The sequence below is a fragment of the Apodemus sylvaticus genome, chromosome 14 (genome assembly GCF_947179515.1).
Source record: "Apodemus sylvaticus chromosome 14, mApoSyl1.1, whole genome shotgun sequence".
NCBI classification, from domain to species: domain Eukaryota; kingdom Metazoa; phylum Chordata; class Mammalia; order Rodentia; family Muridae; genus Apodemus; species Apodemus sylvaticus.
In genome coordinates, this window is record NC_067485.1 from 77,464,443 (window position 1) to 77,608,621 (window position 144,179).

Sequence of the window (144,179 nt, forward strand, 5' to 3'; positions counted from 1 at the left end):
TCCAGCCCTTCAAAGGATAATGAATGGAAAACACCAACAAAAGGAGGGAAACTAAACACAGAAAAAGGTAAGAAATTAATCTTCTTTCAACAAACCCAAAAGAAGATAACCACACAAACATAAAAATTACATCAAAAATAACAGGAAGCAACAATCACTATTCCTTAATATCTCTTAACATCAATGGACTCAATTTCCCAATAAAAAGTTATAAAAAAAAAGTTCCCTGTAAACAGACTGGATACATAAACAGAACCCAACATTTTGCTGCATACAGGAACACATCTCAGCGTCAAAGACAAACACTACCTCAGAGTAAAAGACTGGAAAACAATTTTCCAAGCAAATGGTCCCAGGAAACAAGCTGGAGTAGCCATTCCAATATCCAACAAAATAGACTTTCAACAAAAAGTCATCAAAAAAGACACAGAAGGACACTTTATACTCATCAAAGGAAAAAATCATCCAACAAGAACTCTCAATTCTGAACATCTATGCTCCAAATGCAAGGGCAGCCTCGTTTGTAAAAGAAACTTTACTAAAGCATAAAGCACACATTGCACCTCACACAATAATTGTGAGTGTCTTGAACACCACACTCTCTTCAATGGACAGATCAGGGAAACACAAACTAAACAGAGACACAGTAAAACTAACAGAAGTTTTGAACCAAATGGATTTAATAGATATCTATAGAACATTTCATCCTAAATCAAATAATATACCTTCTTCTCAACACCTCATGATACCTTCTCCAAAACTGAACATATAATTGGTCACAAAAAAAGAACTCAAGAGATAAAAGAAGATCAAACTAATCCCATGCCTCTATCAGATCACTGTGTAGTAAGGGTGGTCTTCAATAGCAACAAAAACAGCAGAAAACCCACATACACATGGAAGCTGGACAATGTTCTACTCAATGATACCTTGGTCAAGAAAGAAATAAGGAAAAATATCAAAGACTTTTTAGAATTTAATGAAAATTAAGGTACAGCATACCCAAATTTATGGGGCACACTGAAAGCAGTGCTAAGAGGAAAACTCATAGCTCTGAGTGTCTCCAAAAAGAAGTGGAAGAGAGTATACACTAGCAGTTTAACAACTCACCTGAAAGCTTTAAAACAAAAAGAAGCAAATACACCCAAGAGGAGCAGAAAGCAGGAAATCATCAAACTCAGGGCTAAAATCAACCAAGTAGAAACAGAAAGAACTATACTAAGAATCAACAAAACCAGGAGCTGGTTCTTTGAGAAAATCAACAAGATAGATAAACCCTTAGCCAGACTAACCAGAGGTCACAGGAGACAGTATCCAAGTTAACAAAATCAGAAATGAAAAGGGAGATGTAACAACAGAAACTGAGGAAATTCAAAAAATCATTAGCCCATACTCAATACAACTGGAAAATGTGGATGAAATGGAAAATTTCCTAGACAGATACCAAATACCAAAGTTAAATAAATAAATAGTCCCATAACCCCTAAAGAAATAGAAGTGGTCATTGAAAGTCTCCCAACAACAACAACAACAACAACAACAACAAAACAAAACAAACAAACAAACAAAAAAAAAAAAAGCACAGGACCAGATGGTTTTAGTGCAGAATTCAATCTGACATTCAAAGAAGCCAACACCAATACTCTTCAAACTATTCCACAAAACAGAAACAGAAGGAACACTACCCAATTTGTTCTATGAAGCCACAGTTTCTCTGACACCAAAACCACACAAAGATCCAACAAAGAAAGAAAACTTTAGACCAATTTCCCTTATGAATATCAATGCAAAAATACTCAATAAAATTCTTGCGAATCATATCCAAGAACACATGAAAACAATCATTCACCATGATCAAGTAGGCTTCATCTCAGTGATACAGGGATGGTTCAATATATGGAAAGCCATCAATGTAATCTACTACATAAACAAACTCATTTCATTAGATGCTGAAAAAGCATGTGACAAAATTCAGTATCCTTTCGTATTTAAGGTCTTGGAAAGATCAGGAATTCAATGCCAATACCTAAACATAGGAAAAGCAATATACAGCAAACCAGTAGCCAACATCAAACTAAATGGAAAGAAACTTGAAGCAATCCTACTAAAATCAGGGACTAGATAAGGCTGCCCTCTCTCACCGTATCTATTCAATATAGTGTTTGAAGTTCTAGCTAGAGCAATTAGACAACATAAGGAGCTCAAACGGATACAAACTGGAAAGGAAAAAGTCAAATTATCACTATTTGCAGATGATATGATAGTATATGTAAGCGACCCAAAATACTTCACCAGAGAACGCCTACAGCTGATAAACAAGTTCAGCAAAGTGGCCAGATATAAAATTAACTCAAGAAAATCATTAGCCTTCCTATACTCAAAGGATAAACAGACTGAGAAAGAAATTAGGGAAATGACATCCATTACAATAGTCACAAATAATATAAAGTATCTTGGTGTGACTCTAACCAAACAAGTGAAAGATCTCTGTGACAAGAACTTCAAGTATCTGAAGGAAGAAATCGAAGAAGACCTCAGAAAATGGAAAGATCTCTCATGCTCGTGGATTGGCAGGATTAATATAGTAAAAATGACCATCTTGCCAAAAGCAATGTACAAATTCAATGCAATCCCCATGGGTGTTACCCATGGCTCCAGATGCATAAGCAGCAGAGGATGGCCTTGTTGGACATCAAAGGGAGGAGAGGCCCCTGGTCCTGGAAAGGCTTGATGCTGCAGTGTTGTGGAATAGCAGGACAGGGAAGCAGGAGGGGGTTGATTGGGGAGCAGAGGGAGGGGTGATGGCTTATGGGACTTTCTGGGGGGGAGGAACCAGGAAAGGGGAAATCATTTGAAATGTAAATAAAGAATATATCTAATAAAAAAGAAGGAATGCTGTGGACAGCACTGAAGATTGATACAGGACAATGGAAACTTTAAAATCTGAAGCTTATACTTTGGTGGGGGTTTCTGCTTCACCCCAGTAAAGCTGAGGGAATCACATGGTGAGAGACAGAGGAGGCTAGCTCAGTTTGTAGCTTAGATTTTTATTCCTTTTTTATATAAAAAAAATGGAGGCCACCTTTATTAACTCATCCAAACGTAATTGCAAACCTAGTTGCCTCCAAAGCACCCTTTCTCCAAATTCTAACAACTCACAAACTTGTAGTTCAATTTCCAACACAACAACATTTAGGGGCCTACATTAGTTGTTTTTCTATTGTTAGAATGAAACACCATGACCAAGGCAACTTGCAAAGATAAAATATTTAATTTGAGGCTCACAGTTTCAGAGGATTAAGATCCATGAGCATCATGGGAGAAAGCAAGCCGGCATGGCACCCGGTTATCTGCTGAGAGCTCACATCCTGAGACGCAGCCATGAGGCAAAGAGACACACTGGGTATGGTGCAAGTCTTTGAAAACTCAGAGTCTTCCCCAATTACATGCCTTCTTCAACAAAGCCACACCTTTTAACCCTTCCCGAAAAGTTCCATCAAGAATTCAAATATTTGAGTTTGGGGGGGGGGTCATTATCATTCAAACTTCCCCAGGGCCAGATTCAAAGTTTATCAGCCTGTGAGGTTTGCTGTCTATATTTCTCACCTTCTGGTTGAGGATAATGCCAGATTATTTTATTAGTTTATATTATATATAATATAATATTATTGCCAGATTGTTCTAATGCCAGAGCTCAATGTGGCCCTGACTCTCCCAGGTTCTCACCCTTACTATTCATTCATAAAGCTCAAAGCAACACCAGCTCCCAGTGCCCTCCACACCAGTATGTCGCAGGATTTTCCCTGTCCAATTACATTAATGACATAGGGGGCCTTAAAGCTTTTATCATTATCAATTGGTTCTTAAATTATTGTATTGGCGTCTTGTAAATTGAGAATTTATTGATACATAAATCTGAATGGTTTATTATAAGCTTTAAGAGTTTTGATTTACTGGGTTACTGAAATGTGGAACCACTGACTACAGGGGTTTAGGGTGGAGAATTGCCAGCAACAGGAGCAAGAGAAAGCTGTTGGTTTGGCCTCTTGGAGAATTGATGGATTCTTTTTTATATTTCCCACAACAGAAGTATGTTCATACAATGGCTTTTTCCCAGTTCCCTTTAAAGGGGCAATCCTATTTACTCCCGACAGGCAAATAGATGGCAAACCATTCCAGACATCATGTTATTGTTGAACAAAATATCTATGTGAAGTTAAATTGCCATCAAGCAATCTCCCCAAGAAGTTGGTGAGTATTCAGACAAATAGAGCCAAGTGTCTTCTACTGTCACAGACAACTAAAAATACTTCTGTTTTCTGCTGGAAGTTTTACATTTGAACTGTGTAAAAAACCTACTATGTTTTCTGGAAAAAAAAGAAACAATGTTTTAAAAAGCACCTTGGAAATTACCTGGAACCACGGATGATTTGTTATTAATCATGATGTTCAAAACCCTGTTTGCTCCTCCTCAGTCTGAAGACAGCTGTTTTAATCATGGCAACAGCTGGACTATGGCACAGCACCCTGTGTGCAGTGTCAGATCCCGTCCTGGACTTCACCCTTACCAGGAAAGGCTAGGTGGTATCACCTGCTGTTACAAACAAAGGCCGCATCAAAGGAAATGCCACATCAGAGAGGGTGACTCTTTTCATGGGGCCTTCTAAATTATTTTAGACCCAAGGACTCCACGATGCCATAGGCTGAGAAAATACATATCTGATGAAAGAGCTGTCACGGTGAGTACATAATCACTGCCATCATCGAAGCCCCGGGATAACTGCAGAGGCAGGGGCTGGGGCCCTACTCCAGACAGAGAAGGGAGCACATCCCAGTCTTCTCTCCCTTGTGTTCCAGATCTGCACTTCCACTTCCTGTGCTCTGGCTCTAGATAGCTCATGAGAACAAACGAAGAGCTTTCAAGACTAACATGACTAGTTTGTTTTCTTTTTCTTTCTTGTTTTGTTTTTGTTTGTTTGTTTTTCGAGACAGGGTTTCTCTGTGTAGCCCTAACTGTCCTGGAACTCACTCTGTAGACCAGGCTGGCCTCAAACTCAGAAATCCGCCTGCCTCTGCCTCCCAAGTGCTGGGATTAAAGGCGTGCTCCATCACTGCCCCAGCCGAACTTGTTTTTCTACCTGCAGTCTTTCCACTTCGTTCCTTTCTGTGACACTCATACCAGTGTCTCTCAAGGAAGACTTAGGGGTGATCCTGGAAGCTTTTCCGTGCCACCCTGAGACTTTAATACTATCTTTTTATTTTACACAACTCCTACATTCTATCCAAAAAGTGGTTATTCAATCCCAACTGCCTGAGAACTGATCATTCTTTACAGAATGTGTTGTGGTTATATACCTTAACCCTCATTCCCCAATCAGTTCATAAAAAGTCTTCCAAATATGAAGAGTGCCTGTGAGTAGCTGTGATAGCTAGGTTTCATTGTCATCTTGGCCTAATCTAGGATCCCGTGGGCCACTGGGCATGTACATGAGGGATTGTCTGCACTGTGATAATTGAGACAAGAAGACTGGGGGGTGGGACCATGCCGTGGGCAGGGATGCTGAAGGAAGGAGGGAGCTGAGCACAGGCTTCATTATTCTCTTGTGATTCTAAATGTGATCTGCACAGCAGCTTCAAGCATGTGTGCCTTGGCATCCCCCCAAAGCAACAACACTTTGAACTGTGAGCTAAAATAACGAGTTCTTCCGTTTAAGTTACTCTCATCAGGACATTTTAGCATAGCTAAAGGAAAAGGAACTAAGGCAGCGACCCCATACAAGTCACTACACAATTTCCCATTGACCTTATGTCTAATTCCAAACCTTTTAATAAAATAACATACCCCTTAATCACCCGACTGATCTCCACTGATCTCCACTCTTTTTTTTTTTTGTTTTTTGTTTTTTTTTTGTTTTGTTTTTTTTGAGACAGGGTTTCCTTGTGTAGCGCTGGCTGTCCTGTAACTCACTCTGTAGACCAGGCTGGACTCGAACTCAGAAATCCACCTGCCTCTGCCTCCCAAGTGCTAGGAGTTCTATTGGTGGTGTTCTAGGTGCAGAACTGTGGCCAGGGATACCCGGGTACTAAGATGTCTAGGGTTTTATGTTCCAGCTAGGGATGATACGGTACTAGAAATAAGAACAGATGATTACAGAAGAAAGGGTGATGAATGGATGAGTTAAGGAAAAGCATAGATTTAAATGACTGTGCCACATAGCACCTGCCTGTGTCTGATTACCATCCACTTCTCCGTCTATGCTCTTGGGTGCATGTAGCTCTCTCCACCATCTCCTCTCTGCTACAGAATTGAAACACCAACTCCTGGGCCCACCCTCTAAGAAGCATCCTTCCCTTCTCTTTGATCGCTGTACCTCTGCCTATGGAGATCTATATCCTTCCTCAGCTTGTTACAGCTGTTACCTGTCTAAGGAGTATAATTTGACACTTGCCCCCAACCCGCTGCTCTCCCGTCCTGCCATCTGGTATTCCAGAGCTGCTCCTAGGGCCCCGCTGACACTGTCACACTTGTGTAGCACGCTTCTCATCTGGTTATAAAGATGTTTAGTAGTAACCAGGGGCCTTGTCTTGTCTTCAGTTTATCACCAGCACCTCATACAGTCCCTGCCATGCAATAGCTACTGAATAAATATTTTAAACTGAATGGAATGGAATTGAGCTGAATTACAATCGGGTTGCTGAGGGAGTGCATGCAAATAAAAAGATTCAAATGCAAAGTGCCAAATGAGAGCTGATCATTGCTCAAAAAAGAGCGATTACTCCAGGCTAGGGAGCGGCGCAGGAGGCAGAGCACTTTATAGAATCAGTGTTATATTTCATGGGCTTTTATGTTCATTTCAATCTTCCCAGAGTTACACTAATTGTAGAAGTGGCTGATTCAAAGTACCAGGATAGTATCAACAGGCCCCTCTTCTGATGCCTAATGTGTACCTTCAAGCCCTTGGAAAGCCTAGTAGCAAATGTGTCCATGTGCACTTCCATGCATGGAGAGCAAAGGGAATAATTCTATCTGCACAGTGGTATTAAAAGAAGATTGTTTGACATTATTTTCATTCTCTTGTTATATCCACTTTCTAGTCCCTACCATTGAACAAACCTTTACAGGAATTAATATACTAATAACCCAACCCAACATATTTTCTTTGAGTTTACCTTGCCAGTATCCAAAGTACTGCTGAGGAAGGGTAATCTGAAGGCATCTTGCTTTGTTTGACCATGTTGGACCTAAGCAACTCATTTCAGACCTAAGAGTCAGCCCATGAATCAGATGGTGACTCCTAGCTGTAAAAAAACTAAACCTTACCTTTCTGGCTCATTAGGGGAAACATACTCTTCTCCATTCCAGATTTCAAGCTTTCAATTGTGCCAAGTTCCAAATCCAGACTATTCTACTAAAAATTTTCTAATATAAAAGATACATATAGATACATATATTTATCATGTATAAAATGTCTTGACACTCACATATTTTACAGAGCAGCTGAGATGGACTAATTACTGTTATAAATCAGAAAGAGCAAGTCCACAGGATGCTGACATGAATGGTTGTTTAGAGAGCTTTATGTTGAAAGTATACCAAGGGCCCTGAAGGGAGAGATCCTAGCTGAATAAGAATTCCTATGAGGAAGCTGTAGCTACAAAGACTGGTTGATTTATTAGAACTGCAGCGATACAGAGAAATTGGAGGATTACAGATCCAGATGTTAATTACATTACCCTGGGCTAGCTTTAGCCCCCGACTAACACCATTCCTTGTCTACCTCTGTGCTGTAACAAACATCCCATAACTGGTACATAAAGACCTTTTAGAGTGTACTAAGTTAACAGACCTTCAGTTCTGCCAACCAAAAAGCAAAGAGTGTCATTGGATAGCACCCGAGGCCTATAGAAAGCCTTCCTCACCCTCCCGTAGCCACTTCTCCAATATACCCACCAGTACGTATTAAACTTCTCTTGATGTGTGAATTTCATTTTGCATAAAAGTGCTTCTACACTGGAACATGAAATTTGAGCTAACCCAAATTTGTGTTCCCATGCTTTGGCTCACTTAAGGACACTGTCGTTTGTTCTCTTTAAGGTGAAATCTGTGTTTTGTGCATGGACACCCTCAGGTCTGAGGAAGAACTTGACTGGGAGAAATAGCCAACGTGGATAGTATAAGTGGTCCTAAAGCAATGAACTATAATTTCATATCTATAGTATGCTGTTAATTATGGTTATCTGTCACACATTCTATCTCTTAAATTTATTTCTTTTAACTGGGGTATATGTGAGGGGCTGAACTGATAGAGTGCCTAGGTTGTTAAAAAAGGATTCCTATAAGATTACAGAAGATTGCTCAGTTGTTACTGGTCAGCACAGAAAGAAATGTCTGTTGAGATAGCCTGTCTCCCAAGATAGTCTGTCTTGCCTTGGGCAAACAATTTCAGAATGGTGATACTGCAGAAACACAGGGCATCCCCTATAGCTGCACCAATCTCCTCATCCCAAAGCCCCTCACCCTAGCACTATGAAGGCTCTTTGGCAGCTTGTTCCCTAGGCAGGGAACCCCCATTTCCCCCAGGAGAGAGAGGCTGGCCCTCTCTTTGTGCACTAATAAACAGTATTGCCTGATGAAGATCAGACTCTAGTTTCTTTCTCCCTTTTGTCTCTTTTTGTGAATTAATTATTTTACTTATTTATATCCCAAATGTTGCCCACCACTGGTCCTCCCACCAGTGCTGCCTTAGAAATAGAACACATACAATTGTGGGAAAGAAATGAGGTCTGTAAATCTGACTGAAGGATCATAACTTCAGTGATGCGTACTGAGAAGGTAGAAGATTGCTGGTCCAGAGACTCATTGTAAATTTTTTTAACTTCTCATCAGTTCCTCAAATTGCCAATCCTTGCCTACATCTGAGTCAAATCAAACACCTCCAATTACTAAAGGATAAACTCTGTTTTGAATGTGTGAGCTTAACAAAACCCTAGCTTTTTACTGATCAAATGGCTAAGAATGCTGTCAGAAAGCATCAAAGACACATAAAAGTCTCTCTCTATTTTGCTATAACTTGTCTATTTAACATACCCACCTATGGGTTTGAAAAGAATCTTGATATATGGCTTTGTTCTATTACTATAAACAGTTTATAAAATAGGTACCTTATTGGGACATAGAATTTGGGGAACCCAAAAATCTGTATTCTAGGCCACTGTGACTCATACTTGGCTCCAGATATAACTGTTTCTTTTCTCTTTTCAAAGGAGATCCATGCATTGGGATCTGCATAGCTTTTGAGCAGCTTCTTCCCAATTTTCACTCTCCTACTCACTCTGCAAGTGCTACTCACCACTGGACTGCTTCTGTGGACTCACCATCTTTAGAGTCCATGAATGAGCTTAGAAAGGAATTTTAAAGTTCCTTTTATGGACTTTGTATATGTATTTATAGGCATAGATATGATATGATCAGAGGACACTCACAGGAGTCGGTTCTCACCGTCCAACATGGGTATTGTTGGAATAGAACTCAGATTGTCAGGCTTGGTGGGTGGCAAACACCTTTACCCACTGAGCATCTCATCAGCCCAGGAAGTTTTATTATTTTTTTTTTTTTTTGAGGCAAGGTCTTGCTAGGTAGTATAGCATGGCCTTAACGTCAAAATCCTCCTGCCTTAGGCTGACCAGTGCAGGATTATAGGCTTGTGCCACTGCACAAAGGGAAATCTTATCTGGAGTGTTTGTTCCAGACCTGACTCACTTCTCATAAGTCCTTATCCCAGGTTCACCCATGTTGTCATAGATAGCAAAAATATTCTTTAAAGTTAAATATCACTACATTGTATGACTCTTCCACCTTTCCCTTCTCCACTGATTTGCTGATGGGCATTCGTGATGAGTCCTGATCTTAACTATTATGTACAATATGGCAGTGAGTATTGAGTACACAAATGTGTTTTCAATAAGCTCATTTCCTTTCCTTTGTGTACATGCATAGTAGTAGAATTGCTGATATTATTGATGTTCTGGGAAGTCTTCGTTCTGTTTTCCTTGATGGCTGTGCTAATCTGCATTGCCACCAGCATTATGTAAGAGTTCTCTCTGCTTTACATGCTTGCTGGCATGAGTTAACATAATAGACATCCTAAAAAGTAAGGACCACATGTCATGCTGATTTTAATTGCATTTCCCCAATGATTAGCAATGGTGAGAATTTTTTCATGGATCTGTTCACAATTTATTTATGTGTCATATTTTGAAAAATCTTTCTTGAAATTTCTGCTTGTTTTTAAACTGAGGTATTTGGTTTGTTGCTACTGAGTGACTTATATATTTTCCCTACTAACCCGTTAGCAATTATGTGGCATATCAATACTTTCTCCTGGTCTCCAGGTTGCTTCCAGGCTCATCACTTGTTGCCTTTGATGTGCAGAAACTCTTATTTGGTGCAGTTCCTTTTGTCTATCATCTCTTTTATTGTCTGTTCTTTTGGAGTCATAAACAGCAATATCATTGTCCAGGCCATAAATGTCCAGACCACACAAGAATGATTCCCTCAAGGACTAACCTTCTTTCAGGTAGCCACTCACCTAAGTGAGAATATGGTGGACGCCATCCATGCTGCAAGGCTGCTCATATGCATCGTAGGAATCTGGGGCTCTAAATACTATCCAATACTCTTCCATCATCTGGCAGCTTCCCAGCTGGATAATGGTCCCAGGACTCTGTGATAACTGCAATGACTCAGCTTAGAAATTCTTTACTCACTGAGCATAGGCAGTTGTTTTTCTTGCCTCTTGGAGTCAGTACAAATGACTGAAACAGGAAATAACTACTAGTGTTTACCTAAATGCATCCTGATGTTAAGTCTTCGTCACTGAGCACAAAACAAATCCAGTGGGAGGACATGCAGTTTTCTAGTAAATAGTTACTAGGCTCTCAAATCAAAATAAGATAAAAAAGATATATAATCTTTAGTAAGAATCACAGCCATTATTTTGAAGTACCTAAAAGGTACCCAATGAGTTCTATAGCCTAAGAAAAGGCGCCATTCTTGGTTCAAAGAATATTCTTACAGTTCCTTCCGTTACTTCCAGACTCTGCATGCACTACTCAAGTCTACTCTATAGAGTTCAAACTTTTCGATTTCTTTTTGCCCATCTACTTCAGCTCCACTCCAGTAAGTGTGGTGTTGGTTTCTAGTGAACCCAAGGTTCAAGTGTACCTGACCCTATCCAGGTCAAGATGTCTCCTTTGGTAACCTGACTTCTAGCTTCAAAGTAAGCATGATGTGTTGCCTTAAGGAATGTTAATTCATTTCTGGACTTATCTTACTTTGAAAGAACTACCACATACCTGTGAGTGGCGATATTTTCCTTGCCATCAAGTTGGTAGGTAGTATGTGATCTATCAGGATAATTTCATTCCAAATATAGCCAACCTGTTTCTGTTCCACTCACAACTAAAGATGAAAACATAACTTCAAAACATAAACGAATTGCTTTCGTTTTTATGAGAAGCATTCTCAGGAATAAATATATTTGAGATCACACACATGCATCATCAAGCAAAGACTATTTTCTTCCATTAAAAGCCATATGGGACTGCTGGTTTCAGCTAAGATTCGCACTTAGTGTGGACTAGATTTACCTTGTGGTCATAAGCATAGGTCCATCAACTTAGTAGAGGTCAATAAGTCTCTGAAAAGCTAAAAGTATCCAATGCATAAGTGATAGAGTCACCTTGATTTTAGGAGATCAGGACCATTACCATCTCCTCATCAGGGCATTCAAAACATAAGTGAATATACTGGGGATCCAAGCATCATCTAATGGGAAGGAATGTGCTGTGGGTGTTTCCCTTGATGAATTAAGTTCATAGCAAGAAAGAAAATGCAAATGGTAACTTTGAGAAGTATTGCTGCAAACACTTTCTAGGCTTTAAAGTATCGCTATGATGAACAGAAAGCATATATTCTCCAAGCTTCAAAAATAGCTTCCTAAAATTTATAGTTATTAAATTTGGATAAAATGCTTTTACTACCCGGTAACATAATTTTATCTACAGGATCTGGTCACTCACTAGTCTTTCAACCAGTCACAGTCCTAGATGAGATATTGTTTTATTTGTTGGTGATTTTGCTGTTTGCAGTGGTCTCTTAAGTATATTCATCAAGTAGTCTAGAATTCTAAAGTATTAGTAAAACTGTGGTGCTGTGCCTCATAGAGAAAATTTGATTGATTGGATGAATATTTTCAGGTATGGATTATCATGTTGTTATCCATCATTACATGTATAGAAAGCAACATACTATACATTCAGAAAAATAAAAATAACATTCAATTTGAATGTGAACTCACTCTAGAAACACCAAAATAATAACAATGTGTGCTAAATCTTTGAAGAAGATGGAAAAGGTTTAAATCTGGTAATTCATGTGATAGTACCTAATAAAATGAAAGCATAGTGAATAACATTGTGCTGAAGCAAAACTTAAAAAAAAATATAGTCACAGTATTTAAGGCCAATGTTTAAACATTCTCAGATAATGATTCACTATAAATAAATATTTCAAATATTCACAGTCATTCATGAGAAATCATTTGTGAGAAACTTAATCTAAATATGTAGTCACATAGCCCCCAAGGTCAATGCTCAGCCTTTCTCAGATCATGTTTTTCTATAAATATCTATAATAATCTATAAGAAGTACATATTAAGTTGTACTTAAACAGAAACACACAATTTTTATTTGATAGTCTAATGAAAATGACTACAGCTTGAAAGGATAGAATCTATCCTTGTGTCTTCTTCAGAGTTATGGTAAGTACTTGCTAATTCAGCACAGGTATAACAAATTACCACCATAAATCATGAGAAGCTACTGAGAAAGGACCTCCAATTTCTATCATTTTTATGTGAGACTCTGAAGATACCGCATGAGGATGTATAAAAGGTTGTGTAGAAATCTTCAAAGAAGATCCTGGTCTCTGTTCCTACAATAGTTATGTGTTTCTATTTTGGAACTTATATAGACCCGGATGACCTTAAGCCCCCCAGAGGCATGTGCCACCAAGCCAGTTTTGCATACCATTCTTAAGTCTAACACTCAATTTTAGCATACCATTAAATAAGGTAGAATATCATTCTGGCAATTTTATTTTCACCTATAAAATTATCTTTCAAGTGATAGTGATTTCTAGCTTTAAAAACTATTATTATTTGCATGGAAGAAGTAAATAAAATACCTCATTATATCAACCATAGTTGGCATGTAGAATCTTCAGGAAAATAAACATGTTTTAAATTACCTTGATTATGATGATTCTCACAAGAGAAGTGTTGGATTTTAGTGTCTGAGGATATTAGAGAAGCTATTAATCTGAACTGTGATTATTTTCTGAAGAACTTTGCTATATGAAATTTGGATAATCCATGGAATTGAAATCTATAAACTCTACATGTGATCTTGGCTCCTGGACACCAGAGTGATCTGACAGCGCCAGGTACCCAGACATAGCCCAAGGCTAACATCGCTTGAGTCTCAGCCTGTCAGGCTTTTGCCTGCACCCAGGGCCTGGGCAGCTCTGTGGGCCGTCTGTGTGCCAACCCTGTCAGGGTCGCTTTCCCTGCAGACTGCCCAGCACTTGGAGGAGTGCTCCACCATCTTAGCTCCGGGACGCCAGAGATATCTAGCAGATAGCACCAGGTACTCAAACATAGCCCGAGAGCAACATTGCTTGGGTCTCAGCCTGTCAGGCTTTTGTGTGCACCCAGAGCCTGTACAACTCTGTGGGCCTTCTGTGTCCCAAACCTGTCAGGGGTCATTTGCCCTGCATAATGATAAGCACTTAGAAAAGGTCCCCACAGCATCTGCCACCTTCGCTTCCTGACAGAGCACACAGGCAGCACCAGGTTCAGAGAGACAACCCGAGTATAGCATTGCTTGGGGCAAGACACACCAGGGCTCCAAGGGCACCCAAGAGGAGGGCAGCACATCAGCAATCTGTGCCAGGGGAAACCCAGTCATCCAGTGGTGCAGAAATAGGCTTACAGGCTCACAGGTGGTTCAAGCACCAGCCAGTGACAGCAAGACCAACTAATGCCAAAGATAACCAGATGGCAAAAGGCAAACATAGGAACATTACTAACAGAAATCAAGGCAATATGGCAGCTCTTCATGAAACAAAGATATAGCTTCAATGAGATCCAGCAATCACTCTCCTGAATTCAGATCTAAAGGGGACAGTGTGTCAGAAGTTGGCTCACATGTTCACAGCAGTGCCATTCCCAAGAGCCAAGACATGGGAACCACCAAGTGCCTGTGTGCTGGTGAATAAGAAGTGCTGCAGTGGCCCCAGTGAAATTTGAAAAACAAAATTTTACAGACTGAGGCGAGAAATGTCTCCTGCGACTTTGTGGAACACCCTATTCAGAAGCTGAAAATCTCACTTGGCAATTTCCTAAACTCTCCTCCTTCTTAGTAGCTGGGACCAAGAAAAACAAGCTAATTAAGATGGGCCCATAGTTCTCAAGATGCAGTTTGCTCTGGACTTCCTCCTTTTCTTTCTTCACTGGGACTCCTACAGCCTGGCCGATAATCCATTCTATGAAGTCAACTCACTGACCCATAAGCTCCCTTTTAAGAATTGCAACGCTTTGCCTTATAGTCATTTACATAATTACAACCTTCCAACCACATGCAGGTTGATATGGCTGTGTGTATGTGGATGAAGGTAGCTCTGGCACTCTGGTACGAAAAGCATTGAATAAGTCAAGAAGATTTTTACAAGGTAGAAGCTAAATGTTAGATAAGTATTTCTCACAAATGCTTGTTGAGAACCATGGGGTATAAGAAACTTCAAACTCTTTGAAGGTTTACTCTAAGTGACTCTGTTTTCTAATTAGGAAGTTTGATGGCATCTGTAAATTGATCCTCTATATCTGTTACGTGAGAAACATTGTACCTGGTTGATTTTGCATTTCCTTGTGCCAAATGGTTATAATTGTGCCTGCTTTACTGGATACATTCTTTGAAATGGTAATACCAACTCGTCCTGTATAAAAATCCTTGCTTTAGAGCTCCTAAATACATTCAGATTCAAACCACCTCTGTGGGTGTTTCTGTCTGTCATCCTGCTGAACCTGTTCCTCTCCTAAGATCTGAAGTTTCCCCTCGGATCTGAATTCCCCCGACTGGGATAGTCTGTGACAAAGAAGGACATGGAGCAGCCACAGTGGGAACTCCTCAGCCACCTCAAGCTCCAGTTACAAATCTAGATGCAGTACTTGCTTTCAGCATCCTCTGAACATGCTTTATCCAGGAATAGCAGCAACCTGTGCTTCTGTTGTGTTTCTTAGTGAGATTCCTGCTCCTCATTCTGATGACCATGCTGCTTCATGTATCAGGTTTAATGCAGATGTGCAGGGTACCAAGGCCTCTTCCAGAAAATGAACATTCGAAAACAGTATTTGCATTCTATATGAGAATGGGAAGGGCAGAGGATGATCTGAATACCATCAAGCACCTACCATCAGCTAGACTCACTGTTGTAGTCCCTGAGTGGGTGCTCCACAAAAGCCACTGCACCACAAAACGCACCAAAGCAGCAGCAAGCCTCTCCTACCTATGGCTCACCTCAGTGAAATAGCCCACAGGAGCCATCCAAAATGGATGCTTCTGTCAAAATGGCAGCCTGCAGCCTGCACAGGAGCTGCGGGAGCTGTCCACAGAGGAGCACTACTTTTCCTACCTCAGCAGGAGCTGCCTGTCAGGAGCTGACCACAGTGGCAACACCTTTACTGGCTCAGCATATGAAGAGCTGTCCACAGTGGCAATACCTTTTTTCCTGCCTCAGTCTACAGCTTTGTGAAACACCACTGCAGTAACTTTACCATATGAGCTGTCTATAGAGTTAGTACCTCCTCTCTAGACTCCCCAACTCCCCAGCAGCCCCACAGAGATGGCACCTCAGCAAAAGCTGGCTGCAGCCTGAAAGGACTTCCTGCCCTAACCCACAGGCCTGATGCAGGGAAAAGGGGGTAAAAAATAACAGCCACCAATCTCTGAGCATCCCACAAAAACCCATCAATCCTTGAATAGAAAAAAACCAATCCCTGAGCCCCAACCCCACTCCCCAAAGCTCAGCTCTTAAAATCCCACTAATCCTCACTCTGGAAGTCTCTGCCCGAAGGATCTCTGCTCCCTCAAAAGTCCAGTATAAGCATTTCCCCTTTGTCCAACTCCCACTGTCTGCTCCCTAGGCAGCCAGTCTTGGATTCATCCCTCCAACACCCTGAATGGACCCTCCAATACATCTCTTTCTTGTAATTCTCTGCCTAGTGTGACTCACTTGTCAGAAGAAGCCAAGAAGAAAAGAAGCAGCAAAGAAGACAGAAGAAGTGAAGAGAAGGAGCAGGGCTAAAGGATGCCCATCCACCAGGACGCTGCCTCACCTCAGAGCTGTGGGATTCCTGGGCTCCAATGTCACAGGATACCCTTCCATTTGAGCAGAAACACAAATGTGAAGTGAATTCATGGATATAACTTAACCCAAACCACGTGTAAGTGTGAGTCTAACCATAGAATAAACACATCATTGTAACCTTTGATGCTAGTCCATATGACTTTATAATTCACTCTATTTTAAGCTTTAATTCTAGGATTTTAATCAAGTTTGACCATAACTTGTTCTTGAACCTGCAAGAGAGGGAGATGTTTTAGGCAGAGAGGACAGTTTCACTGTAATGAATATTTGAACACTGTGTGTGCCAACATATGGCCACATACAAGCTGCCTTCCACAGTAGATAGCCAGCTGCAGTCACTGTGAGCCTGTGTGGAAGATAAGTACATGGTCAGACTCAGGACAAGACACTGGGATGCCCCTACTCCTGCTGTAAACTTGTTCTTCCATCAGACATTTGACTGGCCAAATGACACCCACTGGGTCCTCACACTCATGAGTCATGCTACACAGGAGGCTATCTGAATGCAAACACACGTACCATGACTCCCAGAGAGCATCCTCATGCCAGGAGCTGACTTTCTGTCTCCAAGGTCAGAGCCAGGTTAATATCTGTCATCTCTTCATGAGGAAGGGTAGAAGTCTAGTGGTTGAGAGCATGCCCTGTAGCACAGGGACAGCATGGACTTGACAGAGTCCCAGGTTGCAGCAGGGCTAACAAAACCAGCCGCCGCAGCATAACCTGCAAGCACATGGGCACAGAACCAGTTGAACATATCCAGACAATGTGGTCATTCACTCACCCAGTGCCTCAGGTGAAAGGGTCAGGGAGGATGGGACAGGTAAAAAAGGTGCTTCACGAGTCTCTGCAGCTCACAAGCTGGGTTCTGCCTGGAACTCCATCTACTGTGAGTTATCCACACAGTCTACTTATTCACCGTTCATCTATGCATTTGTGTACTGTTCCTTCTAAAACCCAGGGCCATGGGCATGCCAGGAAAGCACTTGCTGTTAACCCACAAGCCAAGTCAAGATAAAAGGTTAATAGTGCACAGAGGTGAGGTTGGAAAGATGGTGTGGTTTTTGTTGGAGCCAGAGAGAAGAGGCAGATGATGGCACCCAGCGGAGCCAAGGGGCAGCAATAAACCATGGTGGCCATAGAGAATCTGAAATGATGACATTTGAGCTGAGGAAGCAGTGCTGTCCACTGTGTTCCTCCTCTCAATAGTGAAGGTAATGTGGGAAGATGGAGGGCTGACGGGAGATGCTTATGGGTGATTCCCAGGGAGGTGTCTCTGAGAAACACTTCCAGATACTTCTCCAAAGCTAAGTATTTCCAAGGATGCTTGAACCAGTTTGTAGAGAGCAGGATGGGCCAAGCTGGGAGATGACTGAGGCCTGGATGCCCTTTGTGATTCTTAGAGTGCAGTGAGGTGAGGCCTCTGTGACATCACCTAGTAACAGCAGAGTTTTTAGCCAGAGGACAACTCAGAGTCTAGCAAAGAGGGCTGGACTTCATACTGAACACATGTGTCTGCCCAGGTTTCCTTCGATGGAGTACCTGAAATTCATCACGTGAGTAACTCACTTGGTGTGAGGCACTTCTTCATTGGGGTCTTAAATGGGATAGACTTAAACATGGAAAGGGATTTGAAGTGTTTGTTACTGAAGACAGAAAATCCTAAGAGAACTAGAAAGAGATCAGAAATTTCACAGTAGTGGGAGTGGCCAGTCAAGACTGCAGGGAGATGAACACCTCACTCACCAGGAAGAGAGGCCTTGGAAAGAAGCCACAAACAGGTATCTGAACCAGGACCTGAGCTCCCAGCCAAGGACTGGAAGGAGGAAGCAGTGCTATTCCAGGCCCACATTTGACTATCACTGATAGCTTGTCCTGGGAAGGAGACAAAGCATCCCTGGCACTGGTGTCTGACCTTTCCTGAGGACTTTTAGTCCCTGGCAGTAGCAATCTTTTCATTTGTACTCAGAGCTGCCACAATATGAGACAAACATCAATATCAGTACCATGGGAAACACCATGGCAGCACCTTCCCCTCTCATTCTCTACTTAGATACATGTTTTTACTTTGTATGTGTGCTTATGTGTGTGCTCATGTCTATAGGTCCACATCCATATATGTGAAAGTGCATGAGGACATGGAATGATGCCACATAGTTTGCTCTACAAATATACACACAGTTACATGAGACAGGATGATTATGGTCAAGCTTTGAGAGGGAAAGCATGGTTGTTCCTCATGTTACATCTAGGCACATAGGAAGAGGCTGGAAAGAGGTGTGGTCAGGCCTCTGTTACCTCATATAATATCCCATTGCCATGGTTAAAGGCTGTGGTGTTGGTGTGAGGGAACTCAGTGATGGTCTCAGACTTCGAAGAAACTGCAGGTGTGTTGGGCTGTAGGTTGGGAGAAATATATACAGATCCCTGTGATGAAGTCTTGACTTAACCTCAGTGTGCTGCTATACTGGCAGAGAGGAGAGGAAGTTTATGATGGGCAATGGGCAATGTGATCCTTGAAGTGACCTTTAACAGGATCTGGGCAAAAGCTGGGGAAACAGGTGCAGTAAGTGTCAGCAGGGTGTGTGTGTGTGTGTGTGTGTGTGTGTGTGTGTGTGTGTGTGTGTGTGTGTGTATGTGTGTATGTGTGTGTGTACAAACTGCTCATATGCATACAAATGGACACATCAAGGAGAAGACACAACTCACCAGAGAATAAGCCCAGGGAATGATCACACCCAGTTTGTACCAGATGAAAAGACTCCAGGCTCCAGACTGGTGCAGAATAAAACTCTGTGATTGTGCCCTAAGCCAGGGACAACTATCAGCTATGGCAGCCCACAGTGTCCAGGGCAGGTAGGAGATGCTCCAGAGTCCTACTCTCTGGGGTTTTGAAGGGACTTTGCTTCTTCATAGTAATAATCTTGTCTTTTATGTCCAGGGGTTGTCTCCAGCATTACTGAAGGCAGGGACTATCATTTTAGCATTTTGCCTAACCCTGCACACTATACATAATTATATTTAAATTGTGTGTTAGTGTGCATCATCTGGGAGTGTATATATGGGAGCACATGTGCCTTCAGGTATATAGGCACGTAGGAAAGAGCAGGAGCAAGGACCTGAATGGCAGAGACAGGCTCAGTATAGTTCTTGAGGTGTTCCTTATCTAACACAACAGGAGTTCTGTTAAGCCAAAAGAGCAGTAAATCCAAGGTGCCTGCCGAGTGGTACACTATGTATAGACTCAGGGAGAAGACACTACTATACACATGGCAGGAAGAGAGACCTCTGAAAGAAACTGTCATGTCAGTACCTGCTCTTCAGATTCAAAACACAAGTCTATAAATGATCAACTACATTTATGTAGTAACATCACCCCCTGTGTCATCCTTTCAGGGAATATATGCTACACAGGTGCACAAGGAAGTGCTTTACCAGGACCTTCTCTGTGGCTTCTCTAGACACGAACCTTCCTAGAACTCATCTTTACTTTCAACCCATAAGCCCTTCCCTGCATGGCTACAGACACTGACATCATATCCTCTCTTCATCTGCTTTTCATATTTATATTAGTAGGTGGTAATGTATTTGTGAATAAATCTGTGTACATTTGTGTGTGTAGAGGATCATGTCAGTTGTTTTAATGGTATTCTCAGATGTCATTGACTACCATGATGAGGTCATGGAGGGAAACTTCCTGAAATGCTACTTTTTCAGAAATCCTATTACAAGCTGTGTTTAACGGTGGTGAAGAGACAGGTTGGAGGCCAACATTTTAATCAATTTGAAAAGACACCTGTGTGCCTGGACATCCTTGGAGCTTTCCTAAATAGAATGAGGCTTGGCCTCTGTGACCTCACATAAGGGGGGTTATGGGTGTTCCCTAGTTCTGAGGGCAGCAGAATCCACTATAGAAGAAGGTGGCAGGGATCCTTTTTAGGTAAGTCAGTGCAGAGAAATCTTTGGGTAAAGGCGTAATCTCACATTAGTACATGCAATTGACAGAGGACTTTTTGTGAAAGGGGTGACTAAGGTACAGTCCAGTACTTGAGGGATTTTGATGGACAGGATAGATGTGACCATGAGAAGAGTGATAATAGCAAGGACTAGAGGGATATCCTCACAGAGGATGACCCATCCCATATAGAAAAAACCGGCCTCGTGATATACCTTAGCAAGGCATTTGGAGAACTAACCTCTATTGTTTCTCCTAATTTCCTGTGATATTCCATCATGGAATCTCACTCCAGAAGGAAGGAAATGCATCACGGGCCCTTGGTGAAACTCTCTAATGGCTCTCATAACTTAGAAGCAACAATCTTTCCATATGAGTTCATGGGTCCTGTCTACCACAGGCACAGAAAGCTATGCAAGAGGAAGGGCTTTTCCAGGGAGCCCTTTCTTTCTAATTCAATCTTTCTAATTGAATAATACATAATTTGTTTCATCTGGACTGTGAGTTATATGGGTCAGTGTCTGAGCATGTTTCCTAGAGGATAGGTCAATGATGATATGAGTACATTAGAGATAACAGCAGGATACTAAATACTTCTTTCAACATCTATCTCTTTTCCCCCCAGGAATATTGACCATAGATCAAGGCTAACAACAAGGTAACTTTGGACAATTATGGGCTCAAAAGTACCCTCTAATTCAACCCTAAAAAGAATCAAATACTATGACCCTGAGGACTTCTGGACCTATATAAGTGGGCCTGAAATAAAAGATGCCCAGCCAAAAAACAGTGTGAGTCCTGGACAATTTATGGCCTTGAAGGAGGCAATGTCAAAAAGAAGTACAGAGGAGGGATTGGGCCAATCCCCGAACTTGAGGATTCTTGGAACTCAAAAGGGTAGAGATATGGGACTTTGGCCCTAAAGAGGCCGAGGCCCAAAACAAGTAACAATGCGGGCCTGGGCCAACCCTGACACCAAAGAAGCCCGGATCCCTAGAAGAAGTAATGTGGGCCTGGGCCTATCCCTGACCCCGAAGAGGCCCGGGCCCCAGGAAGAAGGAATGGGGGCCTGGGCCCATCCTTGACCCAGAAGGTGCCCGGGCCCCAAGAAGAAGGAATGGGGGCCTGGGCCCATCCCTGTCCCCGAAGAGGCCCGGGCCCCAAGAGAAGGAATGAGGGCCTGGGCCCGTCCCTGACCATAAAGATGCCCAGCCCCCAAGAAGAAGGAATGGGGGCCTAGGCCCATCCCTGACCCCGAAGAGGCCCGGGCCCCATGAAGGAATGGGGGCCTGGGCCCGTCCCTGACTCCGATGAGGCCCGGGCCCCAAGAAGAAGGAATGGGGGCCTGGGCTGGTCCCTGACCCCGAAGAGGCCCAGGCTCCAAGAAGAAGGAATGCCAGCCTGGGCCCATCCCTGTCCCCGAAGAGGCCCAGGCCCCAAGAGAAGGAATGAGGGCCTGGGCCCGTCCCTGACCATGAAGATGCCCAGCCCCCAAGAAGAAGGAATGGGGGCCTGGGCCCATCCCTGACCCCGAAGAGGCCCGGGCCCCATGAAGGAATGGGGGCCTGGGCCGGTCCCTGACCCCGAAGAGGCCCGGGCCCCAAGAAGAAGGAATGCCAGCCTGGGCCGGTCCCTGACCCCGAAGAGGCCCGGGCTCCAAGAAGAAGGAATGCCAGCCTGGGCCTGTCCCTGACCCCGAAGAGGCCCGGGCTCCAAGAAGAAAAAATGGGAGCCTGGGCCTGTCCCTGTCCCCGAAGAGGCCCGGGCCCCAAGAAGAAGGAATGGGGGCCTGGGCCCGTCACTGACCCCAAAAGAGGCCCAGGCACCAAGAAGAAGGAATGGGGGCCTGGGCCCGTCACTGACCCCGAAGAGGCCCAGGCTCCAAGAAGAAGCAATGCCAGCCTGGGCCCATCCCTGACCCCGAAAGAGGCCCGGGCCCCAAGAAGAAGGAATGGGGGCCTGGGCCCATCCCTTACCCTGAAGAGGCCCAGGCTCCAAGAAGAAGGAATGGGGGCCTGGGCCCGTCACTGACCCCGAAGAGGCCCAGACTCCAAGAAGAAGGAATGCCAGCCTGGGCCCGTCACTGACCCCGAAGAGGCCCAGACTCCAAGAAGAAGGAATGCCAGCCTGGGCCCGTCCCTGACCCCAAAGAGGCCCGGGCCCCAAGAAGAAGGAATGGGGGCCTGGACCCATCCCTGACCCCAAAGAGGCCCAGGCTCCAAGAAGCAATGCCAGCCTGGGCCCATCCCTGACCCCGAAAGAGGCCCGGGCCCCAAGAAGAAGGAATGGGGGCCTGGGCCCATCACTTACCCTGAAGAGGCCCAGGCTCCAAGAAGAAGGAATGGGGGCCTGGGCCCGTCCCTGACTCCGATGAGGCCCGGGCCCCAAGAAGAAGGAATGGGGGCCTGGGCCCGTCCCTGACCCCGAAGATGCCCAGGCTCCAAGAAGAAGGAATGGGGGCCTGGGCCCATCCCTGACCCCGAAGAGGCGCAGGCCCCAAGAAGAAGAAATGCGGGCCTGGGTCTGTCCCTGAACCCGAAGAGGCCCAGGCTCCAAGAAGAAGGAATGGGGGCCTGGGCCTGTCCCTGACCCCGAAGAGTCCCGGGCCCCAAGAAGAAGAAATGCGGGCCTGGGCCTGTCCCTGAACCCGAAAGAGGCCCGGGCCCCAAGAAGAAGAAATGGGGGCCTGGGCCCATTCCTGACCCTGAAGAGGCCCAGGCTCCAAGAAGAAGGAATGGGGGCCTGGGCCCATCCCTGACCCCGAAGAGTCCCGGGCCCCAAGAAGAAGAAATGAGGGCCTGGGCCTGTCCCTGACCCCGAAGAGGCCCAGGCTCCAAGAAGAAGGAATGGGGGCCTGGGCCTGTCCCTGACCCCGAAAGAGGCCCGGGCCCCAAGAAGAAGAAATGCGGGCCTGGGCCTGTCCCTGACCCCGAAGAGGCCCAGACTCCAAGAAGAAGGAATGCCAGCCTGGGCCTGTCCCTGACCCCGAAAGAGGCCCGGGCCCCAAGAAGAAGGAATGTGGGCCTGGGCCCGTCCCTGACCCCGAAGAGGCCCAGGCTCCAAGAAGAAGGAATTCTAGCCTGGGCCGGTCCCTGACCCCGAAGAGTCCCGGGCCCCAAGAAGAAGAAATGAGGGCCTGGGCCCCAAGAAGGAGGAATGGGGGCCTGGGCCCGTCCCTGACCCTGAAGATGCCCGGGCTCCAAGAAGAAGGAATGGGGGCCTGGGCCCATTCCTGACCCCGAAGAGGCCCAGGCTCCAAGAAGAAGGAATTCCAGCCTGGGCCTGTCCCTGACCCCAAAGAGGCCCAGGCTCCAAGAAGAAGGAATGGGGACCTGGGCCTATCCCTGCCCCAAGAAGAAGAAATATGGGCCTTTCCCGAACCCTCTCCCTGAAGAGATCTGCGCCAACATAAAAAATGTGGCCTGGGTCTATCCCTAATCCTCAATAGGCCCAGGCCCAAAATAGAAGAGACATGGACCTTTGCCCTGACCTCTAGGAAGCCTGGGCCCTAAGCAAGAAGGGGATATAGACATAGGTCAGAGGCCTGGACCAAGTGAAGAAAAAGCATACTGCTAATCCTAACCCAGACACTGGAGATAGACAGGCCTTAAGAAAAGAAAATGTGTAAAGGCCAGACCCTGAATTTGATGAAGTTTGGACCCAAATATAACATGGAATTATCTTAGATTTACCCTTACCCAAAGAAGCCTCTGCCCAAACCAAGAAGTGTGGCCTAGTCAAGCCTAAAATGAAACAACATTGTGGTTAGTGGACCATGACATATGAGTCAAGGTCTTAATTTCTATTGATACTATGATTATTTATGCATCAATTCATCAATGAAGATACACTGGAGCTTCTTCATCAATAGTTTCTGACTCACAAAACTTTGCATACTGTACTGAAATAATACGACATCTGGTTTACCCAATATATGGATTAACACATAAATACTTCATTCAATCCAAATGTAACATGGAAATAATCCTGGATTAACTGTGGCCCAAACCAAGAAGTTTGGGCTGGTCAAGCCTAAAATGAAACCGTGGTTAGTGTACCATGACATGATATGATTCAAGGTCTTAATTTCTATTGATACTGTGATTATTTATGCATCAATTCATCAATGAAGATACATGCTAACTTCAATAATCTCAGACTCAAAAACTTAGCATACTGTACGGACTCATAAGCTGAATCTTGATTACCAAATATATGGATTATACATACGTACTTCTTTCAATTCAGGCTTCATCCTTAACACATGTGAACAAGGATGAAACCATCACCACAACCTGAACAAGCCAAAGCCTCATTTGTGATCCAGGCCATATCATACAAGAAATTTGGACTTACTGACAACCATTCCTACACAGATGACTGATATCAGATCATAAACTATGAACTCTCATAATTGATAATCTGGAAGCCCCTTGTGTACCATTATGGTTTATGAGCTGTGTCTGGAATTCTTCCAACACTCTCACAGCAGGTTTTAAGATCATGCAATTGCTTTCAAGTGGTCTTGGCCACACATAAACATAAGGGGACACCTTTGAATCAAAGGTGTGAGGGCCACACTCAGAAATCCGTGCCCAGGTCTTCCTAATTGAGGCTGTCCAGAGATCAAAGAGAAGCTGACCTCAAGTGTGACCAAGGCCATACCATCTACTCCAGGAAGGTTGGACACAGCCTAACCACAAGGGGAGCCAGTCTAACGAGTGCAATGATGGCAAAGGCCATAAAGTGACATCAGTGGGACCCTGGCAACTACTGAGTACAGAGCACACTGAGTCCATTCAAGGGTGTGTGGGCCGCACCCTCTCTTCATATGACTCAGTACTATGCTTACTGCAAAGGAGCCAGGCCCACAGACCATGGTCTTAACTGGAACAAGAACGGCCCATAATGGCCAAACAACCTAAATATAATGTTTGGATTGCACTTGGCCTTATCAGGACTTGCCTTATACCTGGCCCCCCAGGTTAGACTTAGTTTACTAAGAATCTTAGATGCAGTCACAAGTCTTCCTAAACTGATGACTGACCCTCAATCCATAGCAGTGTAAGCTGGAGTCTCCATGCCACCAAGGAGTGTTGTGGGCCACAGTCTTCATCAGACCCAGGAGTTATACATACCTAAGAGGATCCAGAACCACCAAATGTGTGGAGCACACTAGAGAAACAATCTTGGCAGACTTCGGCATAATGGGTGTGTGGGCCGCACTCAGTAGCCATTATGTGCCACCAAGAAGGGTTGTGGGCTACAGCCTTCCTTCATCAAGCCCAGAAGTTATGCTCACTTCAGAGGATCCAGAACCACCAAATGTGTGGACCACACTAGTCTTGGCAGACATTGGCATAGTGGGTGTGTGGGCCGCACTCAGTAGCCATTATGTGCCACTAAGAAGGGTTGTGGGCCAAAGCCTTCCTTCAAGCCCAGGAGTTATCCTCACCTCAGAGGATCCAGAACCACCAAATGTGTGGACCACACTAGAGAGTCTCGGCAGATTTTGGCATAGTGGGTGTGTGGGCCGCACTCAGTAGCCATTATGTGCCCAGCTGCTATCTTGTCTTCGAGAGATCCAGAGGATGATCATCCTGGGTGCGTGTCACACCGGGAACTTAGAGGAAGTTGGAACCACTACAATGACCAGCATTGGTGGTCTGATAAGACCCAATTAAAACTCCGAGCAATCCATCGGATTAAGAATGTGATGACCCAGGAGCCCAGGCACAATTTTAACTCAACTGTGTAATGAAATTCAGGGAAAGCCCTGAATTTCCCTCCTTCGGTGGTAACTGTTGAGATATAGCTGCCCATGCTTCCTGAAAGTCTCATCAGAACCTAAGTAGAAGTAGCCAGTACCCTGATTTCTATAAACCGAGCTACCTTCATTTCTATATACAATACAATTCAGAAGACTTGTCATCTTATCATTTATCAGACATTTCATGCCCTAGCATGAAATAAGGATTGTGTATAAGGATTTTAATAAATATATAAGGTTCATCTGCTACCATTTTTTCCCTGAAATGTTTACTTTGGCTCTTTCTCTGTATTTCTGAATGATGGTTTTAAGTCCTTAATTGAACTTCTTAAAATAGGTTGTGATGGTTACAAACAGCAAGTGTGGGCAACTAGTATATCTCTTCCTCACCTGCTGTGTCTATGTGCATGGCACATATCTGTATGCTCACACCTCATCCTGAAGATGAGTGTACCTCTGCCCAAGGTTTGTATCTTTGCCTTTAGCTGGAGTATCCCAAGGAAAAAGACAAGGAAACAGGAACCCTATCTAGTCCCAAAATCATAGGGCTAAAATTTCTAAACTGAAGGGACAGTAACCAGCCACTTCCAGTGCCAAAATGCAACAGTTTTTAGAGGAGTTATACTGAAGTGCTAGAGGGCACAGAAGGCAGAGTAGGTTGGGTGTGGGCCACAGGGCACCAGGCATCTGGAAAGTGTTTTCCAGTGATTCTCCTCAGTGGAAGAATGCACTCACAGTGATATTCCATGCATGGTTCCCCAACATAGGTACAGAGTCATCTCAAAGGAACAGTAAAGTGTTCTGTGTCCCTTGAATTAGAAGACCTAAAGGCTGAAGTAAGTCTGGGCTTCCCCTGATTATCTTGGGCACACAGGTGACTGATTTGTGTTCACTATCCCACTACACACATCTCTGCCTCCCATTTCCCTAGTATTCATCCCTGGACAATTCCCAGTGCCATAGGCCTTGGAAGAAAACCATGGTCTTATGAGTCATTTAGACATCCTTCCTTACATTTAGACATCCATGGTCTCAGGTTTTATTTACTCTGCTTGTACTCCTGGACAGGGGCTTGCAGTCTCTGAACGCAATGCACTTCATCCAACATAAGAGGGAAGGGTGTTTGCAGTTCACAGACATCAGTGACTTACCAGGGATGGAGACAGGATTTCTAGTGATAGCTGGATCATCTTAACCAAAGTTTTTATTGCATTCTTTGTTCATTTTCCTGTTGATGGATTGATCTGGGGATTCAAAACTTCTGAGAAACTGCACCAGTAAACCTTGGTGTGTATACACAGAGGTCTTACCACTCACTATGTAAATTTTTGAGCATGGGCTCAAAACTAAGACAAAAGTAGTCCTGGCCAAACCTTGAAATCTAAGAATCCTGGTTGAAACCAAAATTATAGAACACCAGAACAAAGCCTGATAGGAAAGTAGCCCAGTCAAAACATGATCCAGAGCAGCCAAGGACACACCCTAAACCTTAGGAGTCAGAGAATAAACCCATCCCTTCATAACCTGGAGCGTACCAGGTCCTAAAGACAGGACATAACCTGAAACCAAAGGTTCCCAAGCCAAACACTCAAACATCATAAACCTGGCATGAGAAACCTTTTGAGTCTGGTTATGGGAATCCAAGAGACTCCCAAAACAATATGGCTAATGCTTCTTCCCTCGGTCACTTCCCAGGAATCGAAGGCATGGTCCTTCTGCTGAAAAGAAGTTCCTGGGTCATGTGACAGAAAACTTGGGTTGGATGTGACACTGCAACAACATCCATGAGACCTAGCTTTCATAATCCTGGCAGGTGCTGTAGAAGCTGCCAATGGAGGGAGGCAATCAGTCCTGATGCTTGCTGACCACCAGGTAACCAACAAGGTTGGGTGTGTGTCCCAAAGGGGTCAATAGTGGCACTTCTATCAGGAAGTAACTGGTTTTTCAAATTGGACTTAAACAATGACTTGCTAGACAGGAAGGAAATCCTGACTGGTGTTGGAATCCTAGCAAACTGCTCATGGCTACTGAGGATATGGATTTTATGGCAGAACCTAGGACCGACCCTTTACTAAACCACTGTGATTCCTGCTCAACTCTGCATATTTATCCTAATAACCGCAGGGTGGGCATCTTCTAGAAATGACATGGAAGCTGCACTCATGAAATCACAACAATATGGCTACCTAAAGGATAACGAAACACGGACAATGCCGTTGGCCATTGTAGTGTGAAGGGTGCAACATCATGGGGACTCATCAATACAAAAAGCTATAGGCTGCTGTTTGGGTCACAGGGCGTGCAGATAATGAGGAAAGGATCACCAAAGTCAGAAATAAACCAAAAGTCACTTTAGTCACTGTGGGAAACCCACTTCTAACTGGTTAGGGTCCCAGTCAGGTTCAGTCAGAGCTGACAACAGCTCTGAAAAGGGGTGAGCATAAACCCATGAGCAGATAGATGTTCAGGGAATAATAAAGAAGCAATTCATAAATTGAGGATTAGTTCTCAAGCCCAGGGTGTGGCAGATAGCAGGCTGCTGGGACTATGCTAAGACAGTGGTCTTATCTCGACCTTTAAGGGGTGCATGCAGGCCAGGTGGTTTTACTGCAGTTGCAAAGAATGTAGATCTTGAGGACCTGCAGTAAGAAGGGGGCAGCAGACCAATGCCTGGAGTTACTCTTGACTCTTCAGCAACTTACAAAAACAGCTCAGAGAGGGAGAATTCATTGTCCCAGGAATGAGTCCCCTACCTGGTGATCCAACACCCAGTGTTCGGACCTGAAGCAAGCATCACTGAACAGACTCAGCACAGTGCAGGCACACATTTGTACATTTATCTATAAATGTGTATCATAAAGAAAAAGATGCTGAAGGTCTGAGAGACAGGGATGGAGAAGGGAACTGTGAAAACTATAGTTTTATTTTCATTATAAAAATGTAGGAACTACTTAATGGATAATAATCTTTGGCTGGGTTAGATACTCAATAGTGTAAGATTTTGCAGCAGAACAGCCTTCCTCTACATTTTATTTCAATGTGCCTATTTCCACCTTCAGATCTTTCTTGTTATAAGAAGTCATATGGAGGAATTTTTGTATTTAAATTTTAATTTCTGTCCCAATAGATCTGGTTGCAGTCCAGATTCTGGTATTGTAATTATTATGAAGCATCTCCTGACTCAGTATTTTGCAAACTCCATCACTTTCTGATTGGTCAACAAATATATGAACACCAATAACTGGGCAGGAAAGGAACATGCTGGACCTCTGGGCCCAGAGAGAGGGAGACAGGGAGAGAGGGTGTCAGGTGGGGACTGGAGAGTTACCAACAAGACATGGGTGAACAAAGAAGACAGGGCAAAACTAAGAGGACAGATAACAGGCCACAAAACTGGGGTCTAGACCAGGCCAGCATTGTGAAGTTAGAATAGCTCAGAATCTACCCAGCTATTGTACCTTAAGCCTTTCATGATTAGAGATCTCTATATAGTTTGGAACAAGAGCTGACAGAGAAAGTCATAGTTTTACAAAGTCATGATCACAAATGTTACATCATGTTGGTCATGTAGGTTCTATGGTAACAATGAGACCTACTTTGAAATTTTAAATCATCCCAGAGAATACTGCTCTATCCTGTCATACAACCCCCATGCCACCCTGCTGAGTCCTGTATGGCCATGTGGAAGGAACTGTGTGGCATGGTTTCCCACTCCTGAAGCAGAGCCAGCAGGTTGTGGGGTTTCCATGACATTTTCTCTGTGTATGAGGCTTGTTTATATAAATATTATTATAAATATATATCATTATTTATGATATATTATAAATATATATTATAAAATATATTTTTCCTTCATGTTCCTCCCTCAGGAAATATTCTCCCTGCCCAGGTTATCTTGAAATAGTCTCCCTAGCCAAGTTATCCAGGAATATCTTCTCTGCCAAGTCATTATCATGACTCCATGATAATCAGAGGCAGCAAGAGTCAGAGAGATAAAGGGTGTGTCTATGTCCTTGGCAAAAAAATAGTAAATGCTGAGACCTTCAGGACAGCCTTAAAGTTGTGGAAATGAATCCTGAAAATATGAGTTCAAAACTATATAATTTCTCAACTATGCAAAATGCATAGATACAATATGAGTTGTATAAGGAGTTTCATTGACCTAAAAGAACAGAGGCAGATGCACCATGAGTCAGCTTGTCAGAAAGACACTCAGGGAGGATAAAAGAGATTTAGGAAGTGGTGATCACAGGGAAAGATCCTACCCAGTTAAGTGTACTGTTTATGCTTACAAAGGCAGGCAGATTCCAGAGTTCAAGGTCAGCCTGGGATAGGGTGAATTTAGGTCCAGGCATGGTAGGAATGGTAATTTCAGAATGGGATTTCACCCAGCTAAACTTATTGTCTGTGCTTACAAAGGCAGGCAGATAGATGAATTCATTTGCAATGTTAAAAAAATGTGCTTATAGTCTTTTCCTAGGAGTCAAGGGGCTAGGGTTATAGAATGCTGATAATCAAAACTGCAACTGAAATAAACAAAATTGCAACTGAAGCTCCTTTCTCTGGGATAACTCCAGTCTGTGGCAAGTCGACACATAAAACCAGCCAGTACAGATCAATATATTAACTAGTTTTATGTCAATTTGACACAAGTTAGACTCATAAGAGAAGTCATCAATTGAGAAAATGCCTTCATGAGATCAGGCTGTAGGCAAGCCTGTGTGTTGCACCTCCATACTTGATACTTAAGATTGAAATCTACCATGTCCAGACAGCTCCTCTGAGCTCAGGCAAAATAGAGGGCTCCCTTTACCTAGTGGGGCTTCCTCTTCTCTGCCTGATCTGGGGAGCCTGACCCTCAATCTTCTACCTGAGAAATGTCAAATAGTCCTTGGCAAACCTATAAGGTCAAAGGTCTCTTTCCTGATAAGAACCTGCCCAGTGCTAGAGAGATGACTCAAAGGCTAAGCACACAGATGCTCTTCCAGAGGTCCTGAGTTCAATTCCCAGCATCTACATGGTGGGTCATAACCATCTATAATATGATCTGGTACCCTTTTCTACTCTGCAGGCATACATATAGGCAGAACACTGTATATATAATACATAAATAAATCTTTAAAAAATTAACATAGATGTAGATAAGAACCTGCCCAGCAAGCACCTGGGATTTCTGGAATGCCTCTCCATAAAAATGAGGCCATTCACAATGCTTTAAACTCCAGTCAATGATTTCATTCACCCTCAAAACTCCTTCCCACTCTCCAAAGTTCATATATAGCCCATTCCCACCTGAAAAAAATACATGTGTATAAACCCACCCAGAATAAAGTTATGTGCACAAGCTAATAGGGCTGTTTCATTTACTTAGAGAAGTCCTTCTCCCCCCCTCCCCCGGCCGAGACACACACACACACACACACACACACACACACACACACAACTCCCCCCTTTCCCCAGAATTCACTCCCAGCTGGACAGGGGTTCTGCAACTGTTCTGGACTCTGCTTCTGTAAGGGTGCATGACTTGCTGAAGAATGATACCTGGACTCAAATAGTACGTAAATACAGAGTTTTATTCTGCAGAAGTCCCTCATGCTGGGGTCTCCCATTACCAAGACAGACCCCGAAGTGAGGTCAGAGGCCCAATTTAAAGCACATTAGGGGAATTCTGGGGTAGGTGGGCTTTATCTCACTTTATCTCTGTCAAGTGCAGTAGTGAGAAGTGGGGAGAGTATAGAACAGGAGTGTTGCTACTTTGTTTCCAACTCAATTCCCTGGTGAAAGAAAGCTCAACTCCATCAGTTAACAAAACAAGCTACCAGCCTAGATTGGGCAGATCTCCCACTCCACTACTCTATTTCCATCTATATTATCCCAGATAACTTGCGGTTTCTCCAGGACACCAGCTTCTCTCTCTGCCTCTTTGTTGATCTCCTGTAGCTCCTCCCCTTCCTGTTCCCTCCCCTTCCCCCCTCCCCCATTTGCATGGGTCAACCTTACATCATTTTCCAGTTCTATATTGGCAGGTATTTCATAAGTTTCAGTTAATAATTATGAAATTGTGTTATCTTTATTAATATACAAGCAAATAATTAAATAACAAGTTAAATATGAGATTTTTAAACTGCTTCCTTCACTCTTAATTTGTTCCCTGATTTAATAGACATTCATAGGATATTTTCATATTGAAATCAGTGCAGTAGAATTGGGAGGGAAGGCCAGAGTGAATGAAGTTAGGAAGGAGCTTGCCCTTTTTTGGACTGTTTTGCAACATGGAAGACGGATTTAGCCTGGAACACTCAGCATATTAACAAATAAGGCATAAGGTCACAGGAACAGAAAAATTTATGCATAAAACAGGGTATGGTGTTTAAAAATGAGTCAATCATGTCAGATTAGTGAAAATAGAGAAGACAGTGAAAGATGTCATATTTGAACTAGATAGCAAATGTCACTTGTCATATCTGAATTAGATGTCAAAATGTCAACACCTGGGTTGGTGTGAAAAGGAGGCCAATGCCAGAAAAGGTAGGGTGACCGGGTTGCCTGTCAATGGATGCACACTACTTGATCTATGAGAGTCTGCATCTGATTATTCCGTAGAATGCCTCCCTAGATGTCATCAGAGTCAAATAAAAAAGAAAAAAAAGTCCAAATTCTAACAATGTCCAGGGATCCCATTCTGTGAATCATCTGGGAGTACTAAGGAATCCCAGTTGTTTAGTACAAAATAATATCAATCCTTTACCTTTGAAGTAAGGAAATGAGTTTCTGAGAAGAGATGGGTCTTTGGCCCATCGTTGGAGGAGGCAAGGGAAATTTTCAGAAAGCCTTCCTTGTAAATAAGTGAAGAGACAGTTACTGAACAGTTTAGAACAGGGCTCTTAAGATGCAAGATGCATCTTGCATCTCACAGAACAGTGCTGGATCTGAAAAACAGAGGCTAGAACTTATTACAAAAGCTCAAAGCAAAAATAGGTATGGTCAAAATCAAGATGTGGTAGAGAATATGAAAAGGAAATGGGGGGTTCAAAAAGCTCAGTGAGGCAGTGTGCCATGAAATTCGAAGTAGACTAGAGAAGAACAGTGAAGAGGAAGAAATAGTAGCTGCAGACTTTAACTCTTAGAAACTGGGATGGGATCTAGAAAGTCAAGGCCCATTCATTGGATAAAGACAACACTTGGTTTTTGTTCTATTAACAACCTGAAAGTATGCACTCTTTATGAAGCTTACAGCTCTAAAGTAAGATTTCAAGGGATACATGACAGTGTAGTGCTCAGAGCTGATATCTAGCCTAGAATCATAATTCCCATACAAACATACTGTGACCCAGAAAATACTTTCTTGAGTCAATCTGATGATATTCAAATAGAATAAAGGCATGTGTAGGCATCAGAAGTGTTTTAAGCTATCTGTTAGTTTACAAGTAATTATTACTATAGTACATGAATCCACAGAACTAGCTTGGAAAGAATTTCATGCACTCCTCTGATACATTGGTAAATGATAGACGTGCATTCGGAGGAGGCTGAAGACCCCAGCAAGGCATAGTTGTGCACTAAGTAACTGGCAGTTTAGTAGAGTTGTCAGACATGAACACAGCCCCTCCCTTCTCACTGACACTGCATTGTTTATTGAGTCTGAAAAAAGCTAGAAACCTTGCAAAGACACACACCTCATTTGCCATTCTCTCAAAAACAAAGTTTTCCCTTTTAGAATTTGGAGGCCAGCAGGAAAGAGAAAGCTCAGTTGTAAAGTGCCTGCCTTGTAAACACAATAACCTGTCTGTGAATCCGCAGTCCTGGTAAAAAAGAAAAAAAAAATTCATGCATGACTTTTTCAACCCAGGATTGCAGCAGTGAAGACAAGCTAATCCCTGGGGCTTCCTCGCCAGCCAGCCTAGACTAATTGTCTAGTTACATACCACTGAGAGACCCTGTCTTAAATAAGGGGACGGGGTGGACTCCACCTAAGAAACAACACTAGAACTTGTCCTTTAAGCCCCAGACATACATATCCCCTACAGCACACAGGCATGTGCACCATAAACACACAAACAAAATTTAAAAACAAAAGCTTGCAAAATGCTTCCTTTAGATTTTTACATTGTTTTGCATCAACTTAATGGAAATTATTGGCTGTTAGACCACAAAGTAAATTTGGGCCTAAAGACTATAAGTTTTTAGTTTGCACTTGGATTCAGTGATGTCTTTTCAAGAACCTTATTTTCCTTAGGTCTGTATCTAGGCAACCAGGTGAGAGTTAAGAAACCATACCCCTTCCTTAACTCTGTCCTTTAGGTCCCATGTTGAAAGGCAAGCCTTATCAATGATCTTGATTTTCTACTTCATCTTGCATTAGTGTTCATATGAACTTTTTAACCTTCTGATCCTGGTTGCTATAAAAGTTCTACTTTATTTTTAGTGTGTTTTTAAGGTCAGAATGAAGGTAAGTGACTTAGAGTGAAATGGGTAAAAAAACCACGATGTGTGTCAGACACTCCTTCTCCTGGGTCTTTTCTCGCCCTTCAAGCTGCTGGTTCCTCTGAACAGGTCCCATCCTTTGTCTGAGACCCTAGAGTGCTGGACCAGCCACTGGCATGTATTATAATTACTTTATAGTGGGGCTGTTCTGCAAGCTTGAAGAAATAATGAGATTTGCCTGAAAAATTATTATTAGCACATCTTAAAGATTTAGATCAGGCTTTGCATCTCCTTATTCTAAAGTGTTAAATATGTTAATGAGGTGGCCCAGGAAAAGAATAGAATACTCATACTGAAAGTGTGAATAGCACAGTCAGAGATGGCTCAGAGGGAAGAAAATCAGAATTGTGAATGTGTGGCGTGACATTAGCATCTCACAGGTGCTGGAGAGCAAGGAAGACCAACCACTCTTGATCACAGAAGAGAAAAATAGAACAAGTCTCCTGGAGACTAACTTGGCTTCCAAAGGATATGGGCCTAGGTTTACGATAGAGTGGGAACACCCCACCTTACAACTCTTCTGCACTATAGCTCCATGTGGTTAAGGCAACAGAGAGAGGTAAAGCAGAGAAATGCAAAAGAGAATAGTACTTGGGCTGAAACGCTTTACATGCAAATCAACAACAATCGCTCACTAACACTTAGCTTTGATATGAACTTCAGAATCACCTAACTCTTACAGTCAAGTTGTGCTAATCTACAGAGTGGAAACAGCCACTTCTGCTCTTGACAGGTTTGTGGTAATTTGAAGTGAAAAATGCACTTTTTTTTGAGGCACAGGCTCTTATGCCTCACACCACTCTCAAACTTGCTAGGTAGACAAAAAATTAACCTTAAAATTCAGATCCCTCTGCCCCCACCATCTCAGTACTGAGATTACAGGCATGAATTGTCATGTTTATGCTGTGTTTTGGCATCAAACCAAGAATTTTGTGCATGCTAGACACATCAGGCAAGCCCTCTACCGAATCTGTGCCTGGGTGGGTGATTAACAGGCACAGAACACTTAACAGAACACTTGGTTCTTACAGAACCATCAGCCATGTGGTGGGCTGTGTTAGTGCCCAAACACCTGATAGAAGCAACTAAGGGAGAAAATGTCTGCTTTGGCTTGTTGCTTTAGCTTTATTCCATCATGGCCGAGAAAGTACGGTAGAGTTAATAACAGAGGAACATGCTGCTGGAGTTTCTCAAATTTTAGGGACCAGGAAACAGACAGGATAATTGAAGATGTGTTTAAATTCTCAATGCCCTGCCCCCAGTAGTCTTCATTGGCCAGTTAAGCCCTTTGCCCCAAAGCTCTCACAATCTCTCAAATCAGCACCACAAGCTGGGAACTACATACTTAAACACATGACTCTATGAAGGACAATTTAGACTTAAAATACAGCACCACCAAATTTCTTAAAGGTTTTTCAGCCGTCTTTTTCGTGAAATCCAATCTAATACTTCAGCTCAGCAAACCTTCTACATGATGAATCTTAGAGTTGTCTAGCCCATTGCCCTCTGCACTTGCTTACCCAAGTTCTACTGCCATTACGATAGCAAGTGCTTTGTAGCTTATTAATCAGTGCATCCTCTACTTCAGAGAGTTGCTTTTATCTACCTTTCCACAGACATCTTTGTCATCACCGCCTTCACTAATATGTGTACATGCCTCCTCCTGTCGTTAGGATTGATCCCATTCTGCCTTCTCCTTCCTTTAAGAAATTGAAAACAACTATGGGAAATGCAATAAGACTTTTGGAGATATAGTGTAAAAAGAAAATAGTCAAGAAGGACAATGCATTACATTAGAGCATACAGAACTTTTAAACGTAGGAGAATCATTCACTTTGTAGAATTACAGAGTGGAGAGGAGAAAAGAGATTCTTACTTTTATAAAAGTATTTAACTCTGATTTATTATCCTCAAGGTTGGATCATACACATTATAGTCTGTTAAATTCCTTAGAGTTATGGGTGCCATTCTAAAGTTTTCCTTGAGGGAGAAACCAAGCATATATAAATTCATTACAACAGGATAGGAAAGATAGCAGTATATGATGAGTCTTGAAGCATTTGCATATGCCACTGTGGCTTCAGAAGCATTTCGAGACAACTTTTTGGAAGTGTTAGGTACATAAAATCAATGATGTTATCCATAATTCAATATTAAACTCCTATGCATGTGTATGCATGCATATTCATGTATATGCAGATAAGTATTAGGGGGTGAGCATGCACATGTTTGTTCATGTATGTGTAAACTGGAGATCAAATTCAGATGTCATTCCTCAGGAGCTACTTGCCTTAATTTTTGAAGCAGGTTCTTCACTGGAACTGGGGGCTCTTCTGATAGTTTGCATGGATCCACATGCCTCTACCTCCCCATGCTCAGATTACAAGTAGATGCCACCAGACCTAGCATTTTCACAAGGGTTCTGAGGATTAAACTCTTAGTCTGGCAGTCACTTTACTAACTAACCTATCTCTACCATCATTAATCCCCCTTGTCTCATGTGATATAATAATTATTTTATTTTCTAGTTCTACTCTAAATATTCCTAAATCAACTGGTTTCATAATGGATTGAATTTTTAGTTGTTTTCTGTCTTAGTTATGAAGAGATGCTATGACCAAGGCAACTGTTATAAAGGCAGACATTTTATTGGAGCTGGCTTACAGTTTCAGAGATTCAGCCTATTATCAACATGCTGGGAATGGTGGCAGCATGTAGGCAGACCTGGTGCTGGGAGAACTAAGAATTCTACATCTTGATAAGGATGTAGCCAAGAAGAGAATGTGTTCTTCAGACAGCCAGTTGGAAGAAGCTCTCTTCCACACTGGGAAGAGTTTGAGCACCAGGAGACCTCAAAGCGTGCCTCCATAGTGATACACTTCCTCCAACAAGGTCACATCTATTCCAACAAAGCCTTGACTCCTAATAATCCCACTTTCCATGGGCATGAGCCAAGTGAATTCAAATGGTCACACTTTCTTGGGTCTATAAACGTACAAGCAAGCATTTCCTCTATACTGTTTAGCATTAAAGTAGCCACAGAAAATATGGCTATGATGTGCATTCCTATGTTCTAAAGATCTTTTTCATAAAATCAGGCTACCTGTGGTTGATGAACGTCATTTTGCCAACCCAATCCCTTGTATATTAGGTTTTTTATCTGTTGCTAGGATAAGATACCATAACCAAGACTAATTAAAAATGAACACAGTAAATTGTGCTTACAGTTTAACGGGTTTGGAGTCTATGATGAGATGGTGAAGGCATAGCAGCAGAAACAGCTGAGAGCTCACATCTTGAGCCCTAATCAGGAGACAGAGAGCACCCTGGGAATACAATAAGTCTTCCGAAGCCTCAAAGTCCATCTCCCAGTTATACACCTCCTCCAATAAGATCACAGCTATTATCTTTCCCAAAGAGTTGCTCCAACTGGGAATCAAGTATTCAAACAGTTGAGCCTATGGGAGCCATTATCACTCAAACTAACAGACCTGGTATTGTAGTGCGACTTTTTATCCTCTCTATATAACACTATCATTCCCCTGCTACCATCTTGGACTAGAGAGTACCACTGCCAGGTAACCATAGCAACTAATAGAGCAGAACAATAAAGTGACAGTCAGATTTGTGGTAATCATATGGAGCTATGGATACTCCCTGGAAGAAGGACACATTTCTGGTTATCCTGAGATCCCATCCATTATTCTTTTCTACCTCTGCTCTCTGGCACAAGTAATCTTGGGAGATTTCTGGAGTAGTTAGGAAGTATCAGGTTAAGTGAGGGTACTCAATGAGGCAGCTTTCATAAGATGATCATCCATGCTGGGCAGAACTTTATGGTAGTGTAGGTATTTGAAGACTATGCACACTACTGTAAGTGACCCCTTACTCATACCCAATACATTCATTAGTTTGCCAAGTTGACATTTGGCAGAATCCTTCCTTTGCTCTATTATAAGTGTCCTGTCTGATATGAATAGATACTTGTTCACATCTTTCCAGAAAAAATATGGATACAATAGCTGATTTATAGTTTAAACTGAATCAACACAAAGTGTTTTTACCATCTGATATTGATTTGGTGAATACTCCACCAAAGAGAGTAAGCCTCATCACCAGAGTAAACTCGCAGTGTCACAAGTAAAGAATCTTAAATCTTACCCCACTTGCAAGAAAAGAAGTTAGTCTATCAAGTTTCATGAGTACTGACATAGGACATTAGACTCTTCAGTGCAGATACAAAGGACAATCTGTTCGTTCCTCAGTAGACACAGAGTGAGATGATAAGCATTTCTTATGCTAATTGCCTAGTCTCTGATTCCCACTTGGCCACACAAAGACTCAGTGAACAACTTCTCACAGATCATTGAATTATAGGAGGAAAACCCAGAACCTAGAGTCTGAAAAGGATTCTTTTATAATGAGCCTGAGCCGGCTGATCTTTACCCCAGAAAGAGACATTACAATGATGTTCAGTATGCTAGTCCTTTACTCTGAAAGAAGTAACATCTCTGGTTTCCAAGGCTGTTCTCCATGCAAACATCCTTGAAAAGTGAGAGTACCTGCATCCAGAAGATGTGCCAAAATACCAGAAATGCAAAGACTTGTATCCCCACCACAAACTCTAAACCTCTAGGCATACACATATAGGTCTTGAAAGTGTTGCTAGAAATATGGAGTGACCCAAATGGCAATTTACCAAAATAAATGCAAAAAAATGTCAGAAATAATGGAAATTTCCTTTGCAGTTTTTAGCTTCTGATGCTAGGTAATTAATCATGATAGACGATGTTCTACTTCACCTCAAACCCATGCTTTCTACCACAGGGATCATATCCTTTCATTCTTATGTACATTAGAATCAAGCTACTTCAATTCTGCTTCCAATTTGGCTTATTTAAAGTATAGCTATTTAAATGGCATACATGTATTTTGATATTTATATTTGGAAATTCTTCCTTGTATATGTACCAGATGTTACAAAGGAAAGATAGAGGCTAAAAATGTTCCTGATCTTAAAAATCAGTTGAGATGTTTCCCCTTGAAAGTCAGGAAGTCAACTTGAGAAAATCTCAGAAGCCTTTCAAAGATTCACGTTTGGGAATCTTCATTTTTAAATTTAGGATTTTCAAGAATTTGGTTATCTATAATCACAGTTGTAGAGTTCTCTGTCTGCAACCATTGTGCAATAAATGCAGGTATGTATAAAATGATTAGCATGGGGCCCGTGTATAGAGTGAAGACAAAAGTCCTAATCTTTTGTACTATTTTCTAATCAAAAGTTCTCAGAAATATACTATTGAGCTAACCTGTTGGAGGAGAAGCCTAAAAACAAAGAAAAAGGAAAGGGTCATTATTTTCCCAATAAAAGCTGCCCAGCTGGCCAGATAATGATCATGTCAATTTACTATGATAAGGCACTCATAACTTCAATGTAGTATTAGCATGTAAAACCGTCTTCCATGCAGAAGCCTTCCTTACAGAGCCTTCTTCTTGTTCTTTCCCCTTGACTCTTCTGGCGGTGTATGTGATTCTCTTTGCAGCTTTTATTTGAGGGACTGGGGCAGATGAAGTGCTTTTGCTTCTTGTAAAGGAATCACTTGATCCTAAAAGTCTAATGAGAAGACTTGGTAAGGATGAAAGCTAACATCGCAAATCCCAATGTTATGGAGAAAGAGGTCATATCTATTTTAATTGACAACAACAGCTTTAGAGGTGGAATAGCCAAAACATTGAAATTCAATGGATCAATGTTCTTTTCTAGCCCCATGTTTGACTTTCCTAAATTGCTAGAACTGTATTCTTTTTCTGTGGAATCATTATCGATCTTGTGAAGATGCTGTCCCCACACCATGATACACATACTCACCTATAAAAGAAAAATGTGCAAATGGGAGAGAAATTTGATGTGTAGAAGCAGTATGATAATGGTTAAGATCAGATATTTGAAGGTAGTTGGTCCTACTTGGCTGCCAAGAACACATTTATACCTTATATACCATTAAGTTCCTAAAAATGATAAATGGGCTCTCACATGACAAAGCATACCACAGTGTGCACACTGTGTGCTTCTGTGTGTGTGTGAAAGAGAGAGAAAGAGAGAGAGAGAGAGGCAAACCACAGTGTGTGCATGCATACATGTGCGTGTGTTTGTGTGTTTATGTATTTATGTGTGTGTGAGAGAGAGGGGCAAACCACAATGTACATGTGTGAGATAGAGGCAAAACACAGTGTGTGCATGCATACATGTATGCATGTGTATATTTGTGTGTGTATGTATATGTGTGTGTGTGTATATTCTTCCTTTACAAACACACAAACTTTTATTTATCACAAACCTATAAGAACTACACCATTCTGGCCATTTCTACCTGGGGCATTTGTGATTAAAGATTGCAGAGCCATTTGGCAGAGAACTGATTTTGTCTGTTCCAGTGAATAGACATATTTTAGGGGTGACCCAGCTTATGCATGCTGACATAGAGATGTATGGAAGATATGACAGATGTGTCCCTCTTGTGTCTCATGGAAATGCTAGTGATGTTGGCAGCGGGAACATAAGACGGTGGCAGGCACCAGGTTTTGCGTTTTCTTTTCGCCCCCATGCCTGTACTTTGTTCCTCTTTTAGAAGCAGCATGATGTCAGTCACATTTAAATCAGATGAAAACCTGAATTTTTCATATTAATTAAAGTTCAGTGGATTCCTTATAAAGAATACATGAAAAGATCAGCAGCGAGGGGCGTGGGGGACAGTCACATGGGCTGGATCGGCTGCAGATTAACTGTGATGGGATTTAACTGCCTCCTGGGTTTTCTGGACTGACTCCAAATTTAGAAAGCAATTGACAAACAATGTTACTCTATCCTGCTGAATTTTTTTCCTCCTTAAATGAACATAAATGGATGGTAAGGATAACTATTTCTAGTGAGTGGAGATGTGGACAGATTCTTGTGTGTGTGTTTACTGTGATGCCAATAACATGATTTTGCCTGTGTGGGTGAGCACACACACACACACACACACAAATGGGGACTGGAGAGACAACTCAATGGATAAAATGACTTGCTGCTCTAGAAGAGAATATGGGTTCTGTACCATGCACCCAAACTCTGCAAATCGCATCCTCCTATAACACCACACCCATGGGCCTCTCTGAAGACATGAACACATGCTGTCTACATACATACATAAAAGTACTTATACATACATATGAAGTAATTCAAAACATATCTTTAAATTTTTCCTAACAAAGCTGTTCTACCTCTGGCAGCATAAGATAGGAAGCATCTTGAGGCTTGAGCTGATGGATCTATTCCAGAAGTAGCAAGTGCCTGTCACTGGCAGTCTCTTGTTTGGATCAAAGCCTTCCTGCCCATGTTCTTCGACATCACCAAGTGAACCATCATTGCCAAATTTTCTCCCTGGGAGCAGGGGTGGGATTTAAGCAAAGCTGTTATTTTTCTGATAAGGTCAGAATGACCAACCAATGTTTGTCCCAACGAAGGTCACCCCAGAAGACCAAGGAACTTATCAGGCTTTCCTGCAGTAATATGGAGGTGGGAGAGTAACTTCAATGCAGCCACAGTAAAACCTCCTCACTCAGTGTAGATGATAGTTTCTCAGCAGCGGCATAGGTGGACTCCTGCTCCACTAACCTCCCAAGGCTCATAGAATTTAATCCCCATCTAAGGCCCACAGAGCTACATGGAATTAGGGAACAATTGCAAACATGTCTGGGAGGAGTGGTTGGGAACTTAAGAGTGCAGTCACACTCTCCACCCATCCTTCTAAGAGTTAATGCCAATAGTCCAGAGGCCACATGCTCTTGCAAGAATGTACAGATGACCTCTTGAAAGTAGAGGACATTTGTTTCAGAGTGTCATGTTGTATAACACTATTCAGTCCTTTCAAGTTCAATTACTGATCCAAACAATTTAAACTGATCAAGAGATTTTTTTCCAAGTATGATTTGTCAAATAAAGAAATGAAATCAAATGGGTTCATTGAGATCCTCAAAAGGTAAAGTCACTGGCAACCATCTAAAGTCCTGAGTTACTCTGCAGGACTCACATGGTCGAAGGAGAGAACCAGCTCCTTTGAGTTTTTCTCTGACCCTCCAGTCAAGTGCTAGGGTATGTGTGCCGCTACATATAAGCACACATATACACGAACATACATATGCACAATAAACAATTATATACATGTACCATTCTTGCTTCATTGTTGTTGTGATAAAATACTGTGGCCAAAATCATCTTAGGAGTGGAAATTGATCAGTGTACATTACAGGTTACAGTCAACAACCAAGCACAGACAGACCAAGGACTGAAGTTAAACCATAGAGGGAGGCTGTTTTCTGGCTTGCTATCAAGCTTTTGTTCAGTTAGCTTTTGGGAAAAGAATTAGATTGATTTTTTTTGAATATGTGTTGCCTCCATGCATGTAGGCGCACCGTGTGAAAACCTGGTATTGTTGGAACTTAGAAGGCATCAGATTGCCTGGAGTTACAGATGGTTGTGAACCATCATATGCATACTGGGAACTAAACTCAGGACCTCTGAAAGAGTGAGTGCTCTTAACTACCGCTCTGGCCACCTTAGCTTGCCTTTCAGTCCTGGGCCACCTGCCCACAGCTCACAGTAGAGTAAGCCCTCCCACATCATTTACAGATTGAGATTTTCTCCCACAGATATGCCTAAAGGGGTGAATTCTTGATTGAGGTCCCTGCTTCCTTGAGGAATATAGATTGTGTTGAGTTGAGAAAGACAAGCAAGCACATGTAATAAAACAATTTTAAAATCAATTTATACATACATACATACATACATACATACATACATACATACATACATACAATGTTACTAAAAAGTAAAGGGGTATTCAAAGGGCAGTCACATATGTAAATCTCAAATGACACTCTGGACTCTGAACGTCTGAGTGTCTATTTCTTGGGGGATATTACATTCTCCCCCCCCCCCAGACAGGTTTTCTCTGCATAGCCCTGGCTGTCCTGGAACTCACTCTGTAAACCAGACTGGCCTCAAACTCAGCAATCTGCCTGTCTCTGCCTGCCAGAGGTCTGGGATTGCAGGCGTGCACCACCACAGTGCAGCGGGATATTACATTCTTGATCTGACTGTGAATTCACCCATCCCATCTAACCAACTCCGTACTTTCCAGAAGGTTTCCAGCAAGATACAGAGTATAGGATGTAACCAGAGTCCTTCTCTCTCTCTGAATGTGCCAGCTTCTGAGTGCACAGGACTTCCTGCTTTGACAGTACAGGCTGCTGTCACTTAGCCTTTCTACCAATAGGCTTTCTTTATCTATCTCTGTCTCTTAGTATTTGGATTGCTGGTTAGAAGATGATGATTTCTGGTTAGGAGCACCTATATTTTTCTTTAACCTTTCCCCTTTTGTTTTGGCCTAGAACATTAATATGGAATGGAACCCACTCTATATCTCTATATGGGATGAATGTGTCATATATATCTTGCTCAATGCTTCACCTATAGTTTGATTCCATCATCTTGTGACAGTTAAGTTTAGTTTTCTCAGTCGTTAAGACCAATGTATCAAGCAACATTAGTGTGAATTTTGTCACAGCAGGAACTGCTAACAGTATACATATGTGAGCTAGTTATGACAGAATATTGATATTAACTCTGTTGAGACATGCACAGAAACAAAATAAGCAGTAGAGTGCTGTGAATGTGCCTCTTGAATAGAACATGTAATAAACATGTAATAGACATCACTTCTATGAATTTCTTGTAGCTGTGGATACCCACAGAAGACTTACACACACTGTGCATGCCTCAACAGTGTTAATATGAACATTCTGTCATACCTAGTTCATGTATGTATAATGTTAGCAATTCCTGCTTTATTACGACTTATGCTACTGAAATGTGTCATAGGGGAAAACAGCTACAGAAAGAGTGTTTGAAAAATTCCAATGGTAACAGTGCTACCTTTTCAGTATTTTCTTACTTCTATGTCTCTACATAGAATTATAATAAAACCTATTAAGTCTGTGGTAAATAAGAATCATCATATAATATAGGTAAGTTCTTCATAACATTGAAAATGAATGTGCTTTTCCAAAGAAAGTTGAAGAAATACAGTAGAATTGATATCTAGCAAGAAGAAATATGAGGTATTTAAGTCATGTGATAAGACACACTTGTTGCAATTATAGAATCTAGTTAATTCTTAAGATGTAAGACCTACGTTACTGGGCTACTGTTACACGGCTACGGTTAAAGGGCTGTACCTTGGCACTGGAGCACATGCCTGGTATACATTCAACCCTGGATTCAGCCTACACCACTGCCAAATTAAAAAAAAAACACAAATTCTTAAAAATTATTTTTAAAAATGTGAATATTAATGATGCTTTCTCTTGGCACACATTAATCTACTAATACTGGGCAAAGTCATTTCTAATTTGCTCTCATAGTTACTTGTAAACCAGTGTCCTAATTAGGAATTATTGAGGGGGGTGTGCTGCCATCTTGGCTACCAGACACCAGAGAGATCTAACAGACAGAGCCAGCTTGCAGACATAGCACAAGCCTAACATCGCTTGGGTCTAAGCCTGTCAGGCTTTTGCCTGTACCCAAGACCTGGACAGCTCGGTGGGCAGTCTGTGCTCCAACCTGGTCGGGGGAGGGGGATCGTTTGCCCTGAAGACTGCTCAGCACTTGCAGGGGCACACCTTGCCATCTTGGCTACCTGATAGAGCCAGTTAGCAGACATAGCCCGATGCTAACATCAACAAGATTAGAATTTAAAATCACTGGTAAGAATGCTGTTAGAGGAACACATGAAGGACATAATTAAATCTCTTAAAGAAATACAGGGGAAAATGAATAAGATAGAAGCCATTACAATGGGAACACAAAAATCACTGAAAGAAATTCAGGAGAATATGGGTCAAAAGATAGAAGCCAATAAAGAAGAAATGCAAAAATCACTTAAAGAAATGCAGGAGAAATTGAGTCAACAGGCAGAAGTCATGAAAGAGGAAACTCAAAAATCTCTTTAAAAATTACAGGAAAACACAAACAAACAAATGAAGGAGCTAAGCAAAACCATCCTGAATCTAAAAACAGAAGTAGAAACAACTAAGAAATCACAAAGGGAGACAAATTTGGAGATAGAAAACCTTGGAAAGAAATCAGGGGTTAAAAATGCAAATATCAACAACAGAATACAAGAGATGGAAGAAAGAATCTTAGATGCTGAAGATACCATAGAAACCATTGACTCAATAGTCAAAGAAAATGCAAAACGCAAAAAGCTTGTAACCCAAAACATCCAGGAAATACAGGACACAATTAGAAGACCAAACCAAAGGATTATAGGTATAAATGATAGTGAAGATTTACAGCTAAAAGGGCCAGCAAGTATCTTTAACAAAATTATGGAAGAAAATTTCCCTAATCTAAAGAAAGAGATGCCCATGAATATACAAGAAGCCTAAAGAACTCCAAACAGACTGGACCAGAAAAGAAATACCTCCCATCACATAATAATCAAAACCCCAAATATACTAAACAAATACTAAAAGAATACTAAAGGCAGTAAGAGAAAATGGCCAAGTAACATATAAAGGAAGACCTATCAGAATTACACCAGAATTCTCACCAGAGACCATGAAAGCTAGAAGATCCTGGGCAGATCTCATGCAGACTCTAAGAGAACACAAATGTCAGCCAAGACTGCTATACCTAGCAAAACTCTCAATCACCATAGATGGAGAAACCAAGATATGGCATGACAAAACCAAATTTACATAATATCTTTCCACAAACCCAGCCCTACAAAGGATAACAGGAGGAAAATATTGGAGTTTTCCTCCAATACAAGGAGGGAAATTACACCCTGGAAAAAGCAAGATAGTAACCTTAATTCATCAAACCCAAAAGAAGATAACCGCTCAAATATAAAAATAACATCAAAAATAACAGGAAGTAACAATCACTATTCCTTAATATCTCTTAACATCAATGGACTCAATTCCCCAATAAAAAGACATAGACTAACAGACTGGATAAGCAAACATTTTGCTGTATACAGGAAACATACCTCAGTGTCAAAGACAAAAGCTACCTTAGAGTAAAAGGCTGGAAGACAATTTTACAAGCAAATTGTCTCAGGAAACGAGTCAGAGTAGCCATTCTAATATCATATAAAATTGACTTTCAACTTAAAGTCACCAAAAGAGACATGGAGGACACTTCTTGCTGGTCAAAGGAAAAATCCACCAAGAAGAAATCTCAATTCTGAACATCTATGCTCCAAATGCAAGGGTACCCTCATTTGTAAAAGAAATTTTACTAAAGCTCAAAGCACATATTACACCTAACACAACAATTTTGGGTGACTTCAACATTCCACTCTCACCAATGGACCGATCAGGAAAACAGAAAATAAGCAGGGGCACAGTAAAACTAATTGAAGCTTTGGACAAATTGGATTTAACAGATATATATATATATATATATATATATATATATATATATATATATATATATATATATATATATAACATTTCATTCTAAAGCAAAAGAATATACCTTTTTTCTCAGCTCCTCATGCTACCTTCTCCAAAATCAACCATATAATTGGTCACAAGACAGACCTCAACAAATATAAGAAGATCAAACTAATCCTATGCCTCCTATGAGATCACTATGAAGTAAGTGTGGTCTTCAATAGCAACAATAGCAACAGAACGCCCACATACACATGGAGGCTGAACAATACTCTACTCAATGATAACATGGCCAAAAAAGAAATAAAGAAAGAAATCAAAGACTTTTTAGAATTTAATGAAAATGAAGGCACAACATACCCAAATCTATGGAACACAATAAAAGCAATGCTAAGAGGAAAACTCATAGCCCTGAGTGCCTCCAAAAAGAAACTGGAGAGAGCATACACTAGCAGCCTAATGGCACATGTGAAAGCTCTGGAACAAAAAGAAGCTAATTCACCCAGGAGGAGTAGAAGATAGGAAATCAGCAAACTCAGGGCTGAAATCAATCAAGTAGAAACTAAGAGAACCATACAAAGAATCAATGAAACCAGGAGCTGGTTCTTTGAGAAAATCAACAAGATAGATAAACCCTTAGACAGACTAACCAAAGTGCACAGAGACAGTATCCAAATTAACAAAATTATAAACGAAAAGGGAGATATAACAACAGAAACTGAGGAAATTAAAAAAAAATCATCAGATCCTACTACAAAAGCCTATACTCAGCACAACTCGAGAATCTGGAGGAAATGAACAATTTCTTAGACAGATACCAAATATCAAAATTAAGTCAGGATCAACTAGATCATCTAAATAGTCCCATAACCCCTAAAGAAATAGAAGGGGTCATAGAAAGTCTTCCAACCAAAAAAAGCACAGAACCAGATGGTTTCAATGCAGAATTCTATCAGATCTTCAGAGAAGACCTAACACCAGTACTCTTCAAACTATTCCACAAAATAGAAACAGAAAGAACACTACCCAACTCCTTCTATGAAGCCACAATTACGCTGATACCAAAACCATACAAAGATCCAACAAAGAATTAGAACTTCAGACTAATTTTCCTTATGAACATTGATGCAAAAATGCTCAATAAAATTCTTGCCAACTGAATCCAGGAACACATCAAAATGATCATTCAGCATGATAAAGTAGGCTTCATCCCAGGGATGCAGGGATGGTTCGATATACGGAAATCCATCAATGCAATCCACTATATAAACAAACTCAAAGAAAAAAAACCACATGGTCATTTCATTGGATGCTGAAAAAGCATTTGATAAAATTCAGCATCCATTCATGCTAAAAGTCTTGGAAATAACAGGACTTTAAGGCCCATACCTAAACATAGTAAAAATAATATACATCAAACTAAATAGAGAGAAACTTGAAGCAATCCCACTAAAATCAGGGACTAGACAAGGCTGCCCCCTCTCCATATCTTTTCAGTATTGTACTTGAGATACTAGCTAGGGCAATTAGAGAACATAAGGAGGTCAAAGGGATACAAATTGGAAAGGAAGAAGTCAAATTATCACTATTTGCAGATATGATAGTCTACTTAAGTGACCCAAAAAACTCCACCAAAGAACTCCTACAGCTGATAAACAACTTCATCAAAGTGGCAGGTTATAAAATCAACTCAAGCAAATCAGTAGCCTTCATATACTCAAAGGATAAGCTGGGTGAGAAAGAAATTAGGGAAATGACACCCTTCACAATAGCCACAAACAATGCAATGTACCTTGGTGTGACTCTGACCAAACAAGTAAAAGATTTGTATGACAAGAACTTCAAGTATCTGAAGAAAGAAATGGAAGAAGACCTCAGAAAATGGAAAAAATCTGCCATGCTCATGGATTGGCATGATTAATATAGTTAAAATGGCCATCTTGCCAAAAGCAATATGCAGATTCAAAGCAATACCCATTAAAATTCCAACTCAGTTCTTCATAGAGTTAGAAAGAACAATTCTCAAATTCATCTGGAATAACAAAATCCCAGGAAAGCAAAAACAACAGCAAAAGAACTTCTGGGGGAATCAGTATCCCGGACCTCAAATAATACTACAGAGCAGTAGTTTCAAAAACTGCATGGTATTGGTACAGTGACAGGCAGGTGGATCAATGGAATAGGATTGAAGATCCAGAAATGAACCCACACACCTATGGCCACTTGATCTTCAACAAAGGAGCTGAAAACATCCAGTGGAAAAAAGATAGCCTTTTCAACAAATGGTGCTGGTTCAACTGGAGGTCAGCATGCAGAAGAATGCAAAATATTGCATCCTTATCTCCTTGTACTAAGCTCAACTCCAAGTGGATCAAGGACCTCCACATAAAGCAAGACACAGTGAAGCTAGTAGAAACGAAACTGGGGAAGACCCTTGAGGACATCAGTACAGGGGGAAAGTTTCTGAACAGAACACCAATAGCTTATGCTCTAAGATCAAGAATTGACAAATGGGACCTCATAAAATTACAAAGTTTCTGTAAGGCAAAGGACACCATCAAAAGGACAAATCGGCAACCAACAAATTGGGAAAAGATCTTCACCAACGTTACATCTGACAGAGGGCTAATATCCAATATATACAAAGAACTCAAGAAGTCAGACCCCAGAAAATCAAATAACCCTATTAAAAATGGGGTACAGAGCTAAACAAAGAATTTTCACATGAAGAACTTTGGATGGCTGAGAAGCATCTTAAAAAATGGTCAACATGATTAGTTATTAGGGAAATGCAAGTCAAAACAACTCTGAGATTTCACCTCACACCAATCAGAATGGCTAAGATTAAAAACTCAGGAGACAGCAGGTGTGGCGAGGATGTGGAGAAAGAGGAACACTCCTCCACTGCTGGTGGAGTTGCAAGTTGGTATTACCACTCTGGAAATCAGCCAACTCGTTCCTCAGAAAACAGGGCACATCACTTCTGGAAGACCCTGCTATACCACTCCTGGGCATATACCCAGAGGATTCCCCAGCATGTAATAAGGATACATGCTCCACACTGTTCATAGCAGCCCTATTTATAATAGCCAGAAGCTGGAAAGAACCCAGATGTCCCTCAGTGGAGGAATGGATTCAAAAAATGTGGTATATATACATAATGGTGTACTACTCAGCCATTAGAAACAATGAATTCATGAAATTCTTAGAGAAATGGATGGAGCTGGAGAACATACTACGTGAGGTAACCTGTCTCAAAAGATCAATCATGGTATGCACTCACTGATAAGTGGATATTAGCCTAGAAACTTTGAATACCCAAGACATAATCTACTTATCAAATGATGTCCAAGAACAAAGGAGGACTAGCCCCTGGTTCTGGAAAGGCTCAGTGCAGCAGTGTAGGGCAATACCAAAACAGAAAAGTGGAAAGGGGTGGATGGGGACTAGGGGGAGGGAAGAGGGCTTATGGAACTTTCGGGGAGTGGGGAGCCAGGAAAGGGAAAATAATTTGAAATGTAAATAAAAAATATATCGAATTAAAAAAAACAACGAAAAAAGAATTATTGAAATGGATAAGAGAATAATTATATTTATACTGGTGATCAATTCTTCAGAGACCATGATTTTACAGGCAAAGGGTAAAAATAGGTATATATTACATGCAAATAAATATAACCCAAACACTGCGGACTGTTTAGCACATACCTATCACTATATCACATACTGTATACATTCTCAATAAGCAAAATGAAGGTTGGATGACAAGAAACCAGTAAAGTTAACACACACACAGACTTTCAAAGTCATGGTAGCATATGTATACTGATTTATGTAATAAGAAATGGGATTTTTGTATTCATAATTATTTTTGAATGCTCAGTGATAAATTTGAATAAGCCCAGCCATCATGAATTTGCTAACCTCACTGTGAGTTACAACAAATGGGCTGTCAATGCCCTTCTTTACTTCACTATTGAAAGACATGACTGAAATGGTTCATTTGATAATAATTGAAAACCTTGATATCAGACAAATTTATTTTCTGTCTGGAGACTTTTTCATAGAACAAATGCAATATATTTTCAAACCCCATCATTCAGAGGTGATTTTCATTCATCAGTGTAGAATGTATTTTTCTCCTTAACATTTCTTCTCTTTCTGTAAAAAAATAAAATAAAATAAAAAACAAAAGAAAACAGACAAGCAAACAAACTAAAGGATAGTAAAACCTTATTTTAAAACAGAAAGTCACAATTTTGAATTTTATGGGTTTGTGATAAAGTGAAAATGTGGTGTTTCCTGTGTTTTATTCTTGAGTAGAAAGCTATTTCTAGTTCCTTTCCTTATTAAGATGTATGCAGCAACAGAATGTCACGTGCACAGAAATCGAAGATTCCACCAGTCGGCAAGGAAAGTGGTTCATTAAAAGCAAACCAGGGGTTTGCTCAATTTTTCAACTGAGAGAAAAGAGAGGTCCTTTTAGGTAAGTAGTCTGGAAAGTGAGATCTATAAGCCAAGTTCCCTTTCTTTATACCTCTTCCCTTTGCACCGAAGCAGCAATGCTCTGAGACACCAGGAATGCACTAAGACAACTGATTAATGCAAACTTTTGTGAGGGTCTCACAGAATCATAGACAATGCAATTGTGACTGTTCCTGACCCCTACAGATATGATTCTGGCCTTTGCCTACTATTCTGCAACCTCCTTGCAAGTCAAAATTTATTTATTAAACTACTAGAAAGGAGCAGAGTAAGAGTCACACAGGTTACACAATAAGAGTCAGGGTAAACAATTCAGGATTTCTAAAACCAAATTTTCAAAGCAGAGCTCTTGATCAGGATGGCATTATCTCTTCACGTTACAACCCTGAGAAATAAACCTGGATTAACTGACCAGGACAAGACTGTGTCTCTGTAAAACAATAGGTAGTATAAAACAAGGTACACTTATTTCAGAAAACTAAACAGAGTATGTAGTATCAAGGGGTTTCCTAAATGTACTATGTATGAATTACTGATGATTTAAAAGTCTGTATGAAGTTTTAATTGAATAATATTACACAAGCTATAGTCATATCTATTTTGAATGTAACTTTCCCTATTCCTTAATATCAAGATACTTTTAGTATGCCACAAAAGAAGCTTAATGTACATACATATGTATATATACATGATATATATGAAATATATGTAGATGTAGATGTATGTTATACATGTGATATATATGTACATATGTACATACAGAGAAACAGAGAGCATGAGCAAGAGCATGGGAGAAACAAGAGAGAGATACTTTTAAAAGGCTCTGTCACTGATATAGTGGATTTTTGATGACAGTAATCAGCAGGATACCTACGTTTTTGGCTGTCACGATTTTAGCACATTCTGAACAAACTGAATAAAGACACTCAAACTCACAAAGTTTTATTTTAAGCTTGTTTCTGAATATATCCTTTGTGCTTAGTGTTAAAGTGCATTGGATTTTCTGCTACATAAAGAAGTACAATAAATATAGAGAAAGCGTGGAAGGAAGCTTGGTGTCGGTGTCCAACCATTTGTTTTCTTGTCAGTGTTTTCTACGAGATGACAAAAGTCCAGTTTAGAGATGTAAGTATCTTTTGGGATGAACTGTACAGATCATGACTGGAGAAATCCTGTCATGGTCATACCAACCACAAAAGCCATCATCATTTGAACAATTGACCCTACACTGAGGACAATTCTTTGAAGCAATTCCAATTTGATTTTTTTTTCATTAGCTTCTTTTGGCAATCCTTGATTTGAAGGATATTGTATTTGTTTCTCCTCTGTGTACATAAATTAATATTAATTTGCAACTGTATAACTTACTTATAGGAACAAGAAGGGAATTGCTTTTTAAATTAATTGGGATCATTTAAAATTTAAGAAATATGATTGGGCCAAAAAAAAAAAACCAGAAATAGGTGCACAATCAACATGAGAACTTTATCTTCATCCCGATATTCTGAGTGTGTCCCATTCCTCCCTCCTCCTCCTCTAGCTCTCAACAATACTTTCTACTTTCCTCATTTCCACCCTATATGCCTCAGCTCATAGTAACCTGTAACCCTCGCTGTTTCTCTTGTAACTTTGGTGACTTCAGAACTGTTGACATCTTAAATTCAATCTTACCCTACAAGATCTGAGTTCAACCATTCTGGGTTACATGTCTTCTCCCCTAGACTACTCCTCTCTTCACAGACACACACCGAACCTCATGTATAAGGTGGGTAACTACTATTTAGGTGGAAACTATTATTTCTCAAATTGGGACATACCTATTGTGGGGAGAATCCCATACATTTCACTATTATGAGTTAAGGTAAGCTTTGCTAGGTAGTCTGTTGGGATTTGATGATAAGTGACCTTAGTTTACACTATCTGACTCTTTCCCCTTATCATGAGAAGGTAGCGATGCCTGGATTACCACCAATCAGCAAGCAGTTCACAAGGATCCGTGTTTGGTTTAGTTGTTTTTCAGAGTGCAGAATTATGAAGCATTCCAACCATACTTGGCACAAGGTGTTGAGCGTACTTAGGGAGGCTGCCAAAATTTGCAGTGTCTTTGGCAAAAGAAGAAAAGAAAAAAGAAAAAAAACCCCAGATGGTTCCAATCAAGAGCGCACATTTATGTATGTTAAATTAGATTTGAAAAGAAGACTGATGCCTACCTGGCAGGTATGCTGTAATAGTTAAACAATTCCACTATCACAAACTAGTACTTAAAAACTTTAAGGAACTGATTATGTTCAGAATATATTGGACACATTCAATATGTGGAAAGATTGGCAGAAGGTACTCTAGCAAGAGACATATGATCAGAAATTCTATAGCAGAGCTCCTGAGAGCAAGAAAGTAATAACAAGTTAACAGATCACATATACTAGAGGTCCCGCTTGAGTAGTGGGTGTGAATATAGACACCAGTGTGTGTATTGGTTACTGTTTGCTGTGATAAAAGTACCCTATCAAAATCAACTTGCAAAGGAAAGGCTTATTTTAGCACACAATTGGAAGGTATTGTCTATCACAGGAGCTTGAAGCAACTAGTGACAATGCAACCACAAGATGAGAGTAAGACAAGCTTGTACTAAGTTCATTTCTACAATTGAGGGTTCCAGCCTAAGGAATGTTGCCACTCATAGTAGGCAAGTTTTCCTGGTTCAGGTAATCTTGTCACCACAACCCCCACAGGCCTACTTAGGGGCTCTCCTCTGAGGTTATGCTAGATTAAACTTACAACTGAGCTTGACTCTCACGGAGAACATGATAACAAACAAAACAAAGGAGAATTCAAGGTTGTAAGGTTAAAGTAGCAATAGCTTAGGTTTCCATACAACTCAGATTTTATAGAATAAAGATCACTCAGTCTAAACTCAACATTTTTCAGAGACAGAAATTGAAATTCAAAATTTTTAATATCTTGTATCAGAGTTTCAAATGTTCATCGTTGCATCATTAAGCAGGAACTCTGAGTTAATAATCAAAACTAGAAGCAGTCTGTTGGGGAAAGAGACCTTCATATCAATCCATCCAAGACTGCTTAGTTTAATAATTTTTTTCCAGTATTCTTCTCCATTTTAGTAATAAATACAATGGGTGCCATTCACAACCCAAAACTGGAGAAAATTTTATTGTCAATCTTCACACAGGACTCAGCAAAGAATTGAATTTCTCCTTTAATAAAGTTGGGGAAAACCCATGTGAGAGAATCTAATTTACAACAGTGACCTTAGCATGAAATAGCATTTCTAGCACATAGTTCCTAATACCTAAAGCATTGCAAGAGCTGCTGTGCAGACAGAAATGAATGGATATATGTATGGTATATGTATGCATGTAGGTATGTATGTATGCATGTATGTATGTATGTATGTATGTATGTAGATAGATGCATAAATAGATGATAGATAGATAGATAGATAGATAGATAGATAGATAGATAGATAGATAGATAATGCTTTAGTGAATTTTGCTTACCAAAGTAATTGGTTTATAAGGTGTCCAAAATATTAACAAGTCTTATTGAGTTTCTCTGACAGTGCTTCCAGAGGAAATTTAGTCATGGGTCTCTGGGCTATTGCATGAATATGTCCTTTGATTGATTATTGGGAATGGGTTATATAATAATGTTATTGGGAGTTAAAAGTAGGAAGTGAAACCCTTAAAGGAAGTACCTCACAGGGAAAGGGAAAGTAACATCCTTTGGGCTGCATCTCCCCTTGGCCCTTTTTCTGTATTTTCTTTTTCTTTTTCGTTTTTGTCATATATGCCTGTGAAGTACTTAGCTCTCCTCCGTTACCCTCTCTTGCTGCTACTGTATTCTGTCCAAGTCCATGTGACCACACAGTAATAGACATAACTCGCTAACATGATGAGCCAAAATCAATCTTTCCAACTTTCTAGTAGCTTACTTGGGCATTCTTTGAGACTGACAAAAGTTGATCATACAGATGACTGCACGGAAGGCAGGAGAGACATCTTTTGGAATCAGTGCCTTTCTCTCCATGATAAAATTCATTCCAGGAAGGGCTTGTCTGATAGCCAGGGATTGTATTTCTTGCATAACCGTGCACAGCAACCACAGTGACAGTCACCTGATGATCACGTTGCTTCCATCTCAAATGGTCTCTTGCTTTCTCCTGCTTCCCCATCTTTTTCTATTGTCTAAGAGAAGACCATTCTATGGCCCTGAGGTATACTCAGAAGCTGACCCTGAACAAGAGTGTAAGGCCCTGGATCACAGTTTAGAGCAAAGTTTTATTTTATAATTTTATTTTAGATTCACTGAGAACTTTCTATATGAGTACTGGTTTGAATATGCTTGGCCCAGGGAACGGCATTATTGGTGTGGACCTGATGGAGTAGGTGTGGCCTTGTTGGAAGAAGTGTATCACTGTACGGGTTGAAAATAAGACCCTTTTCCTAACCATGAGGGAACCAGTCTTCTCCTAACTGCCTTCAGAACAAGATGTAGAACTCTTAGCTCCCCAGAGTCATGCGTGACTAGACACTGCCATGATTCCCACCATATTGATAGTGGATTGTACCTCTGACCCTATAAACCAGCCCCAGTTAAACGTTACCCCTTATAAGAGTTGCAGTGGTCATTGTGTCTCTTCACAGCAGGAGAACCCTAACTATGACAACTACTATATTTATATCACTTCTACTCACCCTCTCCCCCTATAATTCCTGCTATATCTCCCCAATTTACTCTCAAATTCAGAACCTCTTGAAGTACTATTGTTCCATATATATGCATATATAAGTACAACCTACTGAATATAAAACACGTATAGATGTTTTAATGTGTGTTCACATCATCATTATTTGAGCAAGAAATAAACCTTAGCAAGATTAAGGTATTAAATGTTTTGACTTCTTTGTTAAAACAGCTAAAATTTCCCCAATTTAATGGAAGTCGAACATTCTCTTGTATAGATGCCATTTTAGATATGTCTCAAATATATGATAATAGGCCATATTCCTATAGGGATGTGTTATTGTAAAATAGGTCTATTAGAAATTCATAATGCACAGAAATTAAAGGCCTGTGCATCTTCTTAACCACACCAGTGTCTCTTCAGAGCTTCAGAGTTGATGATCTGTCTCTTTGCATATCAGAAGATACAGTTTTACACTGGAACAATGACTTATTCTTTGATTCAAGCCATGGGATCAAATTATATTATTAGAGTGAGATCGCCAAAGAATGAGTGGGAATTGCATGAGCTGCTATGTCTAACAGGTTTCTCTAAGGCTGCTTCTTGAGGGCCAGTGGAGTCTAACTTGTTTGTGCCAACAAGAAAATATCAAAGATGACCAAAATTCTGAAGTACTTCGTCAAGTGGAGCACAGCCTAAAAGGGGTGATAATTTAGCAAAAATGGCAGAGAATATGTGCTCAGAGACAGGTCCCTAATGGTAATGGAATCATGGTCTTGTACATAACATGAAGAAAACTGTCTCCTTGTGTGTGTGTATGTGTGTGTGTGTGTGTTACCTGTGACTTAAAACTTCTGAAACTCCTGTCCCTGAATCCTGGAGTAATTTTTCACTGAAATTCTGTACCCATTTTAGTCCCTAATAACTATGGATTCTTTTAAGTGTGTCTGTTTTATATTTTATAATATTAGTATGTTAGCATAGTGAAATGACATTCAGTCTTAGAAAAGAGAATCCTGTCACAAAGTTAGATGTGAGACTGGAAGACATTACCCTAGTGAAAGAGAGAGGAATGTGGTTTTGAGGAAGAGGAAGAATTAAGAATTGGGGCAATTCAGCTCATATGGAGAGATTAAATCTAGACACCTAAACAGCAAGAGACCTTGAGCTAATATTGGATTGTGTACCTTAAAATTATAGAAAATATATATTTATGACCAAAAAAGATTATTGTGTAATAGATGCTTTTTGATTATAATAATCAGTACACTGTAGAAATATATATCAAAATATTAGGCAAACATTAAATATATACAATAAAATAACTTGAGCATAATGCTCTTTAGGTAAGGCACTGAGGTGAAAGAAATTTTTATTGGATATATTCTTTATTTACATTTCAATCATTATCCCCTTTCCCTGTTTTCCCCCTCCCAGAAAACCCCTATCCTATCCCCCCCACTTCAATGAGGATGTTCCTCCACCTACCCTACTCCTACCTCCCCACCCTCGATTCTGCTATCCTGGAGCATCTATCAAGCCTTCATAGGACCAAGGGCCTCTTGTCCCATTATTGCATGACAAGGCAATCCTCTGCTACAAATGCAGCTGGAGCCAAGTGTACCCCTTGGTTAATGCCTTAGTCGTGGGGAGCTCTGGGAGTTCTGGTTGGTTGATATTGTTGTTTGTCCTATGAGGTTGCAAACCCCTTCAGCTCCTTTAGTCCTTTCTCTAACTCCTGCATTAGGGACCTTGCATTCAGTCCATTGGCTATAAGCACACAACACAGTATTTATAAGGCTCTGACAGGGCTTCTCAGGAAACAGCCATACGAGGCACCTTTTGGCAAGCATTTCTTGGCATCCATGATAGTGTCGGGGTTTGGTGACTGTTTATGTGGTGAATCCCCAGATAGGACAATCTCTGGATGGCCTTTCCTTTAGTCTTTGCCCCACACTTTATCTCCATATTTGCACCTGTGAGTATTTTGTTCCCTTTCTCACAAGAACCGAAGCACCCACATTTTGGTCTTCATTCTTCTTGAGCTTCATGAGGTCTGTGAATTGTGTCTTGGGTATTCAGAGCTTTTGGGCTAATATCCACTTATCAGGGAGTGAAAATCATGTGTGTTCTTTTGTGATTGGGTTACCTCACTCAGGATGACACTTATTAGTTCCATCCATTTGCCTAAGAATTTCATAAATCCATTCTTTTTAATAGCTGAGTAGTGTTCCATTGTGTAAATATATCACATTTTTTGTGTGCATTCTTCTGTTGAAGGACATCTGGGTTCTTTCCAGCTTCTGGCTATTATAAATAAGGCTGAAATGAACAGAGTGGAGGATGTGTCCTTATATCATGTTGGAGCATCTTCTGGGTATATGTCCAAAAGTGGCATAGCTGGGTCCTCAGATAGTACTATATCTAATTTTCTGAGGGGTTCTGAATTGCCAGAGTGGTTGTACCAGCCTGCAATCCCACCAGCGGTGGAGGAGTGTTCCTCTTTCTCCACATGCTTGCCAGCACCTGCTATCACCTGAGGTTTTTTTTTAATTTTTTTATTCGATATAATTTATTTACATTTCAAATAATTTCCCCTTTTCTAGCCCCCCCACTCCCCGAAAGTCCCGTAAGCCCCCTTCTCTTCCCCTGTCCTCTCACCCACCCCTTCCCACTTCCCCGTTCTGGTTTTGCCAAATACTGTTTCACTGAGTCTTTCCAGAACCAGGGGCCACTCCTCCTTTCTTCTTGTACCTCATTTGATGTGTGGATTATGTTTTGGGTATTCCAGTTTTCTAGGTTAATAACCGCTTATTAGTGAGTGCATACCATGATTCACATTTTGAGTCTGGGTTACCTCACTTAGTATGATGTTCTCTAGCTCCATCCATTTGCCTAAGAATTTCATGAATTCATTGTTTCTAATGGCTGAATAGTACTCCATTGTGTAGATATACCACATTTTTTGCATCCACTCTTCTGTTGAGGGATGCCTGGGTTCTTTCCAGCATCTGGCAATTATAAATAGGGCTGCTATGAACATAGTAGAGCATGTATCTTTATTACATGGTGGGGAATCCTCTGAGTATATGCCCAGGAGTGGTATAGCAGGATCTTCTGGAAGTGAGGTGCCCAGTTTTCGGAGGAACCGCCAGACTGATTTCCAGAGTGGTTGTACCAATTTGCAACCCCACCAGCAGTGGAGGAGTGTTCCTCTTTCTCCACACCCTCTCCAACACCTGCTGTCTCCTGAATTTTTAATCTTAGCCATTCTGACTGGTGTAAGATGAAATCTTAGGGTTGTTTTGATTTGCATTTCCCTAAGGACTAATGAAGTTGAGCATTTTTTAAGATGCTTCTCCGCCATCCGAAGTTCTTCAGGTGAGAATTCTTTTTTTAACTCTGTACCCCATTTTTAATAGGGTTGTTCGGTTTTCTGGAGTCTAACTTCTTGAGTTCTTTATATATATTGGATATTAGCCCTCTATCTGATTTAGGATTGGTGAAGATCTTTTCCCAATTTGTTGGTTGCCGATTTGTCCTCTTGATGGTGTCCTTTGCCTTACAGAAACTTTGTAATTTTATGAGGTCCCATTTGTCAATTCTTGCTCTTAGAGCATACGCTATTGGTGTTCTGTTCAGAAACTTTCTCCCTGTACCGATGTCCTCAAGGATCTTCCCCAGTTTCTTTTCTATTAGCTTCAGAGTGTCTGGCTTTATGTGGAGGTCCTTGATCCATTTGGATTTGAGCTTAGTACAAGGAGACAAGGATGGATCAATTCGCATTCTTCTGCATGCTGACCTCCAGTTGAACCAGCACCATTTGTTGGAAAGGCTATCTTTTTTCCATTGGATGTTTTCAGCCTCTTTGTCGAGGATCAAGTGGCCATAGGTGTGTGGTTTCATTTCTGGATCTTCAATCCTGTTCCATTGATCCTCCTGCCTGTCACTGTACCAATACCATGCAGTTTTTAACACTATTGCTCTGTAGTATTGCTTGAGGTCAGGGATACTGATTCCCCCAGATTTTCTTTTGTTGCTGAGAATAGTTTTAGCTATCCTGGGTTTTTTGTTGTTCCAGATGAATTTGATAATTGCTCTTTCTGACTCTGTGAAGAATTGAGTTGGGATTTTTATGGGTATTGCATTGAATCTGTATATTGCTTTTGGCAAAATGGCCATTTTAACTACATTGATTCTACCGATCCATGAGCATGGGAGGTTTTCCCATTTTTTTGAGGTCTTCTTCCATTTCCTTCTTCAGAGTCTTGAAGCTCTTGTCATACAGATCTTTCACATGTTTGGTAAGAGTCACCCCAAGATACTTTATACTGTTTGTGGCTATTGTTAAGGGGGTCATTTCCCTAATTTCTTTCTCAGCCTGCTTATCCCTTGAGTATAGGAAGGTCACTGATTTGCTTGAGTTGATTTTATAACCTGCCACTTTGCTGAAGTTGTTTATCAGCTGTAGGAGCTCTCTAGTGGAGTTTTTTGGGTCACTTAGGTAGACGATCATGTCGTCTGCAAATAATGATAGTTTGACTTCTTCCTTTCCAATTTGTATCCCTTTGACCTCCTTATGTTGTCGAATTGCCCGAGCTAGTACCTCAAGTACAATATTGAAAAGATAAGGAGAAAGGTGGCAGCCTTGTCTGGTCCCTGATTTCAGTGGGATTGCTTCAAGTTTCTCTCCATTTAGTTTGATGCTGGCTACCGGTTTGCTGTATATTGCTTTTACTATGTTTAGGTATGGGCCTTGAATTCCTGTTTTCTCCAAGACTTTAAGCATGAAAGGATGCTGAATTTTGTCAAATGCTTTTTCAGCATCCAATGAAATGACCACGTGTAAACTGAACAATACTCTACTAAATGATACCTTGGTCAAGGAAGAAATCACCTGAGTTTTTGATCTTAGCCATTCTGATGGGTGTGAGGTGGAATCTCAGGGTTGTTTTGATTTGTATTTCCCTGATAACTAAGGATGTTGAACATTTCTTTAGGTGCTTCTCAGCCATTTGATATTCTTCTGTTGAAAATTCTTTGCTTAGCTCTGAACCCCATTTTTAATAGGGTTATTTGACTCTCTGGAGACTAACTTCTTGAGTTAGTTTGTATGTATTGGATATTAGCTCTCTATCAGATGTAGGATTGGTAAAGATCTTTAGATCTTTTCCCAACCTGTTTGTCCTACTGACAGTGTCCTTTGCCTTATAGAAGCTCTGCAATTTTATGAAGTCTCATTTGTTGATTCTTTATCTTAAAGCAAAAGCCTTTGGTGTTCTGTTCAGGAAATTTTCCACTGTGCCCATGTGTTCCAAGCTCTTCCCCACTTTCCCCTTTACAAGTTTCAGTGTATCTAGTTTTATGTGGACATTCTTGATCCACTTGGACTTGAGCTTTGTACAAGGAGATAAGAATGGGTTGATTTGCATTTTCTACATGCTGACTGCCAGTTGACCCAGCACCATTTGTTAAAAATGCTGTCTTTTTCCCACTGGATGTTTTTAGCTCTTTTGTCAAATATCAAGGTATCATAGGCATGTGGTTCATTTCTGGGTCTTCAGTTCTATTCCATTGATCATCCTTCCTGTCTCTATACAAATACCATACAGTTTTTATCACTATTGCTCTGTAATACAGCTTGAGATCAGGGATGGTGATTCCCCCAGAAGTTTTTTATTGTTGAGAATAGTTTTCACTATCCTGGGTTGTTTTTTGTTGTTGTTGTTGTTGTTGTTGTTGTTGTTGTTACTCCAAAAGAATTTGCGGATTGCTCTTTCTAGCTCCATGAAGAATTGATTTGGAATTTTGATGGGGATTGTATTGAATATGTAGATTACTTTTGGCAGGATGGCCATTTTTACTATACTAACCCTGCCAATCCATGAGCATGGAAGATATTTCCATCTTCTGAGATCTTCTTTGATATGAAAGAACAATTTAAATGTGCTAAATATTACATATACAAAGCCATCTTGGGCTACCTAGAACCCTATATCCTAAAAAAAATTAAGTAAGTAAATGAATAAATACATGAATACAAATTTTAAATCCTATCTTACCACAAATCAAAACTATCCTAAAGTATCAGAATAACTGATAATTTTATATATTCTGGCAATAAAACATTAGGAGATTTTATCTGAAATTATAAGTATTTTTTAAAAACAGTATTATTTTTCTTTTAAATGGAAAATATTATAACTTGAAACATATATCCACATTTTTATTTATTTAAGTATTCGTAATAAAATACTTATTCTATTATACTTTTATATTATTTATTACATAAATTATGTAGTATTTTATATAATAAATTCATAATTGTTGTAAGTAATAAAATAATTAGTATTTAAAATAATAAAAAATAGAAACTAGTAGTTGTCCCCAACTACTGTGAAGAGAGAATGCAACATGTCTTTCTATTTATTTACTTAATGTTACAACTCAGAGTGACTAGAATAAATTTTCATTAAAGCTTTCCTGCCTGAGATAAGTCAAAGAGCTCTTATCTCAAAATAATGCCAAAAATCTAATTTCCTTGTATGCCTACATTGAGAATAGGTATAGAACATTTACAAATAAGTTCTGAGCAAACTCAAGCTGTTGATGCACAATATGGTAAAATGTTGTGTTGGGGGACATCAAAACTTAATCTCTGTGGATGTGACATTTCGATACTGCAGATTTCAGGTGCTGGCTATTAGGCCCTTGAAATAAAGAAAGTCAGTTTAAATAGGAAAGTTTTTCAGTATTCCTGACTAAGGAACTGCTTAAAAGCTGTTTGTTTTTGTACAGTGACAATGCACTGCACAACCATCATTCTCTCTGCTCTTGTCAAATCTTGGATGCCCTGCCCAATCCCCCAACTTTGATCATCTTAATCTACAGAGCTTCACATTTTACATTATATTGATCATTACACATGCAAGTGCTCTGGTGATCCAGATGTCCTGGTAAGATACTTGACATGCCAGATAGGACACATGTGCCTATAGAATTTGCCCTACACTTTCATAACATTTCTAAGATTCTGTTAATCTGATTTATACTATAATATCTTATTAGACTAAAACAAGACCAATTATTGAACTATTAAACTCTTTATTACCCAGATGGAAATACCACTGCAGATTTCATAGGCTTCTTTGTATTTTTGAGGTAGCATATGCTTTATCTATGCATAGCATTCTGATCCCCTCACTCAAGGACTAAGAAGGCTGGTCAATTTTTGTACATATAGAACAGAGAATTTTCTGACAGGTCCTGATTTTATGACTTGTCAGATCCAATAATGCTGGTCATGCCAATAATAGGTAAAGTATTGTATAAAGCCTCCAGTAATCTCCAATAGATAAGTCACTACATAGAACACTAGAGTAATAAACAAGGTATTGCCTTGTGTTAATAAAGCTTCTGTTAGCATGCTGTCTCATCCAGTAGACAGTGAGTCCCTAGACATGGCACATATGTAATAGGCTTGGTAAAGTTATGTTTACCAGGTACAGTCAATCATACAGTAAGAATTTATCCTGAGTGGGTCCAAATGACTCCTGAAATTATAAAAAGAAATATTTAAGCTCTCCATATCACCAATATCCAGTGCTTTCATGAACATCTTCCAGTACTAAAGTAAGGCTTCCTAAAGCAATGAGGAAAAGAAGAAAAGAAGGAAAGACTAAGTCTTGGATTACAAAATATCTTAGCCCAATATGTTACTGAAATGAGAGAATGGTTTGGTGCTCTATGGCATCTCTAGCTCATAACCTGAAGAGCATGTTCTTTATATGATTATAAACAGAAGTTTTGGTTGTCCCTTTTAGACAGAAGATTAAAAAAATCTTAGGGGAAGAAAACTATGTTAATATCTGATAAGATACAATAGCTCAATTATTAAGAGCCTGGAAACCACTGGACTGAAAAACATACAAAAGACAAAAAGCCATCTACTATGGACTCCAGTAAGTTAGTTACCAACAGCTACCAGATGTAGAGATACTCAACTACTAGGGAGGAGAGACAAGCCAGGAGAGCGGCCAATACTAAGTAGATACTGACCCTTTGACTTCACCTCTCTTACATGCAGTAGTATTTATAATGATGAACATAGAGTCTATAGGTGAGTTCAATAACCTGGTTTTCTAGAACCAATGTTCTGCTTCTGAGTTTTTCATGCAGTCAACAATAGAGATCAAACCTGAGTTCTTAATATAATACTGTAATGCAAAGAGGTGAGCCAGTCACTTGGTGGAAACCCTGTTACAGCAAACCTGTTAAAATCCACAGGTGCCTACAAAACAGAACTGTGAAATCAATGGCCCATTTTATGGCAAACTTGATGAGACAGTGGGTACCAGATTTCATGTATGGATGGGCCTGCCTTTGAGCTCTCTAGTTTGGTTCACCAATCAATTTCTTTATCCCTTGGGCATGGTGCTTAATAAGAGTTGATCTGTGAATTGCCCAAACACAAATGCACTTCACAGTTATTACAAAAAAATGCTGATAGATTTTTGTCTTTGAGTGTGTTACACATAATTATTAACAATAAATTTCATTATGTTCTTAAAGAATTTTGAAAAAAGTATCACTAAACCTATGGATCAACTTGAGGAATTAAATCTTTATATTAATGAGCCGATGGGTTCAGGAACATGACTTATCTCTGTAAATTTGGAATTTCCTTTAAATGACTTTAAATGATTTTCTTCATTCATGTCTTAAAATAGTTTTAGTAGTCTCCTTTCTTGTGAGTTTGACAATTCTGTTATTTGTGTCATGTTTGCTCATGTATGGGAATGACAGTTTTATAGGAATGTTGTTCCGCTGTGATCCCTAAGCACCTCATTTGCACACGTTTAAGAGGCGAGCACAGCTTCTAAGAGTAAGATTGAAGCCTAATTCTTCTAAGTCCAAGTCTTTCTTTTCAATGTTTAAAGTCTAAGAACTTTAAACAAATTTGAAATGGTGTACTCATAGAGTTACATTAAGCATTTATTACTAATTCTTTTATAATTTCATCATTAATAGTCTTTACAAGCTACCTTTAATTAGAAAGCAGTGACATGTTTTCTTTTTCTAAATGTAAACAGATGCTGGAATGAATTTAATTTATATTAAAATAATCATATACAATTATTTTCAAATTAATGTGGTGACTACATTCTTCATATAGATGTGACTTAATCACTTTATTCAATGTTGGATTTGGATATTTAGGATCTCAGGCAATGTCTGATATAGGTTGGAGGATGTATCTGAGTGTAATTTTAATATTTATCATTTTCTCAGAAAGAATAAAATTGGAATCACGTTCTCCTTCAAAGTTTTATGGAATTCAGTGGCAAAAAGATGTGGGATAGATAAATTTTTAGTGACAGTGTCTTTAATACTTTTATTTTCATGATCATTATAAAACTATTTTGGCGTGGCATTTCATCATTAGCATGTTGAATCATTCATGTGACTTTAAAGTTTTTCAGATTTAGTCTAGGTTTTCTAATCAATTAGCATCAAATTGTACATAGATTCTCTCTGTGTTTTTAAAATACCTCATTCTAATTATACTCTTTATTGCATGCATTGTTCCCGCATGAGAAAATTATATTTTTATTATTCATCTTTCAATATGTATGTTTTATTTTCTTTTTACTTGAATAGTTTCTAATTTTTATTTATTGTCTTCTCTACTTTTTTTGCTTGCTAATCTTCTAGCATAAATGCTGCAAATACTATAAAATTTCTCAATTTACAATTCTATGTTCAACATATTTTGATTTATTTCATGTACTCAATATCAATTTTATTCAATTAGTTCTAATTATTCTTATTTTATTATGATTTTCTCATAATTTTAGGCACAATTTATTGAGGAACAAATTAAATTGAAAAGTATGGGAATTGTGTGAAAATCATTGCATAATTTCACAGTGGCAAAAGATTTTCTCAACATTATGAAGAGAAAAAAACAAGCAGGGCAAGCAGGGTACCTTAAAGTTTGAAATTTTATAAAAAGAAGAACATTTTCTGTATTATTTAGTGATTAGAAAATTCCCATAGCCCCAAACAACCCATTCTGTTCCCAAGACTATAGATTGTTCTCCATCAATGGACAGTAAGGCCCCTTTGATAAAGACAACACCTTGATTGTGGCGAATGTGAGCCGGTGCCTAGATAGAGCCTTTTCCCCTATGTTCTAGCATCTTTGATATTAGAAAGGTATTTTTTATGCTACAAAAGAAGAAACATAAACAACCAAGCCACAAACCTTTGATCTACAACGGTGTCCTATTTACAAGACATATTACTACAATGCTATCTCCAAGCTTGTAGGAGTAACAGGCCCATATCTGATTTGACTTCAGGCCCCCTCCACAACATAGAACCAATACCCGACACTACTATCTCAGTGACTAAGAACATGAGGCTAAATAGCCCAAGGACTCCAGACAGAAGCAAATACCGCGGGTCTTTAAAACATAAATAAATAAATAAAATTAATAAAATGACTACTAATGACATTCTGCAATACCTGTAGATGAATGCCTTCCTTAGCCATCAAGAGAAAAGCTTCTGCCTGTAGCCATTGAGAACAAATACAAAGACTCCCAACAAGACATTATGCAGGGAGGAAGAGACCTTGGAACACTCAGCTCTAAATGGGATGTTTCCATAAAATCCTTCCCCTGAATGCATAGGGAGCCCCGTGTAAAGAGTATGAGAGGAAGAGGGGATGGAGGACACCAAGGCAACAAAGCCCTATGTGTCAATATGACTTCCTAGAGACTGAGGCAGCATGTCCAAAGCCTACACAAATCTGCAACCGTTATAACGCTAAATATGAAAGGAGACATGAACACATGGCCATCACTAACCCAGAAACATCTCCAAATGACAACCACTTTCAGATAAAAATTTAGTTTTCTCCAATAGCATCTTAATGTTGTAACAAACTACTCTAAAGGGTAGGTTGCGTGTCCAGCACTAGGTAGCAAACAGAGGGCAAACTCGGTGGCTTCTTTGGAGTTCCTTGTCTCTTAATGTATCAGAGCTTTACCTGTTCTTAAAATATTTTACTTTATTCATGTATATTTTTACCCCCCTTTTTAACCTATATGTTCTTTGCATATGTTAAGACTTTCATTTTAGTGTATCTGTAGGGTTCCTAAGTATGTAAAAAGTAGGTCTCTGTTTCCTGTACCTTCTCTTGGGCCATTTTTTTCTGTTTATTTTGCCCAGTTCTGATATGTTAGTTTTGTTTTATTTTGTATTATATGAATGAAGTTATATTATTATATTATCATCCCTTAGAAGCCTGTTTGTTTTCTTATCAGAGACAGAAAGACAGTGAACCCAGGTGAGAGGATAGTAGAGTGAAACTTGGAAGAGTAGAGGGAGGTGAAGCTCTAATCAGGCTCTATTATGTGAGGAGGGAAATCTATTTCAATAAAAGGGGGAAAGGAAACTCAGAATAATATTAATAAAATATAAGTCCATTTTCACTAACACATTGAAAGCTATGGCAATCCAGAAACCCAAACAATTATTCTAATAAAAAACTGAGCGAAATGATGGCGCAATTTCCTAAAGAGATGGATAAATGGGTGGAATTAAAGGCAGAATATTTTTAGCAACTTACAAATCAAATTTTTTGTAGTTGATTTACCACAGCTAGTAATATTCTAAAATGAAAATACACAAGTGAAAGTAATCTCACATTTCATATGTTGTTATTACAAATATTAGGGCAGTTTGTAAAAATAGATATTGTTATTATCTTATTAGGCATCACAAACATTTTCAAACATGAGCTTTTCATCACAGGAAGATACATCACTTCAAGTCTACTTACTTTAATAGTTTCTGGCTCATTATGATCATTTATATCTGTAAGTCCCCATGTTTAGGAGTCTGAAGAAAGTGTGAATTCAAGGGCAACCTTGTCACTACACACATAAAAAACACACATACAAATACACAGATTGAAGGTTCTTCATTTCTTCCGTTAGTCTTTTAAAACTGAGTTTTCAAAAAGTTTGTCTATTCTTATTGCTTTGTTGTATCCTTTGAATTGTAAATCAGGTTTTACTCTGGTAAGATGTGAAAGAAAAGCATCGTTTTTCTTATCAGTCTTCAAATATATTAATAGTTGACTGTTATGATCCAGTATATGATATATTTGTGACCATCTCATAAGCATTTCAGAAGAAGGATTACTAAGTTTAATATTTAGAAGTTAGATCCTTATGCCCACACTGATTTCTTCTTTTTATTCAGTCTATTTCAGAGAGAACATTCAAGACTGGCAACTCTAAACTGAATTTTTCTATTTCTTTATCTCTGTCATTTTAGACATATTTTCAAGCTGCTTTCATTAGACAAATACACACATAGGATTGTTATATTGTTTTATTTAGTTTATTCTTTCGGGAATACAAAATCTTGCCTTTTTATTTTTATTGGTGTACCTTACCTCTAAACCTACATCATTGGTTATAATACATTTTCCGTCGGTTATGTCATTTTTTGAAGTGGGGTGTTCTCCCTAGATCTTTCAGTGAATCTCTTGTTGATTTGTTTTTATTTTATCTTACTTTTTCATATAGTCTGACAATATCTGCATTTTAGTTGGCATGCCTGTGTGATAGTTAATCTTGGCTGTCAATTTGAAACGCTTAGGAAGAGGGAACCTCCATTGAGGAATTGCCTCCATCGGATTGGCCTGTGAGTATGTCTTTGGGCTATTTTTTATTACTATTGCTGTAGGATGGCCTAGCCCACTCTGGGTAGTAAACCTGGGCTCTGTAAGAATGCTAGCTGAGTGTGAGCCTGAGAACAAGCCATTGAGGAGCATTTCCAAGTGGTCTTTGCTTCAGTTCTCCTTACTCCAAGTTTTTCTCTTGAGTTACTTGCCTGTTTTCCCTTGATAAAGGACTATGGCCTATAGGCTTAATTAAAACCTGTCTTTCTTGAGGAACTTTTGGTCATGGTGTTTTATCATAATAAAGCCAACCAGAATGGCTTGGTTATAGTCACTGGAATATTTGGATATTTCCACTTGGTTTCTATTTGCCCTATCTTTTATTGTCCTATGATTTTGTTACATTTATTTTGATTAAATACATTCGTTTTTTCTTGACTATACTCATGTGTAAAGTTGAATCAAGAGTGCTGGTTGTTGTTAATGATCTGCAACAATTAGTAAACCTGGATCAGTAAATTTTATTTTATTGAGTTTTGTTTTAGTGGGATGAAATTTCCTAGCATGGCTACCAGATTGAGGTCAAGTTAGTTTGGGGTATTTATAAAAGGTGACTCATAAATTTTTCAGATTCAGTTTTTACTCCTAACCTATCAGTTTGCTGATTGATCAGCCCAATGCCTGGTCTATTAACAAGGGCCTTCCACTCTGGTTAAACTGGAATATCAGTATTTCCCCGCTCAGTGAACTTTTAATTTCCACTCTTAAGTTGGTGCCAGCTACCATGGGCTGATGAATGCAGAATTCCTTCCTGGCCCCAGCTTCAGCTAAGAACTCATCTACCATCTCAGGAGTTCCCTCTCTGAGGCTTCCATCTTTCTAGTAAACCTCACCTAAAAGTTTCAGCTTTTGGGGAATCTGGGACTCTCTGTCTCTTCATGTGATGGGGGCTGTGATGCCTTCCTTAAGCTGGTTTATTTCCTCATTCTGAATATGAAGCTCTGCCCTTGAAGCTGGGGTGCTTGTAAGACGTGCCCTCTCTACATCCTACTTTCAGGATTGACAGTTCTCAGCTCTGTACTTCTATTTGGATGTTTTATGCATTCGCCGCACGTTATGGTCCACAACTGGGAGAGTAATGCTACACTTACTCTTTGAATCATGCTGAGAGAGTGGAGTGTCTACCCCAATTAAAAGAGCTTCTCCTTTGGTCTTCATTACATCTTGTTACAGCAGTTATTCATTTTGTCCATTTTCTTTGAAACAGTCTATGCTTCCTGAAGCAGTAATTTCATATTATTAGGGAATAGTTGGATTTTTTCACGTATTTTCTCAAATATATTCTATATTAATGAGAGTACACCTCAAGCAAAATATTGTGGATATGAGTTTCTGAGTTTTAAGATATCAGATTTTGATTGGAATTGCCTTTATTAAATAATAAGAATAATAAAAATATAAGATTGTACTTACAAAATAATTTAAATTAACTCTATAACATTATATACCATTTATATCATAAGTTAATGTATTTAACAATATTTATACATTATTCTAATATCTTATATATCTCATTAAAATATTGCTCAAGACACCAAAGCATATTCCATTCAATTTCATGGTTACTGCAGAGTTACAAGACAACGCTTCCATTTCTTTTGTGTCAGTTCACTTGGCTCTCTGTTAAACCTGCTTATAGGTAGATTCTCTTAACTGTTATACATAGATGAATATATTATCCGCAAAGAGAAAGGACAAGCTGTAGAGATTTTCTTCCTATGGAAACTACAGATTGTCTCTTTATTTTAACCTCTTCCACAAGGCTAATCAAAGCCCCCCTTAGTTTATCTCTGGCCTAGTAGGAGTGCTTGAGATTGTACATTTAATATGATGCCTGTCATAAACTTTTGATAAATGCCCTTCACCGTGTTAAAGTGAGCTTCAATCCATCAATATTTATGAAGAAATTATTTTTGCCTAGGGATTTCTTTTAAATGTGGTTAAATTGCCCTCCTCTAGGCGTGATGGATAGTGATGATGAGGCACAGCAGCAAACCTGTCCACTCTGCCCCCTCATGTGTGATAATGGCTCCTTTTGGGGGCCCCCTTCTTCACTCAGGCAGCTTTGTCCCTCCCTGTCTTTAAGATGTTCCTTCCATCTGCAAGCCATTTTGGTACCTCATGCAACAGCTGAGACTGTCATTCACACGTCCGGCTCAACTTTGCTACGCCACCACTCTTTGCTCGCAAGGGATGCTGGCTCTTGGCTCCACCAGTGGGCAAGACACAGTGTCTTCTTTCTAGGTATCTCACCTATGAGAGAAATAGTCACTTAATGTTGGTTAACTAATAACTCATCACTTTCTATCCTTCGTATTTACTTTTAAGGCTAAAGTGAAGAAATCAATTATTTTGTTTGCAGGCTAAAATTATACTTCTACCTCAAGTCTGATTTAAGAAATTGAATGTGTTTGTGATACAGCAGGCCTGATACATATTAAATATAAATGTTTCTGTTGAGAAAGTTACTAAACATACCATTTCTACTTCTTTCTGTGAGGGTCTATGCAATTACTCTCCAATTTCTCATCCTAAAAAGTTGTACCTCTTGTCCACAAAGAATTTGGTTTCATCTTCTTAATAGTATGACACATGTAGTTGACCATATTTTCTTCTTTGTTGCTGTTTGGGAAGATGAAATCCATTGCCTTTAGATATATCAGGTTTGTATGCAACAGTGCAGAATCATTGTGAATTAATTTGATTCCATGTTTTTTGTTTTGTTTTGTTTTTTGTTGTTGGTTGGTTCTTTGGTTTTTTGTTTGTTTGTTTGTTTGTTTTACTTTTTTAATTATTTTTTTATTCAATATATTTTTTATTTACATTTCAAATGATTTCCCCTTTTCTAGCCCCCCACTCCCCGAAAGTCCCGTAAGCCCCCTTCTCTCCCCCTGTCCTCCCACCCACCCCTTCCCACTTCCCCGTTCTGGTTTTGCCGAATACTGCTTCACTGAGTCTTTCCAGAACAAGGGGCCACTCCTCCTTTCTTCTTGTACCTCATTTGATGTGTGGATTATGTTTTGGGTATTCCAGTTTTCTAGGTTAATAACCACTTATTAGTGAGTGCATACCATGATTCACCTTTTGAGTCTGGGTTACCTCACTTAGTATGATGTTCTCTAGCTCCATCCATTTGCTTAAGAATTTCATGAATTCGTTGTTTCTAATGGCTGAATAGTACTCCATTGTGTAGATATACCACATTTTTTGCATCCACTCTTCTGTTGAGGGATACCTGGGTTCTTTCCCAGCATCTGGCAATTATAAATAGGGCTGCTATGAACATAGTAGAGCATGTATCCTTATTACATGGTGGGGAATCCTCTGGGTATATGCCCAGGAGTGGTATAGCAGGATCTTCTGGAAGTGAGGTGCCCAGTTTTCGGAGGAACCGCCAGACTGCTTTCCAGAGTGGTTGTACCAATTTGCAACCCCACCAACAGTGGAGGAGTGTTCCTCTTTCTCCACACCCTCTCCAACACCTGCTGTCTCCTGAATTTTTAATCTTAGCCATTCTGACTGGTGTAAGGTGAAATCTCAGGGTTGTTTTGATTTGCATTTCCCTAATGACTAATGAAGTTGAGCATTTTTTAAGATGCTTCTCTGCCATCCGAAGTTCTTCAGGTGAGAATTCTTTGTTTAACTCTGTACCCCATTTTTTAATAGGGTTGTTCGGTTCTCTGGAGTCTAACTTCTTGAGTTCTTTATATATATTGGATTATACAACCCAATTGTATAATCCAATTGGATACATCCTCTATCTGATGTAGGATTGGTGAAGATCTTTTCCCAATTTGTTGGTTGTCGATTTGTCCTTTTGATGGTGTCCTTTGCTGTACAGAAACTTTGTAATTTTATGAGGTCCCACTTGTCAATTTTTGATCTTAGAGCATATGCTATTGGTGTTCTGTTCAGAAACTTTCTCCCTGTACCTTATTGTCCTTATTTTTCCTCTTTTCTGAAATGAAGCTTTACCTTCTACTTTCAGGTTATGATTTCTTTTAAAGTACCCTGAGGTGTTTTCAACAGAACAACATTTTTCCAGGTCAATGTGTTATAAATAAGTCTCATCAATTCAACTTCTTTGGTTGTGGGCGTATTTTTCTCCCAATAACATAGAAGTAAGTATGCTATACTTCTGGTTCACCTATGTCACTGGCTCTTCCTTGAATCTATGCTAAACAAACAAACAAACAAACAAACAAAAAGCCAAAACTCCCATCAACTTCTTAGAAAGTTAAATATGGTATCTTCCCTCAGATTTTTATTGGCATGTTAATTTAAACCCACCATGCCTACCCTTTGACTGAATTACTTATTAAATAAATAAATATTTTTCTGTAATAGCATGTTTGTCGATTTTTACAGTTTTGCTTTGTTCTTGGGAATTCTAGAAACTTGTATCTTGTTGTAGTTAGCAGAGTAGAAGAGAAGAGTTAAGACAGAGTTATTGATTATGAGCTTTTGTCTAAATAGTCAAATCTTTCGGGTTCTCTGTCTTCTAAAAAAAAAAACAGTGTGAAAGTGACTAAGTACATGACAAACATAACTGGGAGTCAATGTCAGCCAAACCTGATGTCCCCATGTGTTGAGGTGGCTTTAAATTAAAAGAAACTGTTGAATTTCTACAAAAAAAAGAAAATTTTTAAGACTCAAAAATAATCTTCTTCACCCATTGTTCCCTCTGATTTTATTGATTGGTTTGGAAAAAAATTAAATATAATAGTGCCCTTTAACCATGGAATAGAGAGAATTTTAAGGTCCCTAGTAGAACCTGAAAGTGAAGAGGATGTCAAATCTGATAGGATTATGGCTTTCCTATACACACATCCCTAGCATAAAATTAGTTTATAAAAGGGGGGTAGAGAAAGAGTTTAATCATGCCTAGAAGTAAGACAAAACAATTATAATAATAAGTATAATAAAATCTGTTTTAACCATTTGAATTGTTAATTTCTGGAATTCTTGATTTAATATCTTTAGATCATTGTTGACTGTGATTTACTGATATTCCCCCCAATTAAACTCTATATAAGGGAGAGTAAGGCATGTCAGTTCTGGTGAGTGTAGAAAATCATGGCTTAGGAGAAATCTCTTTGCCCTAAAAAGCAATTTCTTAGCAACAGCTTGAAAAGAAATTCTGAGTTTTGGAATGAAGTGCTATATTCCTTTGCTAAAGTTCCAAAATAGCACATCTTATATTCAGCCGTGCTAACAATATCAGGAAGCAGAAGCTGAGTCGAGCAGAAGCATCTGCTGGATGGGAGGGCTAGCCTTCCTTTTCAGTCAGTGGATTAAGATTCTACTTTAAGGAAATTCATAAGCAATAGCTAAGAGTCAATCAAGTCCTGAAACTAGGACAGAATATGGTTGGCTCAGACTAGTATTGATGACTCCCTAGCACACTATCTGAAACACTGTGTTTAACCTATTGTTTTATATACTTAAACTCTCTTTTGTGTGCATTTGCTTTTGTCCAGTATTCTGAGTGAAATTCCAGCAGCCAGTTTTACCAGATATTGAATATTTCTATAAGCCATTTTGTTTTTTGCTTCCATTTTCAGTCCTACAGCTTACAATGTCCTCTCCTTGTGTCTTGGGTATCTAGGTATTAATAAAATGCTATGACACCCCATGCCCCATATCTAACCAACACCAGGGATACAAAGCTTACCCGCTCGGATCACACGCACATGGAGTACCTTTTTACTTTACAATTGAATTTAATCTGAAGGCAGATTGCTTTCAGCCTGTTTCCATCTCGGTGTGAATACGGCTGCAGGAGGAAATGACCTATGGAAGGTCATCAGCCTAGGTGTCTGTGTTCTATTCTAAGCCAAATATCAGTTTTCCTTTTGATTCCGTTTTAGCCAAAATCACTTAGAGTGAAATTGTCCGGTTATCTTTCTACCTATTCTAAAAAATTCTACTTGTAAAAATCACCATAGAGTCAGGAGTTTGGTGTTTTTATGTGTCTACTTGTTTTCAAAAATCAGATATTTTAATAAATTAATAAAACTGGTCTATAACCATTAAGATGTGGTTTTGCCAGTGAGTCTAAATAATAGACTATTTTGATGTCAAGACTGAGATGAATATCTTCATGTTATATGACTTATAGAGTTTAATTATGATAGTTCACTGGTACATGAAAGTGAAGAATTTCTCTGAGTTCTACTGAAGGGAAAATGTTTTAATGACTATTATTATCATTAAGACATAATATCATGCATTAGAAAGTACTCCGAGGTCCAAAAGGCCAAACAATAAAACTGCAGTTCTCATTACCCTCAGTGATGTTGAGTTCTTTGGGAATGAACATTTCAATGTTTGACTTTGAAACAGATTCTCACTGTGTAGCCCTTCTTGCCTTCAAGTCCTTATGTTGCTCAGGCTTCTTTGAAACTCATAATCTTCCTTTTGGGGACTATGGGTATCCACCACCGTGCCCAGCTTTCAAGAATTTTGTTTAAAATACATCCAGACCAGATGTGGTGGTTTGCACAAACCTGTAATAGCAGCACCTTGGAGGCAGATGTAAGAAGATCAATAGTCAAGGCCATACTCAGCTATATGGCCAGCTCAAGACCAACCTGGGATACATTAGACCCCCTTACCTAAAAAACAAGCAAACAAAATCTATCTGAAAGCTAGATATTCCTTTAATCTAAACACTTGAGAAGCTGAAGTTTGACTATCAGCAGTTAGAGGCAACCTAGGCTACATTCACATCCTTTCTCAAGAACCAAGAACAGCAAGGATGTCTAACACATTTCCAACAGGCTTCTTTGGTGTTTAAGACACGTTTCTATGGTTTATTAGCCACATTGATGTCTTTCACCACCTACAATTCCCTAATTCAGTAGGAATTTATTTTTGAAATGGATTGGTTTTCAGCAGGGCTGCATGAAGTGCAGTGTATTTTTAAATCCCACCCCTACAGCATCTAGTGGCAACTTCAGAAGTGATAGGATAAATACCTATTAGAATTATAGTTTATAATTTTTCTAAGACTAAAAGAACTTTATCTCAATGAAAATACTCCTCTAAAGTTCAGTGTCAAAACTTTTAAAGATGAATATATTAATAATTAATATACAAATGAATAAGCTTAGTAATATTATTTACTAGAATCATTCCTTTTGTCTTTATTTAAAAGAAAAATATTCAGGATATATACCAATATCTGCTAGTATATGTATGGTATGCACACATCCTACCTAAAATGGTCAAGGTATATGATTCTTTGCATTTATATAAATAATTAATATTAGCACAGTGGCCATAAATACTTAAATAATTACTTTTAAAATTCTGATTTTAAAAATTCTGACACTGACTTTTAAAATTCTTGCTCATTGTACATATATATACACACATGTTTATGTGTTCAGGTACACAATCAGGGTGTGCACATGTATGCGGAAGCCAGAGAACACCATTAATGCCATTCCTTAGACATAGTCCACTTATTCTTTTTACAAACAATCTCTTGCTGCCCTACCTAGAACTTGTCAAATGGGCTGTTCTAGATGTCAGTGAGCCCTGGAGGCCCTCCTCTCTCTGACTTGCCAGTGTTACAAGCGTGTTTCTCCATGCCCAGTTTATGGCTTATTTTATATACATGCTAAAGGTGAAACTCTGCTTGTCAACATGCAAAAGAAGCCTTTTGCTGACTGGGCTATCTCCTGAGCTCTCAGTGCACCCTTTATTTCCAGTTGCTATTTGGCTTTGTGGCATGACAAATCACCACGCACGGTCCACTTCCTAGGAAGTAGACAGCTTGAAACTTTGGAAGGAGAAGCTAAGTCATATTATAGTATGAAAGGAAAGCTGGAGAAGGAGACTGTAGAAGACCCAGAACACCCTCAGGCTGTGATAGCATCAATCACAAAGTAGTGTTTAACTCCCTGATCAGAGAGGTAACAATAGGAGGTCTGTTGCAAAGTCCATGTAGGTGATATAATTACTCATGGAGGAGGGGTGTCTTCGCTTAGACTTTTTCTATGCTACGAACTAGAAGCATGCTGTCTTGAGCCTTGGGTTTTGCTACTATTGCTCAAGTTCAAAAGGTTTCCATATCTTGTTTTAAATGTTCAGTATGCACCAAGCTTAGCTCCATGATCTTGAGTTCTTTACCCATTTCATAAACATTAAGATACACATTTTGAATTTGATAATGGAAAGTTGTTTCCATGTTTCACCCTTCTTAGAAGTTTCTGGTGCTTCTAGAAACTAGGTCCTAGGCAAGCTTTCACACAAAGTATCTCAACATTGCAGGAAGAAAGGAAGAATGAAAGAAAGAAAGAAAGAAAGAAAGAAAGAAAGAAAGAAAGAAAGAAAGAAAGAAAGAAAGAAAGAAAGAAAGAAAGAAAGAAAGAAAGAAAGAGAGAGAGAGAGAGAAAGAGAGAAAAAAGAGAGAAAGAAAGAGAGAAAGAAAGAAAGAAAGAAAGAAAGAAAGAAAGAAAGAAAGAAAGAAAGAAAGAAAGAAAGGAAGGAAGGAAGGAAGGAAGGAAGGAAGGAAGGAAGGAAGGAAGGAAGGAAGGAAGGAAGGAAGGAAGGAGTCAAAAAGTCCAAGGAGGAATGGGAGCACTTATAATTTTGACATGTCTTCTGTCATGTTCATTAATGTGCTCACATTTGTGACGTAAAGGAAAACACAGGAGACAGTGTGTTTTGGAGCCGGGGAGAGGGGACAGCGAGGAATACAAAAGATGGCACAAGATAAATGATATTAGTAAAGATATCATTGCAATAAAAAATGTTGTAAAGGTGGACTAGTAATAAAACAAAGCAAACTGTAAGCAAGCCCCCAACTACGTGTGATCGGCTCCCATGGTAAGGAATGACATGGGAGTGCCCGGAAAGTAGCCGCAGAACACCTTCCCGGTGGTGAAGCTCACTTGAGAGGACAAGTGAGACCCAAACAGCAGACAGAATGGTCCCAGCATGCTGGCTGCCTTTCTGTGTTTGAACAGTGGCTGTCAGTCCCAGCCTTGCAGGTAATGGAACCCAGCGGGGAAGAAGGGGCGGTACCCAGCGGTGCAGCCTGAACTGAGAGCAAATTTAAATTACTGAGTTTTTTTTCCCCCTTTTTAAAAAAAAAAAAAATCTACTCTCTGCGACAAACTGAAAAGATTCCAGCACGCTAATTTAACCACCCTGCTTCTTCTGTACCTCCCCCTCCCTTGTCTCCCTGCTTCCAGGATAATTAAAAGAGAAACCTGTAAAAGCAACATTCCCGTGAGCGAGTTGGTGCTGCAACGTGCTGGTAAGAAAATGAATTTAATTTTTAATCTTTTTTTCTTTTTTTGGCTTTTCCTTTTAAAAAAAAAAGCTGAAGGCTTTGTCTCTCTAATGCTGTCATAAGCGTGGCTTCCCTGCTGTGAGGGGTTAGCCTGTAATGAAAAGGTATAATTGCCTGATATATGACCTCCGCGCCATACTTATAACAAGGAATAACCGCATCCCTACCCACCCTGATGATGCTTCTCTCTGCAAACTGACTATTTGATGCCCAACCGCAGCAAGACTGAGATTGCTGCGCTGTGTCAAGGAACTGCTCGGTTGTTCGGGGTTGGAGTTTTAGTGTCCTGTCAGAAGTCCTGACTTCCTCAAAGTTGCTGCCTGACAGGTGTTATTATGTATTCTAATAGGACCGGTCACCACCATAACGTTTTGATGTTTACTTCTTAAACAGGAAATACAAGGATTAAACTTCTTTTGTTTATGGAACAGTATAATTATCACAGACTTCTGTAGTCCAGATAATGAAAGACTGGAGCAAGTGCTCTGTGGAGTGCTTTTAATCCCTCTTTATCTGTAACTAGTTAGGGGTTCATTAGACAGCCATGGAGGAGAGCCTCTATCATTTGGAGACCTTGAACGAGATGCCAACTTGATTCTTTGAAAGGACAATTTTTAATTCAATCCAATTAAACTCAACAAGTATTTCTCCACACTCCGACTGGAACCGCTCTGGGAGTGCCAGTACCTGTTACTCAGTGACAGGGGAGAAATTTAAACAGGGTATAAATGTCCAGAGGCAAGCTTCTCTCCCTGCCTTTAGAACTGGCCTCTTACGATGTTCCTATATGCGTGACTGTTTGCTGTGGATGAGAGTTCAAGATTAGCTCTCCCATGGACCACAGGACATGGGCATTTTGCTTCTGTTAATTAGCACGTGTCGCCTGTACATTTTAGATTGTAGTTTAATACTATAGAGAAAAAGATGGAAATATTATCGGCATTGTCATTATCAAACACACCATGCATGTCATTTAAAAGTACATCTCAATGTAGTAAGTTTCGATCTTATGCAGATGTGAGCGTCAGAAATAGGAAGGAAGACACATGGAAATGCTTAGACTTTCTGAGTCTGGCTTAGATCTGGGTCAAGAAACTTAGAAGCGAGGAATTCAAAATTTGCTCTTAAACACATTTAAAAAATCAAGGAATATAATTTGCTATCCTCTGCTGTACTTTATAAGCTATGATAGATTGTTGCCTAGTTTTAAAAAGAAAATGGATTAGCAGCAATAGAATGAGAAGTTTTCAGTAGTTAACAGCTGTCTACCAAAGCCTTTGCTAGAAAATATGTCTCCTATGGCTGTTTGAAGGTTGTGTACCTTTGCAACTTAGAGAGAGCGGAGCAGGGCGTCCCCTGGTCTCTGAAGCTGTTCTGTCTAATTGTGTCACCTCTACATTTAACAGCTCTGAACCTTGCCGCCCTTGGGTCTTCACCAGCGCCCCCAGAACCACTAGAAATGTCTAAAAAGACCTCAGAGCATTAGGAAATGTCAACCGCTAAAATAATTTCTGCCTCTTTACAACGAGAGAAAATGCTGTGGATTTAATAGTTCATTTTTTAAAAATCTGCTCCCCACCAGTAACTGTCTGTTTGCTATGTTTCAACAAGAATTGGAATAAACTGTTGCCCAGTAACAACTAACTCCATAGTGACTTTGCATAGAATCAGTGATCTGAAAGAGCTACTCAGAGCAGCATACAAGTCAAAGAACAGTGTTTGTGTTTCATAATTATGAAAAATGAAAATCCATTTATCATTTTACCATTCTCCCTAAATCTTCAAACGTCCAAAGTCAGGGTCTTCTTTTTTGCAAATTTCTAATAGAATAAACAAGTGAAAATAAAGATCGGTAGACCTCTCCAAAATTTTATTTCTGACACAAAATAAGAATAGGATTGCATAAGCTCGACTTCCCAACTTCACATGTTAACAATATTTGGAGCAAGAGAAGGGTTCTGTGTGCAAGCTTCCTTCCTCTCTTACTGAACATCATGTGAAATCAGGGGTTTCACTGTGGGACTCTGTCAACAAACTAGTAATCAACTTATGATTCTGGAGATTTCTGCAACTGAAGTGGTGCCTCCCTCATTAAGAAAACGTTGAACAACACTGAAGTTGCATTTACCCTACTCACTTTCCCAGCAGGTAAAGAACCAGCAAGAGCCCCAAGTTCTGATCCCCAGACACAGATGTTAGAATGTCTTTTATTCTTTCCCTGCTGAAGGGCTGTGACATGACAGTTTCCAAGTTGAAACTCTTACGCAGTAACTGCATTTCTCATTAGCTCTTGCAGCATGTGGGAATAGTTTACACCTTATAATTGTACAGGTGTTGAAGTAGAAAATATCAGATGAAGAGCGTACACATTGTGACTCTTCACACCAACATGCAGATGAAATCATCAAGATGCCAGAGTGAAAATATAAAGCCAGTACGAAAACATAAGAATTATGTCTTTGAGATTGGATGAGATGTTTGCAGAATTTATTGTTAAGGGAGGATGTAGTATTAACCAAACAAACAGTATGTTCGAATCTGGGGAGGGGGTTAAAAATAAAAAAGCTGCACCTTGATTGTCAAAATAATTCTGATGTGTTGCAAGTTTACCTAGGAAGCTAGTAAAGAAAAATTGATTACTTAGCCTTGATGAACTTCGCATTGTGTCAAGTGGTAAGAAAATTAGTGTTCTCACCTTACTTCCCATATTTGCTTGGGTTATTTTTCTACATGCATGTATTTCCATTCTCTCTCTCTCTCTCTCTCTCTCTCTCTCTCTCTCTCTCTCGTGTCTATGTGTCTAGATATATATTTAAATTGCCAATACAGGTTTTCTTCAAACCTGTGTTTACTGGGTATAAAAGAAAAGCAAGAAAAGAGATATAGGTCTAAGTATAAAGAAACGTGAAGCTTCATCTCTATGCATTGGTTATATTATTTAATTTTTTGAGGCTCTGTCTCCTCATCTTTAAAAGAGAGAAGGAATAATTCAATTCAAATAGTGTAATTTGTTTATTTTATTCATGGTGCAATTGACTAACTCCTGTGAAAAGAAAGAAGCAGGTATGATAGACCTTTTGTGTCCATGGTCCAAATCAGGAGACCTGTCAGTGAGTCAGTTACAGATTCTGATAGCCACTTCTGCTCTGAGTCGACGCAGGCTGACACCCATCTTTTGCTTTAGACTCGTCCATATCATTACTGACACTGGAACATCCCAGAGGACCAGGGAAATATTACAACAAAAGACTGAGTCTAAAGACACAAGCAGTCCTGAACTCTGCTGGGATGGCTCTTACACATAGCCTGGGGTGGGAGATGGGCTACCAATACTTAAATTTTCCATACACTTTTCAAATGTACTTTTAAATTTTGATATTAGCTCATTGATAAACAGAACTACAGAACCACCACAATCAAGACGTAAACAATGTACATCCAAGCAAAAGTTTCCTGGTATCCCTACACAGACATTTTTTTCCTCCATGCTTTGACTGGCTTCCTTTCACTGGATTAATTTGCATAGTACACAATATTAGAGGCTGGAATATTATTTTAATAGATACATTTATTTATTTTATTTATTTATATGAGTACACTGCATCTGTCCTCAGACACACCAGAAAGAGGGCATCAGATCTCAGTACGGATGACTGTGAGCCACCATGTGGTTGCTGGGAATTGAACTCAGGACCTCTGGAAGAGGAGTCAGTGCTCTTAACCTCTGAGCCATCTCTCCAGGCCCCTCTCTGTGCTTCATTGTGACTTCTTTTACCTTTGAGAGTCGTACATAGTTGTGCCCATTACTGAAAAATAACATTTATTTCACTGGATAGGAAAACCACATGTTTCTTCACCTAGCATTCCACAATGCCAACATGTACATTTCAGACAGGAGCTCATGTAGCCCAGGATAGACCCAATCTTGTATAGCTGAGAATGACTGTGGAGATCTGGTCTTTCTTTATATTATGAATGTTGGGATTACAGATCTGTTTTCCCCACTTAAAGACAACAAAGAGTTTTCTCCTAATTTATGGTTTGTTTGTTTGTTTGTTTTTTGTTTTGAGATAGTGTCTCTCTACATCATTCTAGATGTCCTGGAACTCTCTAAGTAAACCAGACTGGCCTCAGACTCAGAGATCTGCGTACCTCTGCTTTCCTGTTTGGGCCTAAAGGCATATACTACCACATCTGGCCATTCTTCTAAGATTTTATTTGTAAATTTTACCATTTCATCTCTATCTGTAAATCTATCATGTGTTATGAGTTACTTTATTGAGATTCATATTTTTCCCACATGAATGGCTAACAGTCAGTATAAAGACCACTTTCCCCTTCTTAAAGTCAAAATTCAACTAATACTGTTATGTATGTGTGTTGGTCTGTAGAAATGTCTCTTTCCTTTTACATATACATTTGTGTATCTACCCTTTATTAATTCCTTGTGGTACTAGTTGCCTTACATTTAGTGTAAAAATTTAAAAACAAATAATACAAATTTATCCCTATTTGCTCTTCTTTGTAAAACTTGCTTTGGCTTCTACAAGTTGTTCTAATTTCCCTATGACTTTCAGAATTAGTTAGTAAATTGCTACCTTATTAAAAATGCTGTTGAAATTCTTACAGAATGGCCTGGAATATGTAACTGAGTTGTAGAGCGGAAGGCTGTGCTGACGCGTGTCTCTGTCCACAGTTATTTGCTGCTGCCCATACATTGATTGGTTTTTGTCCTTTGTTTTCATTCCAGCAATGGACTATGATTATGAGTATAAGTATTTCTCCAATTTTGTTAGATTTATCCCTTAAAATAACAGGGGCATAAGTATTGTTTAAATACAACTGTACTTTTATCTTATTTTCTGAATATTTGTGTCTATTACATAAAACTATTGATTTGGGATAATAACCCTGTTAGTCTCTGATATTGATAAATTCAATTTATCTTAACTGATTGAAGTATCTAGAATTTGCAGTAAAATATTATATAGAAATTACAGAAGTTAGCAACTCAAATTTATTGCCAGTCTTAGATAAAAGGCTGAGTCTCTTATCACAGAGTGGAGGGGCTTTTAGCCATAACCTTCATCAGGAAAAGGCAGCCCTCTTAGATTGCTCATATGCTGAAGAAGTTTTCCAATGAAGGATGTAGCCCATTTGCATGCTGAGAATCTGAGCTGCTAATACCCTGTAAGGGTTTCTTGTGTCTATGTTCAGGAGAGAAGCAATCCAGCATCTGTCTTCTAGTATGTTTGGTATAGTAACAGTCTAAAAATAGTCTCATAGCAGAGATGGAAGTATTCCTTTCTCTTTTGTTTCACAAACCATTTTGTGTCACATTAGAATTCTGTTCTGTTTCTAAATGTTTGTTGGAATTTACCAGTAAGCTCTCTGGTCCTATAGTTTTCTTTGTAGGAAGACATGATTAGAAATCCAGTTTCATCTCCAGTTCTCTTTGGTGATTTACATTCTTTAGAAATTTGTATATGTTACTTGAGTTATCCCAGTATGGTCATGGGATATCTAGCATATTCTTGTTCTTTGCATATTATTAGCTGTAGAGTTACATCAATTCTTTCATTAACAGTGCATGTTCTAGTTTAATCTCTTTAAAAGTCAGCCCACTCAATTTCTGTTTCTGCCGTAACAAATTTGTATGAACTTAGGACCTTAAGAAATACAACCTTATTGTCTTGGAAGGTTTTTTTATATGTGTTTGTGTTTGTGGTATATGTTTGTACACTTGTGTAGGTGAGGGTACATATGTGCACATGAGTGTGAAATTCAGAGCTCAATGTCAAATATCTTCCACAATCATTCTCAATCTCTCTCTCTCTCTCTCTCTCTCTCTCTCTCTCTCTCTCTCTCTCTCTCTGTGTGTGTGTGTGTGTGTGTGTGTGTGTGGTGTTTGCATATGTTTGTAGGTATGCATGTACTGTCCAGGTAGAGACCAGAGGTCAATGTAGGAGATAGGAATCTTTATTAGTCGCTACTTAACTTTTTGAGACAAGGTCACTCCTTGAACCTAGAGCTCACCAGTTCATCAGCTTGGCTGATCAGTGAGCTCCAAGGATGCTTTTTTATCTCTGCTTCCTCAGGAATAAGATCACAGGCACACACCATAATGCCCAGATTCTATGTGGGTGCTAGAGAATCTAAACTCAGGCTCAACACCATCTCCTCAGCCTGATTTTATAGTTCGACATGTCAGAAGTATAACACAAATCTCACCAGACTAAAGTCAAGATATCAACAGCTCTGCATTTCCTGCAAGCGACTCTAGAGAAGTTCTTGAGTTCTAAGATTGTATCCTTCCTGGTTTTGTGGCTTATTGATATCACACACTCTTTGCTTGTAGATTTCAAGACTTCCTCAATCTTCAAAGTCATCCATGTTGAGTCATTTTTTTCATATAACAGATCTCCCTTCTGCCTTCCTCTTTCTCATATCTCAAGCAAGAAAATCCCTTATCTTTGAGGGCCCATGTGATTATGGGTATACTTTAAGATGTCCCATAATGATCTCCCTCTCAAAGGATATAAGCTATAACTCATATAGGTGAGTTGTCTTTTTCCATCTTAAATCATATTTGAAGGTTTTAGAGGATTACAGGACAGAGATCTCAGGGAATACACTTTTCCTCATTTATGACTACAACTTATGTAATCAGTTTTAGCTCATTCACAGTATGAACCATTAAGACTATGAATTTTCCCCATAATTTCCCCTTAGCTGAATCTCACAAGTTTAAACTTATTTCATTAAAATAATTTCTAAGTCATTTTGACTACTTCTTTTCTCCTGTTGAATGTAGAGCAGTTCATTATTGACTCTACAGACACCCAATTCTCTAGATATCTTATGTTACTGGTTTCTAATCTAATTCCACTCCGGACAGAAAGTATATTCAACAAGGTCTTTGATACTTTTCCCAATATAGTGCTTATCTAGGAGAAAACTCTTGATGTCCATAATGGGAATGCATATTCAGATTTATACCATGCAGTATTTCGTGATTGCTTCTTATGTCAGTGGTCTCCTTACATTCTTTTCTATTTTTACTAATTTAATTTTTTTTGCCTGTCTGTTCAACAGAGGTTCAGAGAGTATAATAGAATTTCCTATTTATCTGTACATATAGATTCATCTTTTTCTCTTCTGGATTATCTCATAATTATTTCTTATATTTCTATGTATATATATGTGTTCAAATGTATGTACATGTATGTAGAACTAATGCATGTGTGTATGTGCATGTGGAGGCCAGAGGATAACCTCGAGTTGTCTCCCTTTAGCACCATCCACCTTGGTTTTTGATATGATTTCTCACTAGCTTGTAACTCACTAAATAGGCGACACTGACAGATCAGCGCTCTACCCACCCCCCATTGCACCATGGGATTACAAATGCATTGGGGTTACAAGTACAGTTCACCATGCTCGACCTTTTTTTTTTATTAATGTGGAGTGTGGGGACCTAACTCAAGTCTGCATGCTTACTTCGCAAAAACATTATCAAATGAGCTCTCTGTTTTGGCCTGCTCAGTGTATCTTGAGGATGTATTATTGAACATCTGTAAATGCACTATTGATTGCTATCGTGCTGTCCCTCATTCATCATGGAACCTTATTCTTTTCTCTAGTAAAATACCATTTACCTTCGATTTTATTCTTGCTTATTAACCAACCTTTAAAAAATTATATTTTAATTTTCTTTTGTTTTTCTACTTATATCTTTGTATTATTTTGATTGCTTTAGGATTAGGATACATATTTAAACTTAATCTAATCCACCTGTCAGTATATTTCTATTGATTAACTTTTCTTCTTTTTTTTTTTTACATTTTTTATTCGATATAATTTATTTACATTTCAAATGATTTCCCCTTTTCTAGCCCCCCCCACTCCCCGAAAGTCCCGTAAGCCCCCTTCTCTTCCTCTGACCTCCCTCCCACGCCTGCCCAGTTCCCCGTTCTGGTTTTGCCAAATACTGTTTCACTGAGTCTTTCCAGAACCAGGGACCACTCCTGCTTTCTTCTTGTATCTCATTTGATGTGTGGATTATGTTTTGGGTATTCCAGTTTTCTAGGTTAATAACCACTTATTAGTGAGTGCATACCATGATTCACCTTTTGAGTCTGGGTTACCGCACTTAGTATGATGTTCTCTAGCTCCATCCATTTGCCTAAGAATTTCATGAATTCATTGTTTCTAATGTCTGAATAGTACTCCATTGTGTAGATATACCACATTTTTTGCATCCACTCTTCTGTTGAGGGATACCTGGGTTCTTTCCAGCATCTGGCAATTATAAATAGGGCTGCTATGAACATAGTAGAGCATGTATCCTTATTACATGGTGGGGAATCCTCTGGGTATATGCCCAGGAGTGGTATAGCAGGATCTTCTGGAAGTGAGGTGCCCAGTTTTCGGAGGAACCGCCAGACTGATTTCCAGAGTGGTTGTACCAATTTGCAACCCCACCAGCAGTGGAGGAGTGTTCCTCTTTCTCCGCACCCTCTCCAACACCTGCTGTCTCCTGAATTTTTAATCTTAGCCATTCTGACTGGTGTAAGATGAAATCTTAGGGTTGTTTTGATTTGCATTTCCCTAATGACTAATGAAGTTGAGCATTTTTTAAGATGCTTCTCCGCCATCCGAAGTTCTTCAGGTGAGAATTCTTTGTTTAACTCTGTACCCCATTTTTTAATAGGGTTGTTCGGTTTTCTGGAGTCTAACTTCTTGAGTTCTTTATATATATTGGATATTAGCCCTCTATCTGATGTAGGATTGGTGAAGATCTTTTCCCAATTTGTTGGTTGCTGATCTGTCCTCTTGATGGTGTCCTTTGCCTTACAGAAACTCTGTAACCTTATGAGGTCCCATTTGTCAATTCTTGCTCTTAGAGCATACGCTATTGGTGTTCTGTTCAGAAACTTTCTCCCTGTACCGATGTCCTCAAGGGTCTTCCCCAGTTTCTTTTCTATTAGCTTCAGAGTGTCTGGCTTTATGTGGAGGTCCTTGATCCATTTGGATTTGAGCTTAGTACAAGGAGACAAGGATGGATCAATTCGCATTCTTCTGCATGCTGACCTCCAGTTGAACCAGCACCATTTGTTGAAAAGGCTATCTTTTTTCCATTGGATGTTTTCAGCCTCTTTGTCGAGGATCAAGTGGCCATAGGTGTGTGGGTTCATTTCTGGATCTTCAATCCTGTTCCATTGATCCTCCTGCCTGTCACTGTACCAATACCATGCAGTTTTTAACACTATTGCTCTGTAGTATTGCTTGAGGTCAGGGATACTGATTCCCCCAGATTTTCTTTTGTTGCTGAGAATAGTTTTAGCTATCCTGGGTTTTTTGTTGTTCCAGATGAATTTGATAATTGCTCTTTCTAACTCTGTGAAGAATTGAGTTGGTATTTTGATGGGTATTGCATTGAATCTATATAGTGCTTTTGGCAAAATGGCCATTTTAACTATATTGATTCTACCGATCCATGAGCATGGGAGGTTTTCCCATTTTTTGAGGTCTTCTTCCATTTCCTTCTTCAGAGTCTTGAAGTTCTTGTCATACAGATCTTTCACATGTTTGGTAAGAGTCACCCCAAGATACTTTATACTGTTTGTGGCTATTGTGAAGGGGGTCATTTCCCTAATTTCTTTCTCAGCCTGCTTATCCTTTGAGTATAGGAAGGCCACTGATTTGCTTGAGTTGATTTTATAACCTGCCACTTTGTTGAAGTTGTTTATCAGCTGTAGGAGCTCTCTAGTGGAGTTTTTTGGGTCACTTAGGTAGACTATCATGTCGTCTGCAAATAATGATAGTTTGACTTCCTCCTTTCCAATTTGTATCCCTTTGACCTCCTTATGTTGTCAAATTGCCCGAGCTAGTACCTCAAGTACAATATTGAAAAGATAAGGAGAAAGGGGGCAGCCTTGTCTGGTCCCTGATTTCAGTGGGATTGCTTCAAGTTTCTCTCCATTTAGTTTGATGCTGGCTACCGGTTTGCTGTATATTGCTTTTACTATGTTTAGGTATGGGCCTTGAATTCCTGTTTTCTCCAAGACTTTAAGCATGAAAGGATGCTGAATTTTGTCAAATGCTTTTTCAGCATCCAATGAAATGACCATGTGGTTTTTTTCTTTGAGTTGGTTTATGTAGTGGATTGTATTGATGGATTTCCATATATTGAACCAACCCTGCATTCCCGGGATAAAGCCTACTTGATCATGGTGGATGATCGTTTTGATGTGTTCTTGGATTCGGTAGGCAAGAATTTTATTGAGTATTTTTGCATCGATGTTCATAAGGGAAATTGGTCTGAAGTTCTCTTTCTTTGTTGGATCTTTGTGTGGCTTTGGTATCAGCGTAATTGTGGCTTCGTAGAAGGAATTGGATAGTGTTCCTTCTGTTTCTATTTTGTGGAATAGTTTGAAGAGTATTGGTGTTAACTCTTCTTTGAAGGTCTGGTAGAATTCTGCACTGAAACCATCTGGTCCTGTGCTTTTTTTGGTTGGAAGACTTTCTATGACTCCTTCTATTTCTTATGCTTTATGGGACTGTTCAGATGGTCTAGTTGGTCCTGATTTAATTTTGGTATTTGGTATCTGTCAAGGAAATTGTCCATTTCCTCCAGATTCTCCAGTTGTGTTGAGTACAGGCTCTTGTAGTAGGATCTGATGATTTTTTGGATTTCCTCAGTTTCCGTTGTTATGTCTCCCTTTTCATTTCTAAGTTTGTTAATTTGGATACTTTCTCTGTGCCCTTTGGTCATTCTGGCTAAGGGTTTATCTATCTTGTTGATTTTCTCAAAGAACCAGCTCCTGGTTTTGTTGATTTTTTGTATGGTTCTCTTTGTTTCTACTTGATTGATTTCGGCCCTGAGTTTGATGATTTCCTGCCTTCTACTCCTCCTGGGTGAAATAGCTTCTTTTTGTTCTAGGGCTTTCAGGTGTGTCATTAAGTTGGTAATGTATGCTCTCTCCATTTTCTTTTTGGAGGCACTCAGGGCTATGAGTTTTCCTCTTAGCACTGCTTTCATTGTGTCCCATAGATTTGCGTATGTTGTGTTTTCATTTTCATTGTGTTCTAAAAAGTCTTTAATTTCTTTCTTTATTTCTTCCTTGACCAAGGTATCATTGAGTAGAGTATTGTTCAATTTCCATGTGTATGTGGGTTTTCTATTGTTTCTGTTGCTATTGAAGACAACTTTTACTCCATAGTGATCAGATAGGAGGCATGGGATTAGTTCGATCTTCTTATATTTGTTGAGGTCTGTCTTGTGACCAATTATATGGTCGATTTTGGAGAAGGTACCATGAGGTGCTGAAAAAAAGGTATATTCTTTTGTTTTAGGATAGAATGTTCTATATATATCAGTTAAATCTAATTGGTCCAAAGCTTCAATTAGTTTCATTGTGTCCTTGTTTAGTTTCTGTTTTCCTGATCGGTCCATTGAGGAAAGTGCAGTGTTGAAGTCACCCACAATTATTGTGTTAGGTTCAATGTGTGCTTTGAGTTTTAATAAAGTTTCTTTTATGAAAGAGGGTGCCCTTGCATTTGGAGCATAGATGTTCAGGATTGAGAGTTCTTCTTGTTGTATTTTTCCTTTGACCAGCAAGAAGTGTCCCTCAGAGTCTCTTTTGATGACTTTGGGTTGAAAGTCAATTTTATCTGATATTAAAATGGCTACTCCAGCTTGTTTCCTGAGACCATTTGCTTGTAAAATTGTCTTCCAGCCTTTTACTCTAAGGTAGTGTTTGTCTTTGACCCTGAGGTGTGTTTCCTGTAAGCAGCAAAATGTAGGGTCCTGTTTACGTATCCAGTCAGTTAGTCTGTGTCTTTCTATTGGGGCATTGAGTCCATTGATGTTAAGAGATATTAAGGAATAGTGATTGTTACTTCCTATCATTTTTGACATTATTTTTTAAATTTGATTGGTTAACTTCTTTTGGGTTTGATGAAAGGTTACTATCTTGCTTTTTTCAGGGTGAAGTTTCCCTCCTTGTATTGGTGTTGTCCTCCTATTATCCTTTTTAGGGCTGGGTTTGTGGATAGATATTGGGTAAACTTGGTTTTGTCGTGAAATATCTTAGTTTCTCCATCTATGGTGATTGAGAGTTTTGCTGGATATAGTAGTTTTGGTTGGCATTTGTGTTCTCTTAGAGTCTGCATGAGATATGCCCAGGACCTTCTAGCCTTCATAGTCTCAGGTGAAAAGTCTGCTGTGATTCTCATAGGTCTTCCTTTATATGTTACTTGGCCTTTTTCTCTTACTGCCTTTAATATTCTTTCTTTGTTTAGAACATTTGGTGTTTTGATTATTATGTGACGGGAAGTATTTCTGTTCTGGTCCAGTCTGTTTGGAGTTCTGTAGGCTTCTTGTATATTCATGGGCATCTCTCTCTTTAGGTTAGGGAAGTTTTCTTCCATAATTTTATTGAAGATATTTGCTGGCCCTTTAAGTTGTAAATCTTCACTCTCATCTATGCCTATAATCCTTAGGTTTGGTCTTCTCATTGTGTCCTGGATTTCCTGGATATTTTGGGTTACAAGCTTTTTGCATTTTGCATTTTCTTTAACTGTTGAGTCCATGGTTTCTATGGAATCTTCAGCATCTGAGATTCTTTCTTCTATTTCTTGTATTCTGTTGTTGATATTTGCATCTCTGTCCCCTGATTTCTTCCCAAGGCTTTCTATCTCCAAAGTTGTCTCCTTTTGAGTTTTCTTAGTTGTTTCTACTTTTGATTTTAGATCCTGGATGGTTTTGCTTAGTTCCTTCACTTTCTTGTTTGTGCTTTCCTGTAATTCTTTAAGAGATTTTTGTGTTTTTTCTTTCATGACCTCAGCCTGTTGACCAAAGTTCTCCTGTATTTCTTTAAGAGATTTTTGTGTTTCGTCTTTCATGACCTCAGCCTGTTGACCAAAGTTCTCCTGTATTTCTTTAAGTGTTTTTTGCATTTCCTCCTTGTTGGCTTTTGTATTCTCCTGGATTTCTTTCAATGATTTTTGTGTTTCCCTTGCAAGGGCTTCTAACTTTTGATCCATTTTCTCCTGAATTTCTTTAAGTATGTCCTTCATGTGTTCCTGTACCAGCATCATGACCAGTGATTTTAAATCCAAATCTTGTTTTACTGGTGTGATGGGGTATCCAGGACATGCTGGTAGAGGAGAATTGGGTTCAGATGTTGCCATATTGCCTTGATTTCTGTTAGTGACGTTCCTGCGTTTGCCTTTTGCCATCTAGGTCTCACTGGTGTTACTTGGTCTTGTCAGTGCTGGACTCACCAGTGCAAGCTGCCCCTTCCCCGTTGGCCTCTGGTGCACAGCTTACCCCCTGCACTGCCTGTAGACAGGGTGCTGCTGTCCAGGCTGTTCAGATCCCGAAGCAGGCACCTGAAGGCTCCCGCTGGGGCCCGCAGGATTTATTGGAGCACACCGACTTCTCCCAGCTGGCCGCCCGGAAGCCCCCACTAGCCTCTTGAGGGACCTGGAGATGTGGTGAGGCCGCCCAGGCTGATCTCAGTCTGTCCGATCTCTGGAGCCCGGAATCAAGATGGAGGTGAGTCTCTCCTGACTGGCGGGAAGCCGAGTTCTGAAGTGGCTTCCGTGCAGCGAAAGGCTCCGCAGAACCACAGCTGCTTGCTGCCCGGCTGGTCAGCGAAGGTCAGTGGTCGTGGGCGCAGGGCCTAACTGGACCCTGTGTCGCCTTGGTTCCACCGCTGATGGCCCTTCAGCTGGACCAGCTACTGCTGCCGCCGCCGCTGCCGCGGCCGCCACCGCCGCCGCAAGATGTGTCTTGATTAACTTTTCTATTGATAAGTCTTTTAAACTATTTAATATATATATATATATATATATATATATATATATACATATGTGTGTATATATATAAAACATTCATATACATTACAAGCTCATCAATAAGTTATTAATTATTTACTTTCCACTCTGATATTCTTTTAAAGAATTTAAAAGAAATACAGTTTTATGTAATCCAAACTCATTTTACTTTGCATATTTGGAATATAACTCTATTAATAATAAAGTTATTCTCCATTTACCTGAAAGTATTTCAGTTTCATCTTGGGTTAGAAAATATAGTTTCAGTGGATGTTGGTTTCATCATTAGCTACCTTCTTCTCTTGCTGGTTTTACATCCCAGTATCTGTTGAATCCCATAGTTTCTTAGGAATCCAAAATCAGTCCAAGCATCTGCCAGCAGTTTCCTGTGTGTGGCTTCTCTGAGTTAAGGTTGTGTTTAAGCTTTCATCTTACACTGCTGTATGTTTAGGAATGAATTTCTTTGTTTTAACCCCGCATGAAGCTCATTGATATCTTTGGAACTAGATTAAATGTCGGGATACTAGTCTGGGGAGAAATTGTGCCACTTTGTAAAGTGCTGTCATCATTTTTATCTTTCCTGTTCTTCAGAAACAAACTTGACCTAGTCTCCCATAGTCTCCCTTGCATTCCCATTTATCCACCCTCTTTCCTCTGTCTTCCAAACTGGGTAATCTATGTTGATAGATCCTTAAGGTTATTAGTCTTTATCATTTTCTATTTGTTCTTTAGCCCTGGTGAAGTTTCGGTTTATTACAGGTTTCAATTAGGCTGTCTCTCCTTATTTGTTTGTTTCTTTGTTTATTTTTATATTCCTTAAGTTTTCAATTATGATACTATTCATCCTTTATCTGAATATGTGTATTATAGCTGTGATAAACCTTTTGTCAGCTAACTCGAGCCCCTGGGATGACTGGAAGTCAATTTTATGTCCTGTTGCTACTCTTCTATTTGTCATTTCTTTTATGTTTATATGCATGCCTATTTTGTTTTGTTATAAATGCTATTACAGATTATATATTTCTATTACAACTTATTTCATGAGCCCTTGCATTACTAGTCCACTCTTCCTTCTGCCTGGACATAACTGCCCCATTTATCTTCCATGTGATATATAGTCACTGATGTTTCTGCTCACTTACCAAGTTCTATTATTAGTAGTCTGCCTGGAGGTCTTCCATGTGAATGTGTAAAACATGCTCACGTGTGAGTGTTCATCTTTCTTCAGATTTGAGCTTTCTTGGTTTCTTGTACTATACTGCTAAATCCAAATGCTTTGGTTACATCCCTTGGATCCTGCTGAGCACACTTCTCACCCACATGGCTAGTTTCCTGCTGCCTATACATTGCACAATTAGAAAGGGTTTTCAGCTTAAAGAGCACAAAAGCTATATATTTTGTTTCCTGAATTCTTCAGGGATACATTCACTTCTGATCCCTTCCTGATTTGTTGCTAAACTCTACAAACTTCACCCCCGTCCTCCAAATAGTGTGAGCTTGGGTTTCATTCCTCTGCAGTTATCTTGATCTTTAAAATTCATCTTCCCATTTGGTAGCCTCATACTTTGAGTTCTGCCAATGTTTATTAGTTGGAATTGTTTTTTCCACTGCCACAACGTAAGTCTTGGGAAATAGCTTTAGTCTATGAACTAAAAATGTTTTCCCCTGTGTAATTATTCTTCTTAAAGATCATTAGAATATTTTGTCTATACTTAGATATATCCCATTCATTTTAAACTATTAGGAACATTTTGTATACTATCCAGTCTTTATAAATGCAGAAGGTTTGTATAGTTTGTGACTCCACTGTAGTAACTGTACATTACTTTTGTAGCTAAATCCATATACAACTGATATCAATGTATCACATAAATGGTTTAAAAGTATGTTACTTCAAGTCAAATTTTTATATATTTTTTCAAGTACATCAATCTCAAAATTATCTTCTGTTATTATACTTCATTTTTAAATGGATGATATATTCCTATCACACAGATGCATTTTAAGATTTAAAAGTATTGAAATGTTTTGATGATGTCCATCATTTTGTACAATTAATATATACCAATAAAAATAATTGAGAGCATTGAATTTTACAAAAGAGATTGCCTATTAAATTTAGAACCACGTGGGAGATGTTGCTTTTGTCATGTCTCTGATCACATTTCCAGAAAGGGTTGAGGAGGAAGATCCACCCTGACAATAGGCAGCACTGCTTCATAGGCTGAAATCCCAGATTCAATAAGAAGTAAGAAGGTAACCGAGCACGATAGTTTATCACTCTCTGGTTTCTAACTACAGCCGGAATGTGATCTTTGTCCCATCATCATGACTACCCTACCAGGATTTGAAATTGTGCCCCCTCAAATTGATAGTCTAAAAACTACCCATTCATTCATTCATTCATTCATATCATTCATCCATTGCCAGGTATTTGTTAATAGCAGAGAGTGAAATAAGTAATACAATGATCTTTGTTCTGCTATGGAACAAGCTGAGGAGATTCTAGCTTGGTCATCTAAATAGTCTAAAGACTCCATCAACAACTGACCGGGGCCACCATTGGTGGGCATAAATATACTGATATCCTATAAAAGATAGGTACTTAATTGGTCATCAATTGCTCATTTCTACTCTTCAATGTGGAATTCAAATGGAGGCTTAATGAAAAGTAAAAATGTCACTAAAAGCAGTTTTCAGTCATCAAATAAATACTACTTACAGCAATAACTAAGAAGTATATGTTTAAGAATCTTCATTGGCATAAGTCAAAAGAATTCTCTGTTCATTAAAATGAATTATAGAGAAGAAATCCTGCTTCCTACTTCTTCGACACTATAGTGGATTAAAGTGGGAACTCAACTCCCAGGGGAAAAATGTTGATTGATCATCTCAACTATCTCACAATGTGAACCTATTTGGGAAAGAGCCCATTTCAGATATAATTAGTTAAGATTACATTGAAGTAAAGTTGTCCCTTAATCTAATCTGATATTCTTAAGATACACACATAAAGACAGACACACAGAGGGATTTGATCTGGGTGCCCTAAGACATTGAGGCAGAGGCCAGAATTATGCCTCAGCACACTAAGAAAAGCCTAGTAAATCACCAGGAATGAAAGAGAAATCCCCTACAAGTTTCAGAAGGAGAATTACAAGTTTAGTAACACTTTTATGCACTCCTAACCTCCAAAATTGTGATACATTGGATGTCTGTAGTTTTAAGTCACCTAGTTTATAATATTTTGTAACAGTTCATATATTGGCATCATTGCCAGATAGACACATATCAGTTTTTGGAGAAGAAAAACACCTAATGATTTACTTGTGTGATTTATAAAGGAAAAAAACTGAAATCTTGGTGAGGAATGGTATGCATGATTTGTGGGGATGCTTGGCTATTCTTTAGTTTTGCTTTGTATCATTGTTGTATTTCTAGTCAGTCATATTGTGAAACAGACTAAGAGGAATAACTATTAACTCACTGAAAGAACAACTGAGACCACACTTCACTAAATTATTTGTTCAGAGTTACATGTTAAGTTCTTGGAAATGTTGGATAAGAGAGGAAATGACCAGCTTCACTTTTATTTTGTCTGCCACCATTACAGCCATTAAATATCAAAGATTTGACCTAAAATGCCGGTGCTTGAGGGACTAAGGAGATGGGATAGTGGCTGCTCTTATAGAGAACCTGGGTATGATTCTCAGCACCTACAGGACAGCTTATGACTGTCTGTAAATACCATCCCAGAGATCAGATGCCCTCTTCTGGCCCTGGTGACCATTTCATTCATATGAACATATGAAAGAAAATTAAAAATTAAAGCATAAAACATTAATTCTGAACAATTATCTCAACATGTGAAGGAGAGAACTTTTGAATTAGGTAAACTAGGCATTGTGTGTCTTAGAAGTTTTCTTCACTGCAATTCCCATTTTTGTAGCTTTGCAGTTTGCTTTAAGATGAACAAGGAAGGTTACCCTGGGAAAGGTATGGTTAGGTTCAAGCATAATCTTCAGAAGGAAGTCATGAGATATTCTGAGATATATCATCCATAGGCAAGAGGAATGAGTATATAAATAGCACATTGTATAGAGTAACCAATTTAGCATGGTCATAGCATTTGAGTGAGTGGAATGGTAGGAAGGAAAGGAAGGTCACACATATGGTCATGAGAACGCATAGACAACATTTTCTTAAACAGTCAGAGAATAAACATTTCAGGGTTTGCAAGCCTTAACACCTGTGCGACAGTGTAAAGGAAAGTAATCATAAATGTGTGTGTGTGTGTGTATGTGAGAGAGAGAGAGAGAGAGAGAGAGAGAGAGAGAGAGAGAGAGAGAGAGACTGTGTGGCTGTGTGTGACTGTGTGTGGCTGTGTGTGTACATGCTTTTCATTACCACAGCAAATGCCCTGGAGTATCAGCTTATTGAAGCATAGGTTTGTGGCGCACCATATTTGTAGGCTCCAGGCCCTGGTCAAGGGTACCCACTATTTCTAGGTCTCCGATACTTGAAACAGGATGGTCATGGCAGAGAGTCCACAGGAAATAACCCAATGACCTCATGGCCAGGAAATGAAGAAGAGAAAGGTGATGCCTGAGATCACACTATCACTGTCAAGATCCTGTTCCCAGTGATCAAAAGATTTCTCATTATGTCCCACTTCTTGTGGGTTCTAATGCCTCTGAAGCAAACAAAGCTAAAGGTCAAGCCTCTGATGTGTGGGTCTTTGTAGACACTACAAGTGAAAGCTGTAGGGGCTTGTAAATAACTAAACACACTCCAACAAAACATTATTTATGAACATGGCAATTTGAATTATGTTTAATTTTTAATGGCAACCGTTTAAAAACCAAAAGGACATAAAAATAATATTAGCTTCTTGCTCACCACTGTGAAAAATTGCAGGACATGGTGGACCCTGCAGGCTGATAAAGTCCTCTGAGAGAAAGTCAGACAATGAAGATGGGCATCCCTTATTTATAGAAACAGACTATAGAGGAGACACAAATGGCAGAAAGGTAGCAGGTGGGTCATGGAAAATGTGTGTGCATGGGTGCTAAGTTATCAGCTATATGGATGTAAAAAAAAAAAAAAGAGTCAGTCCTGGGGCATCCATAAAAAGTTGACCTAAGACCGTTTTCTAGTGAATTGGGAATGGGGTGACAAATACAAAGATCAAGAAGATGACAATCGATTTATTCAAGAAGTAGAAAGGCAAGAATCTAAGTACAGATCTCCAAATTCCAAGTAACTGGACGTTTTCCTTAATAGAAAGAGAGCTTACATATTTTAAATTATTCCCTACCACATTTCTGGTGAACCATCTTTTGAGATCTATGCAAAGACATCCCTCTGTTTCTCTATGGCTCTGATTTTCTCTGTAACACTGATGTCCATAGGGTAGGTAACTGCTGTCTACTCTGAAAGGGAAGTAGTTGGGCATATGGAGATCACAGAAGTTTCTCAGGGTCTTCCACATATTAAAAGTCAAATCCCATAAATCTATCCTCAGAAACTTTGAGCAGGACCCTTTGTGCAAAACTAGTCTGTCCTGATCTCACTCCTCTAAGTGAAGCTATGTAAAACAGGCAACTGTGCTGGCAATGTCTCCATTGAAGGGCTTGGTCAGGTAGTTATGCTTGCCCCCAGGCAGGGAGGCATCCAGTAACATAATTGTGTCTTTGTGCTTTTAGATCCACTTCTCTGGGTAGCATCCTTGTCTACAGAGAAAGAAAAATGTAATTATATAATTTGAGGACCTCTTTCTGGGCAGCAGATGTTGAACAAATCTATGGATTGGTGGAAGGACAAAGAACACATTGTGTAGTAATTAAAACATTTTGGTCCTAAACTCATATACTCAATGTATGTTATATTCACAGGTAATTTGAGGCTAACAAAAAGTGCCCCTAGTTGCTTCACACTTTGTTCAGACCTTCTCTGTAATTTCTATGCATAAAAGGCCTAACTTTTAAATAATGAACCCTTAAACTCCCAATTTTAGGCAATTAAGATGATGGAATGTATTTTTCTTTGAACAGTCAGACATTTTCTTCCTTTTATTCTTTTGTAGACTCAACTTTTAAGCTGTTTAGCTCTTTCTTTTGTAATGGTTGTTGACAATTGCTTTTTATTTTGTGTACCTTCACATCTGAGTCACTTCAGCACCTGGCTCTGCTAATGTTAACTGTGCATTGCTGCTTGCCAGTACCGAGACTGCTGGGGTTTCATTCTCTTAAAAATGCATTCCAAGGAAGAGCATTGGTTCATACAGATTAGTAAAGAGCCATTGACAAACAACCTGGGGGTTTCTCAAAGAGGAAGACTTTCTGAGAAAAATCACAGATTCCCAGTCTCTTATAGTCTTGTCCCTCATGTGTACAAGGGAAGGTTGCTAGACATCCATCCCATGGCCCCACCTTCTCATGTACCTTTACTAAAACAGCTGTTCTTTATTTGCTGTTCCAAACGCAAGCAATCCCTAATATGAATGATCCAACTTTACATTTACCACAAAATAAAGTGTTTAAGATTGATACAGAATCATTAGGGTTAATTGAATGTAAAGGCGGTCTCTTACTATCAAGCTGAGAATTCTGAGTATACATGGTTAAATTTTTATCTTTAGGAAGATTTATTTTCTTATTTTTAATTGTGTGTATGTCCATCAGATTCCCCTAGGGCTCACATTCGGTTGCATATGCCCCATGGTCAGCAGGTTAAACATGCCTGACAATGCTCATCCTCAGTCTTCCAGATACAATAAATATTTTTTCTCCTTTTTAAAAGCAGTATTTGTTTTTATCCTAGGTCTCTGGGCTATCCAATCTCAGGTTCTTGGTCACCAAAGCAGTGTTAGGTATAGGTTTCATCTCATAGAGTAGACCTTAGGTTAAATCAGTTATTGGTCGGTTATTCCAACTCACAATGTTACCAATGACCTAGCATATTTTTTTGGTTAGCATACCTGTAGAGATACAGGCCTTGCCTCTGGCTTAATATTTATGCTTCACTTTTTAGAGCATGCAGATTACCTTCCTATACCATAGATACTAGAATATGGGAGTAAAGGCTGTATGTAGGAACCAGCTCAACCTCTCCATGTTCAATGAGTTGTAGGAATGTTGTTTTCAATTTCAAAGGAAATGATAGCCATTGGCTTGTGTGTCTTTTGCCTGGTAATAGACTATAGTTACATTACTTACTCCTGTCAGCATGTAGGCCAGGACATGGATGAGAAAAATGTAGGTACCAATGCTATGGAGTTTTTAATTCCCTTACAAGTTTCTACCCAATGCAAGGTGATAGGTAGCTACATTGCTTTTCTTTACTGATGTTTACAGCCCATTCTACTTTTCAAAATTGTATTTATTCATTTAATTAATGTATTATTATTTTGACTGCATACACACACACACACACACACACACACACACATCCCATGATTGTCTGGTGACAAAGGTTGTCAGAAGAGGCAATGGATTCCCTGGAACTGGAATTACAGATGGTTGTAAATCATACCACCACATGGGTTCCTTAAGAAGAACAACAAGCCCTCTTAAAACACTGAGCCATCTCTGCAGTTTCTACATTGTATTTCTTCATAAAGTATGTCATTCATTTTCTCCCATTTGATTTATGCTTACTAAGATTTAAGCATTCCCCAGAAAATTTGGTATCATAAGGAAGGGGTATAATACCCACACATCCCTTTCTAGGGGATAATGCTTCTAGACCTAACTCTGAATTGAACAGCAACAACAAAAATCAGTTACAAAAGACAGCTCCCTCTCTAAATTTGACAAAATGTACAATGATAGACTTATGCTTATCATAGAAAATATGTATCTTTTTTATCTTATCATGAATATAATATACAATAAAATAAAAATACATCAGAAGTTCAAGGGTAAAACTCTATTCAGAGACAGTAGATAAGAGAAATTTCTTTGACCATAAACACTTCTGGAAGCCAAGATACATCAACAGTTCTGGCTGGACAATTTCACTGTTGAAAGTATTCCCAGTGACCTATTAATGAGGTAGTAAGTATTTTATCTGGCTAGGGAGAATGAGAAGTGTAAACATACATGAAGGCTTTGGTTCTGTTTGGTTATGCCTGGTTAAATTAGAAATTTTTCTTAGTCGTTTTTAATTGTTTAATTGAACTGCATGTATGTGTGTACACATGTGTGAATGCATGTGTGTGTATGCATGTATGTACAGGTCAGACAACTCTAGGAAGGTTTATATGTCCTGTCCTTACCTGTAGAATACAATGCAGGTCATCAGGTTTGTGTGTAAGTACTTCTACACACTGAGCCATCTTGGTATCCCTGGGTTTTGTTCCCTGTTGTAATTTTTGCAATCTGTTCATGTTTCATCCTCATCTTTGATCGTCATAGGAACCAGGAAGCATTCCAATCTCAGATACACAAAAGACATGTAGTGTTCCCAGGACCTTACCATGTCTGTGACATGATTCTCCTGGAAAAGTATAACAGGATCAGCAGCACTTGGAAAGAGAAGAGAAACAATAGAATTTCTTGTTTTTAAATCTCAAATCTCTTGCATGATGACTCTCCTCCTTTTGATTGTAAAAAGGTTGATTCTGTTCTGTATTCCTAGTGAAATCTCAGAAGTGTTAGTGTTCCTTCTCCTTCAGTAACTTCAAATGATTATTTACTGATGGAAACATAGGCTCAGTGCATGAAATGATCCAGAGTCAGGTTTCATTGTTTTTGTAGAGGGTTATATTTAGGCAAGCTATTTCTAGCCATACAGGGTTCTTAATCCCTTATGGCATGTTTGAGATGTTAGGAAATGCTTTTCTCTTTAAGCATTTACAGGAGCTGGCACTATAAAAAACTGCTGTAAGGAGGTGAACAGATTCCTTTGAATATGAGCTGGCTGCCTGTGAGAAAGAACTACAAAAGGCTTGCATAGCCGGTACCTATGTGGAGGACTCCACTTGGAAATTGTTGGCTATACATGTATACCTTTGATTTCATCGGGAAACATTCTGTTGGCGAGGTGCCTCTTAATATACCAGTGCACGTTTTTCCTTTGTTTGCTTCATTGGGAAGTATCCCTTATATACCAAGTATGTGAAACATATTATACTTCATTTCTAAGGGCAGAATTTTTTTCAATTTGCTCAATTTAAAATACAAAAAAAAAGTTGATTAAGGAAAACCATTTAGCAAATTAAGTTCATAACATGAATTAAGTTCATAACATAAGTTAATAGATATTGACTGCAAATCATAAATATATAAGTACTGTATATTAAACAGTGTCTTAAAAGTTTGATAGGTATGGTGATGCACATCCTTAATCCCAGCACTCAGGAAGCAGAGGCAGTTGAGTTCAAGGCCAGCCTGGTTTACATTGTCAGTTCAGTACTAGTCGGAACTATATGGACCCTATCTCAAAAAACAACACAAGAAAATGTTTCTTTTATTATAACACTCCAGGAAACCTATGCTAAAGAGTACTGTTATCAAATCAAATATAACTTTTACTATGTTTAACCAAATCATAACAAGATAATTTCAAACAAACTACATTAATCAAGCTTTTAATTTTTCTATCTTTCTGATGTTTTGGTACTAGAACGTTTCTGTTGATCCTGGATACTGCCCTTCCCAAAGCCAACTTCTAAGAATGTCATAAAAGATATCACTGATATGACACATGCACTATACAACTCATGCAATGGATGATATTCTGGAATAAATGTATTGCATTTAAATATATAAATAGAGTAAAGTACATCCCAAAAATCAAAAATAATTTATACTAATCAGTTATTATCTTCAAGATATAAAGATGTCATATTTCTTTGACTCTTAATAAAATTACCTACATTCAGGTAACTATCTGCTCCTTCTTTCCCAACCTAAATTTAATAATGAAATGAAAATGGAGGTTAAATCTCATTAGTAATCAACTTTACTCTTTATACTTCTATTTACTAGGCTGGTCCCCAGACTTGTGTCTGTCAGTGAGAAACTGAAAGAGTTGTCTCGAAATAGAGCACATTAAAATAATTAAAAATATTCTATAAAGAAAATAATTTCCCTCCTGAGTCTTTCTATATTCCTCATTAACAGTTTCTGAACAAATGTTCTGTGACCCTCAGGTGAGTTAGAAGTACAGAAAAAAAAAAAAAGCGGTTCTCAAACCTACTGACAGATGACAATGTTCATCCATGTTGATACCAAAAATTCTCCAGCATAAAGAATCTTCAAAAAACTTTGAACCTAGCAAATAAAAGTCATCAGTCACATGATGCCATTCTCGAATCACACCCTCAGTAGTTGGGCGGGCATTATGTGTGACTTCTCAGCTCGGGCTTTATTTCTTCCTATATTCCGACACAGTCCTGAGGAAGAAGGTATTTTCAGATGCAAATGTTGCATTTGCTGAAATCCTCTTTGAAGATGGCTTCTCCATGATGGTTTATGCGAAACCTGTGCCACACACCTCTTTATGCACCCTCCCTCTCTAATGCTCCCAGCCATTGCCCTCTGGGGATACACTGACATTTCACTGGGGCAATATATTTTGCAGAGAGTGCCAGGAAGATTGCCCTTTCATAAGTGTCAACTCTTTATTCAGTCATTGGTAAGCAATTAAATCACTCAGACTGCCATTATTAGTAAGTCTTATTGTTAAGATGAATTTCATGCTGTCATACTATCATCTTTACTTAAACAATTAAAACAATGCTGAGGCACACCAAGACTCTGTATGTAAAGGTTCAGCTCTCCAGAAATGGCATGTTGTGCTTTTGTTGTTCAGTAGATGTTCTTTCCTAACAAATCTCCACATACTTATTTCAGATATACATATTTAGCTTTTCCAATTGAGTTTACATTGGGAGTACCTGCCCATGTAAACACTTTTATACTTGGGATATTGCTTTTCTTCCAAATCAGTCCTTAGGTCACCTGTATACGCAATCTGACAAATATGTACGGGCTGGTATTCAGAAAGCAATCTGATGGATAAGTCCTCTCATGAAATATGAGGAGAAAATGGCATCATTCTTCATGCAGTGAGAGAAAACCAGCTGTCTTCTATTTGTGATGGTCTCAGGTTCACAGCATTCCCACCTCATGAGATGTTTGGAAGATGAACACAACCATTTTTGCAGAATTCTTTATGTTTGTGTAGCATCTCTTCCCAGAATACTCCCAGGAGTGCTGTGATTTCCACTGGAGTTAACTGCCTCTGTACTTACTACTCATTTCTAAAATGAGCCTAAGAACAGAAGCCCTACAGTCTCATCATAACCAAAATGAACAGGGGGTTCACTTGTATCCAGAAATACAAAGCCTGGTGATTCCAATGTGGAGAAGTAGAGGCACACAAGTGAAATCTCTGCTCTCATTGGCATTCATGATCAGAAATTTCCTAGTTCTGTACTTTGCATAGATAAGACAAAATGCACCATCCTAAGATGATTTCATTGTTTATATTAGAGAGCAGGGTGAGACTTGAATCATAGAGACACAGAATAATTTAATTTGACATTGAAGTGTTTTTTTATAGCCTTTCTGTATTAAGAGCTTGGCTTTACTGGAAAGGCCAGGGATACATGTATAAAAGAAAAATCAGGGAAGTGGGGGTTCTAAGCTTCTTACCACTAAATTTGCCCTAGGCAAAACATTAAAGACAGTAACAGTGATCAGATAACAAAAACACAGAGATGAAGAACTCAAACCTTTTCCTTTTGTTAGTTCTTTAACCACAAAGAACACACACAGAAAGAGAAAGGGGGAGGCTTACATACTTCTTTTTATAATGAATTTTACATTCCATGATTTAATTATATGTGATCTAGACCAAACAATTATTAAATACCAGAGCAACAAGGAGCCCCTCCCCAAGAAACTATTTCAATTCAAGAATTATACACACAGTTCCTACTGTTACATACTGTTTATGTACTGCTCATTGTTATATGCTATTAAGATTTTAGAATGCACTATAAATAAACAAGCATGAACCTGGTGCCCTGGAGTTTGTATCTTCATTTAAGAATCTGTTGACAGGAGGTTAAAAGCAGAAGGACTCAACAAATGAGGGGAAGAGTCTGTCAGCTAAAGGTCAGGGGATGGAAAAGAACAGACAGGAAGAATAGAAGCTCAGGGCAACAGACTGGGAGATGTTGACTGTACCACCCTGCCCCATTCTGTTCTCATTCTGCTAATATGAGCTTAAACTTCATTTAGCATGTTGCCTCTCTATGAAAGTATTTTATTGAAGTAAGGAATTTAAGAGGCAATTTAAAGTTAAAGCCATAAGGGCAAACAGCTGGAGAGATGACTCAGCCATTAAGAGCATTTGCAGCTCTTCCATAGGATCCAGGTTCAATGCCTAGCAACCACATGGTGGCTCATACCTGTCTGTAACTCCAGTTCTATGAGATCTGACACACCCACACAAATGTATATTCAGGTAGAACACCAATGCAGTGAAATATACATACATACATACATACACACACACACACACACACACACACTCACATGCATAAGCAAGCAAGACATCAGGGCAAGGAGACATGCAGAACTTGATGATGTCTTACTAGATGTGACTACTTGAGTGGGTCACAGAGACCAGAGGTAGGTCTGCTGTGAGGGAGGGGCTTCTGGTACTTTGTGGGTTTAACTTCTTGTCACTCAGCATGAGTTATCACTGCTTCACTTATTCATGGTGTGCATTTTACACAGTAGAGTGGCTAAGTGGCCTGTCACAAAGCAGGAGAGCATAAGCGCTCGGTGCTTACTTACAGGTGAGGCCAGCTCTGCCTCACTGTGTCTTGACCACTTAGCAGGCTAAGCCACGGGCTCATTCGTACTGGTTTTGCATGGCTTAGATTGGTTCTGCTTTTAGAATGAACTCCAAAAGATTCAGATACAGTGCTGTGCATTTGTTCTTGCTTTTCACTGTTGGCTTTAGAGTAATTTTCCATGATCCTAGATCTGCTCTCCACTCGGATGTCATGCTGATTCTCTCCCAATAAGCAGAACAATAAATAATAATAATAATAATAATAATCACAATCAATCATAAAAGCTTGTTTTTAAAAACTTAATTTCAGGTGTTTTTAAATAAAAAATCCATTATACTTCAATGCATACTTTAAAAGATGTTAAAATGATAATAGACTAACTTAAAAATATAAAAGAATGATTAAAGATAATACATTTTGTTCGCATTTATACCAAATTAATATATCATGATAAAGGTCTTACAATGAATACCAAACAAGATAATGAAGCCTTAGACTATACAGGAATGTATGCATATCAAATAGTCCAATGTAAAGTGAGAAACTCCAATTAATTAGGTTATATTTGGACTGGAGAGATGGCTCACTGGTTAAGAGCACTGGCTGCACTAACAGAGGTCCTGAGTTCAATTCCCAGCAACCACATGGTGGCTCACAACCATCTGTAATGGACATCCGATGCCCTCTTCTGGTGTGTCTGAAGAGAGCAAAGGTGTATTCATATATATTAAATAAATAAATAAATCTTAAAAAATGTTATTCTTATAATGTAAAGATAGCAAAATTCTGATCGTTTAGAGATGCTATTTTAATAACTCTCAGTCAATAGTTTATGTAACAGTAAAAGCCAGTGTACTGTTAAATAATGAAACCACTCCAACCAAATATGCATGATGTATACTGCCATTATAAACTATCAAGTTTGAATAATATAAAATGTAATCAACTTAAGTTGTTTATTTTCCTAAGAATTGACTGAATACATACTTAGTACACTGACTATCAGTGCAACATAATAGAAGTAGGAATCATAAAAAGCAGACAACCTCCACAAGGTTTAATTAGAGAAATGGTTGAAAGCAGGCTTTGAGTCAGACAGCCCATGGTTTCAAATTCTAGGAAAGTTAATCATTCTTTCTCTGAACCAGTCAGATTTTTAAATTCCAAGTTCATTAGTTTCTTCCTTTGTGAGACCAGAACTGAAATCACTTGTTTCATAGACTCAGGCTTCCCGAGAAAATGAGATGGTTAAAGAGAAAATTAGAATGGCATCTAGGTACACTGAATCTTTGTGTCCCTGCCAGTTGCAGTGAACTACACACATTTCGTATGTATTTTACCAGTTAGTGTAGTCACCAATATCATCACAGATGGTTCTCAACCTTCCCAGTGCTGCAACTCCTTAATACAGTCTTTCATGCTGTGGTGGCCCCAATAACAAAATTACTCTCATCACTACTTCATAACAATAATATTGCTACAATTTTGAATCATAACATAAATATCTGTGTTTTCTGATGGTCTCAGATGATCACTGTATAAAGGGCAATCAACCCCTCAAGGGGGTCATAACCCACAGGTTGAGAACTGCAGCTCTAGGTGACAAACTGAATACCGAATTATTGGTAAATGGCTGACGGGCAGTGTTTTTATTGTTTTTGTTCTTTAACACTTGACTTTTCCACCACCTGTCAACATGGATACTTATTTCCAGTGAAATATGATATGAAGAAATTCAATTGCTACATTATTAGAAATATGTAATTGTGAGCTGAGGGTAGAGTGCATGAGACTCAGGATTCTACCACTAGTACCACCAAAGAGAACAGGAGGTGGGGGAGAGGATGAATGAGAGAGGGGGTTGGTATTTTGAGGTACCAAATTAATATTAAGCTAAGGATTATTTTCACTGTCAAATATTTCTACTCTCATTTGTAAAAAGAACGTGATGCAGAGACAAAGCGCTTAGGATCAAAATCTCAATTTTAAAGTCCTCAACTGAGACCCACAGACCACAGCTAACCCCTCTAACGCTACAAAAAAATGACAATGGCAGAGAGCAGTGCTCAGTTTGACTTTTCCCAAGCAAGGAAATCTTCCAGCGAGTCTCAACCCAATCATCAGAGAGCAAAGCAGTGATATGCACCCCGCACGTCTGACCTTGCAAAGTCACTTCACTGAAGCATCATAGCATTCCTGATAGACACCAGAGTCACTTGGGGCCAGCTCAGCTGGTGAAGGTGCTTGCCCCTGAGCCTGATGATGTGAGTTTCAAATGTCTGGGACCCACATGACAGGAGAGAACCAAACTCCTGCAAGTTGTCCTTTGACCTCTAACCCGCTGTGGACTGCACAGTAAACATACACACAGACACACAAGACACACACACAGACACACACACACACAGAGGAGAGAGGAGAGAGAGAGAGAGAGAGAGAGAGAGAGAGAGAGAGAGAGATTCTCTTTTACATAGAACTTAATTACTGAAGATACTTGACTCAACCTAACTGAATGACACCTCAGTACTCAAAAAGAAACAAAAACATCAAAACTTTTATCCTTTACTAAGATTGATTTTATCTTTGTATTTGCCTGTGTCTCTATGTCTGCCCCTTCTGTGTGTTTATGTGTGTAGGTCTGTCTGTGTGTCTGTGTCATCTGTGTGTCTGTCATATCTCTCTCTGTATATCTGTGTGTCTGTGTCTGCATGTTTGTGTATGCATCTAACAGACATGTTCTAGTATGTGCACGTGAGTACAGATGCCTACAGAGGCCAAAAGAGGGCGCTGGAGCTACAGTTTGTTGTGAGTTGTGAGATGCAGGTGTAGGATATGAGTTCTGGAAAAACAAACAAGAGCATCAGGCATTCTTAGCTGATGAACTATCTTTCCAATCCCAAAGACATTTTCTTCCAAAGTCCAAATGTCATCTCCTTCACTCAAATGACGAATAGCCCTAGGGATTCTGAATATTATTTAGAGCCATGTAGGTCACTGTGTAGCTATCAATAATCAGCATCATTTAAAAGTTATTAGTACAGGGGAGGGGAGATGGCTTATGGGACTTTCATTGGTGGGGGGAACCAGGAAAGGGGAAATCATTTGAAAAGTAAATAAAGAATATATCTAATAAAACATAAAAAGAAAAAAGTTATTAGTTTTCAGTGCAAGTTTAATCCACTTTTTACTATTTGGAGTCTATCCAATCATATCGTATGTTTGGATTTCTCTACTTATTTGTGAATTTTAGCTCCTTCATCACTTTAGGAAGCTCCTTATCCAACCATACAATTTAACGAACATATGGTGTGTGTTACACATATTCTGCATTCGTTAAATTTTGATTGCCATGTGTCAGTAAAAGAAAAACTAACTCTAACTAATGAATAAAACCTGCCAAGGATAGAATTTTTTTTTTTCAAGATTTAGCAATACTTGGGACTTTCACTGTTCCAAAGAACTTTTATCACCAGGTAGCCCATGAATTATTTGAGAGTGACTTGTGCCGAAGCATCCTTTGCCAGTTGTCTTAGAAAACAAAATGTGAGAAGAGTCAGCAAAGCAAGGAGATGCCCGGCAGAGCTGACAGCTCCAATTAACCTCACGAAAAGTCGAGAATTTCAGAGAACATCACTTTTCTTTTTTATCCATTTGTTCTTCTAAATTAACAAACAAACAAGTGAATAAAAACCACCCTACTTCCAAAGGACATCTAAGACTGACAGGAGAGTGTGGTCACATTAATGTATGTTGACTATTTTCTATTATTTACAAGGAGCACTTGATTTTTATAACTATTTCATACAGGAATCGGGATGTCAAAAAGAGCAGAAAGTGCTTTTGTGGGAGAATTAACATCTTATAAATCTTTAATACTTATCTGAAAAAAAATCACATTTAATTTTTCTTCCAATAAAATTCTCAAGTTAGGAGAGAGAAGTAGCTCAGTCAGTCAAGTGCTCAGAGGTAAGCAGAAGGGCATGAGTTCCATCCACAGTACCCATAAGCAGAAGCCAGGCATGATATACACACCTATAACCCAGGTGATGGAAGGAAGATGGAATCCAAGATGCTCACTGGCCTGCCAATGTAGCTGAATATGTCAACTCCAGGTTCAATGAGAGAGCTTTAAGAAATAATAATGATTAAAAATAATGGTAAATAATGTGAAAAGTGATTGAAGAAGACATCCAGTTTTGACCTTGGACTACACTCATAAGCACACACACACACACACACACACACATATGCACAGCCACACAGAATTCTTGAAGTACTCAAGGAAGCGAATCAATTCTACAATATTGTGCAACAACAGAAGTTATTACGATGTTGTAAATTGTTTAACTCATTTCTTATCCATCTACTGATATGTAAATATGGCCATCAGTTGTTTTTAGGTTTGCCTAATCACCATATGGAAGAGGAGATCTCCATTGCCTACACTGGAAACAGCACAACATTAAAAGATATAGACAATGTAAAGTACCCAAATGTTTTTATTAGAAGATGTAGTAAGTTGCTGCGAGCAGAAATCACTCTGGCTGTCACATTTCATCTGCCACTGACCATCTCTGATATGATTATTGTGTTGTTGTTGTTGTTGTTGTTGTGTTATTGTTGTTGTTGTTTTTGTTGAAAAATATCCTTATGGCAGGAAGTCTTAGATGGTTACTTTTCTGAATTTCATTCAGCCAAATGCAATAACTGGCATTCGGGAACGATCAGGTGCATTATGGCTGTTAAGGCCATAAATGGTGTTCAGTGTTGAGTCAAACCTGTCTGTGATGATTTGAGAGAAGTAAGGGCAGGCAGTTTTAAATATATGAAAATCTCTCTCTCTCTCTCTCTCTCTCTCTCTCTCTCTCTCTCTCTCTCTCTCTCTCTCTCTCTGTGTGTGTGTGTGTGGGGGGGGTGTATGTATATATGTGTATATATGTATATATATATTTATTAGTTTTTAAATACATGAAACTATTCTCTGACATTTCAGAAATTAAAACTTATTTTATCATAGAAGGAGTATATCTAGAATTTGTTTCTCAGATTTCCATCTTCATTACAAAATATCAGAGGCAAACTATGAAGAAGAAAGATCTTTTGGGCTCACAGTTTCAGAGGTTTTGTTCCATGACTGATTGGTTCCATTATTTTAGGACCTATGTCAAGATAGGAACTTGGTAGAGTGGCCAAGAAGCACAATGAAGAGAGAAGAGAAGAGGTCTAATTACTTCTCTCAAGGGCTCAGCCACAGTGATTGACTTTATTTCCTTCTGTGAAGCCTCACTTGCTAAAGCTTCAGTAGTGACATAAACAGGTAACCAAACCTTTAGAGATGAACTTTTTGGGACAGTCAATGTCAAATTCACAACCTCTCTCTCTCTCTCTCTCTCTCTCTCTCTCTCTCTCTCTCTCTCTCACACACACACACACACACACACACACACACACACACACACCACAGAATCAAGAGGATAAGATCAGAGGATTGTGTGCATAATATCCGATATGGATATATTACAAATTACTGCAAGCATGGTCTTTTCCGTTTATGCCGTTACCCTGTAATATACAGAATGGTCACCAGGTAAATACAAAGGTGTAGACAGTTGACCTACCTTCCCAAGGAATTAATAAAGACCGGCTACTTGGAATTGAAAATAAATTTTGACAAACAGAAGAGTTTTAGAAAGAAAGATACCTCAGCTGAAAAAAATGGCCTTATGAACTTAAAATCTGAAGAAACTATAAAAGCATAACAGGAGGTAGGCAGGTGATATGAAACTTTGAAAATGGAGTCATTGTTTGTCCTCCATGGACTCCTGCAAGCAAGGCAATATTATTTAAATGTCTGTAGGGGACCAGCTGGAGAAAACTGAAATTTGATCACAGCTTTAGAAAGCCACTGATTGCTCCTTCCCAGACTCAGCTCCGAGTCCCCCAAGGTCAAGGTTACAGGAACTGGGTTGACAATGTGAGTTCTCCAACAGAGCAGACAAATGAGTCGAGATACTTTAGTGCAGATCTTTTCACTTCCATTAAGATCTATTCAATATATCATATTCAGTGTGTTTCAAAAACTCCATCCAGACACATTCAATAGACTTAAGAATTGTCTCATACAGAAATTATACTTGTTTGCATAGTATATCCATTCTAAAATATGACTAAATGAGGTTTCCTGCAGTGTCTGCACTAGAAATAGTTTTCAGCCTTTTCTGCTCATTTATATCAGCAAGAAGAAAATCTTCATTCTGACTGTTTTTAAGCAGTATAATCCAATGTCCTTGTGTTTCCCTGCACATGGGTAGCTGCTGGTTCATTTCTTACCTCAGGGTTTTGCTAGGTAAGCTGTAAGAAGCCCATTGCCCCAAATTGCTTGTGTTGGTGCTCTTACTTTCATGCTAACACATTCATGAGTCCTTCTGGAATCTAGATTCCTATGCCCAAAACAAAATTTTACCTTCTGTTCACAGAGGAAGCCAGTGGGATCTTTTTGTTTCCTGGAGCAGACAATTCAGTTAAACTACTGTGATTAAAGTAGTGGAAGGAGTTGGGCCCATACCAGTAACCTCCTAATTGTTGTTCGTGAAATGTTGACATCTCTGTTTTCCCAGCTGTTCCTCACTCAGTCCCAAAGATGGATTAGGACAATTTTCAAATCTGTTGCATGCAAGCCTCCATGTTCGTCTCTTCACGAGCTTGCGCACATAGCAGCTCTCACCAAGTTTTTTCCTCACCGTGTGGTCCCTCTTCTCCCTGACCTCTGTTCATGTTTCTGCCCCATCGGCAATTCTGTCCTCCACACCCTCTCACAACTCAGTTAATGCCCTAGGAGTTACCCTTTCCTTAATCTTTCTTGGCAGCGTCTGGTTGCTGGGATGCCATTGTCTATAGCAACTCCTCTCAAATGTTCTGCAAGCATGCTTTTGTTGTGCCTGACAAGGGACAGGCTTCTTTGCTGTGGCCATCCTCACCTCCCACCTGCTAGCACAGCTTCCTACCTTCAGCTCTGCTCTCTGCACGTGTTACGTTTCTGCTTACTGTGACAAATGCTCTGACAGAAGCAGCGTCAAGCTGGACAAGTTATTTTGCATCATGATTTCAGCCAATCAGAGCAGAGAAGGAGCTACAGCGGAAGGATGAGCCCGAGGGCCCTCTGCATGGACGTAGGCAGGAAGCAGAAAGAGTGTAGTGTGGGTCTTTTATTTTGAATATTGAACAATACCCAATGGTATATCTAAACCATATTCTATATTTTCACTTTAAATGGATATATAGATTCCTTCCATTTTTTGCTCCTGTGAATAAAATCTCTCTGAATCTGTCTGAACAACCATCTCTTCTCATCCCTGCTGTCCTTTATTCATCTGCGCCCATGGCCAAGATCAAAAGTGCAGGATGTGCTATAGTATATTTTTAACTTTAGTCATCCCCACTTTTATCCTCAGAGGAGGTTTTCAGGGGTTGTAAAATGGTGAGAGACTGAGATTTGGTTTACAAAACTCATTGCCTGTTCCTTGGAGAGCAGATGAGAGCAGGTACATTATGACTTGATTCTGGATAGTCTGAATGCTTGTTTCCAAGGCTGGAGCCCTTGGCAGTATGGCCCCAATGGCAGAAGTCACGAGGGGTAGAACTTCCAGTGTTATACCTCATTACACATTCCAGTTATGGTTGAAATTGTCAAATTAATGTGGTGTTTATTTGGGAAAGGATCTTCACCAACCCTAAATCCAACAGAGTACTAATATCTAATATATACAAAGAACTTGAGAAGGTAGAACCCAGAAAACCAAATAACCCCATTAAAAAGTGGGGTACAGAGCTAAATAAAGAATTTTCACATGAAAAACTTTGGAGGGCTAAGATTCACCTTAAGAAATGTTCAACATCATTAATCATTAGGGAAATGCAAATCAAAACAACCCTGAGATTTCACCTCACACCAGTCAGAATGGCTAAGGTCAAAAAAATTAGGAGACAGCAGGTGTTGGCAAGAATGTGAAGAAAGAGGAATACTCCTCCACTGCTGGTGGGATTGCAAGATGGTGCAACCACTTTGGAAATCAGTCTGGCTGTTCCTCAGAAATCTGGGCATGACAGTTCCGGAGGACCCTGCTATACCACTCCTGGGCATATACCCAGAGGATTCGCCGGCATGCAATAAGGACACATTCTCCACTATGTTCATAGCAGCCCTATTTGTAGTAGCCAGAAGATGGAAAGAACCAAGGTGTCCCTCAACAGAAGAATGGATACAAAAATAAATGTGGTATATTTACACAATGGAGTACTATTCAGCCATTAGAAACAGTGAATTCATGAAATTCTTAGACAAATGGATGGAGCTGGAGAACTTCATACTAAGTGAGGTAACCCAGTCTCAAAAGATTAATCATGGTATGTACTCACTGATAAGTGGATATTAGCCTAGAAACTTTGAATACCCAAGACATAATCCACATATTAAATGATGTCCAAAAAGAATGGAGGAGTGGCCCCTGGTTCTGGAAAGACTCAGTGCAGCAGTATAGGGGAATACCAGAACAGGGAAGTGGGAAGGAGTAGATGGGGGAACAGGGGGAGGGAAGAGAGCATATGGGACTTTTGGGGAGTGGGGAGCCAGAAAAGGGGAAATCATTTGAAATGTAAATAAAAAATATATCGAATAAAAAAGAAATTCAATGCCTTTAGCATGAAGTCCAGATTCTTTAACGAACTGTAGGCTTGTTAACACTCGCATTTCTCCATGTCCTGATTGTGATACACTCTACTTAGAAAGTGTCGTTTAGCCAACCCACTTCTAACCTTTTCCTGACAATCTGTAGCAGAAGTATGGCTGGCTCTGAGAGGACCTGGTGGCTCTTTGTTCTCATGAGCTGCAGTCTGCTGGCAAAATCTTTTCCAGGCAAAGCAGCCCTCTCCTGACACCAGGCTGATGCCTCATAAACACTGAATTAAGTGAGACCTTTAGCGGGCACTATTATGTAGATAATGCTTCAAGCATCATTATCTCTTTATTTTACTCCTTTTTCAATCAAGGAAAAGAAATAAAAGTAAATAATAGAACCTCAAAATAATGATTTTCAAATATTGGCATTCAAAAAGTTTTCACAAAAGACTAAAGTCAACATCATAGGAACATTTTACCTTGGTAAATTTGGTTGTTGAATGATAGAATAGTAGATGAGAAACCTGATACCTTTGACTCCTCCCAGATAGGCAAAGACACGAGGTTCTAAGATGCCATAGCAGATATTCTCTGAATATTAGACTCAGTCCTTTCAAATAAATTTCATCTTTTAAATGGAAACATCACAGTAAAAGTCTGGTGGATTTAATAAAACTTAACTTACATGGAAAGCAGTAGCTAAGACTGGAAGATGACCTAATAGTGCTTTGTTTTCTCTTTCATGTCAAACATGCTCACCATACTATTCTAGAGTGAATCTCTTCTCCGGAGCAGAGAGGATTTGCTGTATGCCTCTTATGTGTTCAAAAATCTTGAGTCCCAAGCAACTTATCACACAAATGTCCAACCACTGTCCCAGATGTAATGATTAGTTTTGTCAGCTTGCCAAAATCTACACTCACCTCTGAGAGAGTCTCAATGAAAGATTACCAGGCTTAGTTGATGGGTTGCCACAAGGGTTGCCTTGATTGACTTAGTTGAAGTGAGAAGACTCGGGCATTGTCCGATTCCCTGGATTTAGGTCCTAGACTATTGATGTTACAGGGAATGTGCGGCACAGATAAACATCCCTACATGCATCCTCTTTCTGGTCTGGACTGTGGATCTGGACAGCAGCCTCAAGTTCCTATCTTGACTTTTCTGGAATGCTGGACTATAACCTGGGGTTATAGAAACTTTCTCCCCAAAGTTAACAGGGTATTTTAGCACCACAACAGAAATGAAGCTAGGATACCAGATGCACAGGAATGTGAATCTACATTCTAAATGTCCGTACATAAAGGTACAAATTTAGCTGAAAATCCAAAGTATAATGGATCACAGTACTACTCTCTTGTGTTGTTTCAGTATTGCTGTACAGATACTCAGGGACCTGAATCATAGTCCATCTTTTCTTATTGAACTAATTCTTCTTCTATGGGTAAGAAAATAAAACTCAAAGTTTGTATTGTATATGAGACAATAGAAAGCCATGACCCATGTGTGCTCTTAATATGTTCTATGTTGAATTGGTAGCTCTTTTTCTGTTAGGTCTTAATAGAGCTCCTTTTCTGAAATAGCACAAGACTTGCAGTTACTCAAGAAGACACTCCTTGGAAAGAGCTTCAAAGGCACCTTAAAAGCACCCACATTTTAACACATGTTCCTTATACTAGTAGACAGCAAGGTCCACAGATACCCAACATTGATCCACTGAACACCCACGCTTTCTCGCCTTCCTTACGGAAAAACTAAGAAATTTTGGCAGGGGAAATTGTTACCTGCTACCATCTGACAGCACAATAATTAGAATGACTCTAAGTGACCTTTCTACCCGATGTTTAATGCAGCGTGGACCATTTCTGAGTAAGAGAGACACAAAGGCAGAGAGTTGTGCAATTCTATTTCCTGGATTCTGTAATGAGTCCTGCTATTCTAACAGAGTAGCCTAACAGGCTGTCACACTGAACCTCTTCTCTGCAGGCATTTTCTTCTTATATTTGTATGTGCCAGAGCAGTAGGTATAATGTAGCTGAGGGGGTAATTTCCATTTGTCTCTGTATATTTGATTGATATGCCAACTTGTTAGATGTATCCATTTGTTGCTCCTTAGACTGTAGCATTTAACATTGCTTTTAGTGTAAGTAGAATATTTTTTTATTGAGCACTTAGTATGTGCCTGATTGTGTATACTCCATTTGATATGGGCTATCTCATTCAGACCTTTAGAAGGATCCTATGAAATGTTTTTCCCATATACCCACTTTTAGCTAAGAATATAATGACTGAAAAAGCTAAATAAATTGGCTCAGACTTCTAGCCCAAGAGTCTGGAAAAAATCTTTAACAACCTCAAACTTTGAATTGTTAATAAGTTATTTCTTCCTTAAGTTAAAAAATCCAGTTGCTTCATGCAGTTACACATTAAATGCTAATGAGCATTTAATATACTGAATGAATATTATTATTTGTAAGTCTTCTATTAAGTATCTGAATTATTTATATTTGTGTGCGCATGCATATGCTTAAGGTGCTAAGAATTGAACCCACGGCCTTGTAATCAAGAGGCAATCATTGAGCAGCCTCCAGCCCTCATGTTAGAATTGATATAGCCAATCATCTAACCTCCCTCATTTTTAGAAGCCTCCCTCATTTCTTTCTCTACTACCTGAGAAGTCTCATAATTGGTCTTTTAGAAGTTGTATCAATATTTATAACTGGAATCCTTGAAGGTTTTCTGGTTGCTTTAATACCATCTCTGTCTCTACACTGCCTTCATATACTCAGAGACCATGTATAGAACCTGGCACATACTGAAAGCAGAAGTGAATGTTAATTACCAACCTTACAGAATCAACCATTTCCTGGGAAATGGACCTACAAGTATTCTTTCTGTAAGGAGTTATCCTCATTGAGCTCACTGATATATATATATATATATATAATGCCCACCCAGTGTGGTTGGCACTAGTCTCTTGAATTACTTAATAAACCCTTTTTCCCTTAAGTTGCTTCTCTCTGGGACTTTTCTCATGCCATGGGAAAAGAAACTAAGATAAATATCTTTGATAAAATCATACGGGAATGGATAGTGAAAGGAAGCATGGGCATAAGCCTAAACCACGATGTATGATTCTGATGCCTGAAAAGTTATTAAACAAAAGGAACAAAAATGTAGAGACGTATAATTATGTGGCAAAAGTTAAAGGTCTTCCTGAAAAGCAATAATGAAATTTCACTGTGCAGATGTAATCTACTCTCTTGTTCTACATAACACCCTAATTACCATTTGAGTCTGTGATATAGTCAAGAGTGAAAGTGGACAGTCACCTGAGGTAGGGACTATGACAAAGGGAAGAGGATTGTGACAGCAAAGGAATAAGAGAAGGAATAGGCTTAAGAAGAAGATGGCAGAGGAAACCAGGAAAGAGGATACCATTTGAAATGTAAATAAAGAAAATATCTAATAAACATTTTTTTAAAAAGATGGCAGCACTTAGGAAAAGCTTTAGGAAGATACATACCCATATTTATGGAGCAAAGAAAGGTAAAAGGAAAGCCAAGGAAGAAAACAGAGGGCATGAGAAAGATGGAGAGCCATGAAAGCCAAGAAAGGAATTACCAATTCTGTTCATAGAGTGATACCTAATGTATGTCCATTGCATGCTAAGCCCTGGCCCAGGTACTAAAAACATAGCAACAGTGATGCTTTAATGAGAAACCTTCCATGTTGTCTTGGCCATATGAATACTTGTTCCTTGACTGATGGTATGTTTGGGAGCTTAAGGAGGCATGATCTTGTTGCATGAAGTATTTAACAGAAGGCAGACTTGGAGAGTTTAAAGATGCATGCAACCCCTGTTCATTCTCTCTGCTTTGTGTATGGTTCAAGGCATGAGCCTCCAGCTCCCTGCTCTGACCACATGGGTTTTCCTCCACCAGCATTGATTCTAACCTGTGGAACTGTAAGGCCAAATAAACCTCTTCTGCTATGAGTTGCTTTGGTGATGGTTTTATTGCAGCAACAGAAAAGTAATAAATATAGTGACATGACAAGGAAGGATAAAAAAAAATCTGCCTGCCTACCAGGTGGATGGCATAATAGAAGAAAAAGATACCAGGACACTAAGAATAATTGTTCAGTTAAGTATATTCTAAGTAGAAACATAAAGGTTGCTAAAGATAAACAAAAGGAAATAGCAATACATGAGAGGCCAGATATGAAGGTTTTAATGTGAAGTTAGTTAGGAGAGTATGGAGGGTGTTAGATATGAGACACCAGCTGTGACACTGCTTTCAGACTGAAGGAACAAAGGACGGGCACAGTCTGAGGCAAGAGTTACTTTCGTATGGCCACCAAGGGCACAGTAACGAATGCGGCTGGATCAGAGAGAAGGACTGCAAGGGAGAAGACTGGGAGCCGAGGATAGACGCCATTGTGAAGATAGGATTGTACTAAAGATGGGCTGGGAAGCATCTGGAGGGTTTTAAACCGGTCAGGGACATCACCACCTCCTACATGAACCTCATCATTCTGTCTTGGCCTTTGAAAAGGACTGGATGAAGTTTGTATTAGTAATTCTTGAGTCACTGATGAAAACAGTGAACTGAAACAGCGTACAGGATGAAGTTTATCCTCACACGTGGTTTAACCACTGGGAAGAGTCATAGCAGAGAAGACATAAGCAGAGCCATCCAGCATAGCAGGAGGCTACTCACCTCACAGAAGAATTGTCAAGGGAGGCAGAGAACAAGGGCAGAATCAAGGGTGGATATAAGTTTTAAGCTGCAGGAACCTACATCTTCCTGTCCGACACCATCCTGTAAAGGTTTCATAGCCCCCACTGCTTCGGAACAAGCACTGGAAGCATGATCCTGCCAAGGACAGGTCAGGTGTGACCCATAATGAGTAACCACTGAGGCCAGGAGACCAGAAAGAAGAGAGTCTTGTAGCGATCCAAACCAGAGAAAAAGGTGTCAAACCTGAGAGCACTGGGATGGAGGTGACTGGAAGTGCTCAAATCCTGGAGATAATGTACAGAGAAGGCCGTCAGGATGGCTTACAGATCAAACAAGGAGAAGAGGGAGGAGCCGACCAGTGCACCAGCATGTGAAGCCTGAGCAAGCGGGAGAAGGAGTCCCCTACCCTTTGAAGAAATCCCAAGAAAGAAACCCATCATCAGGGAACGTGCCGACACTTTAGTTAGGACAATTGAAAATGACAGTCACTGATGCAGTCTGGCCATGGGTTGAATGATTTGTAGTCACAAGTGAAGACCTTTCGAAATATGGCATCAAAACTATAGGGCTATGGGGAGCTAGACAGATGGCTTGGTGGCTAAGATTGCTTGCTGCTCTTCAGAGAAGCAGAATTCAGTCCCTAGGACCCAACTAAGCAGGTTTGCAACATCACCACCTCCTGCATGAACCTAATGGTGTAATGCTAGCTCCAAAGGGCCCAACTCCTCACTACGGCCCTTGTGTGCACTAGCATACATAGGGCAAACACACGCATAAATAAACATAGAAACCAAACTGTAAAAATACACTGTAGTGATCCGGGAGTTTCACAAATAATGAGGACGTGATCAGGCTCCTGAAGTAATGGTTAATGTTGGCAAGCTTCTTGGGTCCCGGTGAGAGACAACAGTTTGGGCTTTGTTACCAAGGGAAGAAACTTGGCTAGCTATGGAGAAGACTGTAAGAGGTGACCACAGAGCGTAGGGTTTGGGATGGGGCACTAAGAGAGCTGCAGTTGGATGCTAGATAGTCATTAGATATCCGACCATGTAAGACCGCTAGGAAATGCCTTTCTAGTGTTTTTTTTTTTTTTCAGCTTAGAGTTGAGCTCGGCCCTCCCGTACACTCTTTCCCATCATGGAGCTAAATAAGGTTTGCTGAAACACCAAGTAACAAAAGGCAAGCAAATGAGTCCATTAAAGCCATGAAAAATTAGGAGGTAGAAATTTTCAGCTAAAATTTGATTAATTCACTCCATTACAAAGGCACATTTACATACCAAATAATGTAGTGCAATTAATGGTCTCATTAAAACCTTTACTCACAAATTAGGTAAGAGTTACAGGGAGGCTGGGGAGACCTAAAGACAAGACTAAGGAAAGACCATTTTTCAAGCCATATTTTCTTCTCCTTTCCTAAAGTACAGATGGCAGATGGCAGTGAGGAAATGCATGTCCTCCGGGATGACCCCTGTTACACATAAGGGCTAAGACCATCTCTTATATGTGAACAAATAGGTCATCCATAGGAGACTGGCTTGTAAGGACTTTGTAAATTTTTTTGGTTTGTTGATTAGATTGGTTGGTTAGCTGGTTGGGGTTTTTGTTGTTGGTGGTGGTGGGGTGTTTTTTTTTTGTTGTTTGTTTGTTTGTTTTGTTTCATTTTTCTCATACTTCGCAAGAATGTAAAAGTAACGTGTGCTTGGCATAAACCTTACTAAAAATTTGAATTTATATCTTTTCTCAAACAAGTGGCATGGGATAAAATACTCTTTTGTGCTGCTGCTGGCCAGCAAACTGAGCTTTCCGCCAGCCAGTTGACCTTGGAGCAAACAATCAGAGGTCACAATTCCTAACCTCATACAATTGGTTATCTCAGGTTTATTCACTGCACTGGTATGTAGAATATTTTTAACTATTAAGTGGCTAAAAGCCCATCCCAAGTACAAGGAAAATTGTGGTGGCATTTTAATTATGTTAGTAGAAGACATCCAGGAAGCTAGCAAAGTGGCTTAATAGAAAAATTCTTCACAAATGGTCCCTAGCACCTCAAGGCTGGATAGAAATGGCATCCAACCTGTAATTCCCACTCAGAACGTGGGGACATGAGATTCCCAGAGTAAGCTAGAAAAGCCTCTACTGGAAAGTTCTGAAGTCAAGGGAGGCTCTGAAGTGGAAATGGTGAAGAGTAATCTAGGAAGACTCTTGATATCAACCTCAGGCATATGCGTGTGCACACACAACAAACACATACACACATGCACATGCACACACACATGCACACATACACACACAAACACACACATGCACACATGCACACACACAAGCACACACACACCAACACACACACAAGCACACACACAAACACACGCACACAAATACACACAAACACGCACACACACACACACACACAATTGCTTGGGTACATCCCTAGGTATTCTTTAAGGTCGTGCCTTAGTGAACTTAGTTTTATTGCTGAATACTATCCCATAGTATGGTTATACCACAGTTAGTTTAACTTTCTGATGCCCATCTGAGTTGTGCCTAGTTTGGGAAAAGTATGAAGACTCTATCAATATTCTGGTTTGGGTTTCTATATTATTACAGTCTTCATTTTTTTTAATAAAAAGCAATACAATTTCTGAGTAGGGTCTTTGAAAAGCATAATATTTTCCAGACTAGCTTTATCACTTCACACCCACAGCAATACATAAGCAACTTACTTTCTTTGCCTCCTTGCCAGGACTTGATTTCTCACTGTCATTTTCCTTGAGTCATTCTGATAAATGTATAGTTACACTTGGATTTTCCTACGGGTTAGTGATGTAAAACAAGCATTTATGCACTTATGGACTTCTTGTCTTTTACCCACTGCATAAGCATAATTGAATTTATTATCATTATTATTATTCATTGTGTTTTTTGTTTGTTTGGAGGAACTGGTTGGTTTCATTTTACTCTTGAGTTTTGAATGTTCTCGACATAATTTCTACATGGCCTTGTAGTTTATAAAGGCGATCTTCCTCTCCCCACTTTATCTCCTCACCCCTCCTGATCAGGTCGTTTACAGAACAGAAATCTTCAGTTTTTAGAAAGTGCAGTCTATCAAGTCTTCCTTCTAAGCACTGTGGCTTTAATGCCATGTTTGAGACTCCCTTGCCTTGCCCTCTCCTGGGTGTTCTCCCATGTATTACTCTAAAGTCATTGACATCTTATGTCGACACTTAAGCCAGTGATTCATTGTGAATCGTTTGGTATGAGGTCTATTACTTAGGTTGGCCAAACAACCTTCTGCCCTCTAGTCCTTCCTTTCCTTTTCCTTTCCTGTTTGTCTATAAATATGCAACTGTTCTCATATAACTTTTGAAAAAGACAGCCTACATTAAATATTTTCATTTACCGTTATAATCATTAGTTTAGTGCCTTTCACATTTTTATTACACTTATTTATTTATTTATTTATTTATTTTATAATGAAGTGTGTGTTTATATGTGTGTGTGTGCGCCTGTGCATACATGAGAGATTGTATGTGTGTGTCTGTGCGTATGTGTGTGTGTCTCTGTGTATATATGTGTATGTGTGTGTGTGTATATGTGTGTGTATGTGTGTGTTCATGACTCTGTGTGTGTGTGTGTGTGTGCACGCGTGCATGCGTGAAGCCACAGCATATATGTGGAGGTCAAAGAACAGCTTAGGGAAGTCAGTAGTCTACCTTCATTGTGTGGGTCCTGCAGAATGAACTCCAAGCCTCGGGTTTGGCAGTGTGAACCCTACCTGGTTATGCCATTATGTCTGTCTTGTAAGTACTATTATTTGAATTTCTTGGGATGGGGTCTCTCTGCAGACCAGAAGATGAAGATGTGGGGTATTTTGTTGACAGTTCAGAAAGCTAGGCAGAAACTAATCATTTCTGCACGTTAGCTATTCCTTCTTTAAATTCTAAATACCTCACTATGTCACTGAAACAATCCCTTTTCTTTCATTTTTCAACAGCCTAGCCATTGTCACCTCCTGCTTCTATAGTACTAAAGTTAAAAGTATAAAAGGAGACATCTAGCTAGATCTCACATAAGCATCCACAAGTCCTTCAGGAAAAACAAGCTTCACCTACCTGATTTTCAATGATAGTCCATCAGTTTCACAGAATTATCTTCCCCCTTCAAACATTGCTCTCAGAAAAAGAACCTCTGTCTCCACCATCGGTGCCTCTCCTACCTACCCCTGTAAAGATGGCATCAACAGGAACCATTTCCCAAATTCTCTCTGGCTGGACCTCATGTGTTTGCTGGATCTACTTTCTCACTGCCAAGATGAAAGGGAATAGGCAGTCATTTCATCTTTGTGGATCAATCTCTGTCTCTGTCCTGGCACTGTTTTAGAATACATCATAGGAAACCCAGTTGCCCCTGCTCATCACCTTTGAAGAAATTTAAACCCATGAGTATAAAAGACACAAGGTGAATGAAAGAAGCCAAAGAAAACCAATGGACTTTGGGTCGGACACATTCACACTTCCTGGAAAAATTTCTCTCAGAATCTCAAGAGGCCAAGGTCATAGGTGCAGAAAATAGACAAAACACCAGAGTTTTGAAAGCTTTCATCCCAGATGGCCTGGCATGCCTTAGCATATTCTCACACTACTTCACAGATAGGGAAAAGTGAGCTACAAAATTATGAAACACGTGCAATCCAAAATGGTACTGGAAACTGAGAACTGACAAGTTATTAGAGTGGGAAATGAAGTACTGGAGAGGAAGGGGTGACATACGCATATAGAAGTCTTCTGAATGCCTTTGAATTCAAACTTCCTCTGTCCAAATGAAGGCTGGTGTTATAAAAATAGATATTGGGGAGAAAGATGGAAGGGAGAATCATACACTAATTAGCACATTCTAAGAGTCTTTGATATTGAGAATTCCCCAATTTAGCAGAAGTTTGAAAGGGTCAAGCCCCGTTCCAGAGATTGTGTCTAATTAACTCTACAGATTCTGAATCCACAACAGACATATGATGCTGCAAAGTGGGTGAGCCCACTTTGCCAAACATTAAGTTTTGGTTTTTGTGATTGCACAAAAGAACAGAGAAAGAACATTTGCAAAATTAAAACAAATAAACCCAGATCAACCTGGGAATAATATCTAAGTCTTGAACTGGTCCAAACTGGGACTCCTAGGAGGTGTCTGAGCTGTCTCACACAGTCAAATCAAAAACGCATGTGCCTCGCAATAGGCAGCCAAACTGTGCATCCTGCCTCCAGCAGATAAGCCTTCGAGGTTGCACAATGCTGTCTAGCAGGTAAAAGGAAAACCACTGACCCTGCTGAGCAACCTGCAATTCAACTTGGACACGAAAATACCAGATGGATTGAAAGTGACAGACCTAATAAGCAACTTCCAGAATCTGCATGAACCTAATTGCACAAAATCCTTAGTGCAGCTGCTTGTATTTGCTCTCTCAAATCCTTAAGCCAAACAGCCTACATCAGAGAGTCTCAGCATGCTCTTGAGCCACCGAAGCCATCTTAAATGGACTGCCAGGTTTATCTGAACCAAGGCTCCAATTAGGAATTATTAAGGAATCCTTCCAATATTCTGTAGTAGGGAGTAATGTCAAATCAGAATATTGAAGGCATCTGTGCCTCGTGATTTAAATTCTCAAGACTTTTCTAGTCAGATTTCCTAAAATAAATATACAGACACAATATATATGTATATATACATATATTTACACATATATGCATACATATATACATACATATATAGACATACATATATACATATACACACACTATATATGTGTTTATGCATATATATATATATATATATATATATATATATATATATATATATATATCAGTTAATGAAATGATAATGACCAAATATCTTGAATCTCAATCTCAAGGTGGCCAAATGGATGGGAAACTCAGACCTTACTTTTACTGGGAAACATGTATTTATTCAAAATAAGCCACCACACACAAGGGCTTAAGGATCTGTTTAATTTGATTCTCCTGTTTTTCCCTGTATGCTTGATTTCCCTTTCACAAATAATGTCACGTACTGGAAGAATCGGGAGGTGGCTGTAATGAGATGGAAGGCACTGGATAGTGTTCTTTCTTCTTGAGTAAACTGTCCTCATTCTGTCATGCCTCCTTGTGACATTTGTGATAAAATGTTTGTGTGTCCCCCAAACAGATATAGAAATCCTAAAATCCCAATCTCTAGAGTAATGCTTTATTTTTTAGGAGGGGGAGCTTTGGGAAGATGATTAGCTCAAGAGAGTAAAATCCTGATGAGTGGAATTTTTGGTCTTATAAAGAAATTCTGGACAGTTCCTCTATCCCTCTATGGAGAAGGAAAACAGCCATCTAAGGCTGGGAGTCAGATCCTCCTGCAGTCTGCTGGCGCGAGTCCAGGCCATGCAGACTTCAGAGCTCTGGGGTTAAGCATTCCTGGTGTGTAAAGCCTCCAGGCTATTGTAGATAGCTTGTGCCAGTCCTTGTGGACCCTAATAATTCTATACTGCAGGCAAGGCACAGGCTGCTCTACAAAGAACATTCTCTTTAGAGAAGAGCCAGAGACTCGATGGCTATTCTTTGTCATGGGAACTTTTGCTGTTAGCCACATCCTACAAATCTGTGAGTGAAGATGCATTACAAACTTGGAACCCTCGTCCTATTACAACTTAAAACTAATAAAAAGCAAAACAGCTCCAGCGTGCCTTTGGAATTCCTCAGTCAGTCAAAGATTTAGGGAATTGGGTGCTATTTTGAATTTCTCTCAGCAAGCTCAGCGAGGAGTACCACATAGAGGATGCTCTGGAAAGCCAGCGTCATCACTGACAACAAATTTGGTTTGTGCAAACAAGGTCTAATACCTATTAAAGCCTCGCTGTGTGGTCAGTGAGGGATCTGCTTCTGAATGTTTTTGCCTGTTCATCATAGTACCTACCTATAGAACCCACCTGCTACCTGGAAAGCAACTGTCCTCGTCACCTTTGGTTTGTTTAGGAGTATTCCAGCAGCTGCACTAGCTTAGGTTCCCAGGGGTGGTGTGTAAGGACCCCTCCTTCCCACCTCCTCATCAGCATTGATTGTCAGTCTTATCCCTGATCTTAGCTGTTGGTACTGTGGAGAGGTAACACCTCAAGGTATTTGGAACTTGCCTTGTGTAATGGCTGAGGGTCAAATATTCTTTTTATTTCTTTTTCTTGAAACAGAATGTTCAATCTGCTAGTCGACATATTTAGGAAAAAAGAAGTTTTTTCATACAGCATATTCTGATAAGTTTCCCATCCTATAACTCTTCTTAGATCTTCCCCCACCTCCCAGCTATCCAACTCTATTCCCTTTCTCTTCCTCCTTCTCTGTCTTGCGCTCTTGCTCTCTCTCTCTCTTTCTCTCTTCCCCTCTCGCTCTCTCGCTCTCTCACTCTCTTGCTTGCTCTTTCTCCCTCTCTCTCTCACACACATACACACAGAGAAGAAATAAACACCCAACAGAGTTTTTTTAAAAAAAAAAAACATTGAGAAGCACACACATACACAAAAATAAAACTCATAAAATCGTAATCTCAGAAACTACAATATATCAAGGAAAAACCACTAAGATAAAAACTACCCTAACCAAGCAATGTGAGACCCAAAATGTTTACAAAAATAACCACTGAGTTCATTTTGTTTTGGCATTTACCCCTGAGCATGGGGTCTGCCCTTCATTGTGGTTAATATACCCAGTCATAGATACTCCATTGATGGAAATTAATATTTCTTCTATAAGCAGATGTTAGTTGGAGATAGATTCTTACAGATGGCAGCTTGTGTCCACTTGATCCTCTCAGCATTAGGACCCTTTCTGACTTAAGCCTGTTTAGACCCTGCGCATGCTACCGCGGTCTCTGTGAGTTCATCTGTGCATCGATCCTGTGTGTCTAAGAGATTTCTTTTTAATTATTTTTTCATTTATTGAAAAGGGAAGTAAAGAAAAATAAAAACACTTTATGATAAAATTAAAGATTTACATGGAAAATGTTTCAGATAAACATGCTAAATTTGACAATTTTCATGGAAAATTAAAGAGTAAAGTGGTAGACATGTAAAACACAGCTAAATTAATTGAAATATGAAACAGAAACATTTTATGATAGAATTGAAGATTTACATGGAAAATATTTCTGATAAAATTGAAGAAATATGTAGAAATAACATCTTAAAATTAAAGATTATCATGGAAATTATATAGATAAAATGATAGGCATAAAGATAATTCTAAGTTGATTGAAGGTGTAATTATAAATATTTTCAGATAACATTGAAGATTTACATGGAAAATATTTCTGGTAAAATTCAAGAAATAAATAGGCAAACACGTTGAAATTGACTATTTCACGGAAATTTTTGCATATGACTAATGAAATATTTCTCATGTAAATCTTCAATTTTATCAGAAAATGTTTATAATTTCCCTTTTAATTAATTTAGTAATGTTTTTTATGTCTACCATTTTATCTGCATTGTTTTTCGTGATAATCTTCAATTTTAATATGTCTTTCTATGTACTTCCTCTATTTTATCAGAAATGTTTTCAATGTAAATCTTTGATTTTATCACAAATGTTTCTAATTCCACTTTCAATTAATTCAGAAAGAGTTTTTAGACCCTTTATGTCTAGAAGACAGTCTCCGTGATGTAATTTGTTCCCTTTGGCTCCTGTATACTTTTGCCTATCCTTCCTCATGACTCTCTGAGCCCAGAGACAACCATTTAGTACTAAGTTTTCCAAATGTCTCACCATGTACACTGTCTAGTTGTGGGTCTTTGTGTTAGTGACTACCTACTGCAAAAGAAAGTTTCAACAATAGCTGAGCAAGACACTGATCTATGCGTATATCAGAATGTCTCAGGGGCCTTTTTATTGCTATGTTCCCTAAGCAAAACAGCAGGATTTGATTCTCCCTAAGCCCATGGCCTACCTAGTCTCTGGCTCTTGGCAATCTCTGCTCTTGGCATGGGTTCTCTCATAGAGTATATTAGCACACCTATCAATACACACTGATTTTATCTACATGAAAACCTGGCATTTGCAGAAAAATGAGTGGAACTGAAGATCATTAGGTTAAGCAACATAAACCAGACTGAGAAAGACAAATATCACATGTTACTCTCATGTATAAAATCTACCTGTCTCTCATTCTCTCTGTCTCTGTGTGTGTTTCTACCTGTCTCTGCCTCTGTGTCTGTGATGTCTGTCTCTGTGTCTCTGTGTGTGTGTGTGTGTGTGTGTGTGTGTGTGTGTGTGTATGTGTTGTTTGTGTGGTGTGTTGGTAGTTGGTTACAGGAAGGATAAATCAATATATTTTCCACTGATTTTTTTTTTTACCTTGCTAAGGAGTTCATCTCTTCCTAGGTGATATTTCATTAAATGTGTTCATATATTCATTCACGCATCTGTCAAATGTGCAATTGCACTGACAGTGTTCAGGGTGTGTTCTTGTCGCTGAGGCTTTAAGCAGTACACAGAATGAGCTGCAACCCCTACTCTCATGAGGCATGCATGTTAGCAGCACTAACAGCAAGCACACACGTGATAATGGATGGTCTGATGGTGCCAAGGGTCACAGAAAAGAAAGCATAGTGGGGACTTGGAGGGAGGGGAAGCAGAGGTGAAGGTGGTGGGGGAGGGGAAGCAGAGGTGAGGTGGTGGGGGAGGGGAGCAGAGGTGAGGGTGGTGGGGGAGGGGAAGCAGAGGTGAGGTGGTGGGGGAGGGGAGCAGAGGTGAGGTGGTGGGGGAGGGGAGCAGAGGTGAGGCTGGTGGGGGAGGGGAGCAGAGGTGAGGGTGGTGGGGGAGGGGAGCAGAGGTGAGGGTGGCGGGGGATGGGAAGCAGAGATGAGGGACACTGCCCCAGAGTACACCCTAACAGAAGGTGGATGGACAGAAATGTGAGTGAGAGAGGAAGGAGGCCAAGAAAGCAGTCAGGGTCCTGAGGATGGAAGGGAAAACACACGTGCAAAGCACATGAATGGAGAAGAGCCTGGAGGGTCCTAAGAAGAGAGCAGCCAATCAGTGTAAGTACTGGGTAAGCAGGGAGATGAGCTGGAAGGGATGGTTAAGGCAGGATGCAGACACTCCACAGGCCTGCGTGAGATCCGGGTTAGGGTCTTACTACACAGAAAGTGATGCAAGGGCCTGGCGTTCGCGAGTTGTGTGCTCTGCTTCACTTTAACTTATTATATAAGTTATATATATACACACTTGTATGCATATATATTCTGCATATTCCATATAAATAGATGATAAGGATATAGATGATAGAGATAGAAATGATATATAAATATAGATTAGATATAGATATAAATTAAATATATGTGTATATATTATAGATAGAGAGATGATAGAGATAGAGACAGAGACAGAGATAGATTCCTCTGAGGTCTGTAGAATAAATCACAAGAAAGGGTCTAAAAAAAGAAAAGAATGGGCTGTGAGGACAAGTTGGACATTTAAAGTAGTCGTCTTCTACAGAGGGCAGAACATCTAGCTACTATCAGCACTACCGCTGCTGCTGAACCCTATCTCCTTTGCCTACTCCCACTGAGCCTAAAGGCAGGTTCTGCCATGAGACCTCAAATAGGCTACATCACTCTGTCTTGGTTTCCCTAACTGTGAAACATGGATGATACGAAGCTTCTTCAAAGCTTGTAAGAAGCATGTGAGGAAGTGTAAGTCAACCATTCTGCACAGCTGGGCGCACACAGTAGGGCCCATGAAAACACTCGTTACTCTCACTGCTAGTTGTATAGAAGGTCATGATTTGTACTGCAGGTCATCCTTTTCCAGTGCATGAAAATACTGTAGTACGCAGAGCTATATCACTGTCTCCTTCCGGAAGAATCAGTATGAGACTGTGAACATCAGCCTTCAGTAGGTATGTGTTAAAATGAGTCATTGTCCAATGTCACCATCGGTATATTCACGAAGATCTTGGAAACCAGAAAATATACTCTCATTTTCCTTTTAAGAAATAAATGAATGGGTTCGAAGAGATGGCTTGGTGATTAAACTCAATGGCTTCTCCTTCAGAAATCCTGAGTTCAATTTCTAGCACTCACATGGTGGTTTACAACCACTACAAGATCTGATGTCCCATGGGATCTGATGTCCTCTTCTTGTGTGCAAATGTAACGCTCATAGACATAAAATACAAAAATAAAATTTTATTGAAATAAATAAGATTAGGAACTGACTAGTACTTTAATCCAGGGTATAAGTAGAACAAGGAACTTTAGAATTCCCTGTGATCAAAACCTTGTTCTGCCGCACTCTCTGTCTAAAGTGGAACTCTAAATATTTGTGCTGCAGATGACATCTAGAATAACAAATTGGAACGTGTAACACCAAATATCAGCAGTTCTGTATCTTAATAATACAAAAAAATGTGATACCCATGCTAACCACAACTGCACAATTAGCACAAGACTTTATCCATTCAAAGATGCCCAGTCTGGATACTTTAGGACCTCTTAATATAATCCCTTAGTCATTTTTGACTGTTTGATTCTTTGTTTCTGCCATTTGGGGTCTTCCTCCCCTCCTGTTTAACACAGTTAACTCTCCATTTCCTTTTTTTGAAATCCATTTGGCATTGGAAGATTGAAAGTTAGTCTTAGCTGGTGATCATATCAACACTCTGGCCAGCATCCCGGGCTTAGAAAGAAATACCCTTGAGATGGTTTTAGCCTGCTCTGTCATGAAAGCTTCCTGTTGCCTGACCTGAGATCCTTCATTTCAGTGATTCCTCTAGCATCATTAACAACTATCTTATGGGACTTGTTTTCTGGATATGGTTGGATTTCTTTACTGTTCCAGTACTGTTCTGAGTTCCACACAATAGTAATAACCAGTGTCTTAGAGAATTCAGGCTAAGCACTCCTACTGGATCAAATTCTACTAATACTGAATAGGGCCTTGTGTTGTTAGTTTGGAGGTTACTTTGGCCTGGTTTGAGTTGTTTTCTCTTAAATATGCTCACAAGCTAGAGGCCGTGTGATATTCAATATAATACTTAGAGACCAAGGGATGTTATAGGTCTGATTTGATGAAAGAATAGCAATTTTTCCTTGATATGGCAATCTTACTGGATTGGAAGGCTTCCTTTTTTTTCTTTCCTTTTTCTCCTTTTTTTATTTTATATGTTTTTCTTTTGTGTGTGCACATATGTGTACATGTGTGCCCATATGTGTACATGTGTGCACATATGTGTACATGTTCATGTCTACTTGTATGTGGGGCCAAAGGTCAATTTTTAGAGTCTTCTTCAACTGATCCCCACCTTACTGAGACAGGGTCTCTCACTGAACCTAAAGATTAATAATTCTACCAGACTAGCTGCTCAGCAAGCCTCAGGGACCCTCCTCATTCCCCAGCACAGCTCTTTCACATGAATTCTGGGGACCAACGTGAGGTCATTTGTACAAGCATCTCTCTTCATTACCAGCTATATCTCCATCCTGCCTTCTTTTGCATTCTATTTCAAATCTTTTAAAAGAGTCTATCAATTCATAAAAGCAACTACTTTGATCATTTTTAAAAAGAGCATTCCTTCTTTGTCCAGGTTAAATTACAAAAAAATGAAAAATAAGGCAATATAAAAAGGTCATATCATGTAACTTCAAGGTGCCTTTAGGAAAGCAGTATATATACAACAGAAGCACAAATTACAGAAAAGAACACCTATGGTGTTAAGTACTCTATGTACCCATCATCAGAGATTGACTTGGTGTAAAGCCTTTGAATTTTAAATTATGAGCTTTCTGAATCCACTTGGCTACAGGCCCCACCACATTCTATGTTGACTCCAAAAAGGGAACAAAAGTAACAAAGGTGAGCAAGGTCTAGATTCCTTCTTTTGCCAGAGGCTCTTCCATCAGTGTTGCATCTGTAAACACCCCAGAGCTAACCACTCCTGATGGGTTGCATATTTTTTGTTGCATATGGGTTGCATATTTTCTGCACACAGAATTCCTGAGGACTTTGGAAGATATTTTCCTGAGATCCTCAGGGAATGTATGCGAAATAAACTTTTAAATTGTGTATATTCTAGAATGAGATTGGTCCCTCAGCTCAGAGTGATGGAAATGGAGAAGTCTCCAGAAAGAACTGACCCTGGAGTGTAGCTAGTTATCATCATTACCATCCATGATCTATTCATAGAACTTATCCTCAGAATGGGTGGGTCCACAATTGATCTATTAATGGCTGATACCCACTGGGCCAAGTATCTTTTCTCGTGTGTATGTTGATACATCTTGTGTCTATGTGTGTTCCAGTATATGTGCTCAGGTCATGTTGGTACATGAACACACAATGTAAAAACTCAGGTATCATCCACATTTTGTTTTGGTTTTGATGCACTGGGATATGGGACTCACTAACAAGCCCCAGAAATATGGCTGTCTCCATATCAAGGGCCAGGGTTACAAGGGTTTGCATCCACACCAGGGTTCTATTTTGTTTGGGGGTTTGGGGGGAGTGGGGTGGGGTAGGGTGGGAGGGTCTGGGGATTAAACTAACTTCCTCATGCTTGCAAAGCAAGCAGTTTTCTGACCTATCTCCTCAGACCTAAGTATCCCTTTCTGTGCAAACAGTAGCTCCTGTGGGGCGTCTCCAGCTCTGCATAACTAATGAGGACCAGGGGATACAGAAACAAAGCAGACATGACCCCTGCTTAGAAGAAGTACAGGAAGCAGGCAGCTCAAGTAGAATGGTGATTAAGTTTTTTGGAAAGTTCCTGTTCAAGAAAGCCTAGGTAAAGCAAAGACCAAGGATGTTCCTCAAGCCTCAAGCCTCAAGCCTGAGGGGATCAGTCAGGCACCTTTCTGAAACCCACTGGCCGGATGGTCTAGCAGAATTGATGAGCTTTATGTCTGCTGAGAGACCCTGTCTCCGAAACTAAACATGGAAGGTGGATGAAATCTAAGAAAGACATCTACTGGCTTCCACATGACATGCATGTGTATTGATACCTGCCCACACATGTGCACAGACACCCTCAATAACAACTACACATACTACACACAGCAGCAACACACATTGAAAGCTAAGGCGAAATGCTCGAGGGAGGCTGTGGACCAACATTGGAGGGAGATTCTTATATGGTTGGACATAGTAGGGAAGAAGGGCATTGGTAACATGTTTCCTGGTTCCTTCTTCAAAGAAACCAATTAGAGTTAGCTAAATCTGTCAATTAAGCCCCAAACCAAGGAATACAGTGCATGGGTGCCAAGCCCTGAATTGCTATGAGGTCACTATGTGGTGCGATTCAAATTGTTGCTCCCAATCAATCTTCCCCTCAATTTCCTCATCAGCAAAATCGGGATAACCTCTGTGTGACTTGCAAAGCACGGCTAATTAACATTTATGACAAACGAGGAATTACATAACAGGTTATGTAAATGCATAATAGCAGCCAGAACCACGCTGGTTTGCCTGTAGCATGGCTTGAAAAGAGATCTGGAGAGACAAAAGAAATAAGAGGAACCAAATATGGTGCAGAGACAAATCAATCAATCAATCAATCAATCAGCAAAAGTGAAAATGCTGTTAAGGACGGGGGTCCTGAGCAAGTGAACTCCACTCTCTCTATAGGTGTGATGAACTCTATGATGGCATGTAATTATATTTTATAAGCATCATGCCACACACTCATAGTTGAGTCTAGATATGCAGTGTATCCACTCCCTGAGAGGATGCAGTGAAATCAGGCTGTTATGATAAGCATGAAAAGCCATGGTAATCCTCCAATGAGATCATGCCCTTGTTGTCTACCTTGCTGAGCCTACAGGTCATTTGTTTAAAACCTGAATATCTTCCACCATAATTTTCAAAGGGTCATGCATGATAGTTGAGTATTTTTATTTAATAATTAGGAAAAGCAAATGTGAGTCAATCTGGTACTAAAAAAAAAAAAATGAAATGACCTTGAGGAAGTAAAAAAACGACAACTTGAATTCAAGGAATTCTTTTGAGCTTCCTGTCTTACTGTGCCTCACTAATACTCTGTTATTATCACTGTTCTCCTCGCTCTAAGAAGGAGGGGAGTTGTTGCTCAGAGAGGATCCAGGACTCCTCAAGGTCACGGTGGTAGACAAGTGGGAAAGATTTACAGTGATATACAGGAAATTCGTGCCTACTCATGCCTCCTGTTTTGGTCCTTGATATAAGCGTTTTCTCTCTCTCTTCTCTCTCTCTCTTCTCTCTCTCTCTCTCTCTCTCTCTCTCTCTCTCTCTCTCTCTCCCTCCCTCTCACACATACACACACACACACAGAGAGAGAGAGGGGGGGGGGAGAGTGTTCTGGAGGTCAGAGATCAACATCAGATGTCATTCATTAAGATGCTACCCATCTTGTTCCCTTGTTTTTCTGAGACTGTATGCTTCTTTCCCTTGGCCTGAAACTTGCTGATTTTATCAGTTGACCCAGTAGGTCAATAATCTATCTGCGTCTACCTATTCATCACTGGGATTATAAGGCTGAAGCACCACACTGTTGCACGGGATGTGGAAAGTGAGCTCGGCTCCTCATATTTGCATGGTAAGCACTCTATCAAGCTCTCTCCCCCACCTACTCGTTGAGTTTTGATCAGTCACATTAGTGGTTTCCTCCTAGGACAGGTGGGTGCTGAGATTTACACTGTGCCGTTCTTTTCTTTCCTATTGTGGAATACTTGTGGAATCTGTATGTCATCTTTGTGCAGGGGCCATGCTAGTCTCTGCATTGTTCTAATTCTAGTACATGTTTCATTCTTATTCTCTTTGAGCATCTCTGAAATGGAGAGGCATTCCAACGCTTTGATGTAAGGTAGTCCTGCTTGGCCATCAATGGAATAACGTTATGTCTGAATAGCCTCAAGCCTCAATAGGTCTTGGAGTACATAGACATAGATATGTGTGTATAGTAAAGACATGGAAACAGTGTGTAGTCAAGCTATTAGCTTGAGAAATCACATCCTGCAAGGAATCTCTCATCAGGAAACTGCAAGATCCTAGGTGGTAAAAATAAAAGCTATCCACGTCTGGTGGTTGTGAATTACATGAGAAATGACTTCTCTAAACTCATGTATTTGAACACTTAATCCCCAGTTGGCAGTACTGTTTTGGGAGATTATGGAACTTTTAGTTCATTAAGTATCGGTGGAGAGAGTGAGTCAGTAAAGTGGATATTGAAAATCTCTAGCCTCATCCCTTTTTTCCAGTTCACTCTCTCATATCTCTGTGTGTGCTTGAGATGAGATCTCTCTGCTCCCCGCCTCTGCAGCTAGGCCTTCTCCACTATTATGGACATCTAGTCCTCTGGAACAAGAAGTCAAAATAACACTCTTACACATGTCGCAATGGATCATGGTATTTTATTACAGCTACAGATGTAACTGATGGAGTGCGCACATGTGTAGTTCCAGTGTTCAGGAGGTGAGGCAGAAAGATGACAAATTCAAATCTAGACTGGAATATATAGCAGTAACATGTCACCCAAAACAGAAAAAGAAAGGAAATTAGGGAAAGAGAAGGGAAAATAATGAGTGAAAGAAGGGAGTAGAGAGGAAGTTAGATGGAGAAGCAGAAGTAAAATGTTAAAATCCACATTTTGCTGTAGTTTTAACTATTAGAATGCATAGTTATTAAGCATAACAGTCTTAAAATTTTGAAGCAGGAGTGGAAAATCTGCATCGTTGGGTCAGGGCAAACCAAACAACCAGAAGTTTCATGGAATATATCTCAGAAGTCTATTATTTAAATCCGAATTCCATACTTGCATGTCATCTTGATATTTTTGACAAGTGCATGTAGGGATTTTTTGACAGTAAGGAAGTTTCCAATATATTTTTACTATATAAAAAATAAATGTAAAATACATAACTGTGTCTCTAAATTGCTACTGTTTATTTTAAGAAATAAAACATTCATCATCTTAAATCCCTGCACTTGTGAGCGCTGATTGCTATGTGCTGGGAGCAGGGGAGCAGCAAATTATAGTCGACTCTGCAGAGAGAGAATGCAGCTGTTTTTAGTTCTGCTTCTGTAACATCCATGGTGGAATTCAGAATTTACAGAGAGCTGGCTTTTCTCATTTTACTGGCAAAGGAATTGTGAGCTTAATTACCCTCAGGGGTCTTCTGTAAATTATTTCCATAGATCTGGAGAAAGAAGATGGCACAAAATAAACATTCAGCATCAGTTTTTTAATGCAGAAAACAAATTTTCTTCCACAGAACAGTGCTCTCCACCTCCACCCAAGCCTCTTTGGGGGAGAAGAGGCCTTTCCAGATCTTTGCACATATTGCTCATCTATGAGAACCTTACCTCTCTCTCTCCCTTCTTCCACTCTCTTCCTGATATATTCACTGACCCTGACTGAGCAGGCCTGACCCTTACAGTTCCTTTCTCTGTCCATCTCCTCCACACCACTGGCATCTGCATGCTTGGAGAGAAACCCCATGATCTTCCACCTTGCCTTCATTCAGTGATGAACATCAGAGCTATGGAATAATTGTGGCTACAACTGTTTGTGAATTAATTCTTATCTCCCCCGCCCCCATGAAACAAGGACCAGTAGCATAATCACATCTGACATTTATTAACTGTTTGCTCTGCCATTATACTTCCTTCAAACCCTTTAACATACTGCAAGAAGGCATTATTATAAGTATTCCTAATGCAGAACCGGCCTGAGAGGCCAGAAGTGACAACAGCTTCCAGCTAGACTCAAGCTGTCTGAGCTCAGAGCTCACACTTTTATCCAATTTAACATGTTTACTTTCTTGGGATCTTGGGGGAAGAATAAGTAGTATAATTTAAACATGAAAAGAAGGAAGAAATGAAAAGATAGGAGGAAGCAAAGGAAGAGAAGGGAAGGATAGAGAAAGGGAGGGAGGGAGGGAGAGAAGGAGGGAAAATGGATCAGGAAGGTTGTCAGCTATCCATCACCTTGTCTTTGGTCAGCTCAACCACTGAAAGAGGAAATATGATGTTTTGACATGTGACTCTTTCCTGGAGTTCAGGCTGACACCCAAACTCATATTTCACATTTGAAGCCTTGATGCCTTAGTCAAGTGCATTGAAAACATCAGCCAGAGTTAATGTCAAGTTGTCTTATGAAATCAGCTCAGTTTGGGGAAGCAGTTTAGACTGACAAGTGTTCAAAAGGTAGACAAAGACAGTAGCAGGGAGAGTGTGGTCTTACCTGGTTCCAAGAAGCCACCTTGATGCTCATTCAACAAGAGCTCCGGAGGTGTTCCAAAAGCAACCCCACCAAGGCCATTGTGTGGGAGACGTTTGCATTTTGCTGAGAATCGGTAATCCTGCTGAGGAATTATATGGTTAATGTGCTAGAAAAGTCTTCATAAAACGGCATTTCCTTTTCCAGCTTTCCAGCCTCCCACACCTGTGCTTGCCAGGTTCCGGTGTGAACAACAATGGCCTCCGCGGCACCATCAGATTTCACTGCCAAGGAAAAGAGCAACAAACAGTGTCATAACCACCTACAGTCTCTTTGAAACCCACCCAGCTGTTGGACATTCCAACCAAGCACAGCATTTCCTTGATGGCATTAGGAGACCAGGAGGCTGCAAAGCAATGAGTGGCAGGCAGCCCGTTCCCCATCACCACTCTCTTGTGCTGCTTCCTTTCCGTGTGCAGGCTTATTCTTTCTCTGTCTCTCTCTCCTCTCATTGATGCTACCAACATGGAAGTACATATTTTGCTTTCTACGGTCTCAGTGTTAGATCTAAAACGACCCTAAGATAAATATTGAGCGTTCTTCAACCCTTGCAGTTGACTGAATAGGAAAGAGTGATATAGGAATTATGTAAACACTAGATAGCACGAGGTCCTATTTTGTCCTACTGGACTGCCACTCTGTCACAGCCAAGCAGCTTATCTGGTCTATAAGGATTCTGGACAGCTCGTGGGTCTGTCCATGGGGTTCTTTAGTTTATGGGTTTAGTGGTTTAGTTCTTTGAACTCTAACACTACAGGAGCAAAATTTCTCTCTTATTATCTTGGGCTGCAAAACACTAATGGAGATTCAGTAAAATCTTTAATTAAGCACTAAGTGCTGATGCATAGAATCTGAAAGAAGCTAATGTTTGCACTTAATATTAGCATTTATTTTCTTCTAATGAACATCAAAGTAGGTACACTGCAGCACAAAATGGTACAAGATAAGTGGCTTCCTATTAGGAAAACAGGAGGCCACTTCTAAAGATCAACAAATGGGCAACAGAGGCTGCAAAGGAAGAAAAGCAGATGAACTGTAAGACAATGTAAAACATCAGTTCTAAGCTTAGGGAGGGGGCTTGGTGGGAAAGCACTTCCAAGTGGAGGGGAGGCTTGAATTCCTATCCCCAGTATGCACATCAAGGCCAGACACAGAGTGTGAATATTCATCATCACAGTGGCCCTACAGCAAACTAGGAAGTAATAGACAGAGAATCCCCAGAAGCTTCCAGGCAGGTGAGGCTGATGAGCATGAGTCAGGCACAAGACCATGTCTAGAATAAGGTAGACACAAAGGGTTGACCTCCATTTATGCAACATGGAACGCTTGCACCCACACTTACACACTCACATGCACACACATTCCGTAAAATAATAATCAATTTGTGGTGTGTGTGTGTGTGTGTGTGTGTGTGTGAGATCTGTTACGAGGTGCTGGGCACAGGAAGCAAATAACACAAAAAACTTAAATAGACAAATATTTGTCAGGAGTTCAGACTAAAAAGGTAAGGAAAGGATGAATCAGAGACATAATATAACATAATAACATAATATAGCATAGAACATAGGGTGAACTGAAGCTTGACATCAAGAACAATGTAGGGACAATCTGACATGAATTTGAAGGCTTTGAATAACAGTGAGCTAAGAACAGGATACACACACACATACACACACACACACACACACACACACTCACACCATACATATATTTGAAAGAAAAGAATTGCTAAAGCCTTAGAGTCATCTTTGGCCTTTTCCATGGTTATATGGGGCCTGATCTTTGCATCCATAAAATAAAATCTGGTCTGAAATCTGGAAGTAACTGCTTTTCAAAGGTTTTAACTCAGAAGTCTGATTACAATACAGATACATGAATGCTTGGGGGAAAATCTTTTATGTAAATTACTGTCACCTAATATTAGGCCAAACCAGCAAGATAAATTCACAAAGTGAATGCATTTGAAATTTCAGAACAGAAATGACCCGTGACATTCTTTCTGGCAGTATTTCTTATAGCATGTAAGATGTGTCTATATTATTACCATTTAGGTTAGCATTACAGAAGCTTTGGAACTTCACAAGTCAACAGCTAATTTGAGTTCCTCGTGGTAGAAAAAGAAAAAGAAAAAAGTCCTGACAGATGTATCCCATGAAAGCAAAGTGCTGAGAATTAAAGAATGCCTCAAATGTTCCTGTCAGTTCCCATTTTCCTCACAAAGGCCTTCCCATAGATGAACAATTTCAGGGTGTTCTGCTTATACATAGGCCACCTCCCAGATGCTGAGTTGTGCCAGACCACAAGGCTCACCCCAGGTTTGAAGACTAATGAGAATGGTAAGTCAGCCCTGGTTAAAACTGCCCTCACTAAGGATGTGCCAAATGACACACACACAGGACAAGGATACAAGAAAAAGATTCTGTCTTCCTCTCCAGAGATAGTCCTACAGTCCGGTGGACATAAATTGTTGCATTTGTAGCAGTTCAGAACCTCTGGCTGCTTCATGAGTTTAGGCATATGGCTGCCCTCACACCTCTATTTATAACAAGCCAACAAAATCTACATCACAATTTCTGATGCCATTAGCCAATGGTAGAATACTCAGTTTCCAGCTGGGAGTAATCCTGAGACCTAGTTGAACAAAATAGATCACTAGGGGTGAAGTTTGAGGTGTCTTGGCCTAGCTGAACTTCCTGCCCTCTCTCCCTTCTGACTATAGACACAATTTAACCAAACCACTCCATGCTACTGATTGCAGACCATGACAGATCATGTACCTTAGAACTGTAAGCCAAAGCAGAAACTAAGTGAATGTATTAGTCAGGGTTCTCTGGCATCACAGAACCTGTGTAATGTCTCTCTGTATTAAGGGAATTTATTGTAATGAGTTACGGTCTGTAGTTCAACTAACTCAACGATGGGCAGCTGTGGATGGGAAGTTTGAAAGTTTGGTAGTTGATGAGGCTGGTTGTCTGACCTGGCCTTCTGTATAGACTGGGATCCTGAAGAGGTGGATTCCAACAGATGTGCTTGCAAGTAAGTGCAAGAAGAATGAATCTTCCTTGTTCCGATGTCCTTATGTAGGCCTCCAGTAGAACTTACAGCTCAGATCAAGGGTGTGCCACCACAGATATGGAACTTGCTTTGTCCCAGGTTGACCTTAAACTCAGAAATCTCCTTGCCTCAGTCTCCTGGGATTTACGGCTTGTACTACTTTGCCTGGACCTAAACATTTCATAGCAGCTATGCCTCAGGATCTCCATGTCAAGATCCAGGTCAGAGGCCTGTGTCTTCCAGCCTCAAGACCTAGATCCTGGGTGAGCTCTCCAATTCTGGATTGTAGTTCACTCTGGATTTATCAGGTTGAAAGCCAGGAATAGCCATCAGAGTAAATTAACAAAAGAAAAACTTCCCTCCTTCAAATTGCTTTCTGTCACACATTTGGCCACAAAAATGAGAAAGGAGACAAACATTTGGAAAGTGCTCAATTCTCTTCTTAGAAGGCGGAGCTACTAACTCTTTCACTGCTTTGTCTTACCTAGCAGTGACTGAAACAGGTGAATTGAGCTCAATCTCACTTTTTGAACTATATCAGAACATGTGATGGTCACCACTGTACTTCTGGTATTTGTTTAAAGACCTATAGAGAAATGTAAAGTTTCCAACAGTTTTTACAGGAACAAGAAAGGGCAAGAAGAGCTGTACAAATGAGCTTTTCATAGCTCATATCTTGTACAATGCCTACGGATATCAGCAAAATATGTCACTGCCTACCTGAGATTATCCAGACCATGCATGACCTGGCACCATGACAAGCTTCCCTGGCTTGTCCATAGAAAGTAGGTAGGTAGGGTAGGTGTCCATAGACCTTTAGCCAGAAAACACTGGAATGTTTTGTGTAAGCACTAGAAAAGCCAAAATATTCCAAGTCCCTCAATGCTTAGGAGCATGTCTTCGAGCCTAGTCATTCTATGGAGAGCAAAGCCCACACTGCACTTTCAGCTGCCAGGATGGGATGGCAAAGGGAAAATGGGGCCACGGTGCTGAAGGCAAGGGTAAGAGAAGAGGGCATGTGTGATATGGGAACAGCAGCCAGAAAGCCAGAGCACAATATGAGATGCAACCAGCGAGAGAAACAAAGGGCAGCCCGACAATATTTCACAAATACATTAGGAACGAGACAAAAGAGAATGTGGACCCACTAATTAGGAGGGAGGGAAAACAAATAGCAGATGCATCGGAAGGCTTGAGCTGTTAATACCTATTATGCTCTAAGCTTCACAAAAATGGTTAGCTCTCATCAGAAGCTGAATATAAACCACAGTAATGAGCACATGGGGAAAGGGAGGGGGCGTTTACATGAAAACCAAACAGATTAGTAACTACTTAGGCAAGCTGGATGGTTTCAAATCGGGACCTGACAAAAGTCATGGTACCATATCATAAAAAAAAAAACATAGCTTGTGAAATCCGAGTTCCCATTAAACGTGCTCTTAAAACAGAGGTAAGATGTCAAATGACTAAATAGAAAGTAGTGGCAGCCCAATGTGTGCAAGATGGAGGCAACATGGCTGGAAACAAGAGTTTGGGTCCTTAGGGGAGAAACCAGGGTCCTCTGTACTGTGGGACAAGCCCAGTGAGTTACAGATGGGAATTCTAGACCCAAAGCAGTGTAGGGAAGACTTTCCAGGACTGAAGGGTAAGTGAGTAGGGTATGTACAAAATGGGAACATCAGCCAGACAGCCAGGTACAGACGGTAGACAATCATTTGACATGAGCTGCTAGGATGTCACATCTGAAACCAGGTCTCAATTAGATGAAAGAACTGAATTAGAGGGGGCCAGAGGGAGAGTCAACTCTATAGAAGTGTCTAGGTAGAGTCTGGAAAAGTAAGTCAAGGTTCTAGAATGTTTTTATGGTAATAGCTCTGTTCTACACATAGAGCATGCTAAATATGTCATGTGCTCACAGTTTCTTAGGGGTCTGTTATGAGGGTACCATGACTATAATATCTAAGCTTTTACTTAATACTTTATGACAGTGTTCTGAACAGGCAGAGCAGAATGGAGGGAGAAACAAAAGCAATTATGATATACTTTTTCATTTATTTATATATTTATGTTCATGGAAGACTGTGTTCTATGTAGCCCTCGCTTACTGGTATCCACTATAGCCTCAACCTACCTCAAACTCATGACAATTGTCTTGCATCTGCCACCCAGGTGTCTCACATGCCATCACTGCATGCCATATTTAGCTATTCAGTTGCTAACTATAAGATTAAAAAATCCATACAACTGCTTACAGATGTTAATAGGATGTTTTGTTAATGTATTCCATTGATCTATGATCTCGAGGGCTTTATTTTAAAGGCAGTTCTACTTTTAAAATAAGATATGTATTCTTCAGAGGTGTATTTGTCAAAGTTCTGTAGAGTAACCTAACTTACATGATGTGTGTGTTTGGGGGTGGGGGGGTGGAGTATTAGGATAATTTACAGGATGTTGTCCAGCTAATCCAACAATGGTTGTCTATGAAGAGATCCAGCAGTAGTTCAGTCCGTGAGACTGGATGTCTCAGCTAATCTTCAGTCTACATCCCAATCCTGAAGAATTAAGCTCAAATGCTAGTGAAAACAAGGGCAAGCAAGCAAAAAGCAAAAGCTTCTTTCTTTCATATCCATATATAAGCTTCAAGCAGAGGGCATGGCACGGACTAGAGGTATATCTTCTTACACCAAAAGATTGAGATTATAAAGGTGTCTTCCCACCTTAAAGATAAGATTGGAAGTAGATCTTCCTACCTCAAATGAAGCGAAAGTCCCTCAGAGAAATGCCCTTCTGTTTTGGGGTTTTAGTTAATTCCAGATACAGTCAAGCTGATAAGCAGGAATAACCATTCCAAGAGGGATCACAAATTTTGAGATCAGCTTGAGCTACATAAAGAAAGTTCAGCATGGAGGTTTGAAAGAAGACCCTCCCAGGCACATGAATGTGTGCACCTTTTCCTATCTATGTTTGCCCTTGAATCCAACAGAAAATTCAGAGATCTTGGGGCTATAGTTAAACCTAGTTCACATGAAAATATTACACATGAACTCTTGAATAAACATGAGATCGATTAAAGTGGAATTGAGATCTTGGGCCTCATGCCATCCATATATTATTACCAAAGGGAAGAGTCACATGCACTGGAAATATTCTTTAAGTTTCATTTGAAGTTGCTTCCAAAGAGATTTACTTTCTGTTAGATCTCCCTGGCTGTCCAAATATCCAGAAATGAGCTAAAGTTGGACTATAGGAGGGTTTCTGGCAGTTAGAGAAAATCTAGCATTCCTCAGGAACTTGTGAAACCAGTTCCCTGCTGCCAAAAGGAGTTGCTTCCCTTACCTCTAGCAGAAAGAACATAGGTCTCTACTGACATACGTCTGTGATTGAATATTAAAGTCCGTGCTGACCTCCAGGCCCCTCAGTCCACACACACAAGTACTTATCCACCTCAAAGCTTCCACGTTAGCATGTTGGCATTTTACCACTGCAGCCCCCTGCCACGCCCCTCCTTGCCCCCCCCCAATGGCAAAGTTTTAATCTCTGCTCTGAATTGGTGGATATTCTCTCTCTCTCTCTCTCTCTCTCTCTCTCTCTCTCTCTCTCTCTCTCTCTCTCTCTCTTTCTCTCGCTCTCGCTCTCTTGCTCTTTCTCACTGTGTGTGTGTGTGTGTGTGGCCGTGTGGCTGTGTGTGAGCTCTATGTGTGTGTTTTTCTCCCTCCCTTTCTCTCTCCCCTCTCTCATATATAGACACATATATGTATATATGTATAATTTTACTTCCTTTTACTACCCTCTTTGCATGCATGTGCTATTTTATTATTTTCTATCTCTTTTTATAAATTATTTTTATTAATTATTTTGGAATCTCACATCATGAGTCCTGAGAGCATTCACCTCCCAGTCTTCCCATGTCCTGCGTACATCCCATATGACCTCATGCCATGGAGAAAAGAAAAAAAGAAAAAGAAAAAACAAGTCCCCTTTGTGTGATCCATACATTCACTTGAACATGGTCAAATTCCTAGTGGTTGATATACCCTCCCCAGAGAGAGAATGGGTGTTTCTGGGCCTGTACCTAAAGCCATCAGCTACAGAAAGCCATTTTGGAGCCTTTGAAGGATGGAGACAGCTCTCCCACCAGGGGTGGTACCAGCTTTCCTACACCAATAGATATTAACATGGCTTCAGCCAGCAGCCCAAAACGTGGGCAACCTCATAGGTTTTGGTGGTAACACAAGCTATAGGGTCATTGACATCAATACTGCTCTTGGCTGTGTCACGACTACTCATCAACTAATGGCCCTGAACGGGCACATGGGTCACAGGC

General features: G+C 39.7%; 1 non-coding gene across 1 annotated transcript; it reads right to left on the reverse strand.

Moving 5' to 3' along the window:
• Positions 1 to 134,237: 134,237 nt before the first annotated feature.
• On the reverse strand, positions 134,238 to 134,346 carry LOC127665348 (U6 spliceosomal RNA). Its single transcript, XR_007973392.1, has one exon. It is a non-coding gene; the product is annotated as a U6 spliceosomal RNA (small nuclear RNA).
• Positions 134,347 to 144,179: the final 9,833 nt, after the last annotated feature.